This window comes from Pimephales promelas, chromosome 16 (assembly GCF_988280905.1).
Source record: "Pimephales promelas chromosome 16, fPimPro1.hap1.1, whole genome shotgun sequence".
NCBI classification, from domain to species: Eukaryota; Metazoa; Chordata; class Actinopteri; order Cypriniformes; family Leuciscidae; genus Pimephales; species Pimephales promelas.
Genome location: NC_142784.1, coordinates 11,347,339 through 11,491,517, shown reverse-complemented (window position 1 = coordinate 11,491,517; position 144,179 = coordinate 11,347,339). Strand labels below are relative to the sequence as shown.

At 39.1% G+C, this 144,179-nt stretch overlaps 4 protein-coding genes across 8 annotated transcripts in view; 2 read left to right on the top strand and 2 right to left on the bottom strand.

Moving 5' to 3' along the window:
• Positions 1–35,792: 35,792 nt before the first annotated feature.
• Positions 35,793–87,465, bottom strand: foxo1a (forkhead box O1 a). Of its 3 annotated transcripts, XM_089120991.1 has the most exons (5): positions 87,324–87,465; positions 86,657–87,237; positions 41,719–41,910; positions 39,187–40,400; positions 35,793–39,096 (listed from the first exon to the last, which is right to left on the bottom strand). In XM_089120991.1, the coding sequence occupies exons 2-5, from the start codon at positions 87,212–87,214 to the stop codon at positions 39,093–39,095; spliced, it is 1,968 nt and encodes a 655-aa protein (XP_088977117.1). In that variant the 5' UTR covers positions 87,215–87,237; positions 87,324–87,465; the 3' UTR covers positions 35,793–39,092. The 3 variants fall into 3 exon arrangements, with proteins under 3 accessions (XP_088977117.1, XP_039516001.2, XP_088977116.1); XM_039660067.2 differs by having other exon boundaries at positions 86,657–87,465; XM_089120990.1 differs by lacking the exon at positions 35,793–39,096 and having other exon boundaries at positions 39,183–40,400; positions 86,657–87,465.
• A 923-nt stretch (positions 87,466–88,388) lies between these two features.
• slc25a15a (solute carrier family 25 member 15a) lies at positions 88,389–95,920 on the top strand. Of its 2 annotated transcripts, none has more exons than XM_039660149.2 (7): positions 88,389–88,506; positions 90,085–90,168; positions 90,393–90,651; positions 92,557–92,697; positions 93,379–93,554; positions 94,926–95,084; positions 95,634–95,920. In XM_039660149.2, exons 2-7 carry the CDS (start codon positions 90,114–90,116, stop codon positions 95,753–95,755), a joined length of 912 nt encoding a protein of 303 aa, XP_039516083.2. In that variant the 5' UTR covers positions 88,389–88,506; positions 90,085–90,113; the 3' UTR covers positions 95,756–95,920. The 2 variants fall into 2 exon arrangements, with proteins under 2 accessions (XP_039516083.2, XP_039516082.2); XM_039660148.2 differs by having other exon boundaries at positions 88,391–88,603.
• Positions 95,921–100,351: 4,431 nt separating this feature from the next.
• stoml3a (stomatin (EPB72)-like 3a) lies at positions 100,352–109,799 on the top strand. The gene is made up of 7 exons (XM_039660059.2): positions 100,352–101,001; positions 102,644–102,747; positions 103,499–103,571; positions 104,594–104,676; positions 105,662–105,865; positions 107,011–107,145; positions 108,188–109,799. Exons 1-7 carry the CDS (start codon positions 100,941–100,943, stop codon positions 108,380–108,382), a joined length of 855 nt encoding a protein of 284 aa, XP_039515993.1. The 5' UTR covers positions 100,352–100,940; the 3' UTR covers positions 108,383–109,799.
• mtus2b (microtubule associated tumor suppressor candidate 2b) overlaps positions 108,537–144,179 on the bottom strand; it is a 54,336-nt gene continuing 18,693 nt past the window's right edge. The window contains exons 5-16 of one of the 2 annotated variants that reach the window (XR_005620555.2): positions 138,120–138,212; positions 136,159–136,257; positions 134,579–134,778; positions 123,554–123,620; positions 120,770–120,984; positions 120,387–120,492; positions 120,077–120,150; positions 119,878–119,976; positions 118,255–118,374; positions 117,314–117,411; positions 114,715–115,029; positions 108,537–112,422 (exon numbers count right to left, since the gene is read on the bottom strand). Coding sequence is in view for 1 of the 2 variants with exons in the window: in XM_039660136.2 (XP_039516070.2) it covers positions 114,822–115,029; positions 117,314–117,411; positions 118,255–118,374; positions 119,878–119,976; positions 120,077–120,150; positions 120,387–120,492; positions 120,770–120,984; positions 123,554–123,620; positions 134,579–134,778; positions 136,159–136,257; positions 138,120–138,212 (1,379 nt within the window). In the remaining variant the exon portion in view is untranslated. Of the gene's footprint in view, positions 115,030–117,313; positions 117,412–118,254; positions 118,375–119,877; positions 119,977–120,076; positions 120,151–120,386; positions 120,493–120,769; positions 120,985–123,553; positions 123,621–134,578; positions 134,779–136,158; positions 136,258–138,119; positions 138,213–144,179 lie in introns of both variants that reach the window. The other variant, XM_039660136.2, reaches the window with a different exon arrangement.

Below are 144,179 nucleotides of genomic sequence, written 5' to 3'. Positions count from 1 at the left end.
TCGTTCACTGATAGCATTCACCTGTGTATCATCCTGTTTGTCTGTCTATATATATCTTGTGTTCACATTCACTGTTTGCGAGATCTTGTTGTACTGTGTGTCTGCATTTCCGAGCGTTTTCTTGTGTTTGTCTTCGATTTTTGACTTTGGATTATTATTGGATTTTGATTATTGCTGCCTGCCCTGACCTCTGCCTGTTTTTTGGATTCCCACTGTGTTTTCTCCATTGTCCTGTCTGCTGATTCTCGACCCTGCCCGTACAACTATTCTTAATAAAGCTGCATTTGGATCTACATCTTCCAGCCTCGGAGCAGTTCATGACAGAAGACTTCGCCACACCAAGATCCAGCAGTGTTACCAAAATGAATCCAGCAGCCCAAAATTATGCGTCTCCGCCAAGGAAATCGAACGATTGAGCGTTTTGTGATGGACTTTTTGGACCTTGCTCATCTGACTTGCATAGACGAGGTTTGCTTAATGATATTTTTTCGTGGAGGATTATCTGAGCCGCTAAGCTTCCTTATGCCATTGCATGACCCTAGCTGGACTCTAAAACTTTATATTGACTTGGCCCTGCAACTGAGCAGTTCAACTCTTTCTGTGAGTTTGACGTCTGCCAATTCTGAGTCTCTTCACGCCTCGCCCACCCAGCCTGAAAATCTTCACGCCACGTCAACCATTAAGCCTGTCACCAGATCGGTCTATGGCCGTCTAGGACTGATTGCCAGTGTGGCAGATCCTCCGCTGAAGTCAGTGCGGAGGATCAAGAGGACCGTCGTTCCCGGGTCCCGCCAGCCAGAGCCTGTTCAACCTTGTCACATCTCAGCAGAGCTTCCAGGACCTCGTCATGTCAGCCCTGCCGAGCCTGTGCTCACCGTCAGCCCTGCCGAGCCAGAGACGCTTCACGTCACTGCTGCCGAGCCAGAGACTGTTCAAATCACTTCTGCTGATCGAGATTCTGTTCACGTCACAGCCTTCGAGGTAGTGTCTACGGACAAGATGGCCGCCTCCAAGCCAGTGTCTACGGACAAGATGGCCGCCTCCAAGCCAGTGTCTACGGACAAAATGGCCGCCTCCAAGCCAGTGTCTACGGACAAGATGGCCGCCTCCAAGCCAGTGTCTACGGACAAGATGGCCGCCTCCAAGCCAGTGTCTACGGACAAGATGGCCGCCTCCAAGCCAGTGTCTACGGACAAGATGACCGCCTCCAAGCCAGTGTCTACGGACAAGATGGCCGCCTCCAAGCCAGTGTCTCCGGACAAGATGGCCAACCCAGTGTCTCCGGACAAGATGGCCGATCCAATGTCTGCTCCCGATCCAGTGTTTGTTTCTGTTTTTGTGTCTGTCCTTATGACCATTTCTGTTCTAGTGTCTGTTCCTGAGCTGGTGTCTGGTCCCGAGCTGGTGTCTAGTCATGAGGGGTCTTTACCGCCGTGGCCTCATGAGGGGTCTTCACCACCGTGGCCGCCCGAGGGGTCTTCGCCGTGGTCTCCCGAGGGGTCTTCATCGCCCTGGTTGCCTGCACAGCCTGTGCCGTCTTGGTCACCCGCACAGCCTGCTCTGCTCTATTTAACCGCACAGCCTGCTCCGCCCTGGTCCCCTGCACAGCCTGCTCCGCCCTGGTCCCCTGCACAGCCTGCTCCGCCCTGGTCCCCTGCACAGCCTGCTCCGCCCTGGTTGCTTCCACAACCTGCTCCACCGCAGTTTGAAGCGTCTGGAATCCGCTCCTTAAAGGGGGGGCTATGTAGCGGTCACCAGCTGGAGTGCCCTTGATACCCACCAGAAGACAATCCAGATTAGTCTTGTATCACTCTCAGACTACATTTCCCATAACTCACTGCTCGGACTCATCTTCACTGATCACACTCACCTGTACCTCGTTCACTGATAGCATTCACCTGTGTATCATCCTGTTTGTCTGTCTATATACATCTTGTGTTCACATTCACTGTTTGCGAGATCTTGTTGTACTGTGTGTCTGCATTTCCGTTTTCTTGTGTTTGTTTTCGGTTTTTGACTTTGGATTATTATTGGATTTTGATTATTGCTGCCTGCCCTGACCTCTGCCTGTTTTTTGGATTCCCACTGTGTTTTCTCCATTGTCCTGTCTGCTGATTCTCGACCCTGCCCGTACAACTATTCTTAATAAAGCTGCATTTGGATCTACATCTCCCAGCCTCGGAGCAGTTCATGACAGGATGACACAAGGAAAACGGATACAGTCAGGGAACAAACACACAGGAAACATCAACGACGGTCTGACAAAGACTAGATGACAACAGTGACACTAAAAAAGGGTTCACTGATCCGCTATAGCTGGTGCATTGATCAGAGGCAGCAGGCGTCCTGATCAGCTGCAATGATCAGCCACCATGCACACACACACACACACACACACAACGAGAAAGGAGACGGCGAATTCATAAACCGTGACATTGTCACTCTCACTGTCAAAAGAACATCTAAATAAGATACTTTTAGTTGTTTTTCTTGTTCTGAGTTACAGTATGTTGAATGGATATGGAATATAGACTATCTGTTGTGAATATGCGATAATTACAGGCTAGCCTACTAATGATATTATTATTTATAAATGTATAATTAAACTTGTTTAAATTTACAGTTTGGTGGCCTTTTGTTTTTAAAAGACATCCTAGTACAATAAATGCATTAATCTCTCAATTGGGTATTTATCATTAAAGATATAGGGCCCTATTTTAACGATCTGAAACGCAAGTATCAAGCACGATGCGCAAGTAACTTCGTGGGCGGGTCTTGGGCGCTGTTGCTATTTTACCGGCGGGATAAATGACTCTTGCGCCCGACGCAAGTTTAAAAGGGTTCGTCTGAAATAGCTTTATTATTAATAGGTGTGGTTTGGCCATTACATGGAATAAACCAATCAGAGCGTCATCCAACATACCCTTTAAGAGCAGGTGCGCATTTTGCATGGCGGATTGTTATTATTCTGGAGGATTTACCAGGTCATTTAGCAGTCTTCTGATTATTTTTTCCTAGTTCTTGACGGACAAACTAATTTGTCAGTTGTCCTTATTTACATAAATGTGTCTTGCCACTATTGGACAAACAAGTCTGATCCAACAATTATTATTATTATTATTATACAACAATTATCCTGAAAATTTAGGGTAAATGTGTAAGCTAGATTTAGGCCTACATTTATTTACATGAATTTACATTTACTTTTTATTTACATTTATTTACATTTCTTATTTACATCTTCATGGAAATCACAATGATTTCCCTCATGTGTTAAAATTTTTCCTTGTTGTATGATTTGCAAAAATAAACTGCTGGATCTGTGTTGATGAGAGAATCAAAGTGTATGCGCCACTGAGTTTAGACTAGCTTTTTTTCTAGTCAGTGGCGGAATTGTTTTCTGGAACTGCAAAATAGCACTATAGGGAGTTTACAATCTAAGGTTCAAAATGGCCACTTGTGGCAGTTCTAGTAGTTAAGGAATTCTGGCACTTCAAGTTTTGAAGGTTCCTCATGGAAGCATAGAAGCCAATAAAGAACCTTGATTAAATGGTATCTAATAAGTTAAAATGATCTCCAATGAGAACTAAAGGTTCTTCAGGCTGTAAATCCCTTGCTAAAACATTTCTTATTAGGAGCATCTGCGTGATTTGATTCGCATCAAACTGAAAATCCATTTCTCCAATAGCACTGGTTTTGTGGAAGTAATTCGTGTTGTCAAAATATTCGGTACTAAAAAATATTAAACGTCACGGTACCGAATACCCGGTCAAATCCGGTTCTGGATGCGAAGTTGTGTCCTCTTCATGAAAACGCTGAGACATGGCGATCGGCAGCGCTGCTGATGTGGTGTCTGTGTATATTAAACTGCAAAACGACTATTTAAATATGATCCCTGCATGTTCTGCTTGTCTCTGTGTGAATGAACGGTGCCAGAGACTATTTACAGTATATAGAGACATGCCACTTCCGTTTTTACGTCCCGGTGACGTTTTTATGTTCCGGTGACCAGTGAAACTGCAGTTCTGACTCTCTGCCCATTCATTTAGATAGGAGCCTGGTCTTGTTAGTCCAAAATAGCTACCCGGAGGCGTTGGCAAGATGGCGGCCGAGTGGCAGGACGTGCCTAAAAGGACTTTGACGGTGCAGACACACAGTTTCGTGACAGTTTCGTGACACAGAGTGACGCTCGCGCTGTTTTCAGTACATCACAACATTTTTAATTGCTTGAAAAATGATTGGAATCAAAAAGGAAAAATACTTGCAAAATGTGCTGTCATATCGGCTACATGAAATTATAATGAGAACATTTTAATTGTGTGATTGGGAAATGGATTTTAATTGTGAGACTTTTGTTTTTGCATTCAGGCTCTTAAAAATTATTAAAATAATTGGATTTAGATTTATCGGCCGATATATCGGTTATCGGCTTTCAAATAAGAATTATCAGTTATCGGTATCTGCCAAAATGTTCATATCGGTGCATCCCTATTTTTTTTTTATCAACACATGAATGTGGTACAGGAATGTGGCTTGTAAAAAAGCAACAATATAAACAAAAAGCTAAGAAAATCAAGTTTTTGCCAAAAACTTTGTCACTCACAAAGCTTCACAGTTCTGTACCTCGTCTTGGGTGGACATTTCATTCAGTAACATGTTGTATGATATAGGGTTGTGATGTATATATTCTGTTTAATGTTATGATAGCATTAGATATGCACGCAAGAAACTTCTGTCCGCTCCTTCTGAATTACGTAGATCTTCTTAATTTGTTTTGGATCTAGAGATGCTGTACTATTTCAGAAGATTGATATAAGCGCCCCCTACCATACAACAGTGAAAAGCATGGATTACTGGAAAAACTTTTCAACAGCGGAGAAGCTTTGTCAGAAATGTTGGAAAATCTTGTCAAAGGCAAGGAAAGAGTTAATCATTTTCACTGTATTTTCACAAGCTCCCCAGTACCGCCAACCAATATGCTGTTTGTTCAGCTAAACCATTTTTTAAATCCCCCTTCATATGTTTTCTAATAGACTCATCCTCCCCTTTAAAACCAAGCCAAACCCGCTAATCATGCGACCAGGCCGGCGCTCCAAGCCACGCATGCCTTTGCACATGGCAGGGCAAATTAGAGTGTCTCCAGCAGTCTGGATCTCTAATTCAGCAGCAGCAGGCCTTCATCTGTCCCCTGAATTACAGCTCAACGCTTCCCGCTGTGCATCCCGCTCGGCCCGGCCCCACGGCGCTCACACAAAGACACTGCAGCTCGGAGAACAACATGGAGCGAGCATGCAGAGCGCATGAGATCAATGACACACAACCTGTGGTAAACACTGTTAGATTAACCATGTGAAAGAAGAGCCAAAATAGGTAATTCGGATCACGGCAGTGCAACCTTTATGTCAGGCATGGTTTGAATATCCTGTTTTACTTGGAAATATGTCATCTTAACAATATAAGACAATGGCTGTGTCCGAAAGCTTATGCAGCTGGCAATGAATGTCAGGCAGTTACTGTGAACGCAGAATTTGCACTTGAATGCATCTCAAGAAACTGATTTCAGACAGACTTCTGAGGCAGCGTAACGGTTTAATCAACTCCAGCAAAATAGAGCGAGCTTTGGTGGTACCAAAATTAATATTTAATTACTTCAAGAGTAATTTATCACTAGAATTGACATCAAAAGTGGAAAATGTTAGACAAAAACATACATTTACACATAAACTGGCCACCAACTGCAACTTTCAGACACCTTATTTATTTTTCTAGCTCAACTGTCAGAGAATGGAAAGCACAGGATTGTGGGATATCAAAGACAGCCAGGGGCGGAGTGGCAATCGGGAGAGTCGGGAGTTTCCCCGGTGGGCCGGTAGTGTTGAGGCCGCGAGGGCCAGTCTGATAAAATGTATTCATTGCAAGTTCGCCATGTGCACTTGGGGACCAAGCGAAGAGAAGAAAAAAAAATGATTTTTTTTTTTTACGTTTTCAGCATATATTTGCACTAAGTGCCTGTCTTTTTAGCAAAAACGCCCGTCACGAAATAACTACAGAGGCATAGGTCGTAGGGTGTGAAGTGATTGAAAGCAGCTTTTGATGCTTTCGACCCGAGTTCGAATCCGCCTTTTGCCAAGCTCTCTCTTCTCCCGTTTCCCAACACAAATGAGATGTAAAATGTATAACCTACCATAAAGGTCTCTAGCGTTATATTTTGCCAACGAACTAAAATCGAAACCATGATATGGCTTTGTGCCTTTATAAAACAGCACAAGACTTTAAGAATAGGCATCCTGTTTGTGCTGCGTGCTTTAAAGAAAAGTGTGGCCTTTGCTCACGCGATCATCATGGTCATCTGGTGTTTCCTCCTAAATAAAAGCTCAAGGGTTTACTTCTTGCAAGTGAAGAAATTCAGACAAAAGTATTTAAATTTTCCTATATTATAGTGCAGCGCAGTCTCATCCCAAGTCGTCATATAACTGACGTCTTGGGACGTCTTTTGACCATACGTCAACATCCGCCTTTTTAGGGTACCCTTAAATGTCGGTTAGATGACGTTATCGGATCCTAACTCTACCCCAGACCTAAACCTACCCCGTCAACTAACCGACGTTTAAGGGTACCCTAAAAAGGCGGATGTTGATGTATGGTCAAAAGACATCCCAAGACGTCAGTTATATGACGACTTGGGATGAGACTGTGTTATATAGTGTAATGTAGGCGAAAATATACTTTTGAAATATTAATTTTCATTTATATAGTACATTTATAGGCAATATGAATTTTACATCATAGGAATCATTATTACATTATTATAACAATTGTTTGGCATCCTAAAACACCACTGATAATGTAAAGTAGACTGAAACTCTCATAACTAAAAAGATAGAGCCCTCTTTATTGTCCTGGTACAAATCAATGCATTTACTTTGTTCAATGAGCAGCTAATTTGTTGAAGCTCTTAATTTTAATCTCTCAAGGAGCACGAGATTGATGCATTTAACCTTAAAATCTACACAATTTTCTTGGACAAAATGTACATTTGGCCTGCTTAAGAGGGGGCCTACAAGAAATTGTGCACAGGGGCCTCTGAACACTTATTCCGGCCATGCCGGCGATGAGGGCCGGTGGTCTACGAAATTTAGGGGTTTTAGGGTCCCACTCCGCCCCTGAAGACAGCGAAGGATATTATCTTGACTTGATGCCTTCACTGAAAAAAAAAATCTGTTGGATTTACATGATTTAATAGTGTACATCGGTCCCACATGAGCCAATTAAGTTACACAAACATAATTTATTCATGTATCTTCAATGTCATGGAATTAAGTCATTTTAAGTTATCCAATTAAGTAGTCTCAAAGTGATTTTAAAAGGCTCCCTGATTGGCTGTTTCAGGTATTCAAATTCATATATTAGTATTCATATATCATGTATTCATATATTCAATTATCCAATTAAGATTGAATGTGTTTGTCACACATCTCAATATCTAGTCTATAGCCTGCAGTTAGCTACCAAAAGTACTTGGTTGCATACTGAATGCTAAGGTATACATACACCATCAGCAAAAAGCAGTTGCTATAAACATAGTTGAATCGGTCCACAGCCTAACCAAATCATCCACTCTTCACCACAATGGTAACCAACTGTAATTTAAATGGTTCTAATAATTCCAATGTAATGGAACATTAAACACAATTACACACTAACCTTTTCTTATTTTCTCAAAAACATATAAAATAACACTTCATTTTAACATTTATTCTCTCGTAATTCAGACATATGCAAAGCATGCTGGGAATTAACATGCACCGCCCAATTTCAGTTAATGCAACACAAATCATTCATGTTATCCAACACAAACGGATTAAGTAAACTTAAATTGTACATATATTTAAGCAGATTGGACACAATCAAATTAAGTTTGGACACAATGTAAAGCATTTATGTTGCTTAAGCTAATTTTAATTAAGCGATTTGAACAAGCAGCAAAAATCATTTTTTTCAGTGTTCTTAGTGTAGGCAGAATTTTTCTTTTTCTGCTTTCAGACAGAGCCAACTTGTATCAGAGAATTTCTGATACTTGTTTCTGAGGAGCTGTAATCTCCATGGCCGTTCTCTCTGGAGATGTTTCTCTGGGAACACGAGAAGCCTAGATGAGAGACACCTGAGCCAAGGAGCCATGACTCACTAACCTCTTGATAATCACTCGCAATTTCTTTGCTCATTGTGAGATATAGCTTATTTTATAATTTTTTTTTTTTTTTGGGGGGGGGGGGGTTGTCTTTTTATAGGAGATTAAAATTAAGCAGTGTTATCGATAATTGAAAGTGTTATTAATATTTTGAAAGAAGTCTGAAATAAAAGAAATATATACAAATAAATGGATTTGCGGTACTGGATTTGGGTTCATACTAGGGGTATGTTTTGGGGAGTTTGATGTTGAGTTTTGTTCTATTTGTACATCATATTTAATATTTTGTATACAATATATTTAAATGCCTATGGTAAAAAATTGAACTCGTTCATTTTGATGAACAAGTTCGAACAGGAGAGTCACAAACGCGTGATCACAGAACAGAGCAAGGCGAGCATTTGAGCTTATAAAACTTAAACTTTGTTATTTTTTTTATTTTTATTTTTTTAAATGAGTGATCCTTTTGCTTGATAAGACCCTTATTCATCGCCTGGAATCGTTTAAAGCCCTTTGAAGCTGCACTGAAACTGTCTTTTGGACCTTGAACTGTTTGGTTCCCAGTAAAGTGAATTATATAGAGAAAAATGCTGGAATGTTTCCATCAAAAACCTTAATTTCTTTTCGCCTGAAGAAAGAAAGACTTGGACATCTTGGAGTAAATTATCAGCAAAACTCCTTTAATAAATGGTTTGTTTATAATGAGGAGGATTTTTTAAGTTCTGAAACTTGCAGGATGTTTTAATGATGCAAAGATTTCTTACACGTCAAAAGAACAATGCAAATTTGATTTCTCATGTTCCCTTTAATTTATCAGCACAACATGTTGTGTAACAGCTCAAACACTTTAACATTTCTATTCAATGAAATGTATGAAAGATGAAAGTTTTTTATCTTTTTTGATCAATGAAAATTTGATCTCTCCTGTCATGTTTAGCTGCTGTGACAGGCTTAGGTCATGGCTTTTGCTTCTCTGATACATTTGTCTGAGTAATTATAGTGCTGAAAGACGATGTATCGGGCTTTGGTTAAGTGTTGGTACAGTTTCTCAAGCTCTAGTCTTGAAGCACCTGTGTGTGTCTCAGTAGTGGGCGACTCAAAGCTTGTTTCTCTTCGCTCAAGAAATCTGCTGAGGAGGCAGAGACTCACAGCAGATGGGCTGAGATGGAGCCAACATAACATATTTCTCCAGGATTAATTGTTTGGCCCTGTGCTCTGTCTTTCTCTCCTTTTGTTGTGCATTAGACAAATTCAAATTCTCATTGGTGATCAGCTATTTGTTTACAACTCATTCACCTGTAATTAAAACACCCAGACTTAACCCCAACCTGCAGAAACATATCACTTTCATATAATTTAAAAACTGCATGTTTATTGATTTATTTAAAGTAAATGCAGTTCACTGAGGTCTAGTATATCCCTCATTTAAAGAGTACTTATTACTTAAATAATCAGCTTTTCTTAAAGAAAGTTTTTAATGTGTATGTCTATGTGGTGTTTTTAATATGCTTTAAGACAAAACATGTGCAAGCGAGTATTTTCTCCTTAAAACTGCAGTGTACCAAAGACAGTCTCACAAACGCAGTTTGAGATCGCCCGTTTCCTACAGTCACAAACATGTAACAAATCCCGCCATCTTGTGGGGCGGGGCTTTTCCACAGTGAGCACAAGGAACACCTTTAAAGGGATAGTTCACCCCAAAATCAAAATTATGTCAGTATGGACTCGCCCTCTTGTTCCAACCCTGTAAGACTTTCGTAAATCTTCAGAACACAAATCAACAATTTTTGATTAAATATGTGAGCTGGATCACTCCTTCATAAGAATCGAAACTGGCCGGCTGAGAAAAGTTCAAGCAATTTCCAGAGAATCAAAAGCCGAACAGAGGAGATTCTGCTGATAAAAAGAGAACGAGACAGAGCTCGTAATAAAACATGAATCAACAATGACTTGGCTTTTCATAGATGGAGAGAACTGAGAGATTTGAAACTTTGTAAAAGCAGACTGATCTCATGAAGTAGCGTGTGTATGACACGGCAATTCGTATTTCCATTTTTGGCGTGCTATCAAGACGCATAATCGCCTTTCAGCGTGTTTATGAACGCCGTTGACTTAACGTTGTATAAATATATGACTTGCTTCAACCCCGTCCCTAAACCTAACCGTCACTGGGGTTAATGGCATTTATGACTGTTCCCTTACCATCCAAGGTAAAAAAAAGATATGACTTACTGTAGTGGCAGTGGCACCCAATGTCCGTTTAATTCTTCTGTACCACCTTTTGAAGTCAGTCAAATTGTAACCAGTATTTGAAACACGAGCAAACCACGATCTTCTTTTTTAAATGTTTACTTCTAATACATAAAACAAAACTGTTACATGGTACGCACGGTCAAAAAACTGTGTTGCTTCCAACGTCTCTAACTTCAAACTAACACACTTCCATCACTCGCGTTTTGACGTAGTGCGATCTGACTGGAACCTCAAAATAATTAAATATAATCAGATCTAAACATTACTAAATATACATTTTAAATCCAAAATAAGTAAAATAATAATTCTTATAAATCTTCATGAAATATTTTCTTACTATTTTTACTAAATTATTATTTCAGATGAACTAATCCCTATGTGGCTCTTACATTACCCGGCCCCTAATTGGTTAGGCAAAAAGACTAAGCAATTATAAACTTAAACACTAAGAGCCAATCAATTTCTAAATGTCCACAAACTATCAACTTGTTTCTTCACTCTTCTGACATCGCCTCTTCCAACAAGCACAGTTTATTTACAGGTCTTTCCAGAGTGTTGGTCTTGGTCTTAATCTTCACTCGTCGTACTGTTCCATTGGAATCAGGCAATGTTTCAACAACCTTTCCCATGAGCCAGGAGTTCCGTGGGGAAGAACTATCCACTAGTAACACAACATCTCCTGTCATGAAGTTTCTTCTTGGCTTTTGCCATTTCTGGCGTTCCTTAAGAAGCGTAAGGTATTCACGCGTCCATCTAGTCCAAAATAAATCCACAAGATATTGAACTTGCTTCCATCTCTTTCTTGTGTACATATCATTTTTGCTGAAAATCCCTGAAGGCATGCTGGGTTGAGATTTCAACAGTAGTAAATGATTGGGTGTTAGAGGTTCTACATCCTTCACATCATCTGAAACAGTTGATGATGCTTTCGACCTCACACATTATTGTCAGAAGACAATCATCGTTCACTGCTTGCTCTTTCAGAAGGGAGTTAAGGATTCTTCGCACAGTCCGAATTTGTCTTTCCCAAACCCCGCCTTGGTGCGAAGCAGCTGGGCTATTGAAAATCCACTTTATTCCCTTTGGTTGCAAGGCCTTTTCAATCTTATCATTATCCAGTCGTTGAATGGCTTCTCTCATCTCTCTTTCAGCGGCCACAAAATTTGTGCCGTTATCAGAACGCATGATAGTAACTTGACCTCTTCTGCACATAAAGCGACGAATTGCATTAATGCAGGAGTCTGTGTCAAGGCTGTCTGCAACTTCGATATGCACCGCTCTGAGTGTGAGACAAGTGAACATCACGCCATATCTTTTGACTGTACTCCGGCCCCGCTTGACATCAAATGGCCCGAAGAAATCAACACCAGTAAATGTGAAAGGAGGCTTATCTGGCAAGACCCTATCTTCAGGCAGATTTGCCATCTTTTGTTCACCAACCTTTCCATTAATCCTGCGGCACACTGTACATTTGTTGATTATCTTTCGCACTGCAGAATTGGCTTGTGGAATCCAGTACTTGCACCTCAGTTGTGCCAAGACGTAATTGCGTCCGCAGTGTCCTGTTCTTTGGTGTATATCTCTCAAAATCAAAGTTGCAACTCTGCTGTGCTTTGAAATAATTGCTGGATGTTTTGCGTTTTCTGGCATGGCAGACTTGTTGAGTCTTCCGCCAACCCTTAAAGTGCCATCGTGAAGAATCGGATCCAATTTAAACAGCTGACTGCTGCGACTAAGCTGTTTACCTTTCTCCAGCACCTTGATTTCTTCTCCAAACTGCTGTCTTTGACTGAATTTGATTATTTCCGATTCTGCGACAACCAGATCATCCAAGGTAAGGGATTTCTTTTCTGTTGCTTTGAATTTCTTCATTTGCTGTTCTAATTTTGATCTTGCCTTTTCAGGGTCCTTCTCAGTTTCCCTGATCTTTCTCGATACTTCCTTTCTTTTCTCTTTCAGTTTCCACAGATTTTCCTTCACCTTTAAAATCCAAGCCACTGATCTTTTTAGTTTATGCCAGTCTGAGTAATAGCTGATCAGCCTGTCGATTGGTTCCATGTTTTCTTTAACTTTGATCATGTTGACTGTAGCTATATTCTTGACTTCAGGATCATTTTGAAGGATTTCCTTCCTTCGCACAGGCTGTTCTGACCAATCACATTCATTGTTCAGCAAGAACTCCGGCCCATTGATCCAGGTTCCTCCTTGTGTCAAACTTTTAGCTTTCAGGCCCCTGCTGGCTTGATCTGCGGGATTTTCAGTTGTTCTGACGTACTTCCATTGCGATGGCTTGGTTGCTTCTCGGATCAATGAGATTCTGTTCGCAACAAAGGTTTTGAAACGAGCAGATTCACTGTCAATATATCTGAGCACAGTAGTACTGTCTGTCCAAAAAAATGATTGTTGCAATGGTACTTGAAGCTCTTGATGTAACATCTTGTCTATTTTGACAGCAATAACTGCTGCGGTCAACTCGAGTCTGGGAATGGTGACCAGTTTGAGTGGAGCCACTCTTGCCTTGCCCATGAGGAATGCACAATGCTTCTCACCTTGACTATTCTCTAGCAGCAGATACGACACAGTGCCATATGCGGACTCGGAAGCATCTGAAAAATGATGTAACTGTGCTGCTGTAGTGCATCCAAAATCTGTAGGCTTCAAACACCTGCTCACATGGAAGGTAGAGAGGTGACTAACATCTTCAATCCATCTTTTCCAAATTTCAGCGTGTTTTCCGCCAATGTTCTCATCCCATCCATATTGTTCTTTACAAAGATTTTTCAGCAGGAGTTTAGCGGGCAAGATGACCGGAGCCAGAAAGCCAAGGGGGTCGTAGATAGAGTTTACGACTGATAAAATGCCTCTCCTGGTCATCGGCTTGTCTGGCAGCTTTATACTGTAGGTGAAAGTGTCAGTTTCTGTGTCCCACTGTACTCCGAGGGTCCTCTCAACTGGCAAAGCGTCATGTCTTAGATCCAGGTCTTTCACTTTGCTGGCTCTGTGCACTTCAGGGATTGTCATTAACACCTTCCTGCTATTGCTCATCCACTTTGTTAAAGTGAATCCTCCTCTGGCACACAGGGTACGAAGATATTTAGCCAAGGTCACTGCATCTTCTTCTTTAGCTACACTCTTCAGGCAGTCATCTACTTAGAAGTTGCGCAGAACTGTCTGGACTGCTTCTGGAGATACATCAGCCTTGTGATCTTCAGCAGTTCTTTTTAGTGCATATGAGGCAACACTCGGTGAAGAAGTAGCTCCGAAGAGGTGCACAGTCATTCGGAATTCCTCCATAGGCTCGTTCAACTTGCCGTTGGGCCACCAAAGAAAACGCAGCAGGTCTGCATCACGCTCCAGCACCTTGACCTGATAAAACATCGACTCGATGTCCGCCATTATAGCTACTGGCTCTTCACGAAATCTTAAAAGCACACCAATTAACGTGTTGGTCAAGTCAGGTCCTTGAAGCAGTTCGCCATTCAGTGACCGATCCTGAAACGAAGCTGTGCAGTCAAAGACCACCCGCAGTTTTTGTTTCTTTGGGTGATACACCCCATGATGTGGTATGTAAAACAGCCTGTTGTCGTCACGGTTCAGCTGATGAACTGGAACTTGGACAGCGTAACCTTTTTCAATGATGGTCTCCATGAAGCTCTTGTACTCTTCAAAAAATTCAGGATTCTTCTTGAACCTTTTAAGCAAACTGGCTACACGCTGTTCCGCCACACAACGATTATTTGGCATTTGAAGCTTCTCATTCCTTAGTGGCAGTCCAATGCTGTAATGCCCATTCTCAAAAACTGTGGTTTTCTGCACAGACTGCAAAAACTGTTTGTCTTCACAAGACATCTCCTCTCGGTCATCGTAATTACGCTCTGGAAAATCAGTATTATACTGTTGGACCAGCAGCTTCTCAATCTCCATCACAGAAACTCTGTTTACTGAAAAGGTAGGCATTTTATTCATTGCATCATTCTGTTCCCTTCTTACAGGCCCATTCACAACCCATCCAATGGCAGTCTTCACAGCATAAGGCCCTCCATCCTCAGCATTAATAACATGCCATGGTTCCATTGCTCTTGAACAATTAGCTCCAATAAGCAGGCCTACATCAGCTTCTAACTCTGGCAAGCGTACTTCATTGAGGTAAGGCCACTTCTGGATATCTGACCTTTTAGGTATGTTCTCGACGTGAACAGGTATGTTGCTATGAGTAAACACCTTAGGTAGATCAATGAACTTGGTGTCTTCCAGCCCACACACTTCCAGGTCTGATATGACGAAACTGTTCATGAGCTTCTGTTCCTCAGGTTTGTCTTGACCCATGGTGCTAAGAAGTATTCGTGTCGGTTTCCCTTTAATGTTTAGTTTCCTTTGCAGGTCTTCTGTGCAAAACGTTGCTGTGCTTCCCGGGTCCAGAAAGGCGTATGTTTCAACACACTTGTCACTCTTTTTCGACTTTATCTTCACCGGTACTATTGACAGCACACATTCTGCTTCTCCAGCCCCCGTGAGGCTACAGGACTCTTGCAAAATTGAAACTTGAGCACAGGATACTTCACCTCCATGACGACCATCTTTCTTTTCAGGTGAGACAGAACCTTCTTCCTTTGTTATGTGCAAAATGTCTGGATGTTTCAAAGCACATTCTTTACACTCAATTCTTCTTTTGCAGAATTTGCTAAGATGACCCGGAACCAAGCATCCAAAGCACAAGCCTTTCAGTTTTAAGAAATCCACACGCTCCTTATGTGGTTGGTGTTTGATTTTGCTGCATGAGGCAAGGGTATGTGATTGCTGGCAGTACAAACACGGCTTCTCAAAGGCACTCACAGTTTTAACTGAACTTGTTGGCTTAACATGGGTTTCTTGAGGCCCTTTGCTTTCGGTGAAAACATTTGTTGCGAAACTGCTTCCACGGACCTCTCTTTTTCCTTGATGCTTTTCTTTTTGGTCAATCTTTCCACTTGAGATTGGGCGGCTGTCTGAGATATTTCCAAAGAGGAGATCCATCGCTATTCTAGCTTGGCGGTCAATGTAACTCACCAAATCAGCAAACTTTGCTCTTCTCCCTCTTCGCTCTTTTATGTCAAAAGCTTCAGCACGCCAACGTTCTTTCAGTTTATATGGTAACTTAGACACCACTGTCCGTAAGTTGGTTGGGTTATCCATCTCCTTTAAGAATTCGATGTCTTCCATGGTATTGCGACATCCGATCAAAAACATTGCATAGGCGCTCAATGCTTTCCCGTCGTCAGATTTCACTTGAGGCCATTTGAGCGCTTTATCAATGTACGCGCTGGCAATCCATAATTCATCACCGTAGTGCTTATGAAGTAGTCGCTTCGCCTCGCAGTATCCTTTGTCTGGCATCATATAAGAACAGCTGCGAACGAGCTCTTGAGGTTCACCAGCCGTGAATTGCTCCAAGTAGTAAAATTTTTCTTTATCATTGCTGGTTTTCTGCTCTATTGCGTGCTCAAACGCCCTCATGAAAGATTTGTACTGTAGTGTATCACCCTTGAACACAGGAATGTCTTTGGTTGGTAGATGAGATAGCTGCTGTTGTTTAACTAGTAGCTCAGTGATTACGTTCTGTTTTTGCATAACCGCTATTATGTCATCACCTTCGTTAGATTGAGCACTAGACACATAATTGAAGACCGGTTGAGATTGACGCATTTGGGAGTGCTGCGTTTGTGGTGGAACATGAGTGTTCGTATTAGCTTGCTGTGGAAGCAGAATGCTAGTTCTTTCCTTCACGTGTCCACCTTGTGGCTTTTGTACTGCTGAATAGCTACTTAAACCATCTTCAGATCTTTCATATTCTTTAAGCACCCTTAATTTTGCTTTACTCTCAGCTAACGCAGTTTCCAGCACTAACTCTTCCTGTTCAGCTTTGATTTTAGCTGCTTCAAACTCAAGCTGTTGCATTTTCTTTAGTGCTGCAGCACGTTCGAGCAGGGCTGCATGTTCCGCTTCCTGTCTAGCTCTTGCTGACGATACTCGTGACGCTGCAGAGGTGCGACTGATTTGTGATCCACGTGTGCTGGCACGTGTGGCCCCTACCTGTGAAACACTGTCACTTGGTTTAACTGTTTCTTGCAGAAAATCAACCACATTTTCTTTTTGCAGCTCTTTTTCTACTGGCAGTACGGGTTCATGCTCAGCTGCAATCCAATTTTTTGTAGTTTTCATTAATCCTCTAATTACTGCCATTTTGGGTTCAAACCAGATCTCTTGATCAGCTGTTTTTTCATCTTCAATCAAAAGATTTGCCACTTCGTTATTGAGACGGTTGAACTCATCTAGTGATGTCGCAAAATCATTTTCCATCATGTATTTCACTCTTTGTAAATTTTGAGCATCACTCATCATTGATTCTAACTCCTTCTTTTTGCTTGTCAGAATTCCTAATGTTCTTCTTCTCATTGCAATGCACCTCTGCAATCTCTCTTCTAATCCCTTCTCTGTCAGCTTATGTGACCTTCCCCTTTTCATTGTATCCTCAAAACATCTTTGTTCATCTTCCTCAGCCATCTTACAAGTAGCAGAGTTAATGCTTTAGTTGTATGCAAACGTTTCAAACACTTTCTTCAAAGTTTTCTAGATAAACCGAGTGCAAAACAACTTCTTAAAGATCGCCATAACTCCACATTGACTGAATCAGAGCTTGTAATAAGCATACGTTTTACAGGGGGAAGTTGTTCGACCTTTTTTCTTTTTTTTCTTTTCAAAAGTCACTCATTATCTTCGTGCATCCGTATCACGTCCTTTGAAGAAAAAAGTACTCACTTCAATGCGCGCCGCGCGGTTACCTCACTTATCTGTTGACTGACAAGTCGACCAGCCGTTAGCTACCGATTAGTGCATGTAGATCCGTGTCGCGGGTCTCTTGAAGAAACTGTCCCGGTTCTGTCACTTGTTTGCAGCGCTAAAGTCCAATCCGCTGCTTCTCCTTGAACAACGCCATCGTCGATATCCAGTTAATCCAGCGCCGTTAGTATTAGCGAGTTTTTTGACTAATGTAGTGGCAGTGGCACCCAATGTCCGTTTAATTCTTCTGTACCACCTTTTGAAGTCAGTCAAATTGTAACCAGTATTTGAAACACGAGCAAACCATGATCTTCTTTTTTAAATGTTTACTTCTAAAACATAAAACAAAACTGTTACATGGTACGCACAGTCAAAAAACTGTGTTGCTTCCAACGTCTCTAACTTCAAACTAAAACACATCCAATCACTTGCGTTGTGACGTAGTGCGATCTGACTGGAAGCTCAAAATAATTAAATATAATCAGATCTAAACATTACTAAATATACATTTTAAATCCAAAATAACTAAAATAATAATTCTTATAAATCTTCATGAAATATTTTCTTACTATTTTTACTAAATTATTATTTCAGATGAACTAATCCCTATGTGGCTCTTACATTACCTCAACCCCATCCCTAAACTTAACCGTCACTGGGGTTAATGGCATTTATGACTGGAGATTTGACTGCGTGTTCAGACACGCGGAATGACGCGGACGTTAATGGCGCATAAACGCATACACGCGGATACACGCGTATAGCTCAAAATGCGTGGAGATAACACGCCACCTGACTCGAAAGTGGCGTATACGTTTACGCAAAAGTCATGTCATGTTGGTAAAAGAGATTTTCATTACTGAACAGGTGAGTTATATTGAACAGTCGATTGTAAAGCATCATATATTGTAAGGGTCATTTCATAATAAATTTCATTATTGTTGGAATTTATTTTCAAGGAAGGACTGTCTATTAATGGATAAAGCTACAGTAACGTCTTCAGCTAGTCAGCGTAAGATCCCTTCCATCTAAACTGGATAAATATATTAAACCTAGTCAACTTTTTATGTGAGGTATGATATCAAGGGGGTAATCCATCGACCGCAAGTTGAAGCCTCGCGGGAGCTGACATCTTGTAGCAGAACTTCACTTGCGTTAGCATTCCCATTGACTCCCACTCATTTTGGCGTCACTTTGACAGAGAATAACTTTACATCTGAGGCGTTTGAAGACCCCATTTGTCCTTTATTTATTTCTAAAGAACACCGAAAATGTATAAAAGGCTCCATTACCTTGTAGCTTATGTTATGGCCCAGTTGAAGCAGTTTTAGTGAAAGTAGGCTAACGATTGCGTCATACCCACGCGACTCTCTGTCACACAGTAGAGAGATTACCGTATGGACATGAGAAGAAGCTTGCACGCAATCGGGGAAACGTGGAGGCAAAATGACAAAATAATTAATCAGAATACCTAGCAAAAGTTTCTCCTGCTCCTAGCTCATGGACAGCTCCTATTCACACTCTCCGCCTCTGCAAGTTTCGGAAGGCAATGATTCAGATTTCCCATGCCACTGCACTAGAAGACAGACGGTTTGCTCTCATCACATCTACGTCGTCAAGCTCTGTTTGAGTCTGCGCGTCAGGGACGGAAGTGCTAAAAAAAAAAAATATCGCCAAAAACGGGCTTCAATCGTCTCAATGGAGTTCCAATGAGATGGCTCTGTCCATTTCTTTTACTGTCTATGTATGATATCACAGTGTACCTTTAGCAAAACATTAATTCCACCACACCAATAAATGAATGAATAACAAGTACAAATACCAGACTTCTGGGAACAATTTTGCGCGATGACTCAAATAAACCATTTTAGCCGTCCAAACAAATAATTTCTTCTCTGCCAAAAAATACTCACCTGATGCTTACTGTCGGCCAGTCATGGCTCTAAATTATGTATTATAACACAGATTAATGTTTGTAGCATACAAATTTTGTCTTTGAAAAGGCCCCTCTGTATTTTACAAAGACTAAAGAACAAAAACAAGATTGTCCTCGGAAACTAGCAAATAATATACAAAATAGCAAATAATGTACAAAATAGAGACAACCTTTTCATCCACATTGTCCACAACGAGCTAGCTTTGACTCATTTAAGTTATAATGGTGTTTAAACATGCAAAAAGCTCTGATAAATGTGTAACACTAATTAAAAACAGTTGTTGAACTTCATGGTAGTTTTCCAAGTTTGGTCATTGGCTTAGAATGCAAATATTTAGCATTAACGCAAAACTGGAAATAACATGTTTGGCTGTCGACAAAGGCTTTCGTGAGAGCAGACTGGCGTGGTGAAAGTTATATCCTTTACAGTACGGTAAATAAATTTGTTATTAGCAAACACGCTTGTTATTACAAGAGTGTGGGTCTTACTGAATGGAGCGTGCAGGAGTAAAGTAACAAAGCAGGGGAAGGAAACACTCACACACACACGGTTGTTTTCGCTGTGCTACGAGGTGTTGTTTTCAATCCTTTGCCACCCACGTGGCATGTTGGAGTGTGAAGAGAGGGTTCAGGTAACGACCATGTGTTCCCGATTAATACGAAAACAAACACTGGAGGTCATCAGGCAGAACAGACGCCATTACACTCATTAATATCTACATGAATTTCGGCTCGCCTCATGGGCTGTTGGATGCGTGTAACCATGGGTCTTGCCATTGAGAACGCCGTGCCACGACCACAAACATCGGTGGTCAAAGATGGCATATGCTCCAGATGGGAAATTAATGTTTGCGCCATCAGCTTTGGTTGTTTAATTTACAAGTACTACAGTGTTTATATAATATTTTTTCCCCTATTGATGCGTGTTCTTGGTTGTTTTTGTCCTTTTCCATTCGCAGATGAGAGCAGGGTGATATAATACTGATTAGTGATAAACTAATATATATCTGTTGGGCGAATTATATATATATATATATATATATATATATATATAGCTTCCAATGTTTATAGCAAATTGTATTTTTTTTTTTTTATTGTAGGAAATACTGATCATGGTAAAAGCATTCCTGTAACTCAAACAGTAGACAATGGTGCTAAGTATGGGTTCGATTCACAGGGAATGGATGAAATTAAAAGATGTATAGCTTGAAAGCAATTTGGGCTGGTTTGGATTAATGTTTCTTGAGTAAATGGAAATGCTCTTCACACCATCGTTACCTAGTTGTCATGTCACTAACTTTTGTGAAAACTTTTTTTAGACCCAGAATTTTTTAGTGGTGGAAATGATGTCAACTGAGTTACAGCCATAATTATTTAAACATTAAATAATTTTCATTTGCAAAGTAAATTAATCCTATTTTTTGCATTGTGACATTATTCCATGACAATTATTTGGCACCCGAATTGAGTTGAGTGTTTTATTTAACAATAATTTAGAAGCAAGTAAACAAATACTATCACCACCAGTGAATAATGCAAATGAACATTTGTCGGCTGTTTCCTACGGTATCAATTACTAATGTCATGAGGCATAAATTATATAATACTGGTTCAGTGTTGAATGGTCTTACCCCCCAAAACCGCTAGACATTAGTTTCTTTGTGCAAAAAATAAATTACGAAAAATAACTATAGTCGTCAAGTATATGCATCAAGTATATTTTTTATACTTTTCTCATAGAATTTTTTTGTAAATGTGTTCTGAATTGATTAATTGTGCAGGTGAATTTATAATGGGGGAATGTAAAGCATTAGATCGATCAACCAGTTCTCTAATATAGCTCAGATGTGTCATGAATCTTCAATTAGATAGCATGTAGACAGAGCACAACACTACGTTTCCATTTTTTTACACTGGAAGAACAGTTATATGTTAACATATAACAGCTATATGGAGTACAGTTATATTGACAACGTGGCTAAAATTTTTTAATAACTTGTTTGAGAAAATGAAATGAGGACTTGTCATTTCGATGGCACTGATGATCATTAATATAAATATTTTTAGATGAACTAAGTGTTTTGAGCAAGTTACAGGCTTTTGCAGGTACTAGTCCATTGTGTGGTGCTGTTTGTACGAATTGTTTAGAGAAATAACATTGCAGGTTTGCAAATGTTAAGAATCATTCGAGAAATGTACGAAAACGACTGAGAAAAACGAATATTCAACAATATTATTGATGTGACTGCACTGACACAATTGGATGATAACTGGACTACGACATCACTGTTTTCAGCAGAACTGCTTTATAGATGAAATGAACTAATAAAATATTTGACGATCTTTGAACACTGAACCGACTTCAGATGAACAATGAGCTGCAGTACAGTTGAAATGAACTGTTTGGATAATTGAATCATTTTTCTGTTATCACTGTAAAGCTGCTGTGAAATAATCTGTATTTTATAAAACGCTATATAAATAAAGGTGACTTGACTTGAATACAATAAAATCCACAAATCTAATAAAGCAATGGCATGGTATGGTAAAGCAATTCAGACAACTCTCGCTACTTCGAGAGCCATGCAACATGGGCAGCATGAGTGTACCAATGTGTTTTTCTGTAAAATACAGGGAAGCAAGTCATGAGACAGGCACTGGATATCATCACGGCACCACCCATCAGTCCCGTTCCTCACATGTAATCATCAGTTAGCGGCACCCGTGAAAAAACCCACTTCCTCCTCTACCTCCTAATTGTGTGCAGCTCGCCGTCATATTAAAACGCAACTTTGGAGTGACAATTAATGTCTGTGTGAGAAACAAACAACTTATTTTAGCAGAGTTTTAGATATGGTAATTTATGTTTGTTTTTAAAGTGTGTTTTTGTGTGCCATCCATCACTCTTTTGTGTATATATATAGTCCATGATCAATCGACTTTACTATAGCATTAATTTTTAACCAACTGCATCCTTTATTAGATAAATCAGATATAGTAGATAGGCCCACACAAAAAACAAAACACAACATTACAACTTGCAGTCACCTAAAGGATTATTAGGAACACCATACTAATACTGTGTTTGACCCCCTTTGGCCTTCAGAACTGCCTTAATTCTATGTGGCATTGATTCAAAAAGGTCCAATGTTGGCCCATATTGATAGGATAGCATTTTGCAGTTGATGGAGATTTGTGGGATGCACATCCAGGGCATGAAGCTTCCGTTCCACCACATCCCAAAGATGCTCTATTGGGTTCAGATATGGTGACTGTGAGGGCCATTTTAGTACAGTCAACTCATTGTCATGTTCAAGAAACCAATTTGAAATGATTCGAGCTTTGTGATATGGTGCATTATCCTGCTGGAAGTAGCCATCAGAGGATGGGGACATGGTGGCCATAAAGGGATGGACATGGTCAGAAACAATGCTCAGGTACGCTGTGGCATTTAAACGATGCCCAATTGGCACTAAGGGGCCTAAAGTGTGCCAAGAAAACATCCCGCACACCATTACACCACCACCACCACCTGCCTGCACAGTGGTAAAAAGGCATGATGGATCCATGTTCTCATTCTTCATCATCATCATCAAGGATCTCTCAACCAACCTGAAGAGGGCAAGCCACCCTTTTCCGGCTGAGGACCATGGCCTCGGATTTGGAGGTGCTGATTCTCATCCCAGCCGCTGCAAACCGTTCCAGTGCATGCTGAAGGTCCTGGTATGAAGGGGCCAACACGACAACATCATCTGCAAAGAGCAGAGACGAAATCGTGTAGTCCCCAAACCTGACACCCTCCGGCCCCTGGCTGCGCCTAGAAATTCTGTCCATAAAAATTATGAACAGAACCGGCGACAAAGGGCAGCCCTGCCGGAGTCCAACATGCACCGGGAAGAAGTCTGACTTACTACCGGCAATGCGAACCAAGCTCCTGCTTCGGTCATACAGGGACCGGACAGCCCTTAGCAGAGGACCCCGGACCCCATATTCCCGGAGCACCCTCCACAGGCCGCCTCGGGGGGACACAGTCGAATGCCTTCTCCAAATCCACAAAACACATGTGGACTGGTTGGGCAAACTCCCATGAACCCTCCAGCACCCTGTAGAGAGTATAGAGTTGGTCCAGTGTTCCACGGCCCGGACGAAAACCGCACTGTTCCTCCTGAATCCGAGGTTCCACTATCGGCCGTATTCTCCTCTCCAGTACCCTGGCATAGACTTTCCCAGGGAGGCTGAGAAGTGTGATTCCCCTATAGTTGGAACACACCCTCCGGTCCCCCTTCTTAAAAAGAGGAACCACCACCCAGTTCTGCCATCCCAGAGGCACTGTCCCCGACCGCCACGCGATGTTGCAGAGGCGTGTCAACCAAGACAGCCCCACAACATCCAGAGACTTGAGGTATTCGGGGCGGATCTCATCCACCCCCGGTGCCTTGCCACCGAGAAGTTTCTTGACTACCTCGGTGACCTCAGCTAGGGTGATGTACGAGTCCACCCCTGAGCTTTCAGCCTCTGCTTCCTCAATGGAAGACGTGACGGCGGGATTGAGGAGGTCCTCAAAGTATTCCTTCCACCGTCCGACGACATCCCCAGTCGAGGTCAACAGCCGCCCACCCCTACTGTAAACAGCATTGATAGGGGACCGTTTCCCTCTCCTGAGGTGCCGGACAGTTTGCCAGAATCTCTTTGAGGCCAGCCGATAGTCCTTCTCCATGGCCTCACCGAACTCCTCCCAGGCCCGAGTTTTTCCCTTCACGACCACCCGGGCCGCAGTCCGCTTGGCCCGCCGGTACCTGCCAGCTGCCAGCTGTTCTCATTCTGTTTACGCCAAATTCTAACTCTACCATCTGAATGTCTCAACAGAAATCGAAACTCATCAGACCAGGCAACATTTTTCCAGTCTTCAACTGTCCAATTTTGGTGAGCTCTTGCAAATTGTAGCCTCTTTTTCCTATTTGTAGTGGAGATGAGTGGTACCCGGTGGGGTCTTCTGCTGTTGTAGCCCATCCGCCTCAAGGTTGTGTGTGTTGTGGCTTCACAAATGCTTTGCTGCATACCTCGGTTGTAACAAGTGGTTATTTCAGTCAAAGTTGCTCGTCTATCAGCTTGAATCAGTCGGCCCATTCTCCTCTGACCTCTAGCATCAACAAGGCATTTTCGCCCACAGGACTGCCGCATACTGGATGTTTTTCCCTTTTCAAACCATTCTTTGTAAACCCTAGAAATGGTTGTGAGTGAAAATCCCAGTAACTGACCAGATTGTGAAATACTCAGACCGGCCCGTCTGGCACCAACAACCATGGCACGCTCAAAATTACTTAAATCACTTTTCTTTCCCATTCTGACATTCAGTTTGGAGTTCAGGAGATTGTCTTGACCATGACCACACCATTGAAGCAACTGCCATGTGATTGGTTGATTAGATAATTGCATTTATGAGAAATTGAACAGGCGTTCCTAATAATCCTTTAGGTGGGAGTATACACACACACGGACACTTCTAAATTAAGTATGATTAAGCATCTAAATGAAGATGTGTCCAAGTAGCATCAGAAGACGTACGCCTAAACCATTTGTATATAATTGTATTTATTGTATTACTATTTATTGTGTTACTATATGTGGACAAGTGAAACAACGCACAGGAGCAGTAGCAAGTACCACAAGTTCTGAGGTTAAGACTACAGAAGCAGATCAGAGTGAGGAGGAGCCAGGCTCATATTCACTGCCAGAAATCTCCATTAACACAGAAAGTTGGACTGGTGACACCTCCAGAAACGGTGAGTATTTAACAGCTCTGAGCTGACCCTGAAGGAGGTCAAAGAATCATTTAGAGCTGCAAGTGCAAGTTCCACCCCTGACCCCAGTGTAGTAGCATGTAAGGTCAACAGTGCCCAAGACTCCTAGTGTGACTATGGAAGGTGATCCTTCGAAGAGGAAAGGTTGATGCTCAGTGGAGGCAAGCAGAGGGTGTATGGATACCGAAAGAAGAGGATTCAAGCAACAATGAACATGAACAGTGAACAGTGTTGCATCATCTTGCTGTTCAGTGATGAAGGGAAAATCTTTTATAAGAATATGGAGCAGCGTCTAACTGGTTCCTCTTGAAGAATACAAACATAGACACCTCAGTACAGAAGGGTGTAATCTCAGGAGTGAGGCGATGCCTGGAGCACACAGGAGAAGTGACACAGCTGATATGTGAAGCAAGGGAAAGAGGAGGAGAACATGTGGCACTCTGGCTAGACCTAACAAACACCCGTGGCTCCTTTCCACACAAGCTTGATGAAACAGACAATCTGTGCCGGTCGCCCAGGAAAGGGTGTATGACAATTAAAAGCCCGAAACACCATATGACCCTGGGTTTATCAATGAAGATGTGTCCAAGTAGCATCAGAAGTATGTCTAAACCATACGTATACAATTTTATTTATTGTATTACTATTTTATTATTATTTTTATTATTTTTTTATGTACCATTATTTTTAATTATTCATTATTACATTATTTTAGTTAATCATGTAAATTAGCATTCACATAGGGAATTTGTACTGACCTAAAGTCCACAATTATTTTTAAAAACAGGTGGGCTGGCTGTGGAAATGAAAAAAAAAACATGAAGGTGGGACTTTGATTGGAAAATCCATTATAACAGAATTTATAAACACCAAGCGGGCATGGTTAATATTTTTTTGTGTTTTTAAATCAATAATCACACTAAATTAATGTTAAAAAAAATCGATCTTAATTGTATTATTTATAATGAATATTGATTTGTATTATTACACCAGTTTTCAGAATCACAGCCACAAGATTGGCCAAATCCATTTTATTTTTTATATAAATATAAATACATTGTGCATCCGAGACTGTGATCAAACCACATCAATAATTTCTGAAACCGTTGCAGATGAGGTTAAATAATTCTCAGCTTCAATCATACAGACTAGCCAGTTTCATGACATGGTTTATTAGCATGCGGCCAGATATCTTTCACTTCCCCAGTGTAAACTCCATGACCTTCTTCGAAACTGGTCTTTCTTAGATTATGCAGAAATGCTGCATCATTTCAAAGTGATGAAATATCACTGGCACATACAAAAGTGTGACTCGCACACGGAGAGGTTCCCCAAAATGAATTCTATTTTAAATCACCTATTTTAACTTGATTAACTTGTTTTAAGTAGTGCAGGTAAAAAAATAAAAACCTGTGTTGTCATTAGTTTTGCTGTCGTGTTCATGTAACATGAGGTGCTGACTGGAAATTCGACAGGAGTCTCCTAACCGCACAGTCTTCAAAAGAGGAAACAGATTAAGTTATAGCGCTGTGGCACTTTCAAAATACCATGTTATGATCAACCATGGGACTCTGCCTGCACAGCCTCATGCACTTCCCGTAAGAGAACCGAAGTTCTTGTGCCACATCATGACAAAACACATGGACTGAAAGAGTCAGGTAGATGTGCAAACTGTGCAAAAAAAAAAATTCTAATAATAATCTCTCACACAAAAGACAAGTTTACTCCCCTGAACCCATTTTATTGATGTGTGATTTTTTTATTTTTGTGCTGATTTTTAAGGGGTCATCGGATTCTTTTAAAAGTTTTAACGTGATTGCAATATTTTATGATATAAAATATGGCCAATTGATGACAAATGTTCATATTTTAAACAGTAGGCTACACATACTGCCATACATACATACACACACACATATATATATATATATATATATATATATATATATATTGTCATCAAAGTTATCCTAAGACAAGAATAGGTATTGTTCAAAAAATTCATTTTTAACTTGGATGTAAGGTTCTGGTCCACTTCAAATGCTGACTACTGTATACAAAAATACTTTTTGAAGAAAATGTAAACTATGATACTAGGCTGGATCTGAAATCACATAGCCAACTAGGTACTTCTTTTGTACTTCATGGCCATTAAAAGTATGCTTTATATAGTATGAATGTAATCCATACAATACACTGATCATTTTGTCATGTGACCTACCAGATTCAGTTGTGTCGCATCACTGCCAGTCACAAATCCTGTGCCGTGGCCTCATGGGATAGTAAAGGATCTCACCAGAAGTAGTAGGTCATCTGGGTACTTTTCATACTGTGAATTTGGACATACTGCTGCTCATACCTTAGGGAAGTGATTTCGAATCCAGCCCTATAGTGATGGTGAAGGCAAGAAAAAAGCTTTTAAAAATTATTACAACTGATGTATTTTATCTTGAACTTGTGTTCTCCAGAGACCTTATTTCAGCCGTTTAACCAAAAAAAAAAACGTTGACTTCAGGACTATAGAACTGGATTTTGGCTACAAAAATTCAAACAGCACACTATGGCGGACAATTTCGACCTCACCGCATAAGCTGATGGGTAGCTGTGTGATATGTGATATTTAGATATCTTATTCTGTTTAGCTCTCACTTTGACAAGTTGCTAACAGCCAAATATTGTCCCATAGCTGAAACAGTGGGAGGTGATTTGGAATGGGTAGCTAACGTTACTGCAAAACCACTTTCTCTCCAGCAAGAGAAAGATCACCTAAAAATGTTACTGTAATCATTTACTCATTCTCATGATCGACTTTCTACCATAAACCATCACAATGTTTTGCAGAATGTCCAAGTTGTAGCACTACTTTCCTCAGCAGCTAAGTGAATGGGGACATGGGTCGTCAAGTTCACGAAAAATATAACTTGCTTCTCAACTGGTGGGTCGTAAGACCGTATTGAGTGGGTCAAATAAACAACGACGACGTAATTTTGAATGCTTTACTGATGCGATAATTTTATGATAGTTGAATGAAGTGCGCGAAAGCTGCTGAATTTTTTGTCAGACAGTTTAGGAAAACAGTGTCTGAGAAAAAAACGCGTTGTCTTGATTCAGTATGTGCTGCCAGATTAAATGTTGTCAAGTTCTATGTAATGTCAGTGTCATTATTTAAAGTTATATTTGTAAATTGTTAAGAAATAAAAAGTCTCTCACCTCAGAAAACAAACTTTCCTCAGCCGAAACTTTCCTGTCAGCCGAAATGTGCTCACGGACGGCGCGTAGGCCTACTGCACGCGCACATGCGGAGGCGCGCTTGTGAATCACATGCAAGTGCAACGTCATACTTACGTTGTCAATTAGTAAAAAGCAGAGCCGTTAAATATGTTTTTCAACGGCTCTGGTAAAAAGTAGCAATAAATTCCGTAACTGGTAGTACACAATCTGTTGTCAGGGAATGATTTGCATGCAGGTATTCTATTGTTAGGATCAGTATGTTTTATTTATATTTATTATTAACACTTCAGTTAGTATTGTGCATGTTGCATGATGACTAGCTTACAGCAAAACTATCAGTTATTTTCACTTTGTGTTCTTTTTTTATATTTTTGATGACTGTCATACCAACTTACTAAAACTATTTTGCGACTGTTATTTGTCAACGTTAGTGATAAACTCACAATCTACATGTAGCCTAGTGGGATGTATTGTGATTTAACCATTTCTGAGAAATAATAGGCAACTTGATTCTAATTCCTAAAAATGTGGGTCACGCTTAGGCCTACCACCATGGGCAAACCAATTGAGAACCACAGCTTTAAAGCATAAAAAAGTATAGCGCTTATAAGCACTCCTAGAGCTATAAATATTCTATAGCTATAAAAAAAGCCATATGATAGGTATTGTGGAAGGAACAGATTGAAATGTATCTATTCACTGGAAATTCACCACTTTGGTGCTCAAATCTAATTTGTAGCCTACTTGGTGGAACAAACATGGTGACTCACTCTCATTTTACCTCCCAGTATTTTCAACAAATAACTTGTGTACATTTGTATAATTATGGGGTATTTTTATAGTACTTTTATTGTCTTTTTTTGTGACCTGACCATTCACTTAAATTTGATGTAAAAGAGCAGCTTAGACATTCTGCGAAATAACTCATTTTCGTTTCATGGAAAACAGAAACCATACATGTTTGGAATAACATCAAGAAAGAGAATGATGACAGATTTTATTTTTGGATAAAATATTGCTTTGGAATAATTGGAAACATGTCAATATATCCAAGACTCCAAGAGTTCTTTCCCATCCAGTCGGGTGATCGCCACACCAGTGGGGAGACATCTGAGGACAGCAGTCTGAGACGCCTCACCGTCCGCTACATCTGCTTCTCTTTTTTCCCCTCATCCCTTTCTCTCTCCAAGTGGGTTGATGAATGCACTAGTTACGTTTGCTCTTGGCAGAGCGCGTGTAATTTAGGGGCTGAATGCTTTTTCAGAGTCTCTAACTGGCTCCATATGGAGAAGCAGGGTGAGACTCTTCAGCGTTTCGTCTCCAGTCACCAGACTGACCTCCATGCAAAGACTGCCATCATTTACACCACACTGGACCAGGCTCCTGCTTAGATGGCATGCAAATCATATGGGACTATCAAACCCCACTTTTGAACTAGCTTGGAGGCATTTATGTATTTATAAAATGCTTTAGAGGCATTTTATCCATTGGATGTATTATCATAAATAATGACTTGAGGGTGGGCTTTTTTAAGAAAACATCTAGCAATACCCTAAATGGCGCCCACTGTAGCGGTGACATTTGTAAAAGATAACATCCCAATCGAGTGAAGGGACTTGTGGAAACTGTGATTCCTAATTATTGTGATCCAACATTTGCCTTGCATTTGAGGATGAAAAGACATTTTTAGGTGATGGAAAATCCACTTCTTTTGTTTTGATGACATTAACATTTTTATTGTGAGTATTAGCCTCATCATTATTGCTGATCACTATGCTATATTTTTACAATAAAACTCTTGCGACAAAACCTGTCATCTAATATCTTCAATTGTTGCGTATACTGAGCTGCAGCGGACACATTTGTAAATGACTTTACTTGGACCCATTGTGCGAACTGTCTCTTTAATACCCCCTGGTTTATGTACATGTTGCTGCTGATTGGGCTGACATGTTTGACACACCCACCAAACAAGACAAAACATATCTAACCCTAACCCCTGAAAATCAAGCTTTTAATGATGTTTATATGTCGTGTTTTTAATATGCTTTAGATAAACCATGTGCCAATTCATGAGTCAACACTATTGCTAATTCTTAACACTGCAGTGAACCAAAAATCGCTGGTGATTTTGACGTCACAAACTACCTTGTAACCAATCAGGTCAGCATGTGATCGTCAACTAGTGGATCACTGAGCTGAGTGAGTGAGTGAGTGAGTGAGTGGAGGTGGGGGGTTTTATTTATAAAACCATTTATACTAAAAGAGGCAAGGGTGTAGAGTTACTGTACATTCAAGCTAATTCAAGGCATTAAGAATTGTTTTAAACGAAAAAAAAAAACGTTTAAATGTGTAATTTTGTTGATCAAAGGGATAAATTTTTTGACTACAGGGGGGGGTACATTAAGTTATACATGTTTCAACTATAAAAAAATATATTTTCATGATGTCACAACTTTTTCCTTTTGGCAAATCAACTTAGATCACTGATGTGGTTCAGAAAACATAATATTTCGGCTATGTTTACATGGAAAACGATTCTGAAGAGAAAACGCAAAAGTGGCGCTGCGTTATCACTTTTTATTCTGCGTTTAGATGAGCGTTTTGGGTGGGAAATCCACGTGCATATGGTGACGCAAAAGTGTGCGAAATTCAATGTAGTATGCACTCCAGGCGGCTAGGTGGCGATGTGAAGCACTGCCACACAACAACACAAAGTCCGCGCGCCTGCGTACAACCTTCTCTGTCTAGCAGACTTTTGCGTTTTTACCCTTTACACGGGAACACGGCAATGGGGCGTTTTTAAGATTTCCACTCTGGAGGGTGGTGTCACATTTTAAGCATAAAAACGCTGTCACCGTATGAACGAAAGGCACATACGATAAAATATTTTTACGTTTTCACCTGCGAGCGTTCTCGTGTAAACAGGGCCTCAGAGTTTCTGTTGATTAAACCAATCTCCTTTATTGTATTTTTTACAGTGTAGACACTTTTTTAAAAAAAGTTAGTTGAAATGACTTGCACAGTCGATTTGCTTATACTTACCAATTTAAAGCTACACTGTGTGATTTTTACCCCCATCTAGCAGTGAAAAGGTATATGATCATCCAGTGAATATTAGTTTCTGTTCCTCTCAATTCCTATTTCGTTTTAACTCCTACGGTGGCCAATGTAGTCCAAGATTAACATGGCTTCCAGTTCGACCTCGCCCATGAGTGTTAACTCAAACGTAAACACGAAAGGCGAAGCTTGAATTAACGGGTATGCCCCTCTTTGGCTAATGTACTTTCAAGATGGAGGGTCAACATGGCGAACCACTTACTCATATGTATTTTCAATGGCATATTATACACTTACTATTACTTGAACGAAGTAAATATACATTAATGAGCGCATATATTTTTGAAAGAACTAAGGGTTTTTAGCTAAGAATATACTAAAAGAGTTACACAGTGTAGCTTTAAGTTGAGTTGCCACCTTAGAGTTGTATGTTAAAGTAAGTGGGACATTCCAAGGCGAGAAAAAATATTTAGAAAATTGAAGGAGGAACTCTTTTTGTTCACTCAATAATAGAGTAGGTTGCTGAAAAGAACCGGAAAAACCACCTTTAAAGACTCCAGACTGTACCAGCGTCACATCTGTGTGTCCTCACACAACCTGTCTTGCCTTGTGCCCTCTGTAATGTAAGGGCCATATATACAGTTGGCTGTCGTCCACACCAATCTTACGCACACACACGCATGTGGAAAACTCACACGCAGTGCATTCCACAGGAGCCTGCTCACGAGGGGCCTTCAGCGGGGTGGAGATCCCTCCTCCCCGTACTGCTCTCTGTCAGCACATGCCGTTCAAAGGCATTGCTGGACCACACTGCTAAGGAAAGCAGCGAGATGGAGGCAAAACTCAGGAGAGTTGTGAGACAAAGTAGTAAATGCCAGTTCTCATTTTGCACTGAGCTTTACCACCTGTTCATCTCTCAGAACCCAACGTAAGTCCTTGGCTGACCCACTCAGAGACACTCCCAACCCTCATTTGCCTGGATCTTAAGAAATGTATATTGGAAAAACCATATTGGATCCAGATAACTCTCTTGTCTGGGTGTTATCCAAAGTCGGAGAGATCAGGGCATGGATGTCAAGATCATTCTAATGACGAGGACCAGCTGGAAGCCTGAACCATAATAGAAATCCAACACCCAGACCTGGAGAGAAGTGCAAGGAGGAAAAAAGTGCCAGTTAAGCACTTTTTTTTCCTGGCGTCCTTTACTATCAAAGCCAGGACAAAGATCCCCACTGCTTTTCACACGATTGCTTTCCACAGGACCATCTGGCTCCAGAAACCCCCAAGCCGATCACATCTCAGTGCTGAGGAGGAGCCAGAAAGAACCCAAAGCCTGAAGTGGGGTGACTGAGTTCATTCGGACTATTTCAGGGAGAACTTTTTACAAACTATGATTAGGATTTATTAGTGAAATATATAGCCGTTTTGCAAGTCAGATCCATTTACACCTTCAGAAATGACTAATACTTTAGATTACACTGAATAAATACTGTTCTTTTCACAGAAAATCACAGTTTCCATGTAAATATTAAGCAGCAAAAACTGTTTTTGATGTTGATGCTAATCAAAAATGTTTCTTGAGCATCAAATCATCATATTAGAATGATTTCTGAAGGATCATGTGACTCTGAAGACTGCTGAAAATGCAGTTTTGACATTTTAAAATATCTTAAAATAGAAAGAGTTCTTTTAAATGACGAAATGGCAAGCATAAGAGACTACTTTCAAAAATAACTTTTAACCAGTAGTGTTAAGTCACCAGTAATAGTTAGTGGCCTACTGTCTACATAAAGCTCGTCCTATCTTTCAGATCACGTGACCAGACGAATACCACTCACTTTGTCTTGGCAGCCCCCCATTATTGTATACCAAATTTACAATGGGTGACAAATACGCCTGCGAACATAGTATTGGTAACTGAAAACATTTTCCTGAATGGTAGAGTTTAGGGGGAAAGCATTTTACACATATTTATGACAGCTGCCAAAAAAAAAACAAAAAACATTACATTTAAATGGCTCAAGAAAGCCCCACCAACAGTTGAGGAGTTTGTGTGGACTGTGAGGGAGAACAACTATGTGATGGAAAAGATAACACCAATTACGGCTCCAGATGAGTCCGTTCATGGAGAGTCTGGATGATGTTAATGACCTTTTGATAGTTTCAGGAGCAAGATGGTTTGTTTTTATAGTGATATCATCAGATCCTAACCCACGTTATATTCCCTGTACTCTGATTTTCGTCATTGGTTATACATTTCCTATCTATAGACATTTCCTTCTCCATCTTTCACTGACTTATTGATGACTTTGGGTTCAGTCTTTCCCCAGTTTATAATGTTCCCCATCGGACCCAAATAGATTAAACTTGCTCTCATCTCATCAGTTGTCCTCTGTCCACACAACATATGCTCCTCAGCATAGGTTACATTTACATTTATTCATTTAGCTGAAGCTTTTATCCAAAGCGACTTACAATTGCTATTTATGTCAGAGATCACTCGCCTCTGGAGCAACTAGGGGTTAAGTGTCTTGCTCAGGGACACATTGGTGTCTCGCAGTGGATTCAAACCTGGGTCTCTCACACCAAAGGCACGTGTCTTATCCACTGCGCCATCACCACCCCCAAGTGAAACAAGGTTAGCTTAGGCTTTAAATTCATGGCCACTGCAGAGTGGATTCTCTAAAACGGTGAGACACTGTATGCCAAGACGATCCTTACCCTGTTCACCGCTAAACTGGCGAGCAATTCCAGGAACGGTGTTAAACCGATTCCAGTGTTGAGTCTCCATATTATCCTGTCCTCTCATGCATTTGTCTTAAGCCTTGTTCACACTACATGATTTAAAACGTCAGGCTGAACGCTATCTCATGACCAATTTGAGTGATTAAAAAGTAGCTAATTCGTACTAATTCATACGACCATTTGTCTAAACCCACGTGATGGGTAGGTTTAGGGGCGGGGTCAGGGGTAGGTCATTCGTACGAATTCATACGAATTGATCAATTCTATTTATTAAAGTATGTATGATTTAGCAAAAATCGTACTAATTCGTATGAGTGAGGTCGTACGAATTGTTACGAATTAGCCACCTCGTAAAATTCGTACGAATTCCCGTGAGATCGGGTTGGCTGAACTGTGCGGTTCACACTACATGACTTGTTCTCTGTGAAATCAGGAGTGTTCAAGTTGGTGAGCTGTTCACACTACACGACACAACGTGATTGATCCGCAACAGGAGGTAACGCACTACACGAGTTGACAACAACTGTCACCCAACGATTCTATCTTGTCTCGAAACCAAGTTTTGTCACGAAAAATCACGCGATACAACGAAACGAAAATGTCCAAAAACAGCACGCGGGAATTTGGAGTTGAGCAAAGTACCCTACACTCTTAGGAAAAAGGGTTCTAGATGAAGCATAGGGTTCTTTAATCAACTCAAAAGAACCTTTAATGCTAAAAATGGCAAGAACTAACCCTTTTGGAACAAAGGTTCTTTATAGGCTATCATTCATTCACATATCACATTATTCTGCAAAATTTTGTAGTTTTGTAATTAAATTTTTGTTTATTAAACTGTTGTAGCACCTTAATATCACATTTTAATCATGCTGATTTTTGAAGGAGAAAAACGGAAATGGCACTCTTCATGTGGTATTGATTAACATAAAATGAAATGTATACATTTTCTAACCCCCATATCTTAAATTTTGTGATCATTCGCATGCATTCATAAATACATTTTAGGGTCTTGATGTGATGACAGTGATAATGAATGAACCCAAAAGTTCCCTGTTGAATCTTTTTCCTGGTTACAAAGAACCCTAAAAGATTATTATTATTGAACCCTTAAAAAATGGTTCCGTGTAGAACCTTTTACGGTTTCCAAATACGTAGTGCTGATAGAACCTTTTAAGGTTCTATATAGAACCTTTTCTTCGAAGAATGTAAGCTTCATATATAGAACCCCAATGGACCCTTTTTTCTAAGAGTGAATGTTTATATAAAAATGAAATGTATAAAAGGTATACAATAAAGTTCCCTTCAACCAAAGCTAAAGTTAATTTAAATGTGATTACCCTTTTTTAAAAAGTTTTGTTTGTAAGTTGTGCATGACTTTGCACACATTAACAATGATCATTTTAAGGACTTTCCTAAACATCATAGTGAATATAAACACATGACTTTAGTTCTACTCATGTTATTAAAGACCAAGCTTTTAATGCCATTTGATTCAATGTTAAAGACAAAACAAACCGAGACTCAGATGATTATTTGAAGGTTCAAATGACCTTGTCTGACAGATGACAGTCTTGACTTTAAGCATGTGTCTGTCAAAACTGAAAAAGATGTGTAGATATCCCTGAGAATTTCATAATTTTTATAATCGCAATTTGTTTTTTTCCAGGTTCTTCAAAATGGCCACATACCTGTACTGTACTTTTTGGACAATGATATTAAGATTTCCCACAAGCCCTCAAAGTTCCCAAAGAATAATGAGAGACAGTCACATTGGATTCTTCTTTATATAACATAATTTATATACACATGGCTTTTTACAGCGGCAGCATGTTTCTTGTACAGAAATACAAGCACAAAATAGGCATCAAGAGCAAAAACCAGAGCTCTGTAGCCTCACATTTCACAAACTGTTTGCTCTCTGCTGATGAACTTAAAGAATGAAGTTATAATATACATATGTCAGTATTGGCATGTCAGCTTAACAATATCATTTCTCTCTTATAGATTATTACTTTCTCAACTACATAAACAAATTGCACCTTTAGTTATATCATCTGTTGATTGTGAATCAAATCGTTTCTGTACATAAGTTAAGAAATGTAACAGTTTGTTTTCAAAATAGATAATCTTCACTTTTTTTCATATCTCTAAGAGAACTCATTACATCTATATAGACAAAGTGCAGTATTTTAATTTAAAGTTTGTTTTTTTTTTCATTAAAAATTGGTCCAAACTCCACAATCTGAAGAAAAACAGCTGCATTTTCTTCCAAATTTCTTCAATTATTATTAGTTTTTTTTTTGCCTTTTCATTAGTCCATGTTTTCTACAAACTGCTTCTAAATACAAGAATAACAGTGTCAGTGTACAAAAAGCTTTGCATGTAAATGATCTACTCTCTAAATATACTTCATATTCTTCAGAACTATGAACTAACATCTGTGACATTAACATGACTCCACAGCTCTATCAAACATGAAATATCAAATATCTCGTCATCGATAAAAACATACTGGAGATGACAATAATCATAATGATCATTAAAGTACATGTATGTGCATAGGTGGGATCACCAGCTAAATTCACAAAGCAAATGCATATTCATGATGATGCCGAGCACAGTGATATTAGTAAAAAAAAAAGCATCCGATCTTTTCCCTGTGCTGAGTGAGGCAGTGTGGGTCAGAGCTTGATAATAATAATAATATTTTTATGGTGTGAAGTAAACAGATGTCTGACTTTCTTCCAATGACTGAACCTCACTGTATCCCAACTAGGCGCGACAAGAAATTTGTTTATACTGAAAGTGAAAATTATGGCACAGCCAATCATATTTTATGTATGTAAAGTGGAATTTTGGACCAATTAGATTTCACAATGGCTAGGGCTTCACAGTAACAAAGCCACAGGAATAGAAACCAGTAGAAAACAGTGTTAGCGTCTAATAACATTAAGCATTTAATATTTAAAGGTTGGCCGAAGCATTTGTTTTATAACACCCCAGACAGCAACATAGCGTCGGCCGAGATCAGGCCCACGTCTGGTTCGTGTGGATTCGACATGTACCAGATATGGGCCGACATTATGTTGCCGTCTGTGACTACGCAATATTTTCAAGTCTTTAATGAATTATCTGAGATATTGGCACCCTGCTTCAATTTTTACCAGTTTGAACATTTTGAAGGTCTACCTGTAGTAGTGCAAGGAAGCAAAACTGTTGAAATTTTCGGGAACGAGAAAAGCACAGACTTGGAAAATCACCACAAACTTGCAGATTGTATACATCACAGTGCCTGCAATTTGAGAGAGATGTGAAATCAAACATAAATATAATACAAGTGTAAATGATACACCATGACATGACACAATCACACCACCTCTCCTTCAGCCAAATAAATAAAAGTAAAATGTTAAGTCAAAAACTCTCTACACTTTCTTAAAGGCAGAAAACTGCAGCATTGCTACAGCAATATAGATTCAATATGGTGGCAAAGGCGTAGGAGTCTGCTGGCGCTGTAGCTCTAAAAGGCTTTGGTGGCCTTGAATTTTTCTTACCATGGGAATCTTTCGATTTAGCTCTTATATGGGTTATAACAAACACAGGCCTGATCTTTTTTTAATACAGGAATGCACAGACGATTTTATTATTACTATCTTTAAATGCTAAATTTTGTCTTTTGAGGGCCACAAACCTTTGAAGAAACACACTATACACAGCTTAGAGGAGAAATTCATCCAAATATGTTAATTCTGGGATCCTTTACTCGCCGTCCTGTCATTCCAAACATGTGTGACATTCTTTCTTCCAATGAACCACTGGTGTTTGCCATTGAATGATAATGATGCCCGATTTGATAGACTTGTTCACCACCTTTTATTTACCTTTTGTGTTCCACAGAATAAATAAATGGTTTGGAATGACACGAGTAAATATGTTTTTCATCATTGGACGAACTATTCCTTTAAATAACAAAAATCTCAAACCAAATAATAAATCTCAAAGCCAATAATAAACAGCAATACGAATAATTATGATAATACAAAAGAAAAAAAAAACTAAATATTTCTACTTTATACGTTTTTGAAACATATATTTCATGTATTTACAAGAAATGTGGAAAGATGTGTACAATTTAAATGAGAAAACTTCTTCCATGTAAGCCCAACAAAATGTAGAATACCAAATCCAGTTTCTCTCAGGTTTACAAAACAACATGAAATATGTTGCCCTGATTGTTGATATCATTGTGTAAACTCTCTGTACACCAGTTTATAGTAACATACTCATTAGAATTGTAGTACTGTACATCTGCTCTACGTCAAATATGCGGACGAGACAGAAATGAAAGTGTTATGATGTGCTGTATGCGACGTAGTTCAACTAGTCTGCAACAATTTCCCTAACGTTTCTGCAGGACCGTTTCTAAATAAATCTATTTACAGTCATTCCTTCCTGCAACTGTTCCAGTTCTCCTTCCCAATAAGGCCAATCGTGGAGTCTCTATGAAGCACAGCATGAATGTGTTACCCACAGCAATAACTGCAGGGTAGGGTTTTAAACTGGCAACACAGTGAATAAGAGAAAGCTATGAACTTGGGTGACATTTTTCTGAGGTGTAGCAACTGTACTGCGTGTTATACCGCATCACATTTTGCCCTTGATGGAAAATGTGACTTTAAAACCATTCCTGTAAATTGGTGTGGACATTGGTAAGTGTGTGCTGCAGCAGATGTAAGGGCCTTAGGTTCTCTTCGCCCTGATTTGAGCATAGATTCTCTACAGCAAGAAGAAGGCAGTAAAATAAAGCTTGTCAATTTGGCTATGGAGCACAGGCACCTGGTTTGGCACTTGGTTTGAACGTGAGTCCCAAAGTCTGAGGAAAACGTCCTTGCAATTTAGCTCCTCACTGAGCCAACGAGCTTGGCAGTGTGAGGTTTCATCTCAGCCGCCTCTGTTGAAGAAAGCGAAAGAATAACAGGGGCTACGTTCCCTGACGAGGGGTTGACGAGAGGTTTGGTTCCATGTGGACAGCAGCTCAGTGTTGCTGTACTCCAGTTGAGAGTTTTTACCTGTGAAGAAATAAAAAATATGTCAATTTCTTTTACGGACTAAGAGGCCACCTTATTGACCGCCCAAGTTTAATCAAAGTAGTGCCCTACCCAGACACCCAGCTGTGAGTGGTGGTCTTTACACTGTGAGGCGGGAACCCCTGTTGGGTGGCCATGGGGTCGAAGTTGAAGTCCAGCGATTCTCCATCCATGAGTGTATCGTGCAAGATGGACTCCACGTCACAATCGAAATGCTCCACAGGCATGCCGTCCAGATCACTGGGCAGCTTCTCCAGGTGTTGCTGCTGCAGGTGGGGCATCATCCCTGGGCCCCGGCCATATCCGTTGCTGTTGATGCTGCAGTAAGGAATTCCACCTCCATGATGACCAGAGCCTCCGTACTGCATATGCAATGCTGACTTGATGCTTCCCAGGCGTCCATTGACACCGCCAATCGTGGCCATAGGGTGCAGTGATCGCCCATTCAATGCCACGGGTGTGGTCGGGGCTTGTCCGTGCATATTGTGCGGATGAGAGAGGGCATGGCTATGAGATGCTCCAACAACCCCCATAAGTTCATTCCGCCTACTGCTGTAGGGGGGCAACATACATCCACCACTTCCAGCTGACTGGGAGACGACGGTATCCACCGAGGGCAGGAGCTCTCCAGACTCCCCATCAGACGTAAGAAGCTCCTTCAGCAGCCCTGCTGAGCAGTTAAACTGGCCCATAGTTCCTGGACCAGGACCAAAACTGGACTTGCTTTCGGACAGAGACTGCATGGGCATGGGAGACATGCTGCCCATTCCTGCCTGGCCGTAGAGACACTTACGATAGTCTTGTTGAGTCTGCTGGTTGACTGCAGCCAGACCTGGGGAACTGTAGGGGGAGTAACCAGGGCTGGCCTGCATGAGGGAAGAGGGTGAGGATTGGTTGGATCCTGACCCAGGGCCTCCTGAGGACCCCACTGATGTGTTCTTAGGTGAGAGCAAGTTGAGGTTATCCAGAAGGTTTTCCATCACATTCTCAGAGCCATTGTGACCCAGAGAACCAGCCATTTCAGACAAGCTGGGGAGGGTGGAGGTCATTTTGGCCCCTGACCCAGGGCCTGGGTAGACCATGTGGACATCAGAGTCGCCAAGTTCGTCATCAATAAAGGGCGAGAGACGACCACTCAGTGTGCTGGCATTGGAGCTGGTGCGGGGACGGAAAGCCGTCCAGGCGTCAAAGTCGTCGTTGCTGTGGGAGTTTGGACTGCCGGGCCACTTGCCGTACTGAGAGCCTGGGCTGTCTGCGCCCCCCTCGGCCCCACCTTGAAGAGCCAGCTATAAATTTAGAGAGAGACAGAAGCACTCGTGAGAAAAATAACATATTTTCATGGCTAGTTTGTACTGTTTATCAAATACCCCTTTCCCACCAAAAAAGAACTGGTTCGGAACTGGCGCTGGTTCAAAGTTGGTTCGGAGTTGGTTCAACTTGCGAACTTTTTCAGAACCTGTTTGTTTTTCCACTGATTAGAGCGCCCAGGGAATGACGTTGTTATGTCACTGTGTACGTCGCCATAATAATAATAATAATAATTCATTACATTTATATAGCGCTTTTCTCGGCACTCAAAGCGCTATACATAGAGAGGGGAATCTCCTCAACCACCACCAGTGTGCAGCATCCACCTGGATGATGTGACGGCTGCAATAGTGCGCCAGAACGCTCACCACACACCAGCTTACTGGTGGAGAGGAGACAGTGATGAAGCCAATTGGTCAACAGAGGCCACTGGGCAAATTTTGCCGGGATGCCGGGGTTACACCCCTACTCTTTCGAAAGACATCCTGGGATTTGATGACCACAGAGAGTCAGGACCTCGGTTTAACGTCTCATCCGAAGGACGGTGCTCTTTGACAGTATAGTATCCCCATTAGGACCCACATAGGGTGAGCGCCCCCTGGTGGCCTCACTAACACCTCTTCCAGCAGCAACCTGGCTTTCTCAGAAGGTCTCCCATCCAGGTACTGACCAGACTCAGCCCTGCTTAGCTTCAGTGGGCAACCAGTCTTGGGCTACCAGGTGATATGGCTGCTGGCCATACGCATTAGCTAGAAACACTTGCAAGTACAACATTACTTTGGGATTATCTCTAACTCGTGTACCAAGAAGTCTTTAATATTTTCCTTTGGTATGTAATCTTTCCTGATTAGTTATGTACCCCTGTCTTGTGTCTTTTTATTTCTTTCCGTTTATTTGTTCTATATTGTGACAGTTCTTCTTTGCTTATAATGTTTTCAATAAAAAAATGGAAATGCTTGCGCCAACTTCAAGCATAACAATTACAAAGGCGGACTCCATCGTGTTTCTGCAAATGTTACTCCTGGCTTTGCGATGGCTTTGCGAAAGATGTTTAGAACACATCTAAACCCGCCCCAGCCCCCGACGTAAGCATAACATGATAAAAGAACGGTTCCAGTCCAGCAAAGAGTTGGTGCCGCTTTGGAACCAGTTTTCCTGGCCGAGAACCGGTTCTTTGGCTGTCGAAACACAAAGAAGTGGTTCGCACGCAGGCACCGGCTCCGAACCGGCTCTCAAAATGCTTTGGTGGAAAACGGGTGTATGAGATCACAGCAAGGTTTGGGGTGCAGCTTTTACCTTTTTCTTTGCCGCTCGTCCTCTGCTCTTGGCAAACTTGCTGTTGTTGTCCATGGAGGCGGCCCGGCGTCGAGGCGACTTGCCACTTTTGCCGCCTTCAGGGTTGAGCATCCACCAAGAGCTCTTACCTGTCCCCTCATTCTGCACACGGATAAACCTACTATGTAGGGACAGGTTGTGTCTGATCGAGTTCTGTGGAAGAGAAGCAGAGCAAGGAAAAAAAGCATGAGTGTTATGTTCGTAGTTTGCCTCGTTCCCGTAAATTCTCCTCTGACGGTAAATCAGCAGAGTGCAAATCCTCGCAGCAGCTGTTTTCTATTAAACTCTCTTTTCTCTACACCTCCGCGCTCGTCCACTCACCCTTTCCTTCACCTATATGTATCATTTTCTGTCATTCAAAGGAGACAGTTTTCCTTGAACATCAGCCATTCTTTTAAACATATTCTTGCAAATATTTACAAATTGCTCTCAATAGAACGGAGAATCCCTTCAATGTTTTGCTGTGAATCATAAAAACATCATTCTATTTTTAGTGAGAATTGTACAATACTCAGGTTTAGACCACCAAGACTATTATTAATGATAAATATCTCTCTTAAAAATGCTACACTTTATCTAGTAGACAATTTTAAATTATAAATTATAAAAGAGAAAGAATCTGTTCCTCCAAAAGTTACGATTTTGATTTTAAATTATTAAAGGTGACAGCTTTACATGCAAACACAACAATGAGTGGCTTGACCTGTGAATTACCTGTTCATCTGAACAATGGGAGATGGGAATTGTTTCAAAAACCCATTTCTAAACAGTCACACGTAAGTTTCAAGAACATTTTCGCTTTCTTTACCTGTTCATTTACAGGAGAGAAAACACAGCAACAAATCACTTGACCAGCGAACGCAGCCGTTTCTATGCCTGCTATTCTACTCTTGCCAAACAATAGTTTTGGCACCAGGGCGAATTTAGTCTAGTATAATTATGAACTTTTCTATGATTCTGATGAGTTCACATACCGTAATGTCAGGCAGACATGGGTAAACATTCAGCCTGGCATAGACACATTACCTACGTTGTCATGGTGATCTCAATCATTAGAACCATTTTCCCTAGAGAGGTGGAAAATGGGGTATTTTGAAATGCTGGCCTAATGCTTCCTATGTCTAATTTAGAGTTGTTAATGGATAGTTACAGGATGTGATGGCAGCTTAGGATGGTCTTTGCTGTTGTTTGTGAACTAAAAGGCTCCATGTAGCACATGCAGAGACATGTTTTTTTTTTCCTCTTTTCTTTTAAAATCTGACCCATTAATCCTATAGTGGCTGTTAAGTTTCACATATGGTGCTGCTCGCAATAAAACAGTTATTGACAGATCAAATATAATTAATATGGAAAATACTATTGAAAATAATTTGGAAAAAATACTTTATATTAAAATTATTTACGTATATTACCTTACATAATGCCTTTATCTCAGATTGTTTTTGTCTTGCATTTCATAATGAAATTGGACAAGCTCAAAGCCGACTCATTTTCTGCCAAATCTTATTTTTAATTTTTTTTTTATTGGAGTTTGTGCAAAGGCTTGGGGGTGATTGGAGGACACAGATGACACACTTGATGTATCCTTCAAAATAAGCCGAATTAATGTTTCAAATTCGATGCAGGTGACGTGGAAGCCGAGATATGCAGCCTTAACCAACATGGGGTGTAACCAACATGCAAGGAAGCCATTTTACTCTTGTCATGTGACAAAAAAAAATACTAAAACAGGAAATGACATCACAGAAAGGAATTTTGTACACCACCATGACAGTGTCAGTACGTTTTTTAAAACAATGACATATTTTCCCTCAAGTAAAATAGAGTAAAACTCAAAGTTTCGGTAGAGGCTAACCGTTCTGCAAAAATGCTCGCAGAATTTGTGTGAAGCCAACCAATCAGAAACAGCTCTTGCCATTGCATCACATGGTTCATGAACAGGGAATTATCATATTTACTGGACAGATAATATCTTATGAAGACTTATACTATATGAGGGAAGCAAAACCTGAAAATTAACAACACACTATGCACAACACGAATCCAAAGCAGAAGAGTACAAACTGAACCCACTAACCACAACATGGTCCATCTGGCTTACATTTTTAAATCCATTCCACACATGGCAGAACAGAAAACGCAGCATCACTGCTTTAAAACACAACTTTGCATGTCATGTGAAATGACTCTTGGCCAGTCCGCAAACTTGTATAGCGTGACAAATTTAACCACAACCACATTAGAAGATGGAGAGGTTTTGAAGAATGGGAGCCCTGGGAAGCTGGGGAATATCAGGACACAATGTGCCATTCTAATCATACACATTTGAGAAAATCCATCTTTTGTCCTGCAAGCTTTCTGAGGACGCTCTAACAAAGTGGATACATTTGAAAATGCAGTTTTTTTGGCCTGTTGTGTGAACTGAAAAAATTGAGGAATTTGAAAAAGATGACGCATATATTTAGTCATGTGATGCATATTGTGTACTAATTAGATACCTGTAAGTGTCTTCTATGTGCTATTCACATTCACAGTGTTGCTGAAAATAAATGTTACTTTGTAAAATCTTCGTATTACATTCCTGCAAAGATGCGTTTTAGACCATAAGGAATGGCGATTGAGTGAGACCTTGACGCACCTGCAAGTGCCAGAAGAAAAGCATGAGCACTTTATTATTTCTGGTATTATCTCAGTGAGCTTTTATTACATGTTACGTATGCCCAATACGATGATTTCGACGTTTTCCAACGTTTCAGCGTGGATGAGTGACTTGAAAATGCTTGAAATCGGAAACGAAAAGCGACCAAAAAACGACAAAGAGAACCCAAACGATATCAAAGCCCGCTCATCCTGTGTGCAGGTCTGCGGCTTCCTTCCCGATCGACACATTTTTAGCCTGTTTTGACAATAGTTGATGTATTAATGTCGGCAGAACACAGGAACCTCGACATTCCAGCTAATCACTGTGTTCAAAGTTCAAACACAATCACAGCTAGCCCGCTAATACCCTATCTCTTCTGGAACTACAGTGTCCCAATCCACATTCCTGTCTGTGGATACTAAAACCCCAACCATCACTCTTGTTGTGTGAAGATCCTATAATCTTAGGTTCACAACAATACTGCCATTCCACAGATACCACAACACTACACACAATGAGACGACGTTATATAAAACGGAGCAATTTCTGGAATGTTATGAACACAATGTGTCATCTATGCAAATGAATCCTATCATTATGTTGACCTACAGTGGAAGTGAGTATATTATATTATATGTTCAGCATATTGTGCTGAGCCAAAAAAAACGTCCACCTTTCATATCCTCTTTCCAACTGTACTATGATCTGGATAAAAAGGCAAAAATGCCCCCAAAAAACCAAAAAAAAATCATTAATTAAATATATTTTTTAGGGCTGAAACGATTAATCGTGATTAATCGCATCCAAAATAAAAGTTTGTATTCACATAATATATGTGTGTGTGGTGTGTATAATTATTTTATATATATAAATACACATAAATGCATGTATATATTTAAGAAAAATGTCTTATTAATATATAAAATATTTATATTTATGTATAGTATTAATTTTGTATAAATAAATATATATATATATATATATATATATATAAAGTATATACATGCATGTGTGTGTATTTATATATACAAAGTAATTATACACACTACACACAGATATATTATGTAAACACAAACTTTTATTTTGGATGCGATTAATCGTTTCACAGCCCTAATATTTTTTTATATATATATATTATATTTTTATACATTTTATGGTGCCCACAATACGGTACATGATGCAGTTATACTATAATAAATTTGTAGTAACCAATGTGTAGAAAAAGTGTAATATTCTTACTTTACATGGCTGATTTATGACGTTTAAAGAATAATATGGCAATACATTAGTTTTGCAGGTGTGTGATTATCAACAAAGAAGATCGTTCACCGTGTTTATACTTCGATCTCTGCAAATGTTTGCTAAACTTTTTCATAAAAGTTTTATGATTATATAAAATGCATATAAGTGCCTACATTACATTTTAAAAGGAGCTAATTTTATCTGTGAACATTTCCGTTGATGCCGCCATGTTTGCCTGAGGTCAAACATTTGTATCTGGAAGTTTTGAACTATTGTAATTTTCTAAATTTAATTTGAAATTCAGGTTTCATGCACATCAATGAATGAAAGAAAATAATTATTAATTTTATCTTAATGTTTAATAATTTTCATATTCCCTTTTCTGAGCAGAATGTGTATCTATATTTTCAATCCAGCTTTCAATTTTATTTTAATTTAAATTTTTCATTTTGTCAGTCCAATTGAGTCGTAGCCCATCTTCCGAACTCACTCTTCTAATGGCACTGGAAATAACACTTTTCCCCATGGAATACAAATTATTATCAAAACTGTTATCATATAAAATGTCAAATATTCTTTCTCATACAAAAAAAAAAAATGCTGGTTGATCACTGTCTATCAAATTCAGTCACAATTATGCATTATATTTTTTAAAATATTTTTTTAAGGTTGAGGAAAAACCTTTTAAAAGTGTACAATTATTACCAAAATATTTCACAAATGCTCAGTTTTTGGAAGTGAATAACTGATCAAACTATCGGTTCTCAAACTTTTTGATCATTCACATTCCCATGACATTTCTAGTCATTTGTACACACAGAAAAATAAAAATATATTTTCATAATTTGTAATCACAACATTATTTCTTTTGTCAAATCAACTTAAATAATTTATGTAGTTCAGATAACATATTATTTTGAGTTTCTAATGATTAAATCAATCACCATTTCAATGAACTTAAATTTTTAAGGCAACCAGGTTACTTCATTTTTTAAGTTAAACCAACAATATGTCTTTACAGTGTACATTGTGTTAACAATAAGCAATTTCTAACCAAAGCAAGCATAACAATTTAACATTTAACAATGTCTTTCTCTTGACTTTTGATGATTTATTAGTTAGATTATTAGATTATGCCTGCAAAAGTCTCGTTTAAAAAAGCAAAAAATGTCAAAGTCATTGATATTTGCAGGCTGTCCTTCACCGTGGGAAACCAGACAAACATGTCATCATACCCTTGCATGTACTGCTGTATTACATATTCAAAGTACTAATTTCACATACACACAATTTAAACCCCCTGCTACAGGAACAATGAAGAAAGTCAACAGCAAGACCCAAACACCAGGAAGTGACCACATGAAAGAGGACCGTCACAGGAAGCCGGCCTCACTTCCTGTCTTTCAGGAAGCAGTGGTTGTGTATGAGCATGTGAGTGTGTGCAGAGCGGACTGGAATGCCAGACCTCGGAGCCGAGCGGGAGGTGGAGAGAGAGAGAGAGAGAGAGAGAGAGAGAGAGCTGCCCTACTGCACTCCTCCACTGGCAGACTTCTGTTTGGCACCAGCTCCAGCCACAGTCATTCTCACTCCCGAGAGAATAAACAAAGAGCTACAGACCACAGATACAAACCCAAGAGCTCAACTACTGCCCACTCCATTGCCCCCCTTAAATAATAGACATCTAGGCCTTAAATATGCCTTATGTCTCTATAAATCACAGCCACTCAAGCCCTACGACCTGATAAGTATAAATCCTACAGAGAACAGTTTTGTTTTAAGTGCCTCATGTGTAGCATGCTAATGATTAGCATGTCACACGTGATACATAAACATTAGAGTGAAAATGACCTGGGATATTTCTTACATATGCATACTCTACCCAAGTACGTGAACTCAAAATAACATTTGGAAATGTGTTCATAATTTATAACGCAGTGCAAGCACACACACCATTCTCAGGGTCACCACAAAGGGCACTATAGTGGCTATAAAACGTCTACTTTTATGTGATTTATGTGGAATTCACAGTCATACACACCTAGGTCGTGTGTCCACCAGAAGCGTTTTTCCACGCGCCTGGCGTATGTTTTCAATTGTTTTCAATGGGAGCGCCATGAGCGTAACGAGGTGCTGAGCGTTTTTTTTTCACGCTTGTGTTTTTACTGGTCGCCGGGAGTTGAAAAATTTTCAACTTTGGATAAAAGGCAGCGCTCATCACTGTCACTTTTTAACCAGCCGTCCAATCACAGTATAGGAGGGGCGGGACTAAACCACACTGACCAACTGTCACAACATTCTACTGTACAATTCCATCAACCAACAGAGCTAACCGAACAAAATGGATGAAAAATATTTTTTTTTATAATGAAACAAATTATCAGCGAAATCAGTTACAATTAAACTGTGCTGCGGATATTCTGTATCATAGCAACGAAACGTCCCAACGGAAAAAAACGATGTGCTGAGCACAGCGTCTTCAGCAGGGCGTCTGGAATTTTCAGTTGGCAAAAAAACGTTTTGCCATTGTCAGGATATTGTCATTTAAAAACTGAAGTTGCAGCCCTTACTGTTTTTATTTTTAAAACGGTGTGAAAAGTAAAAATTATCATAAAATATTCATCTTTCACTTGTCAAAGTACACCTTTCCTCATAGAAACTGAAACTTTCAGTTATTCTTTTTCAGCTGGCTGACCATACAAATATTCATATCTGGTAGTAAGCATTTTTTATAGGGAAATTATACATTATAATAGGAAAATGTACCTTTTGTAAAAAAAAAAAAAAAAAAAAAAAAAAAAACTGTGAGTCTGCACATAACCGGTAAGTAGCAAATCTCGATGGGTAGCATATGAATCGTCAGAACACTGGATCTGGGCCGGCACTATGTTGCTGTCTGGGGAGAAAATACATTTAAATATATAATACTGCAGATATTTCAAGGTATCTCTATCAAATATTGAGCTTGGTTTCTGCCAATGTGCGCGCACTTGCAATACGCTGGCCAAGCATTCGTGTCTGCATGCCGGCGAAGAGTATATTTCTGGCTTAAGCGGTTATATTTGGTTGTACATGAACATGTGAGTCATTTCGTGACACACTAACATACATTAGTGCGTGTGTGTGTGTGTTAGAGTTTGTGTCACTGTAAGCCGCACAGGCATATGGAGGTCATGTGTTCGGGCCAGTCCACAAGCCAAGGACACAGAGTTCCATTTCTATTTCTCTCCCTCCTTACTTCAATCCCTTCCTCCTCCAAGGAGCCTGAAAGGCCACACTGTTCTACGACTGCAACCCCTCCTTCCCCCTCCCATTCCATCTCTAAGCATCCAAGATTTACTGAAGCATTGGGAATCAAACGAAATTGGGATCTGCACATTTTCAGTTTGTATTCTGAATTATATTATCCATATATTGTACTACAAATTGGCAAGTCAGAGTTCACCAAACTTGAAATTTGGAACAACTTCGCATGAGCTTAGCGTTTGAGGTCTATGAATGGAAGTCAATGGAATGGAAAGTGTGGTGTGAACTTTCCATTCCAGTTTACCATACAAAATGACAATAACTTTTAATTGAAAAGTGTATATATTAAAGCTAAATAACAATCTAAGAAGTTATGGGTTAATTTGTTGAAGAAAATTATTTTCATGATGGAGCAACTTGGCGAAAACGTCTAAAGTTGGCGACAGCATAACAGCAACGTAAATCATGTTTTAGCTGATTTGTGAGATTGCAGCCTGATTTGAATGTGCTGACAGAACCTGTAGGCCTGGAGAAGCAAGGAACAACTTCAAATATCATTAATATTGTCCTCTGTGCTCTAAAATGTAAAACTCCCCAGGAAAGGTTGGCAGAGAGAAGATATAGCCACATGGGGGAACTTTTCTTCTGGGCGAAAGACAGAGACAATCTCCAGCCTGCATATGATAATCAGACGTCAGAAATGACTGAAAAAGAGCGTGAAGCCTGCTCAGACGATCTAGTTCCTACAAAACTTCAAAGCGGTTTCTTGCAGCCGTGGGGGAGCGAATGTTGTGACGCATGAGCAGGAGCAAAGCAGAGGCCGCAAAAAGGCCACAACAAATGCAGTTATGCACCTCACAGCGTTCAAGTCTTCAAAACACAAAGTCCAGAAAAAAAAAAAAAAACGAGGGTCTAATTATGCATTCGTTTTGAGCCTTGGCCTCGTGTTGGGTCATGTCTGGTGTAGACAGCGCTGCTTTCTGCTGACAGACGTCAAGAATGTGTGAATGTGGTTAGCAGGAGACAGAGAGAGCGCCCAGACCTGTCATTAGCTCATCACTAGCTCAGCAGGTCTCACACATACTAAGTATAACCCAAGCCTCAGAACTGAAGCAGTCAGGTGGAAACTAATCCAAAGGTTAGCCCTGGAAATAAGCTGGAAGTTCAGTGTTAGGACCAAAATCTTAAAGCGGACCAATTAAGCTCCTTTACAAAGCTGTGATTTTGTTTTTGGGCTCTACTAGAATGTTTATTTTCACAGGTTGGATATTTTCGCAGCACCTCTCTTCCCAGTCTGTCTGTAATGCTCAAACGTGTCAAAAAAAGCATCGGTAGCCAACTATGGTCGCAGGTCCTGTTGTCATCAGCATAGTTCAACGAGTCTGTGTTTCTTAAAACCATCGTTCCAACGAACATTCGCAAACAACATCGCTAAGTTGTGCACTGTAAAAAAAATGTGTTCAATTTACGGTTAAATACCGGCAACTGTGGTTGCCAGAAATTTACCGTATAAAATACGGTAGCAAGAATTTACGGTAGTAAGGTTTTACGGGATTAACTTAAAATTTACGGAAATATACTGTATTTAATTATCTGATATACTGTTAAATTATCGACCATTTGAAGGGTAAATATCTGTTTTATACCAATGTAATATACTGACATCCATCAATCACAGAAGTAATAAGAGTCACATGATATGGAAATTCATCACATGTAGCTCTTTCACAAGAAACTTAATATTAACATATAGAAGCGGCACAGTCTCATTCACTCAAACATTAAACACCAACATGGAAACACACATGAAATTTTAAAAAAGGCAATAAACATTAATTTAACAACATTAAATGTCACATAAAACCCTGAACTGATTAGAAAAAGACTAAACTATGAACAAACAAGTTATTTCAGCAAAAATACATCAAGTGTGGAGTGTCACGCAGGGAATTGTGGGAATGTCAATTTACGTTTTATCACTGTAAATTATACGACGAGTTGTTCATTTTCACTTTAAAAACTGTAAATTTAACAGTATTTTACAGTAAAATTACACACTGTAAAAAAATATTGTTGGTTTAACTTAAAAAATGAAGTAACCTGGTTGCCTTACAATTTTAAGTTAATTAAACAGGAAAAATTGAGTCAATACAATGGAGGAGAATGATTTAATCATCAGAAACTAAAAATATTATGTTATCTGAACTACATAAATGATTTAAGTTGATTTGACAAAAGAAAAAATGTTGTAATTACAAATCATAAAATTATTTTTTTTTACAGTGCATGAAATTTACAATAAGATCTATCACAGTTATTTACCGTATATAGTAAGGAAAGGTTCTGTTAACCAATTAACAGTTTTTCACTGTAGCATTTTTACAGTCTTTTACTGTTAAAATCACGTTCATTTTTTTACAGTGTGTGCTTGGAACGACAGTTCTCGACATCTTGTTTGCATGACGTGGAATTATTCGTAGGCAAAATAAGCAAGCTGACATTCATTACAATCTATATCTTTCATTTAGAATATACACGTTTAATTTTCGTCTTTTAGTTTGTCAAGAGATTTAAAGAACCGTTTATGAAGACTGCGCATGTGCGAACGTGCTCTAGTACGCAAGAACCAGCCTGTGATTGAATATGGGAATTAAGCAAAATAACTGAGAAAAATGTATGTCCAAACTCTTCCAAACTTCCCAAGTTTTAAATATCTTTCTTACTAATATGCATTGTTTTACTTCAGAAGGCCCTAATTAACCCCCTGAAGCTATGTGGATTACTTATTTGATGGATGGATGCGCTTTTTTGGGGGCTTCAAAAGCTCCATTCACTCCCATTATTAAGCTTGGAAGAGCCAGGGTATTTTTACATAAAACTCATCTTTGGATGGTTTGAGTGAGTAAATCATGGTATATTTTCATTTTTGGGCAAACTATCCCTTTAAATGAGGAATGCTGTGATGTGTTCGTTCCCGGAAGAAACCTCAGGACTACAATAGAGGCGTTTCAGGGAGTTCAGAATCAGCGCGCACACTGATATAGAGAATAACTCCCTCTGGAGTGACTTTGTAGCTTGTAACTAACATTTTCCATCCTCAAAAAGCAACATTACACACTCAAAGAAGTTGAAAATGTTAAAAGTCTAATACTAAGTCCTCTTTAAAATGACAGTGTGAGTTACATCACAATATATACCGTAGGCACTTTTGTGGGGAATTTCATGAAAAACAACAACAACAACAAAAAAGGTATTATTTACCCATTTGGTAATGCATAAGTTTGTATAATCAAACAAATAGGAGGTAATCTCATTGGATTTAAAGTCAAATAACAGTCTTCACATAAAATTGGCTCATGCTTTACAGGAGGTGTCATGTCTCCCATGACCGCTAATATGCTAACACGATGAGTTATGCTTTCACAAATACTGTGACTTTGTGGTGGTGTTGCACTTGATGTCATACAAACTTTCAGATTCAGTTGCTGTTTTTCTTATCCACCAACCAGACATGACACTATTTGATGACTGTTTTCGTCAAGATGTAAATGTTTGCTTCTTGAGTAATGCATAACACGGTGCTCATTAGTAATAAAGTCTAGTAAAAACATTTATGGACATAATAGCCCTTAGTCAAGGTAGATTTACTTTGAGAGAAATAAGTGCAAATGATATTGCACTTATTTCCCTTCATTAAAAGTACACTGTAAAAAGTTTTTTTTTATTCTGTCAAGTCAACTTAGATAATTTATGTGATTCAGATAACATCCCAGATAGCAAACTGACATTGAATCAACGTGGAAATATGACATCGAAACAACGTTGATCTGACATTGTTTTGCTCATCGAATTAACGTTGAACCAACGTCAGATGCGTCATTCTTTCAAAACTAACGGAAAATCAACTTGAAATCAACGCGTTGTTTCAACGTTATGAAAGCAAACCAATTTTCGATTTCATTTTGCTTTGAAGAATGCCGCGTCTGACGTTGGTTCAACGTTAATTCGATGAGCGAATCAACGTTGTTTCAATGTCATGAGAGACGTCGTTTCCACGTTGATTCAATGTCAGTTTGCTGTCTGGGATAATATTTTGAGTTTCTGATTATTAAATCAATCTCCATTGTATTAACTCAATTTTTCAATTAACCTTTTCCAGGTTAATTCATTTTTTTAAGTTAAACCAACAATATTTTGTTTACAGAGTAGGAATTATATTATTTTGAACTTTATATTCATCAAAGAATACTGAAAAAAAATCTATCATGGTTTCCACAAAAACATTAAGAAGCAAAATAAAAATGTGTGAGTATTTTAAAATTGATAAAAAATCTTCTTGAGCATCAAATGCCGAAAAATTTAACTTTACCATCAAATGACATTTTAACATTTTCACAAAGAAAACAGTTATTTTAAAGTGTAATAATATTTCACAATATCACTGTATTTTTGATCAAATAAAAGCAGCCTTTGAGAGCATCAAATATTTCTTACAAAAAAAATGTTCAGACCCTAAACATTTGAACAACGACAGCGTATATTTGGGGTAATATTGATATATGTGATTAATTGCAATTCCATTGATTGATTAATCACCATATTGTGTAATTAACTGGATTAACATGTTTAATGGATTGACAGTTCTGCTTCTTATGCAACCGCATTCCACCAGGCCGCACATCAGGGAATTCCCTGAGTTGGCAACAAGTCTGGAAACTCGAAAAAAAAAAACAATATCCGTGCCAAGTTCTGTCCATTTTAAAATGATCATTCAGCTGTTTGGCTTTTTTATTCAGCTCTCCCCATTTCCAACCTGCAAAGTGCCCAACGGTTCCCATTACTGGTTCAAACGGGGTGCGGGTTTTGTCTTTGAACAGCGCCAGTATGCAGTCGCACTGGGAGATTATAAACAGTCAGGGACAGATAAGACGCCCACACGAGTAAATCTCCGTACTCAGCAGAGAACGACACATTGATTTATTGCCACATTAAAGTGAACACACAAACTCTCATACACACACAGAGAGAGCGATTCAGGTGAGCAGAAATACACACTACCAAATCCAACTCTCCTCACACACACACACAGGGGCAAATGTTTCGAACAAGCCAAGTCAGGTCAGTGTGAGTGTCAGAAGTTCAGCGGTTACAAGGAAACAATCTTCTATTAGATTTGCAGTGTGCAGACATACTGTGCTCGCCACTTCCTGTTACGCACTTCCTGTAAATTGCGTCAGTGGCGTGCTGAAGCTGAAGAATATACCGGTACATATTTTTTAAATTAAAATCAGCTTTTCAAATCAAGTCTTCACCAACTCCCTCAATATATGGCACGAATGCACGGTTAAACTAAATCGAGATAGGGATTTATTGTTGTGGATTCATTAGATGTTGGGATTTCATTTGTAACAATGGCCATATAGATTCCACTGACTGCAAATTGGTGCAACTTGGAAGGATAAAACCGCAGTAACATAGAGTAATTATATCATTTTTTTTCTATTTTTGACACTGACAGGCTACCACAGAAATCTGGGGGGGGGGGGGGGGATTCTGAAAAAATCTTCATTATTTAAGGTTGCTTTGGAGCAATGTTTATTGTGTAAAGCATTACAGACTAAAAATTTAAGACTTAAATGAATTATTGAGAATAATAAATTAGTACTCATGTTTTACTGATATTTCCAGTAATAGTCATTTCTTTTGGCTTTAGTACAATAACAATGTAAATGTTAATTATTCATACCATCACATTTACTGATTTTCTCACACAATATAAATAAGTGTCAAAACATATAGCTGTCTATATATATTATCCGAGTGAATTATCATGTGTCCTTGGCATCAAACGATTTGAAAGTCCCACTATCGCGACATGACACGAAAAATCACTACTGGTATTTATGACCAACAGCAGAACTGACATTACTTTTTTATAATTCTGTTTAGAGTACATTATGATAAATACTTTGATTCCTTTCAAAATTTTAACCTTAACGCTGCATCTGAAATCACGTATTGTCTGAGAAGGTACTTACATTTGTTAACATTAGAGAGCCTAAGCTCCTCCCCTTCCGGTCGACCGCCATGGGACCTTATTTCAGAAAAATATTGTATGGTAGTCAATGGCGAGAGACAACAAATATTTTGATCTCGTTTGAATTGTGCCTTTAATTACACATATGATGTTTGTCAATTTAAAAGATAAATTTTAAAGTCAAGAAAGTCGCAGTTTGATGTAAAACTGTTGAGGTATAAGATGTAACTACAAAGACTACAAACCCCAAAGGCGCACATTTTCTCTCAATGAATGAAGCTAACTTTTCCGAAGCTAACGTCTGTCATTGTTTCTACAGTCTTACGTTATAATCGTAACGTTACGCCGTCATGCCTGAGTGTTGTGTACCAGACTGCACACAAACGAACAGCGGAAAACGAAACTTGCTCGTTGTTTCGCTTCCCGAGTTTCCGGGAGATGTAGTTTAATGATCGATTTTCACATAAAAATAAATGTTACTCTTCTGTTTTAAGACAAACTGTGACTTTCTTGACTTTCAGAATTATCTTTTAAATTGACAAACATCATATTTTGTAATTCAGGACACAGTTCAGATGGAATAAAAAGATAAGTTGTCTCTCGCCGTTGACAACAATACATATTTTTTTGTGAAATAAGGTCCCATGAGCCCGGAAGCGGAAGGGAGGGACTTAGGCCGTGTGTCCACCAAAGCGTTTTTAGCCAGCTGAAAACGCCAGACGCTTTGCTGAAGACGCCGTGCTTTGGGCGCTTGAGAGCGTTTTTTTTCCGTTGAGACGTTTCGTTGCTATGATACAGAATATGCGAAGCACAGTTTACTTGTAACTGATAATTTGTTTCATCCTAAAAATGTATTTTTCATCCATTTTGTTCGGTTAGCTCTGCTGGTTGATGTCGTTGAACAGAAAGAATGTTGTGGCAGTTGGTCAGTGTGGTTTAGTCCCGCCCCTCCTCCACTGTGATTGGACAGCTGGGTAAAAAGTGACAGTGATGAGCGCTGTTTTATCCAAAGAAAAAAGTAGTAAAAAAAACGCTGGGCGCTCGGCGCTTCAGCGTGAAAAAAACGTTCAGTGCCTCGTTACGCTCATGGCGTTTAAAAAACGCGGCGCTCCCATTGAAAACAATTGAAAACGTACGCCAGGCGTGTGGAAAAACGCTTTGGTGGACACACGGCCTTAGGCTCTCTATAGTATGTAAATGGATAATAAATGAAACTTCTACGTACTACAGTACATCCGCCATGTTGTTACGGTCAGTTGCGTCTATTTGTAAATCCTGTCCAGTGGCCTCATGAAATAGTAACGTGTTCATCGTATGATGTAACGGAAGATGTAGGTCATCGAGGATTTACACCTACATACTCTTTTGGATTACTGTTTTTTGCATACTATAGTATAGTATTCGATTTGGGACGCAGCATGCTAACCACCTGTCTATCAATGTGTAAGCTCAAGTATAGTTTTAAAACATCTATTGTGTCATTCCGAGTGGTTTCGTGCTTCAGGACTTCCGTTAAGGGAACATTGATGCTCCCTGGTTTTTTAGGGAGCCAACGTTTCAGTGCGCTGGAAAGATTTTCTGGATTGAGACAGCCCTTAAAATGGCCAACTCAACCTGATCAGTGCCCTGACTACTGAACTAGGGAGCTGATTGAGACGCAGCCCTTGTTTAAAGTAATGCTCTTTAAAATTGCAAAGCAGACAAATGGGTTTGAGAGTTCAAAAGCAAAAATGTCCTTTTATTAAAAATTCTAAAGTAAAAACGTTTATTGGCAAAGTAAATGACTAAATCGTCTTTTTTGGTTTAAGCTGTAAATAGTATTCCTCTAAAGATAGCTGGTGTTGTTCAGAAAAGGGGGTGAAATGTTCAAAGCCTTTTCAGAATAGGACACTAAACCCGCTTAGAGCCATGGTTGCCAAGTCCTTCGTGACTGACTCTGGCCTGAATGTGTGTCTGTGGGGCCGCCTGACTCACGGGATCAGAATGTTTCCCAAATCAGAACCAGCTCCAGCTGAGGTCCCGCCAGGCCTCTAGTCTGTCTCTCTGTTTCGGATTCCACTCCAGGGAAATGAAATATTGGACTCCAGCTGAACTCAATACAGCCAGTCAATAGCTGAACACGAGACTTCAGTGTGGGCTCCCTTTCCTTCCAAATAAAGATCACGCTCCATAACCCCGGATCATGCTGGTGTAAGAGAACCGATTTAGCGTCCCATTTCCTCCAGGTTGGCCTAATCTTATTTAGTTCAACTATCCCCGAATCGGTCGGCCTTCAAGGCATGATGAAATGAAATGTATTCACCACACTAGTTGCCGCCATTTGGCCTAGTGAATTAGCCAATCCCGAGCTGCGACAGAAGAAAACCTTAATGTCTATTTGAGTGTAGAGGAGACAGTTGTGTTGATTTCCTGTGTTTGCACTTTGATAAGCTATCTTAGCCAACAGGGCACAATCACGGTAATACGCGCTGGCCTACTTTTAAAAGTCAATAAAGGAGCTCTTAAACGGCTTGCGAGGGAGAGGCGGATGGGGAAATATGACGCGCCTGGCGTCCTGTTGTATTTACATACCTGCTTTCATTAAAAATCATCCGCAGAGGCGGAAATGACAGTCGTCATTACAATCCTCACGTACTTGGCAACCGCTATGTGTTGCCAAGGAAAGGCAACTGAGGAAATGTGACAGTTCAAGAGGAAATCCCTGAACAGAAGGTGGACCTTTGAAGAAAGTGGCGTAAAAATGAACCAGCTTGGTTTTGTGGTTTGGGCATTATTGACTGTTATAATCTACTGAAAGAATATTTCCATAGACATATTTCAGGCATGTGATAACATACTGCTCTTTTTGTCAATTAACATGACTATTAGTCAAAATAATAATAATATATTGTAAAAATAATCTAAATAAAAACGCTATTATTTATTATTTTTAATTGAATTTTTTTTATCTAATGTTTTATTTTACTGTTTTTCTTTCTCAACGATTAACGTGAAGCAGCATTTACTGTGAAACGAGCCGCTTTAAGATTCGCCCACATATGTCCTTTTTGTGAAGAAACTCTTGAGTGTGTATCAAAATAGTAGGAAAGCTTAATTAGGACACACTACTTTGTCATAATCGTGTCTTAACTTCACTTAGTTATATTGAAAACAATTGCAGCATTTAAACTGTCCTGTCAATCATCTTGTCTCAGTTCACATTCAATTTCATTTAATTTAGTTAATGGGAAATGTAGTAGCACGTTTACCTGCCATGCGTGGGTCTTTCATGCACTTAAATCCCCTTATGTGTATCTATTATGATGCATTTAAAAGATAATGACCAACCGTATCATTACAAAAGTTGTTACAGATTAAATAGAAATTGGATAAAATGTAATACATGTAATTTCGTCCCCTTTATCTAAACCTCTCAACTTAACTGTTGGTTATCCGCCATGTTTGTAGTTCTAGTGTTTGTAGTTCTCCGACATCTGCCATGTTTGCAGTTCTAATCGAATTCTCGTCCACAGAGTGTACACGGATATGCACTTTGGATTCTAACTGGAAAAAGTAGACCATCCGGGTATCTTTGGAATACGCATTTCAACACTACGATTTGGGACACACTAATTATAATTTCGAATAATATTTTGGACGGATATGCAAATTGGGATTCAGTAACTGAAAACATCGGATCATGAGCTGCAAGGGTGTAAAAGAACGTCTGAAAATCTGTATAAAGTATGGAAAAATACACATTGCTTAATTTTGAATGACTGCTAAACCCAAAGTAAATCTGAAATTTGGGCGCAATAATTTGTCTGACAACATCGCAATGATTTTAATGCGATTTTAATTTAACGGTAAGCATCTACATATGATTGGGTTCTCTTTGCTGAATTTTGTCCATTGTCCTTTCATCCCCTTTATTCTCTCAAACACGCCACTCTGACACGCCATCGCCTCATGAGCCAGTTGATCACATACTCGTGCTGTCACAAAAGAAAACCTGTGTCACGCGATGACGTCAGCTCCTCCTAATTGAATTTCGGGCGAGGAGAAACCTGCTAGACAGAGCTCTCAGTGTGCAACTCCTCAATCCAATTTTCTCTCAATTTTTTCCTGGAAGAAACATAATTTTTACTGGTATCCTTGAAATACCTCTCTACATTACCACCATTCTGATGTAAAATTAACATGCAGTAAATTGGTGACCGCTTTTTGGGAATTACAAATGTATGACAATCTGGCTCTTGCTGATGTGAATGATGTGAGTGATTCAAATTCAAAGTCAACTTTTACCTCATTGATAAAAAATTACTACCAGGAGTTTATCGAGGACAGCTCAGGGCATTCTACCCCTGCATCCGAAATCGTGTACTTCCATATACTGTATGCAGAATATCAAAAGAATAGGCCTACGCATTGAGTAATATGCCCAAATCCTTCATGACACAGTATGGGGCAGATGAATTACTACTTTTGTCGAGATTTTTGAGTGCATCCGATGGACGCTCTTCCATCCCATAAAGCCATAAGTTGGCATAGAAGCGAATATTATAGTAGATACAATACCACTGATGTAGTAGATAACATGACAATGCCAAAATGGTGGATGTAATATATGAATTGCATTTATACTAAACGCATGACAACAATGGTTGTGAAGGACGTTCTTTGTCTTATGTCTGGTTCAGATTACACAATATTTTATTTTCTGTTACGATAGTCAATGTGTCAGATTACGTGATTTTGGCTCCCAAAATCTTGTCGTGTCGCGGACAAGACACATGTCAGAGTACACGTTGCTTCCTGACCAGTCATCGCATGCCATCTTTAACGGCGCAAATGATGTCATCGAGAATGCGAAACCACTGATCCATATAATGTGCGAAACTAGTAGCGAGTGACTTCCGGAAACGAACGTAAACAAACAATGGATGAAGCGGTGAGTGTTGAATTGGCTGTCCTGTGTTCAGAAAAAAGTAAAAAAAGAAAGAAAACCCGACAATCGACACGTTCCTGGAATTCTCGAGGAGGAAAGTATGGGCTGCCAATCCTCCAAAGAGAACTTGAGGTAAAATATTGTTTTCTTATATATTTTTACTTTTAATTTTAACGTTAGCACCATCGTCTCTCTTTCGTTTCGCCATTTTTGAAAGTTGTGTTCGGAAAAGCTTCTGTGCTCCTATTGGTCAACCTCATACACGTGACGGACCCGTCGTGGACGACCGTCTTTTTGTCGTGATGTCGTAGGTTGTCGCCCACTATGACACACTATACGAGATGATACGATCGAATCGGCCGTTGTCGTTTACGAATCCCCACAACATCCTACGTCAAACGGATCGTGCCAAAATCCGGCTAAAATCGCGTAATCTGAACCAGGCATAATGTAGTATCTACTAAGTACGTGATTTTGGATGCACTTTACATGGCAAAATATCTGTGGACAATATCTAACAAAACTTTTCTTCTAGAATGATCATTTTTATCTTGTATATTTAAGTTCAGTAATTTCACTTAAATTGCAATGAAGACTACCTATTAATTGTCATTTTGTGAAATTACTGAACTTAAATATACAAGCTTGATAAAATGTATCATTCTGGAAGAAAATTTCAAATGGCACTTAGAGGCTTTAGCATCTAAACTCTTCAAATGGATATGGAGACCGGATCATATGTGATCTTGCGAATGACATAATCCATGCATCATCAAATATGCCTAATTCCCTACTATGTTAAAATTCACAGTGGCCAGAAAAGAGTAGGCGAAAAGTACCGGGACCTTCACTGATTTCTGAAGGTCACATGACCTGATTAGACAGTTTACTATCCCGTGAGGCCACGGGAGAGGAGTTGTGACTGGCAGTGAAGTGGGGCTGTAGGTCACGTGACGACAACATGACCAATGTAGTTTAGTTTTCATTCATACAACACACATACTGTATACGCATGCTTTAATGGTTAGAAAATTCGTAGTTTCAGTATATAATCGTATATGTGTACAGTAAATGTGAGTGTGTGTGTGATAAAAAACACAAGTACATTCACACTATCCTCACCACTGGGTGCTTGATCATGTGTTCTTGCGCAAGTGATGTTGTTGGAGGTAGAGAGCTTTGATACGTTGTGTGAAAAGACGAGGCGGACTGCCATGGCTGAAGGCTTGCTGGCAGTTTTCTTTCATAACATCTGCAAAAAAGATTCTAGGTACACACATCCCAGACAATATCCGTCAGCTAGCATAGCTGAGCATTAGCCAAGCAGTTTATCGCTTGCCAAAGAGCACTTCTTCAGTATTTGAGAGCAAAATCCCACTAGGATACACCACAGTGGTTTCCTAAGGCAGTCTTTTAGTGTTATGCAAACCAGCAACTAATTTGTTGTTGCATAAATCATATTCTTGCTCCAGGTTTTACAGTTTAGCTTTCTATTAGCCTGATTGATATTAGCCTAGCTCCTCAAGGTCGAGTCTGACAGATATCTGAACCATTAATCGGGTTGGAACAAAGAAAGATTGGTTCTGATGATAAAGATGTGTAAAACCACATATTTTCTAAATGGACAAGTTGGTGGACAACTAGTGAACTTTGCAAACCACAGACATTTAGCTACAGTTAGCACATCATGCTAACAGCCTTTCTGAGATTGTAGTGAATGTACACTTTTAATTTCCTTTAAAGCATAAAAGTATATTTTTATAAGCAGATAATATTACCGAAAGAAAGGCCACTTAAAATCAAGTACACTTTCATGAACACATTTAGGTACAATTTCAAAAAGAGCACCTTATAATAATGTCATTATGTGCACGTGAGTGTCAACGAGTGTATGTTATACCCCCGATGGCCCCGTTGTGGCATACAAATTGATGGCGGAAAGGTTAACACAGGGTTTCAAAGAGCATAACAGTCGAGTGCAGCACTATTAGTTGACTTCCTCTCCATTGTATTAGTGCAGGAAGTACTGGCTAGCACTGATACGAATCCAGCTAATATCACCGTTCCACGCAAAAACACTGGAACCGCAGTCCACCTCACAAGGGCAAGTAGCACACGCTGCCCCGAAAAGGACGGGTTCGAGAGCTAACGCTTCCTTATCCAAACACAGGCGTCCGATAGCAGAAAAGGTGGGAGAAAGGGAGTGAAAAAAAGGTCCAACAAAAGAGCATTGCTAACAATGAACTTCCATGATTGTAGTGCACACCAAATTTTAAGAGCCTCAATCTAAAAGTCATTTCCTTTGAGCATTTGCACAGCTGTTCCGACAGAAAACACGCTAACGTTATAAATACAGGCACTGTTTTGGTCTCAAAGGACCCTCCATAACGTCAATGGAGGAGATTCCATCGCTAATCCAAGTGACCTTTATTGGCAGCGCAATCAACACAGCCTCTTTATGAAATCCTATATATTTACTTGTGTTTGCAGTTCGCTGGTGGAAAAGTGCGGTTTGGCCATGGGGTGTCAAGTGAGGTAGGCTGCCCTGCGAATCGGCTTGGCGTCATCAAAAACAGTTGATGAATCAAACCGAGAGAGCTGCCAGGGCCGAGGTGGGCGGCCTCAGAAGGAAATAGATATAGCACCTCTCACACTTCTTTTCTCACACATTTTGCAGGTTGCGGATGCTCTCGTTGGCAGGAAGTGCATCAACGTGACCTTTTAATGGTGGTTTGCTGTAGTGATTCTTAGCAACTTATTATTAGCGTCTAAACCATACTACTCATTTCTGCAGTATGCATTTTGAATATGGTGTATTTACATAAAAATAAAATAAACAGATATAATAATAAAGCACACTGGAAAAAAAACAGTACCCACAATGCAGTGCGGGCCATTTGACCTACTATAGAAAAGTAATATCACACGATTTCTGAATGATTTATTCTTGACCTATTGGCTGAATTTGGAATAGCATAACACTCTTACTATCCAGCATACGAGCATACTGTACTACCGTAAAGGGTTATTCACACAAATATAAAAATTCTGTCACCAAGCACATTTGAGCTTCCGCAAGAACCAATGAGGTTTGTTCTTACGTGCCAAACAAGTAAGGTCGAGCTTCCCTTTAGGATATTTGATGAGCACTATATGTGTGTTCATTATGTGGACTGATCAGTGTTGATATGTGAATAAAAGCCGATCAAAAAAGTAATTCACTTCAGAATTAAAATGTTTAGTTTACTTGCCCCCATGTCATGCAAGATGTCTTTCTTTTGTCAGTCGAAAAGAAATGAAAGGGATAGTTCACTTTTAAATTACCTCAAGGGCATCCAAGATGTAGGTGTCTTTGTTTCCACAGTAGTTTAAATTTTGATATTTTTAGGTCAAACCGTTCTTGTCTGTCGTTCTTGTCTTGCGCAGACAGAAGCGCCCTCAGATCACTTGGACGTGACTGTGGTTAAAAGAGGTAAAAACGATATAAATACTGTTCGTTTTCTCACACAAACCGCTCGTTTCGTGTCTTAGGCCATCAATGTGTACTTACATTTACGAGTCATTAAATCATGTTTAATTTGGACTTCTCTGTGCTGCTCTTTGAGGTGGTGACCATAGACCTCTATTATATGACTGACAGACAAGTACGGTTTGACCTAAAAATGTCAAAATTGAAAATACTGTGGAAACAAAGACACCTACATCTTGGATGCCCTTGAGGTAAGCTAAAACATGTCAAAAATTAATTTCAAAGTGAACTATCCCTTTAAGGTTTTTAAAGAAATCATTCCAAGATTTTTCTACATATAGTGGACTTCAATGGGGTACAACGGTCTGAAGGTCCAAATTTCAGTTTCAATACAGCTTCAAATGGGCTCTACACGATCCCAGCCAAGGAATAAGGGTCTTATATAGCTAAAATATAGGTAATTTTCTAAAAAAAAATAAAAATAAATTATATATATATATATATATATACTTTTTTAACCACAAATGCCTGTCTTATTAACATAGCATAATAGGGGAACTTTAATGTTTTTTAAAATACATTAATAGACAAAAAATAAACCAGAAAGTCTATACTGTGCAGTATGCATTACTAATATTTCACATGAACATGAAGATAGTTTAGGATTCCTTCCTGCATGGTTTAAACCTTTTGGTTCACACCACATTTCTTACATCTCCCCACTTGTAACCACGCCATACTATAAGTACCTCCACTCACATATACTGCATCTACACCCAAAGTACACAATTAACAAACATTAAAACTACTTAAGTGACTTAAGATGATGTTTAATTGCATCCTCTGGGCTGGATGTATCGCACTAGCATCCGTATAGCTAAGGTTTGTACAGAATGGCGCTGTGCACGGACAGAGCCACGTTTGTGGCCATCAGGGAAGGAGATATTTTAGAGAGTGCTCGAGAGAAAGTGTCTTTTTCTGTGCTTGGATAAAGACTCTGTGTGGTTACGACACACTATTCCATGTCTTTGTGGTGAGGTGGGGTTTCATAGGTGGGCCCGAGTGTTAGCGACAGCTAGGCTACGGTACAGTAGACGAATGTAGCCAGACAGATGTCTGCCTCTAGGGTGTTATTGCAGCCTGGCCGCAAGAGACCTTATTTGAGCACCATAGACGCTAACTGTCACGCAACCTTGAACCGTGGGTGGCTATACTGAAAGGTTTTAGTAAGAAATAAGGTGCGTCCCAATTGGCGTACTTGTACGCTATTTTATGCCGTTTTGTAGAGTAAATAGTATAAGTGTGTGCACACTAAGGATTCCAAAGAGAAATAATGCACTTCAAATACCCAGAATGATTAGTCGACATTTTGATCTCGTTACCTATTTCAAGAGCCTGTAATAACGTGGTTTGACCAGTGGGGTGCTGCAGTAATATCAATAAAAAAAATGTAAAATACAAAAAAAGACAAAGCAGGTTACTTTTAAATATAAAACAAAGTCTCGGCTTTTAAATTCTGTCAATTGTACTATGAAATGGTTTTGTGGCTCTTTTTAATGTGGCGTGACAGATAGCGTCTCAGTTTAAAGGACAAGTTCGGCATTTTACAATTAAAGCCCTGTTTTAAGATCGATAAATAACATTAAGTGACATTGTTTCCATGGAGTTTTTTTAACGTCTTTCTGCGGTTGAAACACTGATTGAGCAATTAAATGGGTAGGTTGTACAATGAGTAGATTGTACAGTATCTATCAACATACCTTCTGATGTTCATTCATGTTTATTTCGTGCTAGTGGTAAAGGGGAATAAAATCTTTTTCCTCTTCAAACGTGCCGCTTAAAGGACAAGTTCGGTATTTTACAATTAAAGCCCTGTTTTAAGATCGTCCCTGATGAAATAGAATAGTTAAGATTGTTTTTCAGACAGATGCTCCTGTCACAAGAATTTTTGGAGTCTGTGTTAGCACCCCCCCACCTTTACAATGGTAGCATAGGGGCACTCGAACAATCATTCATAAAAACGCATAAAACTTTAGTTTACAAAGACGTGAAACTCACCAAATGGTCCAGGGTGTTCACTGATATGCTCACACACAAATCGCTGCAAAAGATGCTTTCCAACAGGTTTTATCGTAGTTTTTGTCCGACTTCATTTTCTTCCTGTTTTCGGTGGAAGTCCACAGTAATAAATTGTCAAGTTCACGTGCGCGATCATTGGTAACTAGATAACTAAGGATCGCGCACGCAAACTCGACAATCGACTACTGTGGACTTTGACCGAAAACAGGAAGAAAATGGACTTGGACAAAAACTACGATAAAACCTGTTGGAAAGCATATTTTGCAGCGATTTGTGTGTGAGCATATCAGTGAACACCCCGGACCACTCGGTGAGTTTCACGTCTTTGTAAACTAAAGTTTTATGCATTTTTATGAATGATTGTTCGAGTGCCCCTATGCTACCATTGTAAAGGTGGGGGGGTGCTAACACAGAATCCAAAAATTCTCGTGACAGGAGCATCTGTCTAAAAAACAATCTTAACTATTCTATTTCATCAGGGACGATCTTAAAACAGGGCTTTAATTGTAAAATACCGAACTTGTCCTTTAAGCGGCACATTTGAAGAGAAAAAAGATTTTATTCCCCTTTACCACTAGCACGAAATAAACATGAATGAACATCAGAAGGTATGTTGATAGATACTGTACAACCTACTTAAATGTATCCTGTCCCATTTAATTGCTCAATCAGTGTTTCAACCGCAGAAAGACGTTAAAAAAACTCCATGGAAACAATGTCACTTAATGTTATTTACCTCAGGAAAGCCATTCAATGCTGGTGTTCCTAATAATCCTTTAGGTGAGTGTATAACGTCCGATATATATATATATATATATATATGAAGAGTTCAGATGCAAAAGCCTCTAAATGCCATTTGAAATTTTCTTCTTTAATGATGATTTTTGTCAAACTTGTATATTTAAGTTCAGTAATTTCACTTAAATAACAATTAATAGGTAATTATCATTGCCATTTAAGTGAAATTACTGAACTTAAATATACAAGCTTGATAAAAATGATCATTCTAGAAGAAAATTTCAAATGGCACTTAGAGGCTTTTGCATCTGAACTCTTCATATATTGTCCATCATTAAAATAATTGTTTGTTGCATGATCCCTCAATTGTCACAGTTTTATTTGTGTAGTGGAGATGGAAGGGGCTGTCAGACTCAAACTGTATATCATTCATAGACGGTTGAGTGCATACTAGCGTATAGTGAGCTATTTGGGACACAGCTTCAGTTTAAAGCAGGAGTGTTAAGAACTGTTTAGCTTATAGACTGTCCTTAAAAACGAATAAATTGTAAGTAATATCACATTGATTTAAAAAAATTATAATTCTTGACTCGTTGACTGAATTTGGAATAGCACATACTCTTACCATCTTATGGATCTCTGTTACAATGTGTTTCCGGATGCATCTGAGTTTTGGGTTGAAGGCCCTTGCAATGGTGGAAAAGAAATCTCTCAGGTTTCATTACAAATATTATCTTCATAAGTGTTTCGAAGATGAATAAAACCTTTTAGTACAAGCTAGAATGCAAAATAATTGGTCATTTAATTGGGTTTTTTTTTTTTGACTGAAAGGTTTTAGTAAGAAACAATTGTTAATTGTTAACTGTTCAATAATTAGTCAAATATGCAAATTGGGGTTGTTTCGGCAGCAGTGCCTATCCTCGCATCACTTGAGGTCACGCAAGTTTGACCCGTGAGTCGTCGGCCTGCAGGGTTTACATAAAGCGCATTTCTGGATGTGAGGACTAGTTGATATTCAAATCATGCATCAAATATGAGGCTACCGCTGCTGTTTCACAAATGCATCATCTTTAATTAAGTCGGTACAATCATTTAAATATGCCAACAATGCTCCGGACTGTACAATAGACAGCTGAATGAATGTGTTGTTGCGCAAATACATGACTAACAGTCCATTGCTTAAGTCTGTCATGCCACTATCTGTTTAGTGAACAGAGAACAGGTATTTTGTTCTTTTTTTGGCGGGGGACTTTTAGGAAGTTCAATTCTTTGTTCATCATTATTCGTTTATGGGAAACACTACGCGTATTGACGTATATAGAGTAAATGTAGCAGACTTTTTAGAAATGACTGAGTCACATTTCAGTCCAAAATCAAAAGAAGAACTTAAGAAATGATATTTTGCACAAAGAAAAATTGAGCCTGAGAATTTTTTTCCCACTCCGAATTCCCACTAAATACATTATAGAAGCTTTTAATTCGTGCAAATTTAAATCCGGGCTTGTTACTATTATCTGAAAATATTACAAATTATTATTATTATTATTTTTTTTTTTTTAAAACACCAACTATAAAATCTAGATGAAAATAAGAAATGTTGCCTTGCCAAGTAACTGACATAGAATATATTTTATATAAAATATTGAATTAAAATGACAAAAAAGTAAAACTGAAATAAAAATAAAGCTAAATAGAAACAAAAAATGACAAAAAAATGATACTTCAAAGAAAGTCAACATAAAATAAATCTAACAAATAATTTTATATGACTAAACTAGTGCGGTCAAAATAATGTATCGCAATTATTTGCATCTATATAAATGTGTATGTGTACATGTCATTAACTTTAATTAAGTCGGTACAATCATTTAAATATGCCAACAAAGTCAGCACTGTACAATAGACAGCTGAATGAATGTGTTGTTGCGCAAATACATGACTAACAGTCCATTGCTTAAGCCTGTCATGCCACTATCTGTTTAAGAGGGGGAAAAGAGCTTGGTTTGTGTTGAATAGGTCCGTCTGATTTATTAAATCATGCCAGACGTGTTCTGTATAAGTGGATCATTTATCTTGTCAGTGTGCTTGTTTTAACAAGAGAAATAATCGACTTTCACTTATAACACAATACAGTTAACGTTACCACGGCAATACATCCATATGAAGACGTTGTTCTGCAGGTTCGTCGTCCTCTTTTTCAAATCGTAACTCTTTTGACAACATGTAAGGCTCGATGGACAAGTCTTCTGTTGACATTTTGTTAACATGTGAATAAAATGTTATTTGACGCTATATAATCGTATATCTCTAATCAAACTACAAAAATGGCCGAACGGGGTGGAGTTGAACTGAGTGTGAACTCAGCGACCTGGAGAGCGGGCGGGGTATCACACATCTCCTTTTTATTTAAAGGGGCCGCACCAAAACGAGTTGCGCACATCAGAAAAGGGGTAGAAAAGGGGCCCGTGGAGCTATGATAATGAGGAGTTCAGACCCAAGTATTGCAGTTTTGCTTTATATAGACCACAAATATATAATTTATATGTAAAAAGGAACCCTTTAATGAGGAAATAACTGTAAGTACAGTAACGAGAATCTCCTTCGAGAATAATAACAAAAAATTGTATCGTAAAATCTATCGCTTGTATCGTAAAAAATATCGCAAAGGAACAAAAATACATGCTTAATTTTCTCTTCAGTCACGTCATCGTGAGGTTCATCCAGTTTACGAGTTCAGTAATTGTGAGAGGAAGAATAAATAAAGGGCTTTGGTGATTTGTAGTAACAAAAGCAGCGCGAGCGGTTCTGGCTCAGATCAGGTTTAGACGTGTGCGGATCAGAGGCCAGATCTAATTGCACGTTGAATTCGGTGCCTCGTGTTTTTCACCAAGCGTCAGCCAAAACGCCCCATCACGCAGATTCCTCCGCGACTGCTGAAACATTCCGACGGTTCCGAATGTGGAAGAGGAAAGGGAAGGATGAAGGGAAGGCTTGGGTGGTGATTTAGAGGAAACCAGGGAACAAGAGTCAGCACTCTCTCCATCAGCGATGACATCACTCTAGTCACACTGATGATGACTTCCTGTCGCTTCAACTGACTGGTGGCATTTTGTGACTAATGTGAACACAGGATGTATAAGTGTCCTCTATGTATAGAAATTCTAATTAATATAGCCTACCTTTAGTGATAGGGGATTAATATAGGCATTATAATATTATAATTAATTATAGAATAATTAGTATGATAATTACATATGGAATCTAAAATATATATTACTAGTTTTTTTTTAATAACTGTTTATTTTGACTTTTTTTCCCTCTTACCAGAACAAGAAAAAAACAGCAAATAATGACAAATAAATTTAAAATTATTACAGGTCAGTAACAGGTATCGTAACTAGTATATTACTAGTTAATTGTTCTATTACCTTATGGTTCTATATAAAATGTTTTATTATTCTATTTATTCATTAATATGTAATACACACCTGGCCCCGCATATTGATATAAGTTATAATATCCTTATTATAAAAATATCACATTTAAAATGTCATATTTAATGTCATAAAATATAGACTACCATAAAAATAAAAATGTATTGCAAAATTATACACATAAATAACATGCATTAGACTATACATATAACAGTTATATATATATTAGGGCTGTCAAAAATTAATTGTGATTAATCGCTTCCAAAATAAAAGTATTTACTTTTATTTTGGAAAAGTGTTAACATAATATATGTGGGTTCACGCGATTAATCGTTTGACAGGCCTAATATATATATATATATATATATATATATAAAATCTTTAAAATATAAAAATAAATCAATTATATATATATATATATATATATATATATATATATATAATATGAAACAAATATATGAAAATATATATATATAATATGACTCTTTAAAATGTAAAAATTAAATACATTAAATAAATTAAATTAATTCATTTTTATAGACACAAATTCCACAGAGAGGTCGATCCAGCTTTTCACTCCAAGTTTTGCATGAGTCACGGAAACCCCGGCGTCAGTGACAGGAAGAGACTGACGCATGGAAAGCTTCATCACCAAAACATCAACAACATGCAGAAACCAAGCAAACCCGAGTGGAGAGGCTTAAAACTCCCGCCACTTGTTTTCACTCCGCTGTGTTGTGTTCGACCTCAGTGAGTCGGCAGGCCAACACGAAATGAATGATTCATTGAAACAAAACGGAGAGCACATGTGGGCACACGTTTAATCTGCCCAACTGGCTCGGCCTCAACACAGGAATTCACCAGCACAAAAACAACCGCCACACACACGCAGAGCTCAAAAGAGCCAGAGAAAACAGTTTACAGCCACAGGTCACACTAAAGAAGAACCACATGCAGATATTTCAACCAAATCACACAGTCTTGAACAAAATCAAGATCAACTGCTTGATACAATATTCAAAAACTTGAGTGTCACATGATCCTTCAGAAATCATTCTAATAGATTTGATGCTCAAAAAATGTCAATGTTCAAAACTGTTTTTTTCCCCTCAGGATTCTTTGATGAATTTGAAATGTGTAACAATGTAAAAGCCTTTACAATAAATTTTATGCGTTCTTACTAAATAAAAGTATAATTATATATATTAATGGCTATAGCACCGGGCTGGAACTGCTTTTGCTTCCAGAACGGCCTCAAACCTTCACAGATTCAACAAGGTGCTGGAAACATTTCTCAGAGACTCTGATCCATATTGACATGATAACATGGCACAATTGCTGCAGATTTGTCCCGTTCCACTACATCTCAAAAGTGCTCAAATGGATTGACATCTGGTGTCTGTGGAGAGTTTAGTGAACTCATTGTCAGGTTCAAGAAGCCAGTTTGAGATGATCTGAGGTTTGTTACACGCTGTGTTCCCCTGCTGGAAGATGCCATCAGAAGATAGGGTGACCAGATGTTATTAGCTGAAATTGGGGTGGGGTTGGTTCAATATGTTAGGATTTGGTTCAAAATATGTTTTGGTTCAAACCTGAAGATCAAAAATCAACAGTCTGTCATTAGTCTTTAGTCTTTAATAAAAAACATTAAAATCATCAACTATTATTAAAAAAAATGAATTGAATTCATTAAAGGGATACTCCACTTTTGGGGAAATATGCTCATTTTACCACTCCCCCAGAGTTAAACAGTTGAGTTTTACCGTTTTCGAACGTATTCAGACAATTTTCTGATATTTAGAAGAATATCATTAACCAGACAGTTTCTGGTCCCATTGACTACCATAGTATATTTTATTCCTACTAAAGAAGTCAATGAGACCAGAAACGGTCTGGTTACTGATAATCTTCTAAATATCAGAAAATCGTCTGAATGGATTCGAAAACGGTAAAACTCAACTGTTTAACTCTGGGGGAGTGGTAAAATGAGCCTATTTCCAAAAAAGCGGAGTATCCCTTTAAATAGGAAAACAAAATAATTTTGTTGATGATTTGCTTCATGTGTAACCCGAGCCCGACATCATTAAGGCCCGGCCGCGTTCACAGTCACACCAGACGCGAATACACTGATTTCACGCAGCCGCCATTTTGAAATCGAAAGCGAGGCTCCGGTGGGAAGAATCCCGGAAGTACAGATAGACAACTATATCTTGGACTACCAACCTGAAGCTGCTGCCGCGATTTAAACTATTGGATGTTAATATCCAATATAGGATTTGTATACAGTTCGATCGTGCTTCTTTGTTCTGAATATATATTAAAAAACGTATTTATAAATTTCACTGTATATAGTCTAAACTATGAAAGAAATGTATGTACATTTTTAGAATAACAAATTTCTACATTAAACACAACAATACGCCATCGCATTCGTGACTCTCAAGGCGACACTTCTGGTTTTCTTCCCACCGGAGCCATTTCAAAATGTGTGAAATCAGCGTATAGCGCGTCAAATTTGCGCCTACCATGTCTAGTTTTACGCGTGAACACTTTGAATCCATTCGCGCGACAAGAGCGAAATTGACGCGCGTAAAAAAACCAAAAGTTTAGACTGGCCACACTTTCACTGTCCGTGCGGCTGGCTGCAGGACGACTCAAGTTCCACTGACAGATTTAGCTTTGGTATCATTTTCGGGACAATTTAGGCCGGTGTGGTGAAGAGATGAGTCCCCCTGAAGAGATGGGTCCCACCTTAGGACCCAAGCGATCCGATTGGTTCAAAGCTAGTTTTATGGGTAATCGCTTGGTTACAAATTAGAGAAAATCACTTTATTTTAAGAGACGTTTGAAGTACGTTATAACGAGTCATTAATGTATTTTAACTTATATGTTTCATATACTAGTATATAACCGAAGCTGTAGATTGTAAATTTAAACATTTCTCGTTCTTAGTGTTTTTTAGTTGGCTTACATAGTAGATAAGAGATAGATATACTTAGATAGTAAATAAACCACATATTTGAGCTTTAAACAACAACATTCTCGACTAAAAAAACTCCTAAAATTACATTTCATGACACAATAACAGTAATATTTTTAAATTTCGCGGACTTTCTCCTCTGCTGTTGACGCAACCTACTATGAAAAGCGCTAAACAAAATAAACGTACTACTTGAAAAGCGCTAAACAAAATAAACGTACTACTTGAAAAGCGCTAAACAAATAAACATATTACTTGATGGCAACAAACTGCTTTTATCAAGTTATAGCGAGAACATATTTAGATTAGGCATACTACTGGCATACTATTGGGTCCTAAGGTGGGACCCGTCTCTTCAGGGGGACTCATCTCTTCACCACACCGGTTTCACGATTCGGGACAATAGCTTAGATTTTGGGACTGTCCCAAATTTTTCGGGACTTCTGGTCACCCAATCAGAATATGATACACTGTGATCATAAAGGGATGGACATGATCAGCAATAATACTCAGGTTGGCTGTGGTGTTTAAACGACGCTCAGTTGGTACTAAGGGACCCAAAGTGAGTGTAGAAAATATCCCACAAACACATTACGCCAACAGCCTGAACCGCTGATATAAGGCAGGATGAATCCATGCTTTCATGTTGTTTATGTAAAATTATGAACCAGAAATCCAGACTCCTCAGACCAGGCAACGTTTTTCCAGTCTAATCTTGGTGAGTCGGTGTGAACTGTAGTTTCAGTTTGCTGTTGTCATCTGACAGGAGTGACACTCTTTGCGGCTGTAGCTCTTCTGCTTCAAGGTTCGTCGTGTTTTCAGAGATGCTCTTCTGCAGATCTCAGTTGTAACAAGCCATTTTCACCCACAGAACTGCACACTAACAGGATATTTTCTCTTTTGGTGGTAGGGGGTGGATTTGAATAAAGTCAAATGTGTTAAACAGAACTACGACGCTCACATTGGCATTGTTAGATATGTTAATGATGCTAAAAGAAATCCCTCAGTGTGAGCCTGATGAAAAAGCCAAACACATCCATATTCCCCAGCAATCTCGACACAGAATCAAGATGAAACACCCGATACGCTTTTCGGCACGGAAGCGGGTCAAGCGTTTGAATATTGTGTGTGTCTATGTATGTGAGAGCTGAAAACGCTCACTGTGCGTCTATGTGTCATAATAGCGGGGCCAGTCTGACAGGCACCACGTATAATCACTTTAGGGCAAAGAGTTGCACAACAGCGGAGAGGGTAATGCCTGCGGTTTGGGGCCTCGGCAGCCGGCGGGCTCATAAAAGTGACGGCTACAATATACTCGCACACAAATACTGGCATCAAGACACATACTTCTCTCTCTCTTTCACTTCCACGCACAAAAATGAGCCGAGAAACGCAGCGTGTTGAGTGTGGGGCCCCTGTGATCAGTCTGGGTGGCCCCGTCCGTCGCCGCTATTGCTCTCGCTCCCTCATTTGTCAGTCAGCAGCAGATGAAGCGCTTCTTTCCAACAGGAAATGTGACGTGACGGCTCAAGTCTGCTTCTGAATGCGAGCCGCTTCTACAAAACATCACTTCTGAAGCGCACAAAGCATTTTCTTTTCATCGTTCACACCTATATACGGCAATTATATTTCCATAATATTGCGCTGACCTACATTCACCTGAAAAAGTGCCAACGAACAAGTTCAGAAAGAGCATTAGAGTTCTTCTGTTTTAAAAAGCTACATGTTTTTAGGCTTTTGTATAATTTACAATACACTTCAAAAGTTTGGAGTTGGTAATAATTTGGTAACACTTTACAGTAAGGATCATTAGTTAACAACTTTTGTTAACATGAACTATATACTTCTTCAGTTAATTTCAACATTTATGTACGTTATTAAAGTCAAAGGTTGCATTTGTTAACATTAGTCAATGCACTGTGAACTAACATGAACAAACAATGAACCGATGTATTTTTAGGGAGTAGTTCACTTATAAAACTTTTTTTATAAAAACTTTTGCTGATAATTTACTCACCCCCATGTCATCGAAAAATGTCATTCTTTCTTCAGTCAAAAAGAAATTCAGGTTTTTGATGAAAACATTCCAGGATTTTTCTCCATGGGAACCAAACGGTTCAAGGTCCAAAAGACAGTTTCAGTGCAAACTGCAAACTGTTTAAAGGACTTTAAACGATTCCACACGATCAATAAGGGTCTTATCAAGCGAAATGAGCCCTCATTTAATAAATAAATAACAAAGTTTAAGTTTTATAAGCTCAAATGTTCGCCTTGCTCTGTTCTGTGATGCACGTTCGTGACTCTCCAGTTCGAACTCGTTCATCAAAATGAACGAATCTTTTCCCGAGTCAACTCGTTCATTTTATTCGTTGAATTTGTTGTTCGTTTTGATAAACGAGTTCAAACAGGAGAGTCACGAACGCGCGTCACAGAACAGAGCAAGGCGAACATTTGAGTTCATAAAACTTAAACTTTGTTTTTTTTTTTTTTAAAGTCCTTTGAACAGTTTGCACTGAAACTGCCATTTGGACCTTGAACTGTTTGGTTCCCATTGAAGTCTATTATATGGAGAAAAATCACTGTAAAAAAATATTGTTGGTTTAACTTTAAAAAATGAAGTAACCTGGTTGCCTTAAAATTTTAAGTTCATTGAACTGGAAAAAGTGAGTTAATACAATGAAGGAGAATGATTTAATCATCAGAAACTCAAAATATTATGTTATCTGAACTACATAAATTATTTAAGTTGATTTGACAAAAGAAAAAAATGTGATCAAAGCTGTATTTTCAACATCATTACTCCAGTCTTCAGTGTCACATGATCCTTCCAAAATTACTCTAATATGATGATTTGATGCTCAAGAATCATTCGTTCTTGTTATTTGTTTTCAACAAATGTTCCAGGTGAAGGAGGATGCGTAGCACTGTGAACAAGAAAATGATCTGTGTAGCTTCTCATTTCAAAAGAACAAGGAAAATATTGTTTCCCGTGACGTGAGCCCTTAAACGAGAGTGTTGATTTACAGTAAAGATGGAGTAGATGAGTTTCTTATGCTGGTGCCGTGCTCACCTTCTGCCATAGCAAACAACTCCGTGACTCACTCTGACTCACTCTCCAAGACTATTTGGTTTTAAATGGTCCAGCATGTCTACCCTCACCATCTGATGGGCTCTTAAATCTTGCAAAGAGAAGGAAAAACAAACCAGTTGGTGCAAATTCCTTCATTTGGATTTGTTGAGCTCTAGGTGCGTATTGAATGATTGAAGTCACGCAACCATGTTGGACATTGCAGGCGGAAAAACGCAACAAACTTGAAGTTATTTCCTAAATACAACTGGGAAAGCCTAAATTATTTATGCGGTAATAGCCGAGGGTGACAAAATGTCCCTGTTTTTTTGGTGGTCTATCCGTGAAATGTCCATATTGATAATAATATAATGTAATTTAATCTAATAGATAGGCATCAGATGCATGGGATCCCGATTTCAGCTCTCACTCTTAAAGGGACAGCAGCCTCATAAACTGTTGTTGTCGGTTTCATTAATGTTCATTTCAAACAAATGACTCACTGCTTCTGACTGAATCACTTTTGTGTCTTTTATATAAATCCCATCTTTCTCCATGTATTTATATGTTATGGGGTTGAGGGAGCATGTTGCAACCCAAACAGCAATCCTGCCAACGGCCCGTTTCCTCATGCAATCCCCAGCCGTGCCAAACTGAACCATGAGGATGCGATGTTCTCTGGTCTGCGTGTTCTGACCACAGCGAGGGCAGTTACGCCACCCGGACAGGCAGATGGGCACAGGAGGGAGTGTGGGGAGAGGCATGCTAACCCCCGTTGGCTCTGCCGAGCCCCGAAATACTTCCCCCTTTAAATTCAGCAGATGGTTTTAAAGGTCGGCTGCAGACTTGCCGGAACTGTCCTACTTGGAAGGGTTTACCACAGTGCACTCTTACATCATAGGTGAGGGAACTCTATGCTATGTAACGCGGCTCAAAATACACCGCCTTGCCTAAGTTCTTTGTTGATAAACGAAATAAGAACAACTGTTAGTAAACTTGAGACAGAGTTCAGGCTCTGACAATTTGTTTCCATTTTGGAAATTGCGCAGCTATTGAGAACAGACTCCATAATGACGATGAAAAATTTGAGTCTGATTTCTTTGGACCGCCGAGCACTTGCGGGAGAGCAGAAATCCGCAGAACATTTGATCATTGCCAGCTAATATGTCCCTTGGATCTCACGGTACTTGAAGAATATCAAACATTGCTCTTGTTTAATTCCTTTCTCCCTGTCAGTGGTCTGTTTAGTCTGGAGAAGGGCACGGCATAAATCTCCGCTTCTTGCCTCTGGTTCTTCTCTGAGGTCAAAGAGGTAAACAAGAGTATTGATACAGGGTCAGGTTGGGAATCTCAAATTCCATGAAAATAAAATGTCATGCCAAGTTCATTTGTTTCTGTTTTCATGAGCTTAAAGCAGGGGTGTTCCACCCTGCTCCAGAGTTTAGTTCAAATCCTTATTAAACACACCCAAATCTCTTAATAAAGGTCTTTAGGATTGCTTGGGACTTGCTGGACTCAAAAGGTGATATTGAAGCATACCCAAGCCTTTTTCCATATAATGGAAGTTAATGAGGACTGGGACTCTCAGGCTCCAAAACTATGGAAACAATAGATGATGAAACAAAGTTCGGGAGGAGCACGTTCTGTTAATTTACACAAGTGGAGCGCATCCCAGCAATCAATGATAAGAGGTGTATATAGATTCAGCAATCTCACCTCACTCCATCGATAGTTTAGCAGCATCCCTCCACCGCCCGTTCCCCACACTTCCAGTCCTAAACACTTACACACAGGCCAAACTCCGAGCTCAGAGCCCTCCCCCGGGAGAGCACGCCAAATACGCATTAAACCTTATCCACTCTAATTTTATGTAAGTGTGAACTTGTGAAATACATAGATACAAACAATAGATCTGTGACATACCAACATTAAAGTCAATATTCACTGAAAATCTTCCTCTCCAGTTAGCCTAGCCGCTAACCGCTAAGTTGAGTTAACCAATGAAAGGGATAACGTATCGAGTCCTAAATCATTCCAACCCTTTTTTTTACCTCTATAAATTGATTTATTGAACAATTAAGCCGGGGACACACTTAACGACTGTAAGGCCGATTATGAACGTAATTTGATACGCGCAGAGTCATGTGCAGTCAGTGTTCACAGTTGGTGTTTAATGTCTACTGCGGTCAATGGAAATAGTCTGTAAGTGTGTTCAGTCTTAGAATGTCTTAGCTATACTGAATTCAAAATCCAACTCCAAGTATTTGTTGCCCATTCAAATGTTGTTACCAATTGTCTCACAAACTTCCATGAATGCGCCAAAGAGAGAATATCAAGACCTTCAGTGAAAATCATTCCACCTCTTCCACGCACAAACTTATCATGTGCTTTTTAAATCGTTTTGGAGCTTGAAAGCCTCATGTTCCCAGGATAGTGACCAGGATGTTCTTCAAAATAACGAAATTATTTTGTGCCAAAAAAGAAAGGAAGAGGAAGGTGAGTGAATAATCATCAAAAATAAACATTTTTGGAAGAACTATCTCTTTAAAGTAGGGATGCCCAAATCGTGAGCGGGATTGGATTCCCCTGCTTTAAAGAGTCTGAAGTAGGGATGCAAACGGTTAATCGATTATCGATTAATTGTCGACAAGAATTTACTCAATTAAATTAAATTAAATTGTCAGAACATTGCAAACGTGACACGTTGTTCTTACGCGAGAGAGCCGACACAAACTTGAGGAATGAATGAAATGAAAATGAAACCAAACATGAGGCGGTCAAAACGGAGTGGAGTCCATCGACATTGACTACCAGCTATACAGCGTGCTAACCTCGAAAATCCAGCTGTATTCTAACAATAACTTAGCTCATACCGGTCAACACTCCCGTTTTCCCGGGTTTCTCCCGTTTTTTAGCATGAGAAACTAGTCTAAAGGCCATTGCACACCGAGTCCGAAATTCGCATCCGAAATTTTCGCACGTTAAAAAAAAAATTCGACCTCACGTTGTGTCAATCACGCTTGCACACCGCCTACGAAACTTTCGTCCGTCATAAAAAAATTCGGATCGGGTTCGATTTTCTGCGTTTTTCGCATCCACAGCCAGCATTTTGAGAGGTTTTTTGACAAATCAGGGCCGGCTGGAGCTCGTTCCGCACATCATTGCATATGTGCGCAGTGCTTTCAGTTTCGGTTTTCAATTCGATCAAGTGTTTATATTCTCTTCTCTCGATTGGATTATGAAAGGAATAAACCTCCCCTTTCAATCAGATTGAAATTTCGGATTGAGGTTCGAGGCGCACGGCACATACAATACAATACTGCCGATAGTTCAGCAGGGAGCGCGCAGCTCTTATAGGGGCCACATCTTATTTCCACTCAGCTCTTAAAGGGGCCACACCTTATTTCCTCACGTTACAAGTTGTACATTTGACTTCCCCCTCAGCCTATATTATAAGTGCTGCTGCTAATGTTTCAAGTTTTCTATACAAGTAGTTAACCAGATAGATTGTTATATGTAGGCTTAATATAGTGTAGGTAGGATAAGCCTACCCATTTAGATTTTTATTTAAAATTGATTTTATGTTGCTTAATGTTTCACATGCAACAGGTGAGCCAGTGCACAATTATTTTAATTTTCTGTGCATAATTTATTTCGTTAAACTACGTAAGTGCCATTATTCTGTGACATATCCCAACTGTTACAATAAAACATCAATTGAGCAATATAACATGCATTTTTATTCAGTATATAAGCAATATTTAGCGTGAGAATTTTACATTCTCAGGAAAATAGGCGCTTATCAGTTAATCGTTAATCGATCAATAAGGTTGATCGACTAATGATTACTGAATGAATCAATAATTTGCATCCCTATAGTAAAGCCTTTCAAACTAAACGCTCCTTTCTTCACACGCAACACCTTCACACACCGATGCACTTGCATACACACTACTACTCGTACTCGCATGCCAGGAATAGTGATTCAGCATTTCAAACATTCACCATAACAGGGTGTAGACGTAAAGGACAGTGATATTGTATCTGGGTTTATTGGTTTTAAAAGAGGTTTATTGCAAGACCAAAGCCTGAAATAGAGTCCACGGCATGTCCACCGGCCCTTATACGTCAGTTTGTTGGGTCTGCATTTGGAAAGGCAGGTCACATTAGTGCACAAGAGGGGCAGAGAGACGCCCCCGTCTCGCTCACGCTCCGCTGAAGGAGCTCCACTGACTAACAAGTGGCACCAGACTTTGGCCCGAAGCTCTCGGATTCCAGTAAACGTTTCCTTATGCAACCTTTAATGAGTGTCACCTCATCTGAACTCCAGCAAAGGCGCGTGTGTCGGGCAGCCAGAGCCAGAGGAGACGACCGAGGAGATCTCTATCCGTCACTTTGGCTTTTCACAGCTTTCCCAGTTAAAAAAAATAACACTTTCTGCAGAGTCATATTCGATTAAGTGTTAGCGGCCCGCTCGTAAGCACAAAACGACAACCGGAAGAGAGGAGAGGAAGGAAGGGAGGTCAGGGCGCTGTGATGTCCTAAGTAATGAAGTTAAGGGCAAACTGCACTGTCCCAGCAGGAGCTTCATAAGCAAGACACAGATTTCCTTCAGCCAAAATATGTGATTCTTGGAACGATGTTCCAGCTAATGTTCTCAGCTCTTCAAGGAATGAACTGAGCAGGAGGACAACTTGTGTCCTCAATTAAAAAGCTCTCTGAAAAATGGCATAAAACTATCAATTATATATTAAATTTGAAATAAATACAATAAGTAATAATAATAAATTAATGAATATTTATGCAATTGACTTATTTGGTCACTCAAAACTCAATGTTTTGGTTTGAGAGTTAATTATTAAATAAATCTGATTCATTTACTGATTATTAAGTAAACCCAATAAACATTTAAGCGGTACATTTAATACCTGATTCAGTTTATTATGTCATAAATATTAACTAAACAACATTTGAAAAGAAAAATAGAAAACCAAATCATTTCACTGTCAAGTTACTGTATATTATTATTATTATTATTAATCTACAAACTTTCTGGTCCGGCTTTCTCAAGCCAACTGAAAGTTTTTTTATCGTTGTTATTATTATTATTATTATTCTCCTAGATAACTTATTATTATTTAAGTTGTTAGTTTTATTCCAGTGTATTTATAAATTTCATATACTATTGGTCATTCCACTCTCTAGGTATAACAATATTATTATTGTTATTTATTATTATTATTATTATGTTACAGTTATTTATTATATTTAATTTAGGGCTGGGCAACGATTAATCGCGATTAATCGCATCCAAAATAAAAGTCTGTGTTTAAGTAATATATGTGTGTAGTGTGTATAACTATTTTGTATATATAAATACACACACACACACACACACACACACATGCATGTATATATTTATATATAATTAATATTATGTGTATAAATAAATATTTAATATATTTAGAACATATTATTTTTCTTAAATATATACATGCATGTGTGTGTATTTATGTATACAAAATAATACACACTACACACATATATTACGTAAACACAAACTTTTATTTTGGATGTGATTAATCGCGATTAATCGTTGCCCAGCACTAATTTAAATAGTTATTTATTACTATTATTATGTAAATGGTTAATTTCATACCAGTGTATTTATAAATCTCATATACTGTCCCCACTGAACCCTGAAAAAAAACATATCGGTCGCTACTTGATTGACAAGAGTTAATCAAAATCTGACATCCGCAAAAAAAAAAAAAAAAAAAAAAACCTGTACAAGAATCTCACTAGGCCGAACTGTTTGTGATTGTACCGAGGGCTTTGTTTTGAAAGAGGTGATTGGAGGAGGTTTTTATCACAGGAGTGATAGTGTGACGTCCCACAGGACAGGAACATCGATTGGGGACATCAACGTGATTGGCGACAGCGGCCTGCGTCAAATATTTACACTGCGAGAGTGACGTATGTTTCATAGATCTAGCGAGAGCAACACAGCACAGATCAAACCCAACCGTCTAGGCATGTTTGTTTAGAAACACTCAGAGACCTCATATCACGTGTAACCTTTCAAACCCAACGCATGCAAGGGCACTAGAGTTGACCACTCCACAGACACATGACATACACCACGGCACAAGAGCGCTCGACAGAAACCATCACACACATGCAGGCGAAGCTGGAGCCGGTGCACAATTCTGAACTGAAACAAGGCTTGAGACCAGGAACGAAACTCAAATTAGACTGAACGTGTGGACTAGTGGTTAGTGTACATGCCTGTTCATAACAGAAGAGTCACGATGCTGAAAAAATAAAGAAATTTAAGTAAATAAAATCTGGGTAAATAAATGTCTCTTCATGGCAAATGATGTGCTCTGTCTGGATGCGATCATGTCAAGCTGCTCACAGATACTGACTCACCAGGTTTTATTTACTATTAATAGGCCTAGAGGACATTTGTTATTGGCTAAAAGCTGGATGAAACAGGCTGAAAACAGTACATTTCTAAATATGTACATTATGTACATATAATCATAACAGTTATTACAGTCAGAAGTTTAAAAGGAATATATAACGACAATTAAAGTTATTTTCATTATTATTATTTACTTAAATTTATTTGATGTATTATCTAAAAAATAAATAAATATATAATAAAGCATTTTTATAATAAAATAAAAAATGACAAATGAAAATGGGTTATATTATATTTTGTTGATTTATTTATTTGGATTTTTATTTATGTTAAAATAAAAAAATATATATTATATATATATATATATATATATATAACCACATTTTTCATTTAAAGTAAATATATATATTTGAAATGTGTATGATTATATACAATTTATTCAATGACTTATTACTTATTACTATTTTATTTAATATAAATATTGTATTTAATTATTTAATAATTTATTTAAATAAAATGTATTATTATTTTATTAATAATTTATTTAATTATTAATTTATAAGTTATAATTTACATGTTATTTTATATATAATAATCTCATTAGTCCTTTGCATCGTACAATAACTGTTTGCATATATATTGTTTGCATATATATCCCATATATGTATATATATATAGCCTATATATATATATCATATATTTATATACATATAAATATATATAATTTATATCTATATTATTGTATTATTAATCTAATACTTTTATATTTTATATATAATATATAAAATAATATATATATATATATATATAATATTTTATAAGTATTTAAATGTTTCAATTTATTCATAATTAGTTTATAAATTATGAGTTATATATTAAATAAATGTGTGTGTGTATGTATATATATATATATATATATATATATATTATTAAAAAAAAAAATATATATATATATATATTTTCTTTATTTATTATTATTATTATTATTATTATTATTATTATTATTATTATTATTGTTATTATTATTATTATTATTATGTAAATATTACAATATATTAAAACAGGCATCCAAACTGAACAACAGTGACAAACCATTGATTTAACAGCAGCTTAAGAGTCAGTAAACATCAGATTTATCTCAAAGGAATGTGTATTTAGCGTCTGGTATTCACTTTGAACTGTATTCCCTTCACTAAACAACCAATGTAGACATTTAACCGATGTTCAGTTAGTCTTTAGTCTGCTACCAGTACATTTCACATGCCAAAGTTCGCCAACATCTTGTTACGAAAATACATCAATGCTTCAGACAAACTGACACTGGATTTCAGTGGATTGTGGGAACAGGATAAACGCTGACCGGAGTACGGTAACCTGGCTTCAGGAATTTACCCTTTGGAGGTGTGTGACATTAACAGCCGAAAGTTACTTTGTCAAACCCTCAGGACCGAAGCCCATGTGTGCAAGAAGCGGCAGCACTGATGCATTACTTGTGCCGCTCTCACCCTTTGCCCTTTTCTCTGGGTGAATACAGCTCTCAGGAGAGACAAAGCTGGCCAAAACAGTGCCTGTGTCCCCACGCCTTCCCCTGGAGGACGCCTGATCTTTTATTCCACCATCAAAAAATTATGTAAATCATATATTTTAATCAATATTTTGATTTCCAACTCAATTTTGCAATATCATGCAATATGACAAATGCATTTTAAAAAGACCATGTAGTCCGTTCAAAAAATAACAAATGTAATTTTTTTAATTAAAAGTGTTAATATTCTCAATTTAGCCTATTATTAATATTATTATTTGAAACATCAAACACACTTTAACCCCATTTAATTTCTAGTCAACATAAACTCTAGGCTATAATAAACAAGGGAAGCTTGAACACATGAACACTCATGGATATCAGTTCATTCGCCAACAAAAATATGAAATGACGTCTATCTATGATAACTTAAAACCCGGTCATTTTCAACTCCTCTCAGCCTCTTTCCAGCACATCGGTTTGGACTGACAGAAGTTGATCTACGGTCAGATGTGTGTGTGTGAAAAGCCCCCGAGGGAAGCTGATCATTACCAGCGCCACATTGTTTATGAGATCAGAATAAAATTGAACGGTTCCTGCGGGAAATTTCCTGTGGTTTCTCAAAAACATTGCCCCGTTATGAGTCACGCGTACCGAGCATCCAATCACGGCACAGATTCAACAGATAAGTTTTACAACCACAACACACACACAGATTTGACCTTGGGTGTTTATCAGATGTGCTTCCGATAACAATGCGAACGAGAGTTGTGTGTCGTAAGAGAGGTAAACGCATGTGTGATCAGTCATCGACGCACAATTGTGGAATGCTGGCACACAGACACACAATAAATCCGAGTGTGGGGCGGATCCTTACTTGCACGCGTAGCATACTTGGCACACATCAGAGGGGTATTGACGGTTAATCCCGCGGATATTAATAGCGTGTTGTGTGATGATGCACTACACCTAACAACACAACTTTGGACCTATTTAACAACGAGGTTTCCATGGATAAGAAAAGCACAGTTTTCCTGTTTCTCCGGTTTCCAGGGTAGTTCAGGCATACCGGTGGTACATGTTACCGGAACTTATTTATTAGGATCCTCCTTATCACTTCTGCTAAGTCCTAATCTTGATGGCGTATAACCATGACAAAGCTCAGTTTTGTGAGTCACTGCTTATGTCCAACTTTATAGTTCCAGTGTGTGAAAAGCCACAATAAAACTTCTTTTCATGAGCCCAAAAACTTTATTTACCTCATTAAACTTTTGTATTTTTTTACTGGATAGTTTATCCTAAAATTGTTTTTATATACATTTTATTTAATGAAAAAAAAGTTGTTGTTTTTTAATAAGTTTAAGATGAGGTGATTCACTTGATTAAAGAATATTGTGATAAATTCAACCAGCTCTCAATGGAAAACAACTATAGTTAAGTAATTACTTGTTAAGAAGTGTCGATTTCGAACTTAAAATTTTTCAATTTTACTTTTTTGAAAAATTTAAATTACGGTGAAAACCTGATTCTCTTGTTTATATAATTTTGTGATAAATTCAATCATATCTCATGAGAAAACGACTATTTTAGTAAAGGATAGTCGATTTTGTATGAATTTTGTATGAATTTTGTGTGAATTCGAAATTTAATAATTTTTTTTAATTTTTTTTTTTTTGGGGGGGGGGATAAAATAGCCTACAGTGAAAACATGTTTCTCTTGATTAAAGAATGTTGCGATAAATTCAACCATATCTCATGATAAAACAACCATTTTAGTAACGAAGTTTCGATTTCATATGAATTTTATGAATTTGAACTTTTTTTCATTTTTCAATTTTTTTTTTATTTTTCAATTATCTTTTTTAAGAAAATTGAAAACCTGATTCTCTTGTTGCGATAAATTCAACCAGATCCCACGAGATTTTTTTTTATTTTTCAATTATCTTTTTTAAGAAAATTGAAAACCTGATTCTCTTGTTGCGATAAATTCAACCAGATCCCACGAGAAATCGATTTTTGTTAAGATGTGGCGATTTCGTATGCATTTCGTATCAATTCGAACTTTGATTTCTTTCAATTTTTTCTTTTTAAGAAAATTGAAAATGACTTGAAAATTGAGACATGAAAATTCAACCAGATCTCATGAGTTCGGAAGTGTTGATTTCATTTAAATTTTGTATGAATTTGATCTTTCAATTTTTTATTTGGGAAAAATTGAAAATACGGCGAAAACCTGATTCTCTGTTCCAATAAAATCAACCAGATTTCATGGGAAAACAACTAATAATTATTTCTATGGCGATTTTCTATTAATTCATACTGTGATTTGAGATAAGATACGATCACATTTACAATTGCTCTGCAAATTTTTACGAGCAAAATCCAATCATTTTAATAGGAATCAATGCGAATGAGAATTTTGATTTTAAGATTTAAGGGATTCAACTTAGTCATGTGGATTCAACATCAGAAAGCTTGTTTGTTTGAAAGCGTCTTCTCCATGTGAATTGTGCTGCATACCACAATATTTTGCCTACTTTGCCACAATATTGCCAATTGACAATTCACGTTTTTGCCTGTGAAATTTCATTAAAAAGAGACTGCAACTTTAGGGGCTCTGGCAATGGTCTGGGTCCAAATCTTGTCCTAACTCCAACGACCTCTACCTGTAACTGTTGAAAGATCCTCCAAGCCCTGGCTGTCCACAGGCACTAAAACACTTGTTCCTCGGGACCGGTCATGTGACAAAGGTCATCACTTGAACTATTGACTGCGGTGAACCACCTCGCTATGCGCTGTCGGTAATGAGAGCCAATCATCTGTCCTACACAACAGTGAATGGAGACTATTGACAATCCCATGACAATCCTAAAACAATAAGTGAAGGATGCACCAAAAAAAAAAAAAAAAAAAAACTGAAACGAGACCAAATCACACAAGACTCGTTTTTGTTTCCAAAGCAGCTGGAGCGGAGCGCAACTCAATGGGAGCCAAAGACGCGTTTATAAAAAGTTGTTTTGAAAAGATGCCCGCGTAAAAACGCAAAACTCCTGGGTGACGCATAGACCAAAAGAATGAAAACATAAATACCTTCCAACCAGCGGAGCTGTTACTATCCCCCTTGTCCTTAAAATAAGGGACGCTTTTCACCATCCAGTCGTAGATCTGAGACAAGGTGAGCCGTTTTTCAGGGGAGCTCTCGATGGCTTTGGTGATCAGGTCCGCGTATGACATATTCCCCCAGGCGTTGCGTCGGGACGAGCTGCTCTTGCGCTGCGCGGCAGCGGCTGCGGCCACCGGAGAGGAGAGCACGGGCACCTGTTGCTGGAGACTCGGGATCTGCTGCTGCTGCTGCTGCTGCTGGTGATGGATGCAGTTCTCCTGGCACTGGAAGTCGCCGCACAGCATGAGAGGCTTCTGGTCGGGGTAGTCCTCATTCTCCTCCAGCAGACTGAGGTTGTTGATGAATTCCGAGTTGCTGCAGGGCTCCTGCTTGACGGACGGGGCCGGGGACGAGGTGTTGGAGTCCGCGGCGGCCGCGTTCGGGAACTCCGGTCGCGGGAGCGGCCAAGTGCAGGAGCGGGGTCGGGAGAGTGGCTCGAAGTCCGGGTCGATCTCGACCATCTGGTTTTGGGCTGCGTCAGCCATGGTACCAGCAATACTGTTCGCCTCTTAAAATGTCACATATGATTGTCAAAAGAGAAGAAAAAAATGACGTGAAACGCGAAACAATGACAGAAAGGAAATGAGTTCCTACTTTAAGCTGACTTGGTCACATTGGAAACGACGGAAAGGTCACGGTGCGTGTAGAACGGCATCAGATTGATGTTTGTTGTGAAGTTTTGTAATCCAGTCCAGTCCAGTGGTGTGTGATAGTCCTCTCGCTGACGCTTGTTGAATGTCTGTGTACTAAAACTCTAAGTGCGCTTTACTGGAACTCACTATCATATGTCACCTGACGCCGCCCCCGTGTGTGATTGACAAGCGCCGAGAGCCAATCACAGGCGCGCTTTTGAAAGCGAAACAAGCCGTGTTTTCGTCCTCTTGAAAACTAGTAAACAAACTTTCACGGAGTTTGGATGTTATGAAAATACTCACTCGTTTTGACCGCATGGCTTCCAGCTTTGTGTTGCTTGGACATAACAGAAACGCAGTTCTTTTTGTTTGTTTAATTATATTGTAACAAAATAGTAAAGCTTGTTATATAACATGCGAATGATTGCTGGAAACAGCACCGTAGTGCTTACCTCTTTACATTTTTAACTATTTTTTACATAAGGGGGAACCAATGAGGACAATTAATATAGCCTATTTATATGTATATATCTCATTTATTTTGGTGGATTTATTATAAATACAACTATTTAGGCTACATTTATTTGCAGCCTGCTCTTTCATAAATACGCAACGCCCGCGTTGTGTAGTAGGCTAAAAGACATGCTTGATATAAAATATATTCAGTTGTGTTAAAATAAATAAATGGAAAAGACATCTGGAATAGCCTAATTGTATCAATACATTGCAAATAATTCTATTGATTACTTTTTTTTCCAGTAAAACTAATATGTGACTGGGTATCACCTCTTAATCTGAACAAGGTTTGTGCAGATGCTTAGATAACTGGCATAAGCTCAAGGCTATCATGCCATCTAGTGGATAAAATCCATCACTGTCGCTGCTTGAATATCACGTTTGGTGAAATTACCTTGTGTCACAATCTTGATTATGAGTCAACACCTTCTGAATCTGCAGGATATGACAGAAACACGAAAGACCGCCTTGTCTGTTTCCAGGAAGCACCCGCATCAACACACACACACACACACACACACACACACACACACACACACACACACCCTGCCATGTAGGTTTAGTGGCGTTTAGTTAGGTTACCTGTGGCGGTGTGTGATCGAGGAAGTGTAGATGTTTGCAGATTTTAGGTGTGTTTTTGCGTCAGTAGTAAGAATACTATACTTTCACAGGACGCTTCGTTCCGATCTCTTGCGCCAATAGTCTGTAAGTCTCGAAGAAGGGCGGGTGAGTGAGAGAATGCATGGTGTGATCATGCATAACATATAAGATTGCAACAGCTAAGTTAATGTTGCTGAGACATTGTGATCTTGGCATTTGAAATTTGGCACATGATGAGGAGGTTGAGATACTCTGAATCTAGTGTAAAGATTTAGACTAGCTGGCTATTAATAGAGATCTCAGGTCAGATAAATATCCAAGATACTAAACGCAATGTTATGTACGTGTAATCGTCATAATATTTCTGTTTCTCTTTACATGTATGTATTTAATAATTCTCATAACTGTAGGCTAGCTATAATTGAAATATAGCTACCGCTAAAATGTATTATTTCCACAGACGACCACTCATTTAAAAAGTGTCCAGATTTTGATAGCCTACTGTTATGGATTTGTTTACAAACTGAGCACGCAATAAAAGAGCTGAAAAATATTCTAAGAATATTTTACCAACGTTCCCATTAAATTCAGAAAACAAATAAAAGGGTTAATTCACCTAAAATTAAAATTACTCACCAGTTGTTCCAAACCTGTCACTGTAAAAAAATATTGATGGTTTAACTTAAAAAAAGTAAGTAACCTGGTTGCCTTAAAATTTTAAGTTCATTGAACTGGAAAAAGTGAGTTAATGGGCTATATGCACGGCACGCATATGTTCGGCATTTAACGGATGCTCGTCCATTTCCGGTTGTGGAGATTTAAGCGGAGGAGAACCGAGGAAAACGGGATTATGGCAGAGTCTTCAAAATTTACTGTCCTTCCGTCTTTGAAACGAAACGTACATACGTTTAGATGTAATTTTATATTATAGTTATGTTTATTTAATATAATTTTAAAAAGAAGCATAAACACAACGAGGGGTGTCTGTTTTATCTGTTTTTGTGACTAAAGTTTCTTTATTATAACCATGGAGTGTAAAATTCAATATAAATTCTCGGTATTGCATTGGACTCTACGATCGGCGGAAGTTATCGAGCATCCTTAATCCTTCACCGGAAATACCGCCGTGCAGAGCCCATACAATGAAGGAGATTATCAGAAACTCAAAATTATATGTTATCTGAACTAAATCAATTATTTAAGTTGATTTGACAAAAGAAAAAATGTTGTGATTACTACACTGTAAAAAAATATTGTTGGTTTAACTTAAAAAAGTAAGTAACCTGGGTTGTTTTAAAATGTTAAGTTGATTGAACTGGAAAAAAGTGAGTTAATACAATGAATTAGAATAATTTAACCATCAGAAACTCAAAATAATAAGTTATCTCAACTAAATAAATTATTATAAAGTTGATTTGACAAAAGAAAATATGTTGTGATAACAAATCTTGAAAATATTTTTTACAGTGATGAGTTTCTTCTGTCTGTAATAATTTAGCTAAATGTATAGGCTACATTTGTTTCTGTATTGTGCATATTTCAAAGACATGCATGTTAATGAGGGTGAATCTTGAGTCAAACTTTTTTTCTGCACTTTCCCTACACAGGAAGTGACGCAATATTGCAGAAGTTAACCATGGCTCCACATCCTGTCACTCAAGCCGTCATTGATCTGTCAGCTGGAGCATGTGGTAACAGCCTTTATTTATCATTTCCTGTGTCTACATTATCAAATAAGACAATATATCATATGGATTAGATTTAAAAATCCCAATTTACTGAAAGGCTGCCACGGTACAGTGTATTTTCCTATTGTCTGGATTGCTCAAATTTAGCATGTTGATGGGAACAAGATATAATCAGTCATTTAAAAACATTGAAGCATGTTCTGTTTCCTCTCTTGTTTTCTTGAAAGGTGGGATTGCGTGTGTGTTTAGTGGGCAGCCCTTCGATACAGCCAAGGTGAAGATGCAGACTTTCCCCGGCTTGTACAGAAGCTTTGTCCACTGCTTTGTCTCTGTTTACAGACAGGTTGGAGTGCGAGGCCTCTATCAGGGGACCACACCTGCCCTCATAGCCAACATCGCTGAAAACGCTGTGCTCTTCATGAGCTACGGCTTCTGCCAGAATATCGTGCGTTTTGTTTCAGGACTGGACCGAGGCACAGAACTCAGGTGAGGTATCAACATTCAACTTTTTGGGCACTTGAACCATGAAAATCCAATAAAAGTAATACAGTAATTCTTATACTCAATATACATGATGCAATTCAATCTTCAAGGACACACGCTGTGTCATGTGACCCACGGCCAGCGGGTTCAGAACGCCTTTCTGGACTCCATAAACATTACATGTTTAGAGTCAACACAGGGGTTTCTTTCTTGTCACCTCTTTGAAAAAATACAGTGTAAATCATGGTACAATAATGGGATCAGATGGCCATTCTATGGTAGGCTACTCTTGATATAGTCTGCCATGGTACTTTAAACACGATATTTACTATAAGCTACCATATATAGGTTCTTCAAAAATACCATAGACTTAAAAACTTTTACTACTTACTTTTTAAATAAACTGAATTTTTAATATGCTGAAAATGTTTTGAAAAAATTCCACTAATTTAATCATTGTATAATGGTCATTATTATTAACATTATTATACTGTGTATATATTTAACAAAACATGGTCTACTCTAAAGCGGCAAGAAAATCAAAGACAAAACTATGAACAAATTCCAGTGTTCCAAAGTCCAGCGTTCCAAACCCCAAATGTTCCAAATTCCAGTGTTCCATGTTCCAAGTGTTCCAAATTCCAGTGTTCCAAGGACTAGGTGTTCCAAATTTCAAGTGTTTTAGATTCCAGTGTTCCATGTTCCAAGTGTTCCAAATTCCAGTGCTCCAAGGTCTAGGTATTCCAAATGTTTCAAGTTCCAGTGTTCCAAGTTCTAAGTGTTCCAAATTTTTAGTTAGCTTTCAGCAAGATTTTTGTCCTGGCACAATACCAAACTTTTCCACTAGAAAACATCCAAGGATCATTTGTGACCATGTGACCAGCGTTCCAAGTCCCAAATGTTCCAAAATTCCAGTGTTCCAAGGTCTAGGTGTTCCAAATTACAAATGTTCCAAATTCCAGTGTTCCAAGGTCCAGGTGTTCCAAGTTCCAAGTGTTTCAAATTCCTGTGTTCCAAGGTCTAGGTGTTCCAAGTTCCAAGTGTTTCAAATTCCTGTGTTCCAAGGTCTAGGTGTTCCAAATTCCAAGTGTTTTAAATTCCAGTATTCCAAGGTTCAGGTGTTCCAAGTTCCAAGTGTTCCAAATTTTTGGTTAGCTTTCAGCAAGGTTTTGTCCTGGCACAATACCAAACTTTTCCACTAGATAACATCCAAGGATCATTTGTGACCATGTGACCAACGTTCCAAGTCCCAAATGTTCCAAATTCCAGTGTTCCAATGTCTAGGTGTTCCAAATTCCAAGTGTTTCAAATTCCAGTATTCCAGTGTCCAGGTGTTCCAAGTTCCAATTTTTTTGGTTAGCTTTCAGCAAGATTTTGTCCTGGCACAATACCAAACTTTTCCACTAGATAACATCCAAGGACCATTTGTGACCATATAAGGACTAATTTCCATATAAGGTTTGAGTGATCTGAACCATATATCACCACACTTTTATTTTATTTCCACATACTATTTTATGAAGTAGACATCCTATTCATAAGTAGTATGGACAGTAGAACTGAATGCACATGAAGTCATAAATACGGGTGGAAAGCTCTGGATTTTCTTTAATATCCGATCTTTACGAATTGGGGGAGAGTCATTGAATCATTAATTTAAACCTATTTTGACTGATCATTTCTTTGAAATCAATACAATATATATATATATATTTTTTTAAATAGACTGTCACTGCAGAAATGAACATTTTGTCAGAACCTCTAGTAAATAACATGCTATTTTGTTCAGTTGTCTCTTCAGAATCATGGAAGAAGTGTGATCCCTAAAAAAAAAAAAAGATGTTACATTTGATTTGACCTGAAAAGTTGAACTATAATAAGTAAGTGTATGTGGTTATGTGTTTTCAGTGACATTCAGAAGGCTTGTTCCGGCTCTGTCGCCTCTGTCTTCTCCTCTCTAGCTTTATGCCCCACTGAACTGGTTAAATGTCGACTGCAGGCCATGCATGAAATGGAGGCGTCCGGCAAGATTGCCAGTGGACAGAAAAGGTCTGTTTGGCCAGAGGAGGTTTTGGTCATTGAAAATAAGGCCTGTGAGAACTTTATGTCCATTTTCATAGATAAAGGGCTAATCTCATAATTTGGTCATTATTAGAAGTATGAATTTTAATTGTAATGTAAAAAGGACAATGTTATTAGAGTTTATTCACACTAAAGCTGCAATGTAGATTTTTTAATCATTAAATTTAATTAAGAATTCAAATGTTTTGATTTACAGTACAATACTATACACACAAACATTTCTATACGTGAGTGTAGAGAGATCGACTCGCTTACGTCATTCGCAGTGGTAAAGAGCTCTTTTGACACGTTTTGCTTTTTTTGACCCTCTGATTTGTGTCATTTAGCTTTTTACCAGGAATTCCACTGTGGAATGTAATAACGCATTAGTCAATGTTGAAAATAACATTTAACTAAGATTGATAATTATGTTCATTAATAAATAATGTTCATACTTAGTTAATGTTAACTAAGGGACATTTTTTTGTAAAGTGTTACCCAGAATTTTCCTTTTGGGATGGAAGGCTGAATTTGGTTGAAGCCAACTACTTTTTTTTAAGTTCGGAGTACTTTTTGTGTTTTTGAACTTAAATTAAGACAAAAATGACCTTTAAATCAGTTGTTCAGCAGATCTACCTTATCGTGTTGAAGTTCCTCTCTGTCTCTTAGCACAGTGTGGTCCGTTGTGAGAAATGTGCTGCGGACAAACGGTCCTCTGGGCTTCTATCAGGGTCTGACCACCACTATCGTCCGTGAGGTACCTGGATACTTCTGTTTCTTCGGAGGATATGAACTCAGCCGCTCCGTGTTTGCCAACCACATGGGCAGAGACAAAGAGCACATAGGTCAGCCCACGGGAGGAACACCACATCTGGCAATCAATCAATGTTGAAAAGGCCTGAACTGATGGTTAAATTACTTTTTTTGCCGTCATCAACCAACGTAAGAGCTGGGTAAAAACATGCATTACCATCATATTTCGACCGTTACACCGCTTATTACATTAGTTTCAATCCGTTAGCATTACCAAATTAGACATTTTACGATAAACATTTCAAATCGCTCAAATATAAGCTTTGTAAACTTTACAAACCTTGTTCCCCAATTGACCCTTTGCAGGGAGCTTGATTGACAGGTGATCTGACCAATCATACTTCGCCATCCGCCATTTTGTCCGACAAAGCAGTCTGGAGAGTTAGTAGATTAACATGGGAGGATTAGTGTACTGACTCTTTCCGCAGTTAAAACAATATTCCTTCTTGTGTTCATTCATGTTCATTTGATGCTATAATGAACTAGAAGGAAGAAATGATCGGATCACGAGCAGCTTTAACTGATGCTCACCAGCGAACTGTCACAAAACGGTATTTATTGTTTAAATTTCTTTTAAAAAGGTGAGACTTTGTTTAATATGTTTAATATCAAAAGTAACTGAAAAGTAACCTTATCTGTCAGCGTGTTTTCAGACCGTGATGTATTTTTCACTGCGTGAGAACATGGTGTGTGTGTGTGAGAGCAGCGTAGCTTGTCGGACATATCGACAGTAACTAAGGGGGCGGGTCTTTGCGAACGCTCAAATCAATTGAGCGAAGCTAATTTTGTAGTTTTTTTCATGAACCTTTTCAGACTTTTCTTTCGCCTTCTTTACACTTTAACCAGCTCAACTATCCAACTATCCTAACCAACTAACCAACTATCCTATTAGAAAAACATATATAGTTGCATAGTTTCCTGTGGTTCTTCTCCCTCGCTGTATTATGGGTTTGCTATGTGGGGAGAAATGTGCTGGTTACGTTTGTGAGACAATCAGCTGATTACTATAATTATATTAAATTAAATATTAAAACCCTTGATCCTCACCTGACTATGGCTTTGTAAACTGTATCCATGATGTGGTTTATAATGGACTGTGGTACAGAAACAGTGACAATGTTACACACTCTTGGCTTACTCTGGCTATTCTCTGCCGTCTCAGACGACGAGATGTTTGTCCCGTTTTAGCCACCGTAGCTTCTTCGAAAGGGAGGGGTGAGCAGTGCTCGCAACCGAACCGCTAGATGTCGCTAAAAACTACACACTGCACCTTTAAACCAGAAATTGTGTTTTTCGAATAGACCAATACAAAAATCACTTTAAATAAACAACACTGGCTTTTCCCCTTTTTCAGTGTATTTACCAGGCAACGCTCCTCACGAATGATCCGTGTGTTCTGACAGGTGTGGTGCCGTTGATGTTCAGCGGTGGTTTCGGCGGAGCCTGTCTGTGGTTGGTCGTGTACCCCATTGACTGTGTGAAGTCTCGCATACAGGTTCTGTCTTTAGCAGGGAAGCAGGAAGGCTTCCTCAAGACTCTTATGGGGATTTTACGAAATGAGGGTGAGATTTCTGTGTTTATCCTTGTTTCTTGGCTTAAGGATACAGAAAAGGGTCTTTGGATAGGTGCATGTTTCCCAGACAACAACATAGTGTTGGCCCAGATCCGACCCACTGTGTGGATTGCAGGTGTACCAGATCTGGGCCGTTACGATGTTGCTGTCTGGGTGTTTATAATTAGTATTTCAAAACACTACTCATAAAATCATGATGCCTTTTTTTTCCCTAATGTGGATGTTTATTGCATGATACCCAGACAGCAACATAGTGTCGGCCCAGATTTGGCCCACATCTGTCAGTGGATTTCACACGGCCGGATCTGGGCCGACACTATGTTGCTGTCTGGAATGCTACTGGTGTTTAATGGGTCATTCTCAGGAAACCATTTGTCAGAACATGTATTTTATATAATCACTTAACCCTTAGAGCCTTACATTTGAAAAGCACACGATACGAGTCTCATAATTCAAACTGAATCAGATTTGCATATGATGAAACAAAACAAGTTATTCTTGTATTGCAGCATGTAATATTCTGGTATCTTGTTGACAGGAGTGGCACCTCTGTATTCTGGTTTGACCCCGACTATGATCCGAACTTTTCCTGCCAACGGAGCGCTGTTTTTGGCCTATGAAGTCAGCCGCAAGATCATGATGCAAAAGTTTGATCCCTGAGTTTATCTCTCAGTCTCTGGGGGTTTTACAGAAATGTTTTAATCCCATCTAGTGTTTTAAGTTGCATGGAGCACATGCCTCTCGAATTGTTGTTCATTTATGCACATCTTGAGTATTTTATGTGTGAGAAAGAATATTAAATTTAAAAAAAAAACTGAAAATCAATCTGTTTCAAACCAGGGTTATTATTGTTAACTCAAACTATTAAAAACATTTGTTAATAGAAATAAAGCTGAAATAAAATAAAATATAAATATTAGTTGGAAAAACGTAAGTCAACTAGTTTTTCCAAACGTAAGTTAAAGCACTAAAATTATTAACAAGAAATAAAAATATATATATTATATATATTATATATTATTTATATATATATGTCCATATGATATTAATTATATCAGTTAGTAATTGCGCAAAAATATATTTTCAGGCAATTCTTGAACGTTTGTATTCCTTCTGACAAACCACACACATAGGATTGTGAAAAATAGGCAGCAGAGGATGCAGAGAAAATACCTGGCCATAAAGTACAGGATGCTGCTTGTGTCATAATGGCAAAATTCATGTACATATTGTAATGGTGGCTCAGTGTTTCCATTGAGTTGATCTGTGGTTAACACACAACCTGTCTCTATGGTGAGCAGCGCTTGACTGCATGTTACACTCGGTTCTCCAGAGATGCTCTGCTTTTATTGTTCGACTAGTTTCCTTTTAATGAAGTCTTGCTTCATATCTGAACAACTGAATAGTTGGCTGAATAGTCATGTGTGTGACAAATGTGTGAACAAACAATACTGTATTTTACTGTTACGCATGCCCATCTTGCAGTGCGTTGATCATGGGCATGGTCACACAAATAAATGTCATTCAACGACTTTACAAACATGTAAACTGCACTCTCTTTTTTTTTTGACTTGATCTGATTAAATATTTATTAAATATTAAAAAAATCTAAATTAATCATTTCAAATTGTTATATTTATTAAATATTTAGAAGTAACAATATCAATACTTATTAATATCAGTGCTGGGCAACGATTAATTGCATCCAAAATAACAGTTTGTGTTTACATAAAATATGTTTGTTTACTGTGTATAATTATTTCGTATAAAAGCCGAATCGAAAGATCGAATCGAATGGCAGCAGCCATTCTTTGTTTTCAAGTAGCAATGAACCGTCGCATCTCTGTCGTCACTATGTTAAACCCGCCTGCCGACTCTATACACGATGTGATTGGCCTGACTAGAGTTTGGTTTTTCAGCCTCGAAAGTCAATGGAGAGTTGCTAGACTACACTGGCTGTGAAATAATTTTTGCATCCACTAGGGGGAGTCTAGATTTCTAGGCTAGCATTAACTAACAATGAGCATTACATTTGTTACAGTATTAGTTCATCTCTGGTAACATTAGTTAATACAAATATAACTTCATTGTTTATTAATGTTGGTCCCACTTTATATTAAGTGGCTTTTAGTACTATGTACTTACATTGAACAATAACTACAATGTATTATTGTGTTCCTGTTTTATTGTAAAACACTTTTGCTGCTATTGAGATTCGATACGGGTAAGGTCAGGGACAGGTGTGGTGGTATGGGTCGGTTTAAGGGTAGGTTGAGGTGTGAGGGGAGGGTCAACTGTGTAATTACAAATGTAATTACATAAATTAATTATAGCTGTAATTACATGCTGGAATTTTAAAATATAAGTACAATGTAAAAACATCTAAGTACACAATAAGTCCATTGTAACAAACTAGTAATTTCAATGTAAGTACATAGTACTAAAAGCCACTTAATATAAATGTTAGTTCACTGCACATTGAATAATGTTAACAAATAAAACTTTTAATTGATTTTCCTGACATGCTAGCTAGCATATGAAATAGCTACGCATTATACGTGAAACTCTCTCGAATACTTTTACTACAGCTATTATGCGTTTTTACTATTACAGCTATTACATCAAGATTAACGAATTGTGTCGCGTTCCTAGCTCTCTAGTACTTCCTAGCTCATTTTCTCATGGGCGAGCCAAATTCTCTGGGCGAGCAAAGCAGAGAAAGGGGAGGTTACCTTTCCTCAGTAAGACATCATACGGAGGAGATTCAAGATCAGCGGGTCTGAGCTTTCATTTTCTCAAAGGCAGAGAAAGACACCCAAACAAAGCTCTGTTTCCACCGATTTAAATTCCTAGCCACTGGGGGATCATATGTAGGCTAGGGGAACTCATATTAATGTTAAAAAAACCTCAGAAGGTGAAGATTTCATGTCAGGGGGCCTTTAAGAATAATACATGCTATTATAGCCACTACATTACTGGCTAAAAGCGTGCGTCTCAACTCATGCATGGCATATGAGACGCCTCAATTTCAGGGTGACCCACGGTTGCGTCAAGTCCCATGTCACCTGGAAATCAACCTATCTGTATCAGTCAGGTGTGGATCTGGGCTCGGTTTCCAGAAGTAAGGTGGTCATGACGGACGCCTCCAAATCGGGTTGGGGTGCCCTGTGCAACGACAGGCCAGCGTTCAACTCCTTCCAGGCAGAATGGACAGGGCACCTCGTCCTGGTCCAATCGGACAGCATGACAGTGGTGGCCTTCAAAAATCCCCAGGGGGACTCGGGTCATGCCTGCTGAACAGGCTGGCTAGTCGCCTCTTCCTATGGGCTCAGCACAAACACCCTTCAGTGAGGCCTTGGCTCTCTGAACAAGGGAGCAAACATGCTGTCCCAGAACGGACGGTCTCCATGGGAAGGGCGACCATCCCAGACGGTACAGATGATTTGGAGTATCTTCGGCAAGTGGAAATAGACCTCTTCTCCCACACCCCAACGTTCTTCTCGGAGGATCAGGATGCGTTTGCCCACAAGCCGCCCTGTTCACGCCTTTATACCTTCCATCCGGTTGCTCTGCTCCCTCAGGTCATCAGCCAAATTAGGGAGATGCTTGGTCCTGCTAGTGGCTGCGCTCTGGCAGAACAAGTGTTGGTTTCCCAGGATGGTGCCGCTGCTGCCAACAGCCGGCTGGCCAATTTTCCCAAGCAGAAGGGAGGATCTGGCATCCCCAACCCGAGTTGTGGAGCCTCCATCTGTGGCCCTTCGACAGGAGCGAGGGCACCCACTACTAGGCACCTATATGTCCTTAACTGTCTTTTCTGACTGGTACTCAGTCCAGAACGTAGATACCCCATTTTGTGGCGTTGTGCCAATATTGTAATTCCTGCAAGAGCTTCTACATGGGGGATGCATCCAATTCTATACTCAAAGTGTATGTGGTAAACATTATGGTGCACCATGCCCCTACTACCGGCCAATCAGTTGGAAGGAATTACCTAATTGTGAAGTTCCTTTGGGGACCCAGAACACTGAATCCACCTCTCTCCCTTACACTTCCAGCCTGGGATCTATACGCAGTACTTAGAGAACTTTGATAACCCCCGTCCAAGCTGCTTCTGATGGCTGAACTCCACCCCCTTACGCTTAAGAGTGACTTGCAGTCAGTCTTATCTCAGATCCAGTGACAGTAAAGTCGTCCTTAAAACAAGGCGAGGCTATGTACCTAAGATACTCTCCACGCTGTCCAGAGCTCAGGTCATAATGCTCTCTGCTCTTCCTGCTTCTGAGGATGAGCAGTCGTTACATCTACTCTGCCCAGTCTGGGTCCTCAGAGTATACTGTATATTGGGCGGTCTAGCCAGATCTGGCGATTAGAGCAGCGGTTTGTGTGCTTTAGAGGGGCAGTCAGTCATAAAGCAGAGACTGTCTCATTGGATAGAGGAAGCAATAGCACTGGCCTATAGTTCCTTGGGCTTGCAGTGTCTTATCAGAGTGAAGGGCCACTCCACCAGGGGAACGGCCTCCTCCTGGTTGTGGAGGAACTATACACATCCAAATGGACACCCCACTTGACCACAATCAGGTCAAGTGGTTGCGGTCAAGTGGACCAGGTCAGTTGTGGTCAAGTGGACCAGGTCAAGTGGTTGTGGTCAAGTGGACCAAGTGGACCAGGTCAGTTGTGGTCAAGTGGACCAGGTCAAGTGGTTGTGGTCAAGTGGACCAGGTCAAGTGGTTGTGGTCAAGTGGACCAAGTGGACCAGGTCAGTTGTGGTCAAGTGGACCAAGTGGACCAGGTCAGTTGTGGTCAAGTGGACCAGGTCAAGTGGTTGGGGTCAAGTGGACCAAGTGGACCAGGTCAGTTGTGGTCAAGTGGACCAGGTCAAGTGGTTGTGGTCAAGTGGACCAAGTGGACCAGGTCAGTTGTGGTCAAGTGGACCAAGTGGACCAGGTCAGTTGTGGTCAAGTGGACCAAGTGGACCAGGTCAGTTGTGGTCAAGTGGACCAGGTCAAGTGGTCACATCTGTGCAGCGGCCAACTGGTTCTTGCCGTCCACTTTTCTTCAGCGAAAATGTGAGTAAACCGCATCGAAAGGGAACGTTTTGTTTACTGGGATAACTGGAACGATCATTGCATAGCTGGCCATGCTGCTACTCACTCATTAATCAACGCTTGCCGCTCCTCAGTCAAGAGATTCTAATGATTTACAAACCATTTTGGCGGGCTGAAATGTCATTTGTTTGTGCAGGTGCAAAAAACGTGATCCAATCAGTCTTCAGTATTCAGAGAAACCGAGTTTCCCCATAGCGTCAGCAAAACTGATGCAATGCTCATTACCGTTATCTCAGGGAACCGAGGTTACATTAGAAACCAAAACTTTTGCCACACACAACCAACAATACCAGCAAAACAATATGATATTGGATTTTTAGTGTAGCAGACATAATACACAGGTGAGCATACTGTATATTAGCATTTTTTTTACACAGGTCATATCTGGTCATACAGTAGCCTATATCAGCATTTTTCATGTATGATGGCATGTTATGTGATTGTGACACATCTCATATTTCCTTTGTGAGGGTGCAGGAAATCTTTGAATTATAAAGTTCATTTAATAAATATACCTGAACAAATAAAATATCATTTTGCACCACACAATATTCAGATTCATGGTATTCACAGTCACATCTGATATCAAATGAGTCTGAATGCTCCCCTCCTCCAGTACTGTGGTCTATCGGGAAGCAGGAGCTGCAGGACACACCCTCACGGGAAGGTGAGTACACGTTAAAAGCTTCTGTTACCTGCCTTCTGCCATAACACATCTTACACTGGTGTCGCTCCTCAACATGACCACCGTAATCAGAGTTCAAGACCGGGAGACTGACAGTGGCAGACATATAATACAAGGTATCGCTGTTTACATTTCTATATCTTAATACTGATCTATAAAATACTTTTAAAATCCTTTTTAAACTTTAAAAAAAAATAATGTAATGAATGAATGTAAAAACAATGCTATTAACATGAAACTAGGGTTTATATGTATTGTACAATAATGCACCATGGCAATTGTACTGTGCATGACTAAGCTCCTCAACACAGTGATGATAATATGCGTGATCGTAAGCACGTGAGTCAGTAGAAGCGTCTCTGTGGAATTTGATATGTTTACCTGACATGTAATCCAGGGTTACAATATCAATATCAGGGCATTATCTCAATGTATCATGTTTGCAAATAAACTTTCAAGTTTATACTTTTAAATGTGTTTCAGTTATACATGTTATACACTATACTTTCACATCCAACTCTACTTTTTTTTTACAACTACTTTTTTTGTTCTGATTAAATAAACTTAAAGGGTTAGTTCACCCAAAAATGAAAATTAAGTCATTAATTACTCACCCCCATGCTGTACCAACCCCGTAAGACCTTCGTTCGTCTTCGGAACACAAATGAAGATATTTTTGATTAAATTTGAGAGCTGTATAACTACCACATAGGCTCCTAAGGGACTGGCTCTTGACGGCCCAGAAAGTCAATGAAGAAAATGTTTAAATATTCCTAGTGACTACCGTGGCTCAACTATATGTTTATCAAGCGACAAGAATACTTTTTGTGCGGAAAAACAAACAAAAATAACGAGTTTATTCGACTATTCCTTTTCTTCCTTGTAGGCCAGAAACGAGACTTCCTTAGATTTCCACGACGCATGCGCGAGAATTGCGATCTCCTTCAACTATTTCAGTTCAGTTCTCGCGCATGCGTCGTGGAAATCTAAGGAAGTCTCGTTTCTGAAGAAAAGGAATAGACGAATAAACTCGTTATTTTTGTTTGTTTTTTCACACAAAAAGTATTCTCGTCGCTTGATAAACATATAGTTGAGCCACGGTAGTCACTTGGGATATTTAAACATTTTCTTCATTGACTTTCTGGGCCGTCAAGAGGCAGTCCTTTAGGAGCCAATGTGGTAGTTATACAGCTCTCAAATTTAATCAAAAATATCTTCATTTGTGTTTCGAAGACGAACGAAGGTCTTACGGGGTTGGTACAGCATGGGGGTGAGTAATTAATGACTTAATTTTCATTTTTGGGTGAACTAACCCTTTAATTTTTTAATTTTCTACCAATTGACATCAATTTCAAATAGGCTAAATAAACAAATCAAACACAAAAACAACAAAATAACTGTTATTAGTTATAGGGTTGGACATTTAGTAACATTTTACATAACTTAGCAAGGATTAGCTAGTTCGAAAGAAATATTATTAAACTTTTTTTTTTACTTGAGTAATATGATTGAAGACTGAGCCGCTGCCAAGAGAACAAAACATTTAATATAATGCATTACTTGTGTTTACATCGTGCTGTAGAAAAGTGTCTACATTTGATTTGATTGATTGATTGATTGATGGGGGAAAAGTTGTTACAGGTTTGACTGTAGCAATTTAAAGCATGACCATTATCATTGCAGATAAGCTGATTTCTAAATGATCTCCCTCAACAACAACAAAAAGTCCTACAAAATGTTTGGCTCCATGTCTTTCAGATGATAAACCGCCCTCGCTGGGATGCTTCGGCTGGTTCATTATCTTTATCGCCATCATCATCACCATTGGATTGCTTCCTGTCACCATTTTTATGTGCATCAAGGTAAGGTGTGTTTTTAAAGGAGTAGTTCACTTTAAAAAAAAAAAACTTGCTGATAATTTACTCACCCCCATGTCATCCAAGATGTCCACGTCTTTCTTTCTTCAGTCGAAAAGAAATGGTTTTTGATGAAAACATTGCAGGATTTTCTCCATATAATGGACTTTAATGGGAACCAAATGGTTCACGGTCCAAAAGAGAGTTTCAGTGCAGCTTTAAACGACACCAGACGATGAATAAGGGTCTTATCTAGGAGCCTTCAAGTCATGACTCGAAAAAAGATTCGTTCATTTTGATGAACGAGTTTCATCACAGAACAGAGCAAGAAGAGCATTTGTGCTTATAAAACTTAAAACTTTTTTATTTATTTATTAAATGAGCGATCGTTTCGCTTGATAAGACCCCTATTCATCGTCTGGTGTTGTTTAAAGCCCTTTGAACAGTTTGCAGTTTGCACTGAAACTGTCATTTGGACCTTGAACCGTTTGGTTCCTAATGAAGTCCATTATATGGAGAAAATCCTGGAATGTTTTCATCAAAAACTTTAATTTCTTTTCGACTAAAGAAAGAAAGACATGGACATCTTGGATGACATGGGGGTGAGTAAATTATCAGAAAAAGTTTTTTTTTAAAAGTGAACTACTCCTTTAAGAAGATTTTCCATGGGCACTCAATGTCTTGTTCAACTCTCTAATCTAATCTATGTAAATGAAGACTGATTGTATGTACAATGTACTCATTGGCTCACTCATAGATTGTGCAGGAGTATGAAAGGGCCGTGATTTTTCGATTGGGTCGTATTGTGGACAAGAAACCAAAAGGACCTGGTATGAAAAAGCTTTCATTTTCAATTTCAGCTTATTGCAATCCATTTAACACCTGGATCCCGTTAATCGAAGGGACACGTAAGATTAATCAAAATTGTTAGTGATGAAGATGTGAAAAAGAAAGTACACCCTCTTTGAATTCTATGGTTTTCACGTATCAGGACTTAAAATTAGGTAAATACAACCTCAGATGAACAACAACGCACAACATATCACACCATGTAATTATTCATTTAACAAAAACTACAGGCCAAAATGGAGAAGACATGTGTGGAAACCAACAACTTACTGCTTCCATGAATTAAGTAGCAGCCAGACAGTGCTAAAACCCAAGAGCTAAATCTCAGTCTGTACAGGCCTCAGTTAAAGGGTTAGTCCACCCAAAAATAAAAATTCTGTCAGTATTTACTCACCCTCATGTTGTTCCAACCCCGTAAGACCTTCGTTCATCTTCGGGGCACAAATTAAGATATTTTTGATGAAATCTGAGAGCTGGATCACTCCTCCATACTAGTCCATAGGCTTCTTGAGGGATTGAAACTTGCTGGCCTCGAAAAGTTATTAAGACATCGTTAAAATAGTCCAAGTGTCTTCAGTGGCTCAATCTGACTGTTACAACATTGCTATATCGGTCTACTGACACTGCCCTCAAGCGGTTCGAAAAAAATGACCATGATAAATGAGCCCTAAATGGAGTTGTCTCTGTAAACTGTAAAAAAATAATAGGTAATTATGCAAACAAAGACTGATTGAATTTGTTTGGTTTCGTCAACTAATCCTGTATCCCTGAGTTTGTTCAATCATGGTGTAGACTCCAGCAAGGACCAGATAACTGTTTATTATATCCTGAATTCTGTTATGCAAAACAATAGTATTCATAGAGGGTGTACTTTTTTTTTTTTACGTGACTGTGCATATTTATATGTAATAAGTCATTAATTAAGAGTATCCCTGATCAAATATATATAATTTTCTACATTTGAATGTTTGAAACATTGAATGGTTATACTCTTCTTTTATAGGGATTTTCTTTGTGCTGCCGTGTACTGATACATTCAGGAAGGTGGACTTGAGAACTGTAACATTTGATATTCCTGCTCAAGAGGTAAGTAAAGTCACTGTATACAGCATAGGCCTATATATGTATTTTTCATTTTAGTTTGTTTTAGTTACAGGAGCTGTATGCAAGAAATTTAGTTCAATTAATCATACATTTAAACATAAAAGGGTCATGAACTGGCTTTTTAAATTTTATTATATTTTTATTATGACGTTCGCTTGGTTTTTGCATTCAAAAACATCAAAATGAATAAATAATAGGCTATTTTGTACCCTACGTTTGAGCCTAGCTGAAAAACGCTGGGTTTTTATGGGCGTGTCGCACTGAAGACTTGGAAGTAAACGCCCACTGCTGTGAGTGGATAACAGTTTTGCATATTATAATGAGTTTCAACTCACCCGTCGATGCACTTGGGGAAAATGTTTTGAAAACGTCCAATGTTGTAAAATGGCAACCGGAATGATTCGCTCATACATGTTCGACCCAGAGTCCGTGTGTTGCATCATTCCTGTCAGATCCAATATAGACGGCACAGCACCGTTCTTTACTCTTAATCGGTCTGCAAATCCAGTCTTGTTTACAAAACAATCCTCATTGAAATGAAGCGAACAGACAGATAATGTTTTACCTCATCAGCTGGAACATCCATGCAGTCCTATTGGAATCCAGAGGAAGCTTATGCAGCGACTGTCTTCTTCCACAACCAGGCGCTGCACAATATTCTGTATTGCTCGGTAGCTAATCGGTGGGCGGGGCTAAACCGGCTGTGTTGAAGTAGGCGTTGATCTTCTTCTGCGGGGGTTTTATCCTCTTTGACGTCATAGTTTCCCACCTTTAAAAACGAGTCGTTTGCTGAGCCTGGTGTCAATAAAAGCTTTTATTGGACTAACAAGGACGTTTTCAGATCTGAAACTTACAGGATATTCTTATAATATGATGACCTCTTAGATGTCAAACGCTCAAGGAAAATTTGATTTCTCAGTTCATCACCCCTTTAAGAGCATCTATATGTGTGTTTATGCGAGAACAGTTCCTCACGAAGGACTCTGTGACTGTGAGTGTGGACGGTGTGGTGTACTTCCGTGTCTTTGACCCGATCTGTTCCGTGGTCAACGTGTCCAACGCAGACCACGCGACACGGCTGTTGGCACAGACCACCCTGAGAAATGTCCTGGGCACAAAGAACCTGTCTGAGCTGCTGTCTGACCGAGAGGGCATCTCATCTAGCATGCAGGTACAAGAACTCTCTTCTCTGATGATGCGAGAGGGCGGGGCCACCTGTTACTCACATGAGATCCACCAATAGCAAACCACAACCATCCAATCGATTCCCCACGGGAAAATCAAATCTCATCCAAAGCCCGTCTACGTAAAGCCTGGCCACTCCCTATTAAGCCCCATTGTACCGAATTTTGGTTGTAGTTCCACCAGAGTTCCACTGGGGGTGCAAAATGAATGGGAGTCTATGGGGCTAGACGGCTACATTTGTCTCTTTCACCCGATTGTCGTTGAGAAATCTCAGATTTGAAAGTAGGTTTTGCAAGTTCAATGTGGTTTATAGGTCGAAAGTTGAATGAACGAGTACTTATGCCCTTTCGATTTCTTACAGGTTGAGTTGTTGTTGCCCATGCTAGCATTCTGCTAATTGATGCTGATTGGTCAGTGAAGGACTGATTACTACCAGAGACACCGCTTGATGGCATTGTGGCATCCGAAGCGGGACCAGAATTTAAGGCGGACTTAACTCTTCTATCACATATATTTACCTGTGTCAGCTGTGTTGTCGATGCTTCGAAAGAAAGGAAAGTGCAGAGCGCGAAAGCACCAAAGTGACTGAAGGATTGTCGTAAAGCAGGTCTCTGGTCGTACAATGTGTATGACGTCATTGACATTTTAAGACCTTTTAAAGCAAATAAGTGACTCTAAAAAATTTAATCTGTAATTTCTTTGCATCTCCTTTTGAAAACAACATTCAAATTACTAGACAAAAAATTGTATCCCGAGAAAAGTGGATTTTGAGAGGTATAGCTCCATAGACCACCATTCATTCTGCGCTCGTCCTGTGAGCGCCCCCAGATTGGAACTGCAACCAGTTCAGAACCCAGAAGTTCTCCCCATATTAGACATTCTCTGTCCCGTCCTACATTTGTTCTTGTTCGAGAAGTCGTTTCTTTCATATATACGTCACAACAGGGAAGAACACATTATCAAATAGTGCCGTCACCGTGTACTCGGGTATAAGCCATTTTGGACACCCAGGATTATTTCTTCGCTGTTAAACTCATGCTTCTGCTGTAAATCTAAACCCAGGCATCTGCCCCCTGAGATGGGTATATCATACTCACAGATCCTGAAAGCTTTGTAACATCTTGATGACAGATTGCCTTGGACGAGGCCACTGGCGTGTGGGGCATTAAAGTGGAGCGAGTGGAGATAAAGGACGTTAAACTGCCGATCCAGCTCCAGAGAGCCATGGCTGCAGAGGCTGAAGCAACTCGAGAAGCCCGTGCCAAGGTGAGACCAACTCTAATGCAGTGCTTCGTCTATTCAATTGTGAAAGTCAGCTCAATACTTCACAAATAAAGGGCCCAACATTGAATGTGGGTTGTAAAAAATAAGCGAAACGAAGATATCACACAATAGTGCGCACTCCATGATGAGTCTCGCCGAAAATGTGTTTCGAGATCACCCGAAATATCCGGGATTCGGCTTTTGCGTTCTACAGTCGCCGTTTATCATGTTTACTGTGGCGAGCGGGACGAGTGTGGGCCGCGGGAAAACGACGCGCGGCCGGTGGCGTGATTACCGATGAGCGACACCTGTGAGACGCACCGCTCTCGTATCTCTCACGGAGGAGCGGGAATTTTCTTAGCAATGTTAAAACGCACATCAACCGATCACTTGTTTAGCGTTCATGTAAACACGACATTCAGATTCACCAATCAGAATGAATTCAGTTAGATTGAAACAAAAGCTGTGCATGTAAACAATGAATGGCGACTGCAAGCAAAAGCTGAATCCCGGAGATCGACGGCCGGACATGTCCGGCAAAAAGAGGATGGTAACCCCTAATACTCAGCTTTCTCCACAGAACAAGAGCCTGTTAGCTTAGCTTCCAAAAAAAGATGGCCGACACTATGTGTCCATTCTGTGAGTGAGATCGCCCTCTATGGGCGGGTTGAGAACATGCGGGACAGACTCGACTACTGACTCTAGTCTTTAGCCTCTGGCCAAAAAAAAATCCTCCAATGACGCAAAATGATGATGATTTTTTCTAAACAAAAAAATACATAAATCTCTCGTCTCAGGGGGATATAAGGGGGGAAAGCACGGTAATTCGAAAATACTACTGGTTTTCTACTAATACAAAGCTTAATGCTAAATCCTGAAGTATCCCTTTCAGCTGTTTGTCTTGAGATTTCTCAATGCTCTAAGGGTCTTCAGTGATCATTAAGAGAAAATTAAAATTACAGCCCTACAATCAAATATTATAGCCGAGGCAGCTCATCGTATGACACAAGCGGCTCCAGTGTATTATTGTTGTATGTGTGTGCAGGTGATTGCAGCTGAGGGCGAGATGAACGCCTCGCGGGCCCTGAAGGAAGCGTCTCTGGTGATGTCCGAGTCTCCATCAGCTCTTCAGCTGCGATACCTCCAGACTCTAAACACAATCGCAGCAGAAAGAAACTCCACCATCATCTTCCCCTTGCCCATTGATATCATTCAGCATTTCATGTCGAAAAACTATTGATGAATCCAGATTGTGCTCTTCGATAATGTGCTTGTTTTCTTAGAAAGTTGTGTAACGTATCCATTAAATTCACGGGTGAAATTTATCCAGACTCTTCAACAGACTTCAGAAGTCTCGCAGCTGACTTTCAGCTCATTTAAAAGTAGGAACAGGATGCTTTTACATGATCTTTTTAATATTTAAACCCAAAGTGCAATAAAGTGCAACATAATCATCGCAACAGTGATAGCTACACTAACAAGGTTTGAATCAAACAAATAACTGCATATCATCTCACAGCGTTAAGACATGCTTTTCCAATAACGTGTTGTAACATAGATCACATAAAGCTCATATAAGCTGTACAACACAAATTAGGAGAAGAGGGAAAAAAAAGAAACCAAGAGGACATTTCATTAACACAATCATGGTACAATCCTCCCTTAAATATTTAATAACGGACAGTTGTGTTTTTATACCATTTCAAGGAATAGTTCATCAAAACAGCGCAGTCTCATCCCAAGACGTCATATAACTGACGTCTTTTGACCATACGTCAACATCCGCCTTTTTAGGGTACCCTTAAACGTCGGTTAGATGACGTTTTCGGATCCTAACCCTACCCCAGACCTAAACCTAACCGGTCACCTAACCAACGTTAAAGGTAAAGCGTCAGTTGTATGACGGTCCGGGATCGTCAACTAATCGACGTTTAAGGGTACCATAAAAAGGCGGATGTTCAAAAGACGTCCCAAGACGTCAGTTATATGACGACTTGGGATGAGACTGTGTTAATCAAAACAGAAACATTCTGTCATTATTTATTCACCCTTAAGGTCCATTCACACCAAGGACGATAATTCTAATGATAACGATAAAGATTTAGTTCTAAAAATCTTTCTAAATATAAAAGAATAAAAGATTCTACACCACAACTATAACATAACGGCATAGAGAAACGAAGCATTCTTCCAGCTGATGAACGATAAAAACATCGACAGCCAATCAGAATCCATCCTGCTGACAGGATGGATTTAAAGTGACAGGCGGCAAAACTGCAGTGCGTACTTAGAATAAACGGAACAATATTGTTGGATGGTGTGGACGCTGTTATAGTTATCGCTCTTGGTGTAAACTGGCGTTTATATTGTATCAAACTCGTAGGAATTTTGAAGTCTTCATGCAGCTTTCGCCCATACAATGGCAGTTCATAGTATGAATTTAGAACACTAGTCATATACATATGAAATGTTGTATGCAAAAAACACTACATTCCCTTATGAAAAAAAAGTATACATTAACATAAAAAGATTATTTATGTGAATGATTATACTTATGAGTGAACTGAATTATATGTTTTTAGACGTGTTAATTGCGTGTTATTTGCCATTAAACGAAAATGCATAATAACTTTTCACTTAAAGGGATACTCCACTTATATTTTTTGGAAATAGGCTCAGAGTTAAAGGAGAACTCCGGCGCAAAATGAACCTTTGGTCTAATAAAACATTGGTGCCTAGCCAACCGTTCTCTGAGATTTGTTTTCATGATAATCGAATGTAAAGAGTTGTATCTCTAAAAACTCTTTACATTCGATTATCATAAAAACAAATCTCAGTGAAACTCAGTGAAAATGGTGAAACTCAACTGTTTAAAGGAGAACTCCGGCGCGACATGAACTGTTTATCACTGAGGGAGTTGTAAAATGAGCCTATTTCCAAAAAAAGTGGAGTGTCCCTTTAAGTAGGACTTAAGTACATCTTTACATATAATTCAGTAATTCTATTGTCTTTGAAATATGGCTGGATTTTACTGCTGAATGTACTGACAAGCTAAAACTATTATCAACTAAAATGTAAAATAATTGTTAATACTTGTAATATTTGTTATTACACATTTATATGAAGTTGCAATTAAGAAGATTAGTAGTAACACATTATTTTACTTTGTCATTGTTATATATGTTACATGTATTTACTGTAGTAATAACTATAACCTTCATCCTAACCCTATAGTAAGGATATGTGGTTAATTATTATTACACAGTGATTAATTGTATCATTATACTGTAATACTGACACCTTAGTTTAACTAAATTTTAAATATATTAACTTTAAATGTAATATTGAATAGCACACTGCAGTTCGTTCAAGTATGTACTTTAATATGTATTTTAAACAATGATTTAAAAGTGCTAATAAATACAGTAATTGAAAAGCACTCAAAGTGCACTTAAGTGGCTTTTTGTTTTATTATTGTTATATTTTCTGCCAGTACTGAATTAATTATTTTTATGTATTTTTTTTAAGTACACTACAAGCGCACATTAAGTGCACTTCTTTTCCACAAAGGGTAAAATTCTTCAAAACTCATTTTGTGGACAAAAACAACACGAGTTTGAGAGTGATTAATGTTAATTTTCGAATGAACTATTCCTTTAAAAATACGAAGAAACATTCATAAATACCATAATCATGTCCATGGGACACACAGAAAAAAACAACAACAAAAAAACCTGGTTAATTGAAGATTTCCTTTCATTTATAAGTCAAAAGCAGAGATGAAAATAATCCAAGCGCACACCCAAGAAACCTTGACAGAGTTGCATTTTCCTCGGCAGACAGGTAGTTGGTTTGATATTTCAATATTTCATTCGGAGCTTTCGATTTAATTGCTGAGTGAAATACATTTACAAGTCTAATAATATTACATGACACCAACCTTCAAATGTATCATTTAGTTTACACACTGTAGATACAGTACATTTAGTTTACATTATCATGTACTGTGAAATGACATTTGTAACGCACCTTCCTAACCTGAGCTAGATCTCTGACTGAGACGGGAGGTAATGATTCTCTGAGAATGAGCAGGAAATAAATTCGCAAGTACAATGGTATAACATCAGCCATCATGGTTTGCACCGGCAACTGACATTTTTGCTGTATTTGCACAAATGTTAAGGCTGAATAACGTAAACTTATGATTTTATGTTCTTATAAAAAATCAATCATGGTCATTTAAGCAACTCATAACAATGTAATCACTAATAGCTGCACTACTAAGTACACTTGGACATAAAATAAAACGTGTATATATTCCCCTAAAGACATCAAATATTTGAACATTCATGAACAATATGACTTCCTAACTCTGTTCTATACTGTTCCCAAAGACTGAATCCAGACTTTTACCTCAACGCAAGTGCGAATATATCCACCTAATATACAGGACAGTTGTAATAGGACATTTCAGGGAAGATAAACACAGGTGCACTTTGAATACTTTCAGGTTCTTATTCACGACTAGAGAACTTCCTTTATTGAGACCATGGCTTTGAGACCCTGAACGTATTATAATAAACAAGAAAACTCCTTAGAGGGCTGCGTTTTCATTTCAAGAAGTGAGGTACTCATGATAGCGCATTGCTAATGTAAAATGCTAACGCTAATGTTCTGTAGTACTTTCGCAAACCTTTCAGTTTAATATTATGCAGCCAAGTCTCTACAAAGTGGGTCAAATGCCCTCAGTAGTGTCCACGTGAAATGCAGTTTAAGCATATTATCTGGGTTAGAGCAACCGGAAGACTTATGATACACACTGTACAGAGAAGAGAGACACAAACAGCCACGACTGATACCTATGGCGTCAAGTTTACAGGCAGTTCTTACAGTGTAATGCGTTCCGGAGATTTCTGTAAACAAGGCTAGTTGAGATGAAGGCTTGAAGGTTGTTTTCCCTCACAAACATGAGTGAGAAGACGAAGGTAAAGACGGCAGGTTGAAGTTTTGCAAGTCATTTACACTACTGAATTGTCAGTCCATGCTAATATTAGCATCCTTGTATAGTGGTTACAATATGTGGATGAATCACCTTAAAAATTTGTTAAAATCACTTTGGATCAACATTTAACCCCCTAGACCATATAAGTATGACAAAGTATTTACCTCATTTGAATGACATGTCCATCATAAACTTGCCCGTTGAGATGTTTTCCTGTTGAGTGTGTCGAGTACAGTAATGCCTCGACTTGCACAGAAGGTTGCTGGTGGGTGGCTTTCCTTTGAAAAAAGGCAAATATTCCTTGTAAAACTGGTATACATGATGTCCTGATCAATCTTTGGAAAAGCTTCAGACCATAGGCAAAGGTTGAAGATTTTTCACCTCAGCGCAAGCCCAAGAGCCAAATCCATCAGAGTAGAAGGTACAAAAAGGTACATTTCAAAATGGCCTATGAAGCATCATAATGCACAACATTGTGATGGACACAATAAAGTAATAAAGTAAAGAAAGGAGAATAATTTTCCTTTTTTCTGTTCTCTCTAATGTAGGATAATGTTTGTCAAACCGCTCCGACTCAACCTGCTCCAATAAACAAAGCGGTATACAAAGCGGTATTCAAACATGTGTCTCCAGCATGGGAGGCTGGCATGCTAACAAGAATGCTAAAGACTGGAGTCTCCAGTGTGCCTCTTGAGGCCAGGGGAGTGAGGTTTACTCGCAAAGCTCTTACTGCCTGGCCTCTGTTAATCAACTTCCTAAACCTCACTCACACCTGCGTCACGGCACCAATAAAACTGGTCCTACTCAACCCGCTCCGAACGGGATTCGAACCTACTTCTTCGGCATGGGAGGCCAACACTAACAAGAATGCTAAAGACTGGAGTCTCCAGTGTGCCTCTTGAGGCCAGGGGAGTGAGGTTTACTCGCAAAGCTCTTACTACCTGGCCTCTGTTAATCAACTTCCTAAACCTCACTCACACCCGGGTCACGGCACCAATAAAACTGGTCCTACTCAACCCGCTCCGAACAGGATTCGAACCTGCTTCTTCGGCATGGGAGGCCGACACACTAAAAAAATGCTAAAGATTGCAGTCTCCAGTGTGCCTCTTGAGGCCAGGGGAGTGAGGTTTACTCGCAAAGCTCTTACTACCTGGCCTCTGTTAATCAACTTCCTAAACCTCACTCACACCCGGGTCACGGCACCAATAAAACTGGTCCTACTCAACCCGTTCCGAACGGGATTCGAACCTGCTTCTTCGGCATGGGAGGCCAACACTAACAAGAATGCTAAAGACTGGAGTCTCCAGTGTGCCTCTTGAGGCCAGGGGAGTGAGGTTTACTCGCAAAGCTCTTACTACCTGGCCTCTGTTAATCAACTTCCTAAACCTCACTCACACCCGGGTCACGGCACCAATAAAACTGGTCCTACTCAACCCGCTCCGAACAGGATTCGAACCTGCTTCTTCGGCATGGGAGGCCGACACACTAAAAAAATGCTAAAGATTGCAGTCTCCAGTGTGCCTCTTGAGGCCAGGGGAGTGAGGTTTACTCGCAAAGCTCTTACTACCTGGCCTCTGTTAATCAACTTCCTAAACCTCACTCACACCCGGGTCACGGCACCAATAAAACTGGTCCTACTCAACCCGTTCCGAACGGGATTCGAACCTGCTTCTTCGGCATGGGAGGCCGACACACTAACAAGAATGCTAAAGACCGCAGTCTCCAGTGTGCCTCTTGAGGCCAGGGAAGTGAAATTTACTCGCACAGCTCTTACAACCTCAACTTCCTAAACCTCACTCACACCCGGGTCATGGCACCAATAAAACTGGTCCTACTCAACCCGCTCCGAGCGGGATTCGAACCTGCGTCTCCAGCATGGGAGGCCGGCACGCTAACAAGAATGCTAAAGACTGCAGTCTCCAGTGTGCCTCTTGAGGGCAGGGGAGTGAGGTTTACTCGCACAGCTCTTACTACTTGGCCTCTGTTAATCAACTTCCTAAACGTCACTCACACCCGGGTCACGGCACCAATAAAACTGGTCCTACTCAACCCGCTCCGAGCAGAATTCAATCCTGCGTCTCCAGCATGGGAGGCCTCTCGCGGCTAGGGAGTGAGGTTTACTTGCACAGCTCTAACTAGCTTGCCTCCATTACATTTGTTCAAGCAACAACCTTAACAAATTCGTATGACAAACTTTTTTGTGGAACACAAAAACTTTTTGAAAAGAAGAAATTCTGATGAATGTGCCGTTCGCTCTTTTCCATGGTAAAAGTACCACTGATTGATTATTTTATGAATAGGACTGATTTTGACATTGATATTGCATGAAAAAGAGAACAATGGCAATTTTATGTTTTGTGTTCCACATTGAAGTCAGTGATGCAGGTTTGGAATGAGTAAATCATGACAAAATAATGGGTGAACAATCCTTTCACTTTCAACTATTTTGTTCAGTAATGCTCAAACTCAAACCTTCAACACTGTATTAAAGCCTATCAATATTCAGTAAGAGCAACTTACAACGAATACAGTAACGAGTAAGTTGAGACGTGATGAAACAGAAAACTCACTGGGTGTGGAAGCATCTTCTGTTCCATCCAATCAGAAACCATGATGAGAAATATAAGTTAAAGATACAAAAACAGAGTGTCAAAAATAGCGGCGGAGAATTGGACACTCATCTAGGGAAGGGCTGTTGTCGGGAGGGTGAAGAAGGACCAGAGACTGGTCGATGAAGAGGCGACTGGGTGGGAGACATTCGAGGGCTCAACTCGCCCGTTTGAAGACGCCACATAAGCTCTTCGTTGGTGCGACTCAGTCGTTTCTTCTCGTTGCTCTCTTTCTCAACGTACACCTGCAGGTTGGCGTTTTCCTCTGACAGTTGCCTGGTAGAATAGAGGAAACAACTAATGAGAATTCTTCTGTAGCTTTAGGCCACGTACACACTGGAAAGTTTCAGGAGTGACAACCGCATTTAAATACAGGAGTGTGTCTGTACGGAACACGACTCAAAATTGTGATGAATGACAGCGTGGTAGTCATATTATGCTTGTAAGGCTCCTACGCAGAGCTCGATCTTGAAGTTCTGCCATATCCACTTATTATAAGCGTTTTTTGGTTTTTTTGTCTGCTCATTAAGCGATCAAGTTTATGGAGTTATTAAAAGTTGGGAAGGTGCGGGGTGCAATATTTTGGGTGTGATTTAAGTATTTGTACTTACGGTAGCCTACTTTAGTTTATTATGGGCTTGTTCTTGTTCACTGTTTTTGTAATAAGATCTGGCGAGTCAAGACTTGCAACTCTTTCCCTGTGGTTTTCTTGCTACGCACACATACATAAGAGACATACATCCCTGATACACGCTTTAACAGCAAATGCTGACCAGTATTTGAAAGTTGAGCAGCGAGATCATTGGCTACTAATACAGCAGAAACCAACCTGGGGTGCGTTTCCCGTACAACGACGTAGTTCGCTGCTTCACTGCCATAGTTCGATGCATCGTTGGAAAAATCAACTAGCTAGTCACGACTGTTTCCCGAAACCCACTGTCGCAAACTATTGTTCCACCATGTTGGTTTCGCACGTGGTGGAGTAATAACTACTCTTAATGAAACTGTTTGAGATCCAATTAACGATAGATTTGTTAATATAAATTACAGACATGTCATCTGAGGACTATGTCTAATTGTTCTCAGTTGTTTTGCTTTATTACCAGACTCAATATTTGGCTCGTTCTTACATAGTAGAGCATGTTCGCACATGCGCACTCTTCAAACACGTTACTTCAAATCTTTTGAAAAACTAAAAGACGTAAATTACATTTGTATGTATTCTAAATAAAAGGCACCGGTTGTACTGAATGTCAGCGTGCTTATTTTGCTAAAGATAAGGATTTATTACCTCCAAATGTAATGCAATATAGAAACGCTGTCTCTAACCACAGATCCAGAGCTGTCGTTCAAACCACACAACTTTGCGATGCTGTTTGCGAATGTTCGTTGGAACGATGGTTTCGGGAAACACCGACTCGTTAAACTATGCTGGTAATGACGGAACTTGCGACCATAGTTGGCTAACGATGCTTTTGGGAAACGCACCCCAGATGTGCCTTATAGAGAGTGATGTGATGACTTGCGAGCAGATTGAGTTAAAGGAGCAGGAGAATACTCCTGTTCAAGTTATTTGGTTCATTCAACGAACGATATGAACGAATTGACTCGGAAAAAGATTTGTTCATTTTGATGAACGAGTTCGAACAGGTGAGTAACGAACGCGAATCACAGAACAGAGCAAGGCGACCATTTGAGCAACATGACATCATGACTTTTGCGTAAACATATACGCCACTTTCGAGTCAGGTGGCGTGTTATCTCTACGCATTTTGAGTTATCCGCGTGTATCCGCGTGTATGCGTATATGTCTACGCCATTAACGTCCGCGTCATTCCGCGTGTCGGTCTGTACACGCAGTCAAATCTTCAGTCATAAATGCCATTAACTCCAGTGATGGTTAAGTTTAGGGATGGGGTTGAGGTAAGTCATATCTTTTTTTTTACCTTGGATGGTAAGGGAACAATCATAAATGCCATTAACCCCAGTGACGGTTACGTTCAGGGACGGGGTTGAGGTAAGTCATATATTTATATAACGTTAAGTCAACGGCGTTCATAAACACGCTGAAAGGCGATTATGCGTCTTGATAGCACGCCAAAAATGGAAATACGAATTGGCGTGTCATACACACGCTACTTCATGAGATCAGTCTGGAGTTGAGCTTATTAAACTTAAACTTTGTTTTTTTTTTTTTAAATGAGCGATCGTTTTGCTTGATTCCCTTATTCATTGTCTGGAATCGTTTAAAGCCCTTTGAACAGTTTGCAGTTTGCACTGAAACTCTCATTTGGACCTTGAACCGTTTGGTTACCAGTAAAGTCCATTATAAAGAAAATCCTGGATTGTTTTCATTAAAAACCTTAATTTCTTTTCGACTGAAGAAAGAAAGACATGGATATCTTGGATGACATGGGGGTGAGTAAATTATCAGCAATTTTTTTCTCCTTTGAGGACCTCTTAGTATGTGCAGTCTAGAATTTTATGACAGAATTTTGTATTTGATTTACTTCCTACTCTGTACATTTAATGCTATAAACTAGAAATATTTTATAAAGACCTGGATGTTGCGACATTGCGGTCAATCCTGTCTTTTAGGTCTTCATTTTGCTGCTGCAACACCTGAATACGCTCCTCCAACAGAACGTTCTTCTGGGCCTGTGCAAAAACATGACAAACACACTAAATCACTGAAAAACTGTGACATTTCTACTTTTCAAAGGAGAACTTGGTGGTTTATTCCTTATTATGTAAATTCAAATGAGATGGAAACTCTTTGCCTCATCTGGTTGCCCGTTGATGGCAACATTGCCCAAAATTTGCCCTGTGTATCCTCACCTTTAGTGTTATTTGACACTTTTTTTTGGCTGAAAAATACATCTGCATTTAGGGCATTGTAAAACGTTTGTTTACACATCCACACTAAATGCTGTCAGTATAAGTTTAAAAAGTATAAGAAGACTATCATAAAACTAAGTGCACCTAAAGTACAACTTTAAAGACCCCATGAACCTGTAAAATGTTGACCGATTCCATTTTCCAATAGAAGTGTGGGTGGGACATAGGGAAGAGGTGTACTGGGTCCAAAATCGAAAACTTCCCTACAATATTGTATGCAAAAAAAAGTACACCAAAAGAGTAGTATGTCCGAATTCATAGTATTTGAAAAACAGAAGTCGAAAATCCCCAGATGACCTACTACTACAGATTCTGAAGTGTTTACTTTACTATCCTGTGAGGCCACTGGGAGAGGATTTATGAATGGCAGTGAAGTGACATATAAAATGGGTGTAATTCTCATTTTATGGAGATTTTTGTTTGGACAGAAATCTGTGTAGTGCAACATGAGTCAATATTTTTGGCCTACTTTCCTACATAAAAACTTTCAATTTTACACATATCCGCTAAAACTAAACTTTCGTTAATGAGTACAGGGAATAAACGTCTAATTTCATGAAGATTTTAATAATTAAAGCTATCTCTTTCTGCATTAGAACACACCATTTTTTCCAGCTCTGAAATTTTGAGCTCCTGTTGATGAATCTGCTGGTTCTTCATCTCCAGAACCTCTTTAAGACTCTTCAGGTCCTCCTCAATATGCTGATATGGAGCAAGAGCATCCTGTACAAACACAAATTCAAATTACTACATATCTGAATCACAGGCACATAGGTTCTTTTGCACTGGGTAGTTATAGGAACTCAGTTAGAGGAAATAGCCACCAGGACGGTCCTCTGAGGACTAAACTTTCCCCTAGGGCCATTTTCCTGGTTGCATTTACAGCCCAGTTGGAACTCTGAAGTGACATAAATTAAAGCACAGCAAAAATAATAATTCTGCAATCATCCACCCTCATTCCAGATCTTTCTTTAGTAGAACACAGGGGACTTTATTTTACAGTCCTGTTTCACATGTACTATAAACTTATTGTAGTAATTACTGGGAAATAACTATGTACTAGTCCTGAACCCTTAACAAATGTAGTTACCTTATTACTCAGTACTTTCTTTGTAAGTACACTGTGTATACACTCACCTAAAGGATTATTAGGAACACCTGTTCAATTTCTCATTAATGGAATTATATATCAACCAATCACAAGGCAGTTGATTCAATGCATTTAGGGGTGTGGTCCTGGTCAAGACAATCTCCTGAACTCCAGTCCTGTGGGCGAAAATGCCTTGTTGATGCTAGAGGTCAGAGGAGAATGGGCCGACTGATTCAAGCTGATAGAAGAGCAACTTTGACTGAAATAACCACTCGTTACAACCGAGGTATTCAGCAAAGCATTTGTGAAGCCACAACACACACAACCTTGAGGCGGATGGGCTACAACAGCAGAAGACCCCACCGGGTACCACCTACAAATAGGAAAAAGAGGCAACAATTTGCAAGAGCTCACCAAAATTGGACAGTTGAAGACTGGAAAAATGTTGCCTGGTCTGATGAGTCTCGATTTCTGTTGAGACATTCAGATGGTAGAGTCAGAATTTGGCGTAAACAGAATGAGAACATGGATCCATCATGCCTTGTTACCACTGTGCAGGCTGATGGTGGTGGTGTAATGGTGCGGGGGATATTTTCTTGGTGCCAATTGGGCATCGTTTAAATGCCACGGCCTACCTGAGCATTGTTTCTGACCACGTCCATCCCTTTATGGCCACCATGTCCCCATCCTCTGATGGCTACTTCCAGCAGGATAATGCACCATGTCACAAAGCTCAAATCATTTCAAATTGGTTTCTTGAACTTGACAATGAGTTCACTGTACTAAAATGGCCCCACAGTCACCAGATCTCAACCCAATAGAGCATCTTTGGGATGTGGTGGAACGGGAGCTTCGTGCCCTGGATGTGCATCCCACAAATCTCCATCAACTGCAAGATGCTATCCTATCAATATGAGCCAACATTTCAAAAGAATGGTTTCAGCACCTTGTTGAATTAATGCCATGTAGAATTAAGGCAGTTCTGAAGGCGACAGGGGGTCAAACACAGTATTAGTATGGTGCTCCTAATAATCCTTTAGGTGAGTGTACATTAAAATGCACGTACTGTAAAATAGAGTGCAATCAAAAAACAAAAACTTTTCTCTAAATACCACTGAGAGCATCAAGGACAGTACCACTATCTGCTCATCCGTGCTTCTGCGCAGTGCTTCTTCAAAACGCTTGGCTCGGTCTCGCAGAGCGCGGTTCTGAAATGTCAACGTGTCCACCTGATCCTAAACACAGCACAGAAACACAACCCTTCACACGGGCCCCCGTGAAAAATGGGGGCACTGTACAACACATGTTGGCATTCAGAGCGAGGACATACAGTACCTGCAGTGACAGTCTGAGTTTCTCAAATTCCTCTTCCATTGACCTCTTTTGCTGCTCGTGTGCCATCCTTAGGTCTAAAAAGAAACAAGCAGTTAATTTTAGTAAGAACACATTAGGATGAACACAGAGTTTGGATTCAACAGTCTGTAGTGATGTTGTTAAGCAAAAGTCAAAACCGGGCCAAACCGATTTGCTATTATAGACCTTTCAGCCCGAATAACGCCGTCTAAATGGGCAGCTCACTAGGTTTTTAGACACATCGCTTTGATTTCTGATTTCTGTGATGGATGTGTTCGTCAGCAGGACTCACTCTTGATGGTTCTGGTGTGTTCTTCCTGTAAAGTGGCCAGTGTGGCATCATGATTCGCTTCCATCTCCACCATGGCCGTCTCATGGTTTTCACTCATCTCCTCGATCTAACAACAAAAACGACTGTTTTTTCAGTGTTTAAAAGGTGCTCTGGAATATTGGATTCATAATATGTCAATTTGTGTGTCAAAGTTCACCAAACTTGAATTCAAAGAGGGACATATCTTTGCCAACAGAACTAGTTTAAACTAGTTCACGTACACTTTGGGTTACTTTCGTAATCCTCGCTGAGCCTTCACAGCATGCAGTCCTTTGTCTATAATGTTTAAATAAAAGCCTCTGTTCAAGGTGTGTCAATGATTATCTCAGTCTTTACAGCCTCACCTGTTCGTGATGCCGGGAGCGTAGCTGCTCCAGGTGACTGTTTTGCTGTTGCCGGAGTCGCTGAATCTCAGAGTTGTGCTCCTCCACCAGTCTCTCCTGTAAGGCCTTGAGCTCCTGCTGTTGCTCCTCTTGGAGTGCTTTCAGCTCCCGCTCAAAACTCTGCTCCAGCTGAGCCTTCTCACCCTGCAGACGCTCCCATCGCTGAACACTGACCACTGGAGAGACCCAAAATAGTTTGTTATGGGCAGTGAAAAGTACACACTTAACTGAAAACTGAAAATTGAGTCAAAAAATTGAAAATTGAAAATTGAGTGACAGATTTAAATATGCAAAAATGTTCAGCCATGTTACTTTCAACCTTGGTACCTATTCTGGTGAAGAAAATAAATAATATATGAGCCTTTTTATTTTATATTCGTGAAAAATGGAGTTTGCCCATTTTGACAACCCTGTTACCAAAATTTGAGATTTACCAAAAACATATTTTTAATCCTAACATATAAAAAAACCTGGTTTGTGTGCTCTTGCAATATTATAGCAATCAATATTAAATGGTCAACATTTGTAAAAAAAATTAAAAAAAAAAAAAAGTATACCAGAATGAGTACCAAGGTTCAAAGACACAGGACAATTTTGACACCAAATGTTAGTTTGTAACAGTGTTATTTTAGTATTACTGAAATATTTTGAATGAGATTTTGTGTTTATATCTTTTTGTTTTCAGCTAAAATATTGGTAATTTTGCTGTTTTTCATTAATAGAAAAACTTTGTACATTTATATACAGTATATATATATATATATATATATATATATATATATATATATATATATATATATATATATGTATATATAACTACATAGTTTTGTATTCATTTTTTTTTGTTTAGTTTTAGTTTTGTAGTTTTGTTTAAACCTGGCTCACACTACAGGAGTTTTAAAATCCTAACTGATTTTGATACAAAATAGCTGTCCCTCATCTCACGTCATATTCGTGAAAAGGATGCCGTGACCAAGGAAAGACAACTTTTTTAATCATTCTTTTAACACTTAAGGTTAGGCTATTTCTAATGAATGGCGTCTGGCTCTGGTCAGTACAATGAAAAAATGCTATTGATCTCAATGAAGTGAAGCATCAGTTTCGCGTTGCCCATGCGCCACAATGCTGCTGAGCCTTGTAAAGTGGTAGCCTGGTTCAACCAGACTCTAGTACATTTCATTTGTACATAGAGTCTGGCCTCCCTCAATTGAGAAACGTTTCCTTCCTTGTAGGCGGGTTCACTATTAAAGTTCAAATCTATTGGATCTGCCCAGAGTCACTCACGATCTGCCATAGCCAATCGCTAATGTGTGGTCGTGAGTGACGTATGTCATGCGCCGAAACGGCTGGAAACAACCATAGACAGTAAAAGAAACAACAAGTCCGAACTCCGAATGATCAGAGGATTAAATTTACAATATGATTTCAGTCAACGAGCGCTGCAGGTTTTGTTAATCTAGGAACAATTATTAATTCGAAATGTATATTTGACATGAAGGACAGTGATTATTCAGTCAATGGTCGAAGCTGTGTCTAATCATTACAAATACGCCGCTGTGGTCGTTTCTGATCTGCCGCAAATGCTGTAGCAGCTACAGTGAATGATCAGTCTGTCTCTATCTGCAGATGTGTAATAAACAACAATTTTTCATATTACGTATTTTTGTTTCTTAATTACCTTAATTATGGTCTTCAAAGTATGTGTTTGTTCATTTTTATATGGCATTTAGTTGTTTTTTTTTATTAAAACAAATTAACCATTGACATCTAAAACTGAAAATCAAATATAGTCTCCAAAGTATGGGTTTTCAAATTTTTATTTATGACAATTTTGTTTTTTAATCACAACCAATTTGTATGATTTACAACATGTAAAACTGACACACCAACCTCCTGCACGAGTACACAAAGGGCTCAAAATGTTTATCACAAGAATCAGTAAATTTACTGTTGGGAATATGAGCGACTGACATGACTGCTGAGCGGATCTTCAACAATAGTTTAGCAGCCAGGACTCGGGGCTTCCGAACACCAGGCTAAAGTCCAAAATGTCACGGTCATTGTGCACGAGCTGCCCAGCACAAACTTCCAAACTTTCTGCCTCCTTCACTTGGTCCTCCGTTGTGCAACAAGAGGTGAGATGATAACAATCCGGCTTTAAATTCTGTATATTCGGCAGTTTCTTTACCAACAACGGACCGACTGGCTTTTCTCACGTCTTTCTCCGCTGCCATTACTGCCCTCAAACTGACGCACTACATCAACGTCATCGTTCTCAGCCACTCCCTCTATTCGCTGATTGGTCCTACAAAAAATTGATTTCTGGAAACCTAAGGATATGGAGCGGTCCCAGACGTAGTACTGAAGTAAAATGAAATTGAGCGGAAGTGCGTAGGAGGGCGCAGCCAGGGTAGTAAAGTGGAGCTCAAAGTAAATATAAATATTAAAATAAATAACAGCTTGCACAGGAAAATTGTATATTACAAAATGGTTAACGTACCAAATTTAAACCTTTATAGCCAAAATAAAATGGAATTGTGCCAATAAACCATTGAATAAACCAGGCACCATTGTGCCTTCATAATATGATACTCAGTGATTTATTAAGAAGTGTTCTTGCTTCAATTCAAATGAAATATGAGGGAAAGAAAAAAATGTGCAATCTGAGAAGATCAGTTTGGTGTTTATTTCTTGAGTGATTGATTCTAACATTTGTGAGTATGCTGCTGTCCAGAGAAGACTTACCCACTTCATCCCTGATCCTGGCTAACTGCAGGGATAACTCCCTCTCCTTCACGACAGCGCTCTCGCTCTGGAAAACACACACGGAGAGATACACAAATGTGTTACGGAAGGCCGATACGGATACAAATATTTTTGGGTTTTAAAATCCGATATTCCGATATATCGGCAAATTGTAAAACATACATGTTCAATATAACAGGCCAAGGAGAGATGATTGAAGCGTGTTTCGTCTGTTTTTATTTTATTTTTTAAAAAATTCATTTATCGGCCATTACGACGATATTTTGGAAAATGCCTAATATCGGCAGATAATATCGGCCGGCTGATATATCGGTCTGGCTCTATTACGGATTGCGCCACACTGAATCTGCAAGCTCTCATGAGTGTAGGGGAAAATTATGCAGTGAAACTGATGTGAAACAGTGCTTACCAACGTTAACATTTTTTGGTTATAAATAAAGATGAGGGATGAATCTGCAAAAGTGTGAAGAACTCTATCCAGCTCACTTTTAACCAAATAAAACATTCCAGACAAAATACCACTTTAAAAATGACCTAATTATGCTTTTTCACATGAGTCACATGAGCATAAATACGACGAACACGGAAATCAATCAGCAAATAAAGCAAAATGACAGGGAGCAAAAACAGTGAAGTAATCCACAGTTCGATACAGATGCTGCAATTATTGTGAAATATGTGAAAAATATTATTTTTAAACTTCCAAGCTTAAAAACCTATTCTAGTAGACCCCAAAAACAAAATCAAGACTTTGAAAAGGGGCATAATAGGCCCCCTTTAAACAAGATCTCTCTACTAGCAGCACACATAATTTCAAAACAATGTTCTTCAATCCTTAAATTAACCAAGCAAGCTCCAGATAACCATGTCACAGACCTCTAACTCTATCTGTTAATAGCACATTTACTCCAAAGTGACATCTGTGACGGGAATGTTTGATGATACCACAACACAATGAGATGTTTATGATCCATATTTGTTAATAAGAATAATGTCAGCAAAAAACACATAGCAGTCATGAATCCTACACTCATTCAGCTCCAAACGCCATCTGCTGTTGAAAAGCACCTGACCCTCTCAAACTGTAAACAAACAGCAGGCTCACGACCCCATGACCCCACAAATGCCCTAACGTGTCATCATTGTGTCACATCTACAGCTCTCAACCAATCAGATCTTCCTCCAGCACACAACACAACACAACACAACACGCAGATCCCTGGAGAGAGTCTTTTCATGAATACTAATCCAACTGGATCATTCCTCAGCGTAGTTACCTTTCATTTCCTGCTGCGAAAGGTCTAATAGAGAGAGCAAGGCGTCCTCAAGGACTCAGTCGCCACCCATAAAACAAAAGATAAATCTGTAGGGTGTAACACTGTTACAACCCAACACACCTACAGCTTAAACATGCTTTAAAAACACATATCATACATGGACTTTCTTATTAGCAGTGTTGGGAGTAACGCATTACAAAAGTAATACATTACAGTAACATATTACTTTTTGCTGTAACGCAGTAATGTAAGGCATTACTAATCAATTTTCAGTAATATTTTACTCGTTACATGTTCAGTGAGGCTTGTATTACAGTTGTATTACAGTGTATTGTCTGCTTTTACTTCTTAAAGGCAACAGACTGTGTGAAAGTTTTAAAGCAGTCTTTTAGTGCCAGTTCATACGGTCGCGTCTGTAACATTGTTTTTTCCTCATAAATGCGAACACGAACACGAAAACTAAAATAAAATGAATATTTTAAGTTCTATGGAGACTGGAGAGCCAACCCTTCCTCATCCGATTTGCGCAGTGTAATTAACAGAATGGGCTTTATGCACGGCGTTATTTCCGGTGAAGGATTAAGGATGCTCGATAACTTCCGCCGATCATAGAGTCCAATGCAATACCGAGAATTTATATTGAATTTTATACTCCATGGTTATACTAATGAAACGTTAGTCACAAAAACAGATAAAACAGACACCCCTCGTTGTGCTATGCTTCTTTTTAAAATTATATTAAATAAACATAACTAGGCTATATATAAAATTACATCTAAACGTGTACGTTTCGTTTCAAAGACGGGAGGACAGTAAATATTGAAGACTCTGCCATAATCCCGTTTTCTCCGGTTTTCCTCCGCTTTAATCTACCCAACCGGAAATGGACGAGCATCCTTACGTCAAATGCGGAACTTATGCGTGCATATAGCCCATTACAAAAAATATATTTTGCCTCCTATTTTTTTGTCACGCATGAATGTGTGTCTTTTCCCTAATATTAAAAATAAAACATAGACTGATATTTGTCTAATGTCTGGAGTCCTTTAAGGAAGTAGCCTATTTTCAATACATGTATTTTCTGAGAATTTTTATTTCAAGTTTTGACTGCAAATGTCATGTCCATAATACTGGACTTCCCCAATTTTAAATAATTTATCCTCAACTAGTTTTGTGGTGTAGGTCCACGTATTTTATAATGTTAACTTCAAATAATACTAATTGGTCTGGACGGTAAGGAGAATGCTAATTGGATCTGGACGGTAAGGAGAATAACGCTGGAGTTGGAAGAGGTGTGTCGATTCTGTAGGTTCGTGGATCTGGTTTGTGTGGCGAATCGCGATTTCGGTTTCATATTGCATATCGTTACAGCCCAAAAGTTAAGTTCTACTTAGTTATTTTGGTGAAAGTAACTCAAAAGTAATACATGAGTAATGTAACGCATTACAATTCTGGGACAGTAATATTGTAAGGTAATGAATTACTTTTAAATAACAGTAACAAGTAATACCTAATGTATTACAGTTTGGAAGTAACTTGCACAACACTGCTTATTAGTGATATCTGTTGAGCATTAAGACTTACAAGAACATCGAGACTTTAAATAGACTCATAACCCTAAACATTTTGGTTCTGGAACTGGTCCGGAATCATATTTCTTGTTGGGGAGAAGTTAGCCCTACATCTGTGTACCAATAAATAAACTAATAGTATGTAATCACATGCATAGGAACATGCTAGATAGCATTCAGAACCCATTAGCGCTCTCTAGCAATCACTCAAAACACCCTAGTGACCATATAGCAACATGTTAAAAACCACTCAACATAACCACATAGCAGTCCCCTAGCGACAAGACTCACAACACCTTAGCAACATCCTTACAAAGCTCTAGCAACCACGCAGAACTCTCTAGCAATACACAAACAAGTGCTCACAACACCTTAGCAACCACATGGAAACATCCTAGATGCCCCGAACAGCCTAGCAATCACATGTAAACACAACACCTTCAAAGCAACACTGTGGCAACTACCCAGAAAACCCTAGTGACCACATAGCAATAGACAAAAAACAACTCAGGAAACCTTATTGCAACCACCCAGAATCCACATAGAAACCGCCCCTATAAACTTAGGGACTACATGGTTATCTGCAAACAGCCACCTTAGCAGCCACCTTAGCAACGCCCTAGCAATTGGCCAGAACACTACAGCAACCATAAAACAACAACAATAACCACACACAACTCCTTTAAAAACAAAATGCTACAACCTAGCAACCCCCAGAACACCTTAGCAACCACATAGCAACACCTTAGCAACCACCCAGAACACTACAGCAGGTGCACAGCAGCACATAAAGACCCCCTCACAACACCTTAGCAAACGCATAGTGATGGCTTAGCAACCACCCAGAGCACTACAGCAAGTGCAAATCAACAAATAAAGAACCACTCACAACACCTTAGCAACCACATGGAAACATCCTAGCAACCACCCAGAACACCCTAGCAATCACATGTAAATACAACACCTTCAAAGCAACACTGTGGCAACTACACAGAAGACCCTAGTGACCACATAGCAATAGACAAAAAAACAACTCTTATTGCAACCACCCAGAATACACATAGAAACTGCTCAGCAATACATATGGCAACACCCTAGAAACCACCCCTATAAACTTAGCGACCACATGGTTATCTGCAAACAGCCACCTTAGCAACGCCCTAGCAATTGGCCAGAACACTACAGCAACCACATAACAACAACAATAACCACACACAACTCCTTTGAAAACAAAATGCAACACCCCCAGAACACCTTAGCAACCACATAGCAACACCTTAGCAACCACCCAGAACACTACAGCAAGTGCAAATCAACAAATAAAGAACCACTCACAACACCTTAGCAACCAACAGAGCAACACCCAAGCCACTCACAAAAGAACCATTCACAACACCTACGCAACCACATAACGACCACCCAGAAGACAACAGCAAGTGCATAGCAACACACCAAGAACCACTTACAACACCTTATAAACCACATAGCAACACCCTAGCAACCACAAAGTAACCTGTAAACAACCACTCACAACACATTGGGACCCACAAAGCCATGCCCTGGCAACCATCCGGAAACATCAACCGCTCAAACATTGTGGCGACAAGTTTTGCAAGGGCAACACTGACAATATCTAACAGAAAATGTTTAAATCTAGTTAGTGGCATCATCAATACTGATATCATGCAATGTTTCATTTTCAAACACATTAATATAAAAAGGTCAATAAAGACCAAAAGTACATTAAAACAATAGAATTATGATATCAGAGCATCTGCATCAAGTGTCAGACTCAGCAGTCAGGGTGGGGCTTCCCTCGGCATAAGAGCACATGTTTGTCTTCACTGACAGCACACACATGCATACACTACCATCATCACAAAGTATATAAAAGATGAATGTAGAATGAATATGAAATAAACCAGGTCTTGTGCAAAAAGCATCACTGGTCCTACTTTAGCAAACAAGTCACAAAGCAAGAAAGCAGCATCACACACACTCTTCCTGGCATTGTTTCTGTAGGATCCGAACAACATGTAGGATGGAGACACAGAGAGAGACATTGGCTCATGCTAGGACAGAATGTAGCTTTATAAAAACCTGTCAGGGGAATACCATACACACACCGAATGAGAGAGAGAGAGGGAGTGGAGGACAGACAGACAGGAGGAGTTAGGGAGAATGTGGAAGAAAAAGGCTTAAATCACCCAACAAACGACCTTACCTCATCCTGTTTTTAGCGTCATAGCCTGACTATTTCAACAACGAGTCGCGTGAGTCTGCGATTCTACACATGTTCTTCAGAGACAACCCCCAAGCTTCTCGCCCTCTCTCTCTCTCTCTCACACACACACACACACACACACACACACTCAGAGATGTTGGGAGGAGGAGGGGTGAATGATGGAGAGATAGAAGAACAGGAGGATGAGATCAATAAAGAAGAAAATAACACCTGTGTTATTTCCACACACACACATTTTCACATACAAGCATTCAATCAGACGAGGGAGAGCATTCCAGATGAAATATGATAAACAACATGTCCTATAGTACAGTGACAACACTTAAACTATGGTAACCGTGACATTTGCGGTTGTGTGCAATAAATTATGCTTCAAAAAGTTCCTATGCAAAAAATAAAGCAAAATTAAAATTCAGTAAGGTAAAGCAAGTGCTTTATGATGATGCGAATTCCATTTGGAACCTTATGTGCTTGTTTACTACATAACACCCTAGGAACCACCCAGAACACCCTAGAGACTGCACAGAAACACACCAACATCCAACCACAACCCTTTAGCAACCAAAAAGTAACAATGCCCTAGCAACCATCCAGTACACCCTAGAAACTGCATCGCCAACAACCACTCAAAAACCTTTGCAACCACATAGTAGCAATACACATGGCAACACCCAAGAAACCACCCCTATAAACTTAGGGACCACATGGTTATCTGCAAACAGCCACCTTAGCAGCCACCTTAGCAACGCCCTAGCAATTGGCCAGAACACCACAGTAACCACATAACAACAATAATAACCACACACAACTGCTTAGAAAACAAAATGCAACACCCTAGCAACCCCCCAGAACAACTTAGCAACCACATAGCAACACCTTAGCAACCACCCAGAACACTACAGCAGGTGCACAGCAGCCCAAAAAGACCCCCTCACAACACCTTAGCAAACGCATAGTGATGGCTTAGCAACCACCCAGAGCACTACAGCAAGAACAAAGCAACAAATAAAGAACCACTCACAACACCTTAGCAACAACAGAGCAACACCCAAGCCACTCACAAAAAAACCATTCACAACACCTCTACGCAACCACATAACGACTACTCAGAAGACAACAGCAAATGCATAGCAATACATCAAGAACCACTTACAACACCTTAGAAACCACATAGCAACACCCTAGCAACCACAAAGTAACCTGTAAACAACCACTCACAACACATTGGGACCCACAAAGCCATGCCCTGGAACCATCCAGAAACATCAACCGCTCAAACATTGTGGCGACAAGTTTTGCAAGGGCAACACTGACAATATCTAACAGAAAATGTTTAAATGCAAAAAATAAAGCAAAATTAAAATTCAGTAAGGTAAAGTAAATGCTTTATGATGATGCGAATTCCATTTGGAACCTCATGTGCTTGTTTACTACATAACACCCTAGCAACCACCCAGAACACCCTAGAAACTGCACAGAAACACACCAACATCCACCCACAACCCTTTAGCAACCACAAAGTAACAATGCCCTAGCAACCATCCAGTATACCCTAGAAACTGCATCGGCAACAACCACTCAAAAACCTCTGCAACCACAAAGTAGCAACGCCCTAGCAGCTACCCACAAAACCTTAGCTAGTGAACGCATAGCAACATGCTAACAGCCACTCAGAACGCTTTAACAATCATACAGAAACACCATGGAAACCATCCTGAACACCCTAGCAACTGCATAGCAACATACTTAGCAATGACATAAAACTGTCCATCCAGAGCACCCTAGTGTCCGAGTAGCATCAATGACTCAGAACACTACTTTATCGCTACTAGCGATTTCGGGACCAGACATGTGACGTAGTGAGTAGGAAATAAAGCCGTGAAATCAAGGCCCCGCCCTCACTCTAGCAGAATCAATTGCAAGTACACTCTCCTGCACTTTAAAAAAATGAATTATAGAAATTTACAGGTATGTGTTAAATTTAAAGTTCCAATCTGAAGATCCCGAAAAAAGTCTGATGGTACTTCAGTGACTACTTCGCTCAGAGAACCTGTCGATCACAGCTCTCAATCATGACATCACCACCACCGCATCAAATACTTATTTAAAAACAAACACTTGAAATTACATCAGCGTGATAAAAAGTACAGTAAATGACAGAAACCATCTTTGGGAAAACGATATTTAAAGAGTAATTTAATTGTTTAGTTGGTCTCACGTGCCGCTAAATAACACGGGGAGGCGGGGTTTATGACCTATACTAGGACCGGCCACCGGGGGGCCATTGAGACGTTTTGGCTTCACTTTTCAGGGCTTGTGCGGCACGCATGGTTGTGATTGGCAGAGTGTGTTTGGGAAATATCCCACCCCTCCATAACCGCAAGCTCTACTCAGATGTAAATATTAAGGATACTTAAAAATGTTAACGAACAAGATGATCATGCAGATTTCTTGCACAGACTTTGTAAGCATGGATTTCATAGGACGGTTTGGAGTTGTTGTTTTTGTTTCTTATACCGTTTAGATATGATGGTATACACCATTTAGTCAAGATTTTTTTTTTTTCGGAAAACTATGGTAATACATGATTCCAAAACCCTTTCTTAGGAAAATGAACCTAAGTTGAACAGTCTTACAAAAGCGAGAGCTTACAAAAGCAACAGTAAACACTACATCAACACTGTAATGTTAGCTAGCAGGCTAGCGGAGGCAAAGCTTGGCCCTTTCTTTACATCGTAGCAATAACATAAAACATATATAATAGAAAATGCAACTACAAATAGTAAGACATATGAACAAGATGAGATCCCTAAACAACAGATTATCCCGACAAAGTGGGAACTGCTCCATTTCAAGAGAAGCTTTTGTGCGTAGCCTGCAGCTGTACTCCATATAATGTGCAGCACACAGTTAAACGTTGGGATTATTATATTCAGGGACAGTGTTATTGTGCACATTGTCATTATTTTTGAATTTGGAGCTTTCCAGACTGAGAAAAGCAAGAAAATGTATTTTTGGCTTATGTGGATGAAAGACAACAACTCCCAGAATGCACTTGCTTCGCTGCTCTAGGAGGCCACGCCTACCGGTAACAGAGCGCAGTGGTTGAACAACAAGTCTAGGCTACTAGTGAGTCTCCGTAATGAATCTGCCTAAAAATGTGTTTCGAGATCACCCAAAATGTCCGGGATTCGGCTTTTGCGTTCTACAGTCGCAATTCGTCATGTTTACTGTGGCGAGCGGGACGAGTGAGGGCCGCGGGAGAACGGCGCGACGCCGGTGGCGTGATTACCGATGAGCGACACCTGTGAGACGCACCGCTCTCGTATCTCTCACGGAGGAGCGGGAATTTTCTTAGCAATGTTACAACGCACATCAACCGATCACTTGTTTAGCATTCATGTAAACACGACATTCAGATTCACCAATCAGAATGAATTCAGTTAGACTGAAACAAGAGCTGTGCATGTAAACAATGAACGTCGACTGCAGAAAGCAAAAGCTGAATCCCGGAGATCGACGGCCGGACATATCCGGGAAAAAGAGGATGGTAACCCATAATACTCCGCTTTCTCCACAGAACAAGAGCCTGCTAGCTTAGCTTCCAAAAAAAGATGGCCGACACTATGTGTAATCCCAATCCTCCATAATGCATCTGTCTGCGTATTCAGTACCTTCGTCCTTATTTTCAAAAAGTTTCTGCCAGTGAAATAAAACGCACCGGCACTGATCTGTGATAGGTCTGTTAGGCGCATTAGGTCCAACCCCCTAAGGGCGGGTTTGAAAGGGTGGGGACCACTGCTTGTAGCATAGCTTTAAACCCTCCCGCTTTTTTCCAGGTTACTCACGTATTTTTCATGTAGTCTTCCCGTTTTTGTATTTTCCCCTAAAATATCCCGTATTTTTCCGCTCTGACTGTGTGAGACGTACAAGCTCGGACAGATTCGGCTTGGAGTCGTTCATCCTCGGACGCGGCGCATGCTGTCACAAAAAAAATGTAACACAGCCATGCGAAATGAGGTCTTGCAGGTCTTGCGCACCCAACACGTCATTTTTGGCGCGCTCGTGCGGACGCGTCGAGAATAAAAGGTTTATCCGTGTCAGCGCATGCTCTGATCGGTAAAGGTGCACAGACCTCAAACAAATGGAAGAAAGGTCAAACTAATGAGTTTTGGAAAAACAGCGTCTCTTCAACATAGCGACAACACGTTCTCGCTAGCGCAGGCCGTGTCCCTTTCTTTGCGTATTCCGTGGGCGGAGATTATTTAATTGAGTCGCACTCCGGGAAAATCACGTTGTAGTCCAAACGAGCCGTTCGTTATAGTTCTTAAAGGAGCTAAACGCAAGTCTCTGAGTTTTTGCAGAACTACGCCCCCTCTGGCAACAAGCGAAACTGCAACCAGAGCTGTGCGCGTTCATGGAGGAACACACACACACATACGCACGAGCTGTTCATAACCTAAGGAGCATCAGTCGCACACTGTGCGGCACACATCTTTTGTTACAGTCATAATGAGGTAATACAGTAATAAATCTGCAAGTCATTTAAAATATATGAAAGGAAAGGCATTCGAGTAAATTACACACTTATGTGTGAGAGGGGGAAACGGGGGTAGTAGAAAACTTCGGTTTTTGTGTTTCTCCCTGTGCTTACTGTATCCACTTATGATTGAATTATTATGGAAACACGTTCAGTTATCACTTTGTATAGGACCCGTTTGAGCCCTAGAGCAGAGCGCGGATCTCTCCGTTTGTTGAAAGCCTTCCCGATGTCGACTCTCGTCTTATTCCGACGCCTGGCACTGGACAGACAGAAGTTTTATTTTCTGTCTCACGTGGAGTTTGCGTTGGGGTTTGTAATGAACTCCAAGCCGGTCTCTTTCCGCGCCATATACAGATTTAATGAAGTGCACGTCACCGAAAGCAACAGATATGAGCTGGATTTTATTAATCATCGGCTAATTTCAAAATCAGCAAAGACAGCAATAAGAGAGATCGGCAACAGGCCTGGTAAGATCATTTCATTTCTTTACTTTTAATGAAGATGGTAGTGTTCAGCGTCTGCGACTCACTTTCACTTTGCGATAGATTGCGGCGTTGGCTTGATGAATACACTCAGCTGCTCATCTGAGGTGATGCGCGTCGTCATATATGACTAAAATAACATGACATATAGCTTGGTTTCAACAACCAGATGCATTTACACTTGTCCAGTTTCGTCTGGAATGCGGCACAGACCACGTCCTCAAGTGGTTTGAGCGATCGGATTCGTCTCGAATGCGTTTCGGAGGGCATTTACACCCTGGTCTTTTTACGATCGAATAGCTATCCGATCACAGAAAACGCATGAAGTGACCAGGTGTAAACAGCCCCTTTGAATCCATCGTCTACTTTTGTGGAAAGCTGACTAGAGTTGTGTCGCTCGAGTTGTCTTCTCTGATACGGAGAACGGCGGCGAATAGCTACACGAACCTGCCAGACATAGCCAGGTGAGCGTGAACGCGCATGACGTCACGCCCTGTCTCAGATTCGAGCCCGAATCCCTCTAATATATTTTACTGTACAGGATTATAGAGGCGATCGCAGTGATCAAAGAAGGGCTCATTCAGCTCATCAGGCGATTGTTTAAGCATGTATGGGTTAGAAAACGGCTATTTTTAACATGAAATGTTGCGCAATGCACCTTTAAAAAAGGGGATTCTGTTAAATACAAACGTAAACGTTAAGCTTTGTAACCTTGCAGATCTTGGATTCTTTCAAACACATTTTTCAGCAGTTCATTTACATCATCGTAAACTTTGAATTCTGGGTAATCCCTACTTGGGATTGAACCTGCAACCCTTGTGGTACCATCGCACACAATCTTAACTGTTAAGTTAAGTATAAAGTATGAAGAGTGTGAGAGCGTCACCTTCTGGCAGAAGTGTTGTGTGCTGATGGTGAACACATCCAGGCATCGTGAAGACTTCCTGAGCTCCTCCTGCAGGACGATCAGCTGCCGGGCCTGATCTTCACATCTCTCTTTCAGTCTCTGCATTATCAGCTTCTCCCGCTCGGCATCCACACCGTCTGAACGCCCGCCCAGACGCGCCACACACGACTTCTGGCGCACTGGCAGATATGAAAAAATATGCTTAAAAAAAACTGCTTAAATATATAACGTGTTAGTACGAGAATGAGATTTCCTTCTAATGGTGTTTTGGAGGCCTCCTACAAGGTTTACATGCATCTAACACCAAAAGAAAAAAAGTTAAAAAAGTTAAAACCTTTAAAGGGATAGTTCACCCTATGAAAATTCTTTATGAAAATGTACTTCCCCTGAGGTTGTTCCATCAAACCAAATATTATTCAGACACCAGATATAACGTTTGATATGTTTTTACTTGTTGGTTTAGGATTTTATAGTTCTTTTATGTAAGTAAGGAAAGCAAAATAAAGTAAACTGTGACGTACTATACTAAAAATTCTTCATACAGTGACTACCAGTAAAATTAACACAAATTTGGGACCAAATGAAGAGTTCAGATGCAAAAGCCTCTAAGTGCCATTTGAAATTTTCTTCTAAAATGATCATTTTTATCAAGCTTGTATATTTAAGTTCAGTAAATTCACTTAAATGGCAATGAAGATTACCTATTAATTGTCGTTTAAGTGAAATTACTAAACTTAAATATACAAGCTTGATAAAAATGGTCATTTTAGAAGAAAATTTCAAATGGCATTTAGAGGCTTTTGCATCTGAACTCTTCAAATATTATTCAGACACTTTGACCTGACCATGTGTTTTTTTTTTTTTTTTTTTTAATTGCTAATATGACCTTTTTACACCACGGACTGACTTAAATTAACTATTGCTTGGTAATTGGTTGAGCTAAATTGGTATTATCTAATTGTGTAGTTAAATTTAACATTCTTGTCATTTTGTATTATCATTTTCAAAAAATAGCAAATAAACTATGTTAATGATAACGTGAGAAATGCTGAACGTGTCTGAATACATTTTGGCTTGACTGTATATTTAAACAAAAATTAAAATATTATTACATTCCACACTATTGCTATTTTCACTGTATCAATTGGTCAAATAAATGCAGTGAGCATAAAGGACCTTTTTCAAAAACAACAATCTTACCAAAAATGGATCATCCGATCAGATTTTAGAAGAAATTTTTATAAATATGCCTATATATCATGTTTACAAACTGACATTATGTATTGGTACGTTCCATTTATTGTGTATTACAACTGAATTATTGAGAATTCAGAAATAAAAAACTGAGCAAAGCGTGAAATAATCTTATTGTAAGACCCGTGGTGTCAATTTTTCCTCCATTAGTCTGGAAGCATTAGTGGGGGAATTACTCGCCGGTTTCATGATGGAAGTCTTTAGTCTTCACAGCGTTGCTATGACAACCACGAGTAGCTGGTTAATGAGGGATGTGAAATGACAGTGGGAGGGGTGAGCGGGAGAAAAAGTCACAGGACACTCACCGGGAGACTGAGGCTTGGGACAGACCACTGCAAACCTCTTCGGGGACGACACAATGGGACGGCTGATTTCTCCATCCCTTTGAAACTCCTTTCTGGAGGCTGTAGAGAAACAAAGAGCTGATTTATTATATTATACAGTAGATTAATATAGGGATAAAGTAAGTGCTAAACGTGTCCACTAGCTGGAGCCCTCGGCCCACTAATGTTTCTCTCGTAGTGCGACTGCAGTGATCAGCTGTGATGCAATGCACACTTCAGCCACTAAAGGGCCCTTCAAGAATATCTGTATATATATATATATATATATATATATATATATATATATATATATATACTGCAGAAAATGTTACATATTTGTAATATATTATTCAACAAAAACACTGCTGAAAAAATTAGTTGGTGATTATGATTTTGTCTGTGAAATGATTTTGCTACTTGCTTTTATCTCGTTTTTATTTTTTTTATTTCTTTTATTTGATTGAATTATTTTATTGTACTGGAAAGCACTTTGGAACAACTATGGTTGTGTTAAACTTGTGCTCTACTGCTGCATTGATCAGAAGTGACAGTAAAAATATTTATAATATTGCAAAATATTTCATTTAATGCTGTTAATTTGAGCTTCATCAAAAAAAATCTGAAAGAAATTAAGAAAATAAGCATCACAACTGCTTTCAATATTGATAATAATAAATGTCTCTTGAGGATCAAATCATCATATTAGAATTATTTCATTCTAAAGTAATGATGCTGAAAATTCAGCTTTGATCACATGAATAGTAAATAGTAACAATACCTCACAATATATACTGCTATTACTGTATTTCTGGTCAAATATATTCTTCTTATATAATCATTTGCAATAAAATAAAAGATTTCATAAGATTTGTAAGCCATGAATTCATTGAATTGATTTTTGTCCATAATTACTAGGTTTGCTCAATTCTCTGTAAGAGTGAGGATATTTTTCTCTCATTATTTTTCTAATGATGTCTTCAATAATCGACAGGCTTCTACTTCAGTGTCTCTTTAACACATTTAGATGAAAGAAATATGGGTTTATTTAGTGAAACTTTTATAATAATACTTGAATTTACAGTTCTATACATTTTGATATCTCACATGTCATTAAAGTGAGAAAACATACAGACAAAATGTACAGCTTTTCTGCAAAAATACTGTAGTTGATGTCCATTCTTTGCACACAGAGGTGTAAAAGTGTGTGTGAAGTATGAATCTTGTTGTCAGAATGAATGTCCGAATATCTCCACACAAAGTTGTGCATTCAACTTACGCGCAACGTTGTAAAATCTCATAAAACGTTTGTGAATAAAGCAGGGTGACAATCCCATGTGTTCAAGAGCACAAAAACATCACTTCCTGGAAAAATGGCGTAAAATATCTGTAATAAAAATGGACGAAGCTGCAATCGGAGAAGCGATTCCTCCATCAAGAATGAGACGTGTTATCTTGAGTTCTGATGCTGGTGTTTGGGAATGCGAATAAACCAAATCATTTTAGTATAAGACTTTGGCTCAGGCATTTCAGAACGACCAAACCAACATTTGAGATGCCGCGATGCTACTGGTCCACTGGTTAGTTTGGTCATCCAATCACATCCTCTGTTTAGGCAAAGTCACATGAGTTTTTTGTTGTTGAGGTTAGGGTTTGACTAAATTGGCAAAAAAAAACTATCCGCCTTAATTGAGCACAACGTTTTTTTTTTTTAGAATTTTGGCATTTCCATTCAGCTTTGTGTGTGTGTGTATGTGTGATATCCCAAAATGCCCATAAAAATAGGCGGATGGAAACCGCTTGTGACACACCTCTTCACACAGGGTCATGTGACTACTGCGTGACACAACATTGGTCAGGTTACATTTGGTGGCAAAAGCATCAGACCAATGAATCTGTGATAACCATAACATGCATCATTATGCTCAGGAGCTGGCGCAACTTACCCACGGGTGATGCGCGAGGGGGCGTGTGCAGAGAGCGGCGGCTTGGGGGCGGGGGGTTATGAGTCCTGCTTTCATCACTGCCGCTGAGTGGACCTGTGGAGAACGAAAGAAGAATTACTTACAATTTTTTTTCACAATTCACTTATTTATTGGCATTGATGGTTTCATGGAGAACATTTAAAAGCATATTTCACCCAAAAATGACATTGCTGTCATTAATTACTCGCCCACATGTTGTTCCAAACCCATAAGACGTTTGTTAATCTTTGGATATTTTTGATGAAATCCGAGAGGTTTCTGACCCTACATGGGCAGCAACGTCATTGCAACTTTAAAGGGCCAGAAAGGTGGTAAAGACATTAATAGTCAAATGCGACTCCAGTGGTTCAACTTTAATGTTAAGAAGTGACGAAAACCCCCCAAATAATGACTTCTTCTACGCCATTCTCCTATGCTGTTGACGTAGTGTAAACATCGCTGCGCTTCCTGGATATACGTCAGAATGCCGGTTCATTGTTGGCCGATGCTGGTCATGTGAGCACCACGACACATGCGTGATGCTGATGCAGGAGCAGCCAATGGTGAGCCAGTGGAGGAGAATGATGTGGAAGGAGAAGTTGAACCACTGGAGTCACATGGATGGTTTTAATGATGTCTTTACCACCTTTCTGGGCCTTAAAGACTTGAAATTACACTCGGATTTCATCAAAAATATATGAATTTGTTTTCTGAAGATGAAAGGGTTGGGAACGACTTGAGGGTAATTAATGACAGAAATTGCATTTTTGGGTGAACTAACGCTTTAACACTCATGGTACCTTTGCATCACATAAAGGTTTTTTTATAGTGGAAAAAGGTTCTTCGGGTTATTAAAATCCTCTTCATTTTAGGAAAAAAATGGTTCTTTTGAGAAGATTCTTTGGGGAACCAAAAATGGCATCGATGTGAAGACTCCCTTTTGGACTACTTGTATTGTTTTCTCTCTTTGATTAATTGCTTATACTCGTATTTTTCTTATTTGAAAGTGACTTTAGATAAAACTGTCTATTAAATGAATAAATGTAAGGTAGACTTTGAAAACCTAGACTAGCATTTTATACTACTGTTAAAAATTAATGTTGGAGCCATGGCCTAGTAGTTGTGTTGTGGAGCTCATGCGAGGTCTCATGTTTGAATCCAACCTGCGGTACTTTAATCATTTCTAGAGCTTGACCGATAAAGGATTTTGAAGGCTGATACCGATACAAATATTTTGGGGTTTTAAAATCCAATATGCCGATATATCGGCCAATATATATATATTTTTTTTTTTTCAGAAACGCGCAAAAAAACATTAATTGATTTCCCTAACATAGTTATTTGTAGTTATTTATGAGTTTTAACTAAAATAATATAATAAAGCATTTTAAAAAGAAACTTGTTTCTTTTATTGTCACAACAGAACAGAGGAATATCAAAATATATTAAAGTTCTGATAAATAAAATAATAATTAGTCCCTACATTGCCTTATAATCCTCAGTTGCTGCCTGCCTTCTAAAACCTACTATTTAGCGATTCTAAATCCATTACAGAACGGCAGTCTGCAACACACACTTGGAGTCGTTGGATTTCACACACGTGTAAAAGAAAAGCTAACTTTTATGCACAAGATACGTTTGATACTTTTTGTATCAACTCTATGTCTAAATGTTCACTCCTCGCAAGTGTAACTTACATTTTACAATGCAGGGACTGTAACTAGAGATATGCTAGTTATAAATACAGTAATCATTACTTTATTTAGGTAGAAAAAGTTCATTGTGGTTTCCAAGCTCAATAATGTTAACGTTAGTGGTCTTCCACTGATGATAGTGGTAATAACTAGCTTTGTGATTAGCTTGTCTATGATGAGCCATAATTTAGCAATGGATAACGTCATACAACGTCAATATAACAGGCCAAGGAGAGACGATTGAAGCGTGTTTCGTCCGTTTTTGTTTTATTTTTGAAATATTCATTTATCGGCCATTATAACTGCCGATACCGACATTTTGAAAAATGCCTAATATCGGCCGATAATATCGGTATGGCTCTAATCATTTCCTGTCCTCTATTACCTCTATCGATTTTAAAGGCCCAAAATATTAAAAGTCATCAAAAGTGTGGGATCGGAAAAATGTGTCTCTTATGCTCATCAAGGCTGCATTACTTGATCAAAAAAATACAGTAATAGTATGAAAATAACGCCACAAAACGTTTTCAGCCAGCGCTATCTTAACAGCATCCATGATTCATCCAAGAATAAAGACTGCCATCTTTTACTCACCCTCATATCTTTACGAACCAGAAAGTTCAAGCTTGTCTTTCCCACTCAATGAAGTCATTTGAGCTCAGGACAACATGAAGTTGAGTAAAAAATAACAGATTTTGAATTTCTTGGGTGAACTATGCCTTTAAACATTTCCCTAGATTTGCAAACTCATGGCGGTGTCCAGAGTTATGTGTCGTGTTCTGCTGACACCGCAGACGTGTTGTCTTCACCTTTCTCCTCTCAGATTTACAATGGATTTTTAGCCAGGTCTCAAAAACGCTGACACATCCTCCTTCATGCTCACACTCGCTACAACCTGAAAAAGCCACCGCAAAGAGGCTGCGAGGATTAATGATTAATGCGACACTGTTTGAGATCAATAAACTCAAGTGTTACGTTTTCAAGGGTTTAACTATTCATAATACAGTGCTGTTGTTGTATATGCAAGATCTAATCGTAATAATACTAGCAGCATTCATGGTGTATGCGATTCAACAGCCAAAGGTGTCCTTTTGACGTCTGCAAAACCTTACAATTAACACATGAGCAACCCAGCTAACAAACACATGTTCGAAGAATGTTTCGCTAATGCTAATTGCTAAACGCTATTTCTGAAGGTGCTCTGAATGTCAATGAATAAAAAAACACATGATGCTGATGTAAAATGCTAAAGATACGCTGTCACAAGAATGATTGTGTTCATATCAGCAGGAGATGGAAGACATCGGATGGCAAATGGCATGAGGTGTCGTCAGAGAACACACGACAGCAGGACGTGTGCATTATTTATGATGAAGCATTAAAGGTTTCACTGTCTGACGCCTAACATGTGCATGTACGGTATATTTGATTCACATTCATTTGTGTGACTTGAGATTGTCTTCTAGATAAACTTTTAGAATCGTGGTAAATTCATTTAATAAGAGGAAAACTACAGGAAGCTTTGCATGAATAATAGCAATGGTGAAAATATATTATTTGGGGTTGAGGTCTTCGAATATAGTTTTGGACAAAGGGAGGATTCAAGACAAAAGCCCTCCAAAAACATAGCAATTCATGGTTAAATGACTTACTGAATGATAATTCAAATAATAATTAAGGTGTTCGTCAGGAGTTGATTTGAAATGCAAGGTTGCAATGTAGAGAAAACACTTTTTAAAAATGAAATGATTTCTGTAAATGCAGGGATCCAATGCTGTGCGTCTCAGATTGCAGTGATAGTCACATCATGACTAGTGGTCTGTGTGAGCGATTACACAAAACTAGAAGACTTTCTGAATGTATACGTGATGTTTTTGTTTTTTTTTTCAAATGGAAATTTAAGAGAGTAAAAAGAAGTAGGTGGGAAATCAATTGATTTACTGCCATTGTGAAAATAACATGTAATCATTTTATCAATAAAAAGTAACTTAAGTCTGATTATGAGTATTTTAAAATGTAATATAATCTTAATACAAGTACATTTTTGGAATCGGATTACATATTCCAGATTACATGTAATCAGTTACTAACCACCGGATGATGCAAAATGTATCTATTTTTTGGTAGTTTTCATTGTTCAATTACACTGTAACAATAAAACCCGGGTGAAAACATGTGAACGTACACTGTAAAAAATTATGGTGATTTTAACGGTAAAAAAACTGTTAATTGGTCAACAGATAGATTCCTTACTGTATACGGTAAATAACTGATATAATGGAACATTTAATGTAATTTTACTGTAAAATACTGTTAAATTTACAGTTTTTGGAAGTGAAAAAGAACAAGTCATTGTATAATTTACAGTGAAAAAATGAAAATTGACATTCCCACAATACCCTGTGTGACATTTCACATTTAATGATTTTTTTTAAATAACTGTACATTAGGGTTTTATGTTACATTTAATGTTGTTAAATTAATGCTTATTGATTTTTTTAAACATCCTCATGTTACCATATTGGTGTTTAATGTTTGTGTGAATGACACTGTGCAGCTTCTATATTAGTGTTGATTATCTTGTGGAAGAGCTGATTATGATGAGCTTTGATTGGTCATGTGACTCTCATTACTGCTGTGATTGTTGGCTATCAGTGTATTACAATGGAACAAAACAGATATTAATACTTCAAAAGGTCAGTAAATTAGCATTACATCAGATAATAAAATGCGGTTTATTGCTGTAAAATTATATACAGTTAAAAGTCTACAAAACCTAAAATGTTGCTACCATATTTTTACCATATTTTCCTGGTAACCATTTTTTTCCCGTAAATTTAACGGAATTTTTTTACAGTGTATCCTTAATCTACAAATCTAACTGGTGAAAAATTCACACCTAGAAAAATTATGGAAATTAAAACTTAAAAATCTGTGAGTTTTCAGTAAAATATGGCATGAAAGTTAGAAAAAAAAAAAAACAACAACAATAATGATAATAAAGAATTTAAAATAATAATTAAAGTTTTAATAAATCATTGACAACATGTTTTTATTCCCCCCAATCAGGCTCCTATGACTAATGTCCAGAATGTGACATGAATAAATCACAAACAACACTTACATGGGTGCAGGTCTTGCTTTTCAGTGTCTCTTTTTAAAACAAAAGTAAAAAGTGGCACAAAATACCCCAGTAATGAAAACATTTTGTGCGGCAATTCGTCTGTCGGTAATTGAAACGCATCCAAGATCCAGACTTGAGATGACAACGAACATCATCCGCTTTCACAAACTTAATCTGATTTAAAAACTCCACTGAGTCGCACAAAAAAACTCTTTTGAGTAACAGATAAAAAGATTACGAATTATGCTGCATTATAAAGACTTAACAGTAAGCCTTAAAACCCTTAAAGTCATAGCAGCCCGACTCCTCTCTAACACCTCCACTTTCCCACAGAGGAAACGAGTGAAAGTGGGGACACGGGCCTAAATGTGGACACTCGGGAGGGGTCGACAGCTGTCCGTTATATTTTATCTATCGAACAAAAACGCTGCATGCACATACAAGTCTCCAGATTTAAATAACAAACAGACGAGTCTTTGGGTTTTTAAGAGGAGACATAAAATAGGGGAGGGAAGGCGCCACTGTTGACCCCTCAGCTGTCCGAGCCGAGAGACAAATGTGTCCCCACTATAGCATCAGACATGTCAGGACGTCTGCTGATGTCATAACGGGATGCTAAACAAGGGTGTGGTTTCAAAACACACTGTACTTACAGTACAAGAGAGAGAGAGAGTACTGTACTGTGAGAACACATACATTACTCAGCAGTTTAGAAACACTATTTGCTAGACTCAGCATTTATCTGCAGTCTTCAGGGAACGACTGCAGTGAATGCAGGCTATAAATGAATAAATGAATAAGAGGACACCCAAGCCTTTCAGTCACCATGAAGTCAAAATTAATATTTTTTATCAGTATTGCAGTATTAAAAATTATTTATCCGTGCACATCTCTTCCTCTTACTGCTCATCTCATCTCTTCTCTGATGATGTGTTTATTGGTGTGAGGGCGGGGCCACCTGTCACTCACATGAGATCCACAAATAGCAAATCCCAACCATCCAATCAAATCCCCACAAAATCAAGTCCCGCCCTGCATTTTGAGGGCTTGGAGCCTGAGGGGCGTAAGTGGCTTTAAACAAACTTTACAGGAGAGACAAAATGTATGGCTCATTAACATAATGTTCATAAAATGTTTTTAAAAAAAAAAATTTGTAAAATACGTCAGATACGCCTTTTTGTTGCTTTATTCAATACAGTTTGATCCCAGATAGGTATTTTGGCA

Bases quoted from the DNA above. Each gene is read 5' to 3' on its own strand.
- foxo1a (XM_039660067.2), bottom strand. From the start codon at position 87,214: ATGGCTGACGCAGCCCAAAACCAGATGGTCGAGATCGACCCGGACTTC. The intron at 41,911-86,656 runs GTATTTATGTTT...TCTCTTCCACAG, and splicing joins ACAGCTCCGCTGGTTGGAAG to AACTCGATCAGACACAACCT. The intron at 40,401-41,718 runs GTAAAAGCTGCA...CTAAATTTATAG, and splicing joins GACGAGCGGCAAAGAAAAAG to CTGGCTCTTCAAGGTGGGGC.
- slc25a15a (XM_039660149.2), top strand. From the start codon at position 90,114: ATGGCTCCACATCCTGTCACTCAAGCCGTCATTGATCTGTCAGCTGGA. The intron at 90,652-92,556 runs GTGAGGTATCAA...ATGTGTTTTCAG, and splicing joins GACCGAGGCACAGAACTCAG to TGACATTCAGAAGGCTTGTT. The intron at 95,085-95,633 runs GTGAGATTTCTG...TCTTGTTGACAG, and splicing joins GGGGATTTTACGAAATGAGG to GAGTGGCACCTCTGTATTCT.
- stoml3a (XM_039660059.2), top strand. From the start codon at position 100,941: ATGACCACCGTAATCAGAGTTCAAGACCGGGAGACTGACAGTGGCAGA. The intron at 102,748-103,498 runs GTAAGGTGTGTT...GCTCACTCATAG, and splicing joins CCATTTTTATGTGCATCAAG to ATTGTGCAGGAGTATGAAAG. The intron at 105,866-107,010 runs GTACAAGAACTC...TCTTGATGACAG, and splicing joins GCATCTCATCTAGCATGCAG to ATTGCCTTGGACGAGGCCAC.